The sequence below is a fragment of the Eretmochelys imbricata genome, chromosome 5, assembly GCF_965152235.1.
Source record: "Eretmochelys imbricata isolate rEreImb1 chromosome 5, rEreImb1.hap1, whole genome shotgun sequence".
Lineage (NCBI taxonomy): Eukaryota > Metazoa > Chordata > Testudines > Cheloniidae > Eretmochelys > Eretmochelys imbricata.
The window spans coordinates 61,548,356-61,692,534 of NC_135576.1; the positions used below are offsets into that span (position 1 = coordinate 61,548,356).

The 144,179-nt window shown below is 40.9% G+C and overlaps 1 protein-coding gene across 4 annotated transcripts; it reads right to left on the reverse strand.

Annotated features, from left to right (window-relative positions):
• Positions 1-9,597: 9,597 nt before the first annotated feature.
• ELL2 (elongation factor for RNA polymerase II 2) lies at positions 9,598-77,899 on the reverse strand. 4 transcript variants are annotated; one of them, XM_077817218.1, is made up of 14 exons: positions 77,695-77,783; positions 62,665-62,712; positions 48,776-48,835; positions 48,214-48,335; positions 45,266-45,429; positions 37,733-37,992; positions 31,634-31,758; positions 31,388-31,481; positions 28,038-28,614; positions 23,911-23,977; positions 14,822-14,993; positions 13,682-13,903; positions 13,316-13,360; positions 9,598-13,159 (listed from the first exon to the last, which is right to left on the reverse strand). In XM_077817218.1, exons 5-14 carry the CDS (start codon positions 45,348-45,350, stop codon positions 13,043-13,045), a joined length of 1,764 nt encoding a protein of 587 aa, XP_077673344.1. In that variant the 5' UTR covers positions 45,351-45,429; positions 48,214-48,335; positions 48,776-48,835; positions 62,665-62,712; positions 77,695-77,783; the 3' UTR covers positions 9,598-13,042. The 4 variants fall into 4 exon arrangements, with proteins under 4 accessions (XP_077673344.1, XP_077673340.1, XP_077673342.1 ...); XM_077817214.1 differs by lacking the exon at positions 48,776-48,835 and having other exon boundaries at positions 77,695-77,899; XM_077817216.1 differs by lacking the exon at positions 45,266-45,429.
• Between the last annotated feature and the right edge of the window lie 66,280 nt (positions 77,900-144,179).

A 144,179-nucleotide genomic window follows, 5' to 3' on the forward strand; every position in this document is an offset into this window, starting at 1 on the left:
TCAGGCCTCCAAACAGCTCGTAGGGTCCCTCCTCCTCTTTTGGGTGACCATCCAACCCGCCAACAAGTACAGGCTGTCCTTATCCCGCAAAGCTAATTTTGTGTTTTCTTCTTTCTCCCCCTCTTTCTCTAGGAGGCCTCTCTTTTCTTACTTTCCCTCTGGGTTGTGTTTGTTTTTCCAATCCTTTTAGGTTTAGTTTCTCCTTTTTATTCCTCTCCACAGGGCACTCTAGGCCACAGCCTGCTTCCCCAGTGGAAAGGGGCTGCAGTCCATGCCTAGTATGATGGTGTGGCACGTGTCCACTACCTCAAACTGTTTCCATCTAAACCTGTACTTCCAGGGATACCTTGGTGGAGAAACTGCTGCTTTGCATGGGCTTGTTATCGAAAAAAGTCCCATAGGCTTTTCTGTTGCAAGGACTGTCTCTGCAGGTGGTGGGACTGCTGGGAGGCCTGCTGGATCTTCTGCAGTTCTAGGAGCCATTGCAATGTTTCCTCCAATGCCTGAACCATCGAATCTTTGCACCAGCTCCATTGTCATGTTCTCCATCAGCAGAGCGATGGCAGATCCCCAACAAGCCCCTACTTGTGACAGGGTGTGGCCCTCTGCCCCTGTCTTCCCATATAAATGGTCTGTAATCACCCCTGGGTACTTTGTTTTATTAACCCCCACCCTCTTATAGTCCTGTGCAGCAATTCTCATTTACAGTGTTATACAATCATGAGAGAGATCTGTCTTTACCCTGGTCCCCGTAACCTTTCTCATCCCGCCCTCTCTCTCTCCTCCTTCCCTTGCACTTTCTTTGGCTCCTTTTCTACGCTAGCAGTTAATGGGATAATTAGCTCCTTAGCTCTTTCCAGCCCAGGCTGATCTAGAAATTAGACATTCCTTCTCAATTGGGCTCCAAGGGAACAAACTGGATTTACAGTGACCAGTCAGCTGCTGGTTTTCAGAACTCTGTCCCACATCTACATGGCAATTGAAGAACCACAGTATTGCTGTGGCTTGCTCAGGCCAGCTGACTTGAACTTGTGGGGCTTGGGATGTGGGGATATAGAATTGCAGGATGGATGTTTGGGCTTGGGCTGGAGCCCCTGAGTCAAAATGTCTACACTGCAATTTTATATCCTTGCAACCTGAGTCAGCTGACTGGGGCTCAGACTTGGTGCCACAGCTTTTGTATCATTGTGTAGATGTACCGCAAGTCTTGCAGGAAGCAAATTTCTATCACAGAGAAAAGGCAGAAAGCAATTAACATATAACATACTAGGTAGTTTAGCAATAAGAATCATGTGTCTATAAAATTCAGTTCTGATATCATGTGGCTACCCTGCATTCAATATTTACACCCTGGGTAACTTTAGATCCTCTTGCATAGCCAAAGATAATCAAAGTTTGTTTCATATTTGAGGCCTAATCTGTTAGCAAATTGAGTCTCAGTTTTTAATACAGTGACTTAATCATGCAAGGCTCATTAGAATTAAGAAATAAGACAAGGCTATTGCTCTTAAGAACTCACACTGTAATTTATACAAAGGACCTGAGTAAAAAGATCAGACTATAAGTAGTTGGAAATAGTAGGGTGATGAATAAAGGGGAGAAGACCAAAACTTCGAGGAGAGGGTTTTTTAAATCATGTAGGGCCAGATTTGCTAAGATGTCTAGGTACCTAAACATGCAGATAGGTATGTAGGGGTTTACAAAAGCACTTAACTCCCAATGAAATTTAGGCACCTACCCTGCTTAAGAACATCTATAAATTCCAGTACGTACCTAAGTACCTTTGTAAATGTGGCCCTTAGTGTTACAATAATTGGAGATATCCATAATATAGGAAGAATAACTATCTGAATTGTCCTCCTCTATTTATAGACACACTTTGACTTACAGAAAATCAAGTAGAATTCAGGTTTCCAAGTTTTAAATGAATTAACTCTTGCCTCTATGCAATTTGTCATGTGGATGCATAAGGCTGATTGATTGTTAGTCATACTGCATTGGGCATAAAAGTTCTGTCAAGTATTGGGACAGGGAGACGTACACAGACTTATTAATATAAACCTTCCACTTTCGATGTTGTTGAAATATTTTGACTAGAAAGAAGCACTTGTAGAAATAATGAAAAACCACAATTGTCAAAGGCAACCATTATAACTTTATAATGTAAATAGGTGGTGTTCTAGAACCCATACTAAGACTGAGCTTGATCTCAAACCATGTAGTACGTCTCAAGGACAATCTGACCTATTATCTTTTTATAGCATTGTGCCTCTGAAAAACTTTGGAAGTTCTTCCAGGCAAACACTGAGTCACTGCATAAAATATCATTAGTTTCAGAGGTAACTTTTCATGTTCTGTAGCTATAAGAGGACTGCAGATCCCAAAACTGTTAATCCAACACCTAAATTCATTTAAAAATAAAGAAATTATAATCTAGATGAAAAGAGAAAGGGGAGAGAGTTTATTCCTTGCATATGGGTCACCCATTTGTGTGCCTTTTATTACATCTCAAAGGTTAATATTTTCTGCTCCTTTATGGGAGAATGAATCTCATGGTCTAAGAGTGTTGAGTTACACTGACTGTAGCAAAATACTGAATCTAATCAGGTAGAAATAAAGATTCTCTGACTCTCACTGCTGAAAGCAAACAGATAAGACACAAAAGTACATACCTACGTGGAAAGAATTAGAGAACATACAGAACAAAGGGCAGGCTGTGTAACAACATCACCAGTATGTATGCATAATATTAAACCACCCAGACACGGCAACACTAATAGGGAAGAAAGGGCAAGAATTAGGGAAAGGGGAACTTGCTTGGTTAAAGAACTGACCCAATTGTTCACCCAGTATTCGACCTATTGATCTGTTTTGAGGCTTGAAAAACTCATTACATTTTTGCTTAAATAGTATTTTCATGAGACTCTGCACTTCCAGGATTTGACCAGGATCAAAGGTAATTTTGCAACAGTTCTGGCTCAGCCACAACCACAATATCTGTAAATCTTGTGAAAAGCACTGGTCTTAGCCAATAAAACTTTGGATGGGAACTGGTTGAACTTTGGGATGCTGAGGAGAATTGAACATTTTGATGGTCACCCATTATCATTTGTGACCCAACAATTAGTTTACAAGTTACCAGCAGTTAAAAGTTAAATCATTATAAATTGGTAATGAAGCAGCTCCTGTTTCCTGGATCACTCATGGAGAAACATGTAACTTTGCTTATGTTTGCCTCCAGAAAATACAAGCTAAGGCTAAATTCAAGCAGGAAATATGCAAGTTTATGGTAGGGCGCAGTGTTGGCCAGCTGGCATAGGCATAGCCAACCCAGCTTAATTATACTGAGTCACTACCCATTTACAGAAGGAGAGCTACAAATCTAAGAAGAAAGGAGATCCAAGCTAGAGAAAGACTTTGGTTGGTTGTACTTTTCTCTTGTGGTTGGGCCTCTTCTTAGTTCAGTTGCTATCATTTCCTCTTCTTCTCAGGTACTTTTTCCTCTCTGCATTCTCTTCCAGGGGGCAACCTTCAGAAAAGTTACTTATCTGTACAATAACTGGAGCTCTTCCAGATTTGTTCTCTCAATGTATTCCACAACCTACCCTGCTTTCCTCACAACTACAGACTAACACCATTTAGAGTTTGTATTAGCAAAGAAACTAAGGGTTGGTTGGTCTCTGTCCCCTTTATGCCCTTAGGTAGGTGAGTTTGAAGGGCACAGGTGTGGCCCAGTGGATGCTGCTGCCCAAAAAATTCCAATCTCGAGTACACATGCCTCAGATTTTAACTCCGTAAAGACAACACATCAGAAAGAACTCCAGGTACTGTACAGGGAAACAACTTCCTTTTCTGGTACGTCAAATTTAATTTTCTAGCAGCCTTACGAAAAATGACTCACTGTCGATATAGCCCTGGTGTGCATCTCAAGTGCTTTAAAAATGATAGTAGCACTTCAACTACGTAGCTGCACTCAAGACTTATTGAATGCATTTATCAAGCATTTCTACTTGGCTGGAGTCCTACAGCAAAACGTTTTCACTGTATTTGTTCTTCAGTACTAAAAGCGTGAAACAGGCTCATTCTCAAGGCACATGTACATCTTTTGAACTATTATTAAAGCTCATCCATTGAATAATTCCACTTTAAAATCAATAAAAGGCAATACTTTTTATACCATGTAAAAGTACTCGGTGGAGCTCACTGGCGCAAGGTATTACGGAGGACAAGAACTTAACGGGATTCACTGGGTTAGACCTTTTTATATGGCTAATGATTAGAGCTGTTCAGAAAACTAAATTCTGCAGCAGAAATGGTCTGGAGTTTCTGAAACAAAATATATTCCCCAGAATCAAGTTGCCTGGACTGCCCAGCTCACAGGCCTCCTGGGCAGCCGGCTGCCCAGAGAGCCCAGGAGCCGGGCAGGAAGGGCTTCTGGGGAGCATACACTGGAAACATCGGAAAGTCCCTGCTGTTCATTTCCCAGCCTTTGACACTTTGCTTTCAGGCCTTGTATAGATTAATAAAAATGGTGTTTTTAAACCTTTAAAACCCTAGAGTTGATTATAACCAGCTAACATTTTTAAAGGTGCTAGCATCTAGTATAGATAGTTTTAAACAGTGCTTAATTGGTTAACTAATGTTTTTTAAATTGCCTTTTTCCCTTATCTAGACAAGGGATTACTATTGCTAGGCCCTTTGCTAGTTAGGTGTGTTATTTTCTTAGTATCCTGACTAACCTGCCACTTAATCTGAACTGGTTAGAAACTGATAGCACTGTTCAATACTGCCTGGATTCAGAGTACACTACTCCACAAGCCCTGTCTTATCCAGCTGAAGCCAGCCCACAAAAGGTGTTTTTTTGACACACTGCATCTCATATTCTCATTTTATTCTCTAAACCAGGGTGGGGTGTCAAACATATGGCATATGGGCTGGATCCAACCTACTAGGCATTTTCATCTAGCCCACAGCTGCCTTTGTCAAAGACACTTGGGCCACAGCTGCTCCTCTACAGCTTGTCCAAAGGGACCAGGAAGGATCGGAATTAGAGTTGGGAGAAATCAGGAGCTCTTGTCTACTTGGGCCCAGGCACCTGAGCCCCTCCTCCGTCTGCATTCCCTTGCAGCAGTGGGGACCTTCAGCCTGGGTGCAGACTGGCAGTGGCTCCTCCCCAGTCTCCCATGCCTTCCCACATCCCTGCCAAGACCCCTGGACTGTACTGAGTAGTAGCTGCCTCACCTCCAGCCCCTGTTGGACAGAGGCCTGTTTTAAGTTGTCCAACCTGATAAAAGTCCAGCTCAGCCAGCTATTGAAAGTTTATAAAAGGAAATACTTGCTTGTTTATGTGAAAAGAACTGCAATGGGAGTCTTCAAGGCTCTGGTAAAGTCACGAGTTGGCATAATGTTTTGAATGATTCTAGAAATGGGAGAAGTGTTTATAGCTGACATCCCAAAATGTGTTTGGACTGAAGTTGAGGTTTTCCACCCCTCTTGGGGCATGCCTATGTAGGTATTACTGACAGAGTCAGTGGGATGAGTAGACTGGAAGGAGCGAGCATGCCTGCCTGTCCTCACTCTTTCCTGGCACCCAAGCATTCATCATACCAGTATTCAGCATTCAGGGTCCTGATCCTGAAAGATACCTTAACCAGACCAAGCAAGAGTGGGCACCAAGTGACATCACCTCCACAGTTTATTAAAATGTGACTGACATTCCTCCTGCTTCCCTCCCTAGTGTATCTTTTTCCTTCCCAAACTTTTTCTCTTCTTGAAAATCTCATCTAGTTTTTTTATAGTGATTATCTAGATTGGTTTACCCTCTAATGTGGATGCAGTTATACCAGCATAAGGTATACACACATGTAAAATTTACCCCTGTACTAGAAATCAATATAAGTAGAAGCTATCTCTAAAGAGATGAGTTTAAAGCTGCACAACAGCTGTATATAGACCAGCCCTTGCAGGAATCTAACCTAGCTGGCCAAGACGACTCCTTTTGCAACATTGCTGAGTTTATAATCAGGAAAGCAAGCTAAAGGCAACGCCTTAAAACAGCCTGACAATAAAAGTTTGCCAGGTCTCAGAATGGTTGACAAGTGTGTGTTGTCCCTGTAATTTGCCAGCCATGAGCAAGCTTCAAAGGCAGAAGCTGTATTTCCTAGTGTTGCTGCTATTCTTTTCTCTCCCCCTTGCGTGTTTTATATTATACCTTACAAGGAACAGAATTACACTTAACAATAGCAGCAGCTCAGGACTTGAGCTAGTCAGGAATTTTTCAACCAAACTTTTGTCAGAAAAGACCAGTTCACAAGAGAAACAAAACTTTTCACAAAAATGTATCAGTTTTAACTTAACTTTTGTCAGGAAGGCTTCTCAGGTCCAGGATGGAATATCTGGACAAAATACAGGGGGCCCTAGGAGCAACTGAACCTAGGTCTCATATCCCTGCCCTGTCCTGATTCAGAGCAGAGACATGAAGCTGTGTCTTCCACACTCCAAGTGAGTGTCCTAACCTGTGGGCTATTCTGCAGTGGTCTCTCTGGTTCTTCACAAACAAACTTTGAAAGGTCTCAGGTTGCCCAGATCCAGAACTGGAAGGTCTTTGAAATCACGAAAATTCACAGAAGGGAAACTGCTTTATTCACCATCACCTAAGCTAACTCTTTTCTTTCCAAAAGGACAGTTAAATGTAGTTAAAAGGTTAAGGGGTGACAGTCTAAGCATCTACACGGAGAAGAAATTAGGGCTGTCAAGCGATTACAAAAATTAATGGCGTGATTAATCGCACTGTTAAACAATAATAGAATACCATTCAAATATACTGATTTCAATTACAACACAGAACAGTGCTCATTTTTTTACAGTGCAAATATTTACCAAAAATATAAATAGTATTTTTCAATTCACCTAATACAAGTACTGTAGTGCAATCTCTATCATGAAAGTTGAATTTACAAATGTAGAATTATGTACAAAAATTAACTACATTCAAAAATAAAACAAAGTCCATTCAGTCCTACTTCAGCCAATCGCTCAGACAAACAAGTGCATGCATCCGATGAAGTGAGCTGTAGCTCACAAAAGCTCATGCTCAAATAAATTTGTTAGTCTCTAAGGTGCCACAAGTCCTCCTTTTCTTTTTGCGGATACAGACTAACACAGCTGCTACTCTGAAAATAAACAAGTTTGTTTACATTTGCAGGAGATAATGCTGCTGACTTCTTGTTTGCAATGTCACCGGAAAGTGAGAACAGGTGTTCTCATGGCATTGTTGTAGCCAGCATTGCAAGATATTTACATGCTAGATGCACTAAAGGTTCAGCTGTCCCTTCATGCTTTAACTACCATTCCAGAGAATGTGTCCATGCTGATGGGTTCTGCTGGATAATGATCCAAAGCAGAACAGACCATCAACACATGTTCATTTTCATCATTTGAGTCAGATGCCACCAGCAGAAGGTTGATTTTTTGTGGGTGGTTCGGGTTCTGTAGTTTCCGCATCTGCGTGTTGCTCTTTTAAGACTTCTGAAACCAGGTTCCACACGTCTTCCCACTCAGATTTTGGAAGGCACTTCAGATTCTTAAACCTTGGGTCAAGTGCCGTAGCTATTTTTAGAAACCTCACATTGGTACCTTTTTTGTATTTTGTCAAAACCGCTGTGAAAGTGTTCTTAAAACGAACATGTGCGGGGTCATCATCCGAGACGGCTGTAACATGAAATATATGGCAGAATGCGGGTAAAACAGAGCATGGGAGAGACAGTTCTCCCTCAAGGAGTTCAGTCACAAGTTTAATTAATGAGGTTGGTTTTGTTTTTTTTTTTCAAAAATGAGCATCAGCAGCATGGAAGCATGTCCTCTGGAATGGTGGCTGAAGCATGAAGGGGCATCCGAATGTTTAGTATAGCCGGCATGTAAATACCTTGCAATGGCGGCTACAAAAGTGCCACGTGAATGCCTGTTCTCAATTTCAGGTGACATTGTAAATAAGAAGCAGGCAGCAGTATCTCCCGTAAATGTAAATAAACTTGTTTGTCTTAGTGATTGGCTGGACAAGAAATAGGACTGAGGGGACTTGTACGCTCTAAAATTTTACATTGTTTTGTTTTTCAGTGCAGTTATGTAACGAAAAAAATCTACATTTGTAAGTTACACTTTCACGATGAAGATATTGCACTACAGTACTTGTATAAGGTGAATTGAAAAATACTATTTATTTTGTTTATCATTTTTACAGTGCAAATATTTGCAATCAAAAATAATATAAAGTGAACACTGTACACTTTGTATTCTGTGTTGTAACAGAAATCAATATATTGGAAAATGTAGAAAAACATCCAAAATATTTAATAAATTTCAATTGGTATTCTATTGTTTAACAATGCAATTAATTGTGATTAATTGTTTTGAGTTAATCACGTGAGTTATCTGTGATTAATCAACAGCCCTAGAAGAAATATTTGATAACAGGCTCTTCAGTCTAACAGGGAAAGGTATAACAAGAGCCAATGGCTGGAAGCTGAAGCTAGACAAATTCAGACTGGAAACAAGGTGTGCGTTTTTTATGGTAAGAGTAATTAGTCATTGAAACAGTTTACCAAGGGTTGTGGTGGATTCCTTATCACAGACAATTTAAAAATCAAGATTGGCTGTTTTTCTAAAAGATCTGCTCTAGGAATTAGTTTGGGAAAGTTCTATGGCCTGTGCTATACAGGTCAGACTAAAAGATGATCACAATGGTCCTTTCTGGCCCCGGAAGCTATGAAAAAGAAGAGGTAAGTACCATCTAGTGTAATCTGAAAGGACTATTAAGCAGGGGGCGCCTCCTGTTGAGGCTCTACTGTTAATGTGAAAAGGAATAAGGGCAATTGTTCAAATTAAAGCCTTCATTCTTTACATATCAAATGCTTTAATTGTTGTGTGGTGTTAAAAAAAGATTTTAGGGCTGACTGTTCTCGTGGGAGTTAGAGATAGGTTAGTCTGTGGTTTTGTGTCAAGTTAACGGTTTAATGTCGTAACAATAAAACAAGGGTTTAACAATATTTTATTTCTTTTTAGGCCGGGGATAGCCCCCAATCCTTTTCCAACACAAGAGCACTATCAAGCCCCACAGCAACAGGTACAGGAGAGAGGCTCTGTTTCTAACACCGCACCCCCTGCTCCTCAATTTCTACCACCACCAGAAATGAAGGGAGAGGGAAAAAAGGGAGGGGGGAGATCTTAAGGTGGGAAGTAGTGGGGGAGGAGAGGAGAAATTCCCAAACATGAAAAGAAGGAGAGGGCGATGAAGTGCTGGAGTGGGGGGAATGGATAATTCCTCTAAAGTAGAGGATAAGAAGGGGGACTTGACAGCTGCATTTGAAATACTTCCACAGCTAGAGTGTCCCCAATGCAGCCACTAATATAGTGAACCATCAGAATACTGATCTCCTGCATTGCCCTCTGCAGCATACCCATTAACTGTAAGGCACCACCAACATTCCTGCCTGTCTATGTGATTACACCATAAAAGTGAGCAAATCATTCTGGCGATAGAACTGAGCAGGTTTGATTGTTTCATTGTAAAGACGTAAATAATCAAAGAAAAAACAAATGTCAGAATTGCAAAGTTTACATTTTATTGAACTTAAATTGGTGTAGAACAGAGGGGCAACAATGGCTCAAGTGTTCATTAGTTAACAAAATGCCCCAGGGTGTTTCACTTTATGACTCTTAACATAGTCTGTGTGGAATTACTGAAAAATAGTTGTTGTTTTAAAACAACGCTTCAAAAAAGGCAGAAAGGGGGATTCCAGCCCTGTTTTTCTTCACATTACCACACAGTGCTGTCTGACATTCCCGGTCTTCCTTTAGCAATGTCAGTTTGATATCCTTCCCCAAAACTGAAAAGGCTACCAAAGTGCTACCCACATCTCTTCCCATCAGGTACACATGAAGAAATTATTTAGTAACACTTACGAAAATAATTAGTTGTAAGGAGACTTCCAAGTAGCAAAGGCAAACAGCAAGTCTATATGGAATGAATGCACATTTACACTGCCAGAAACAGAGACTGGCTGTGCTATTACTATTATTTCAAAGTAAAAGTTACAGTATTTGAACTGCTTAATCAATCCAATTTTTGTTTAAGGCCCGTTAAGTAATGTGCCTCCAACACTTATGTCTGCATATGCTTTACATAGTATCTTGGTTAAATAGTTTGAGGGGGAAATTATTGTAAAACTTGCAAAATCAACTGGATACTTAGAAAAATTAACACCAAATTTAAAAAAAATTCAAAGTAGCCAGCAGAGAGAGAGAGAGAAAACTTATGTTCTCAAAACCACCACTTAACCTCTACAATTTTAAAAATGCGCTAACTCTCCTCCCCTCAATTCCTCCCATCAGACTAACAACCTAGTAACACTGAAAAACGATCCCCTTTGTGTATGAATTGTTTGCCATTAGTGGGCAGCTATTCATTCCCTTTGACAGAAACTATCAAAATGGTGTTTCAAATGTTTTATCACAGTGTATTTAAATGCAAGACTCATTGGGTTCCCTAAAAGCAGACACACTGACTCCCCTTCACCATTTCTCTAAAACCTACATAGGGCTGACTTAACAGTAGCATAACTCAAGCCAAGTTTTGCCACCATTTGCAAAAAGTTGAATCTGTTTGAGTGAGTGGGCAAATTTTATAGGAAGGGCAATACTATTAGAGGCCTTACTTCAACAGGCTCTGACATTTATTCAACAGGAATGTAGACTCCAGGGAAACAGCAGATATGTTGAATTTTGCCATACATAGGCTATTGGGTATATTTGCAAGGCTTGAGAAACGCTCAATGCAAAGAACAAAATTTAAATTAAGGGTTTTACAGTAGTTTGTCAGGTCTAATGATAAACAATGCTGGACCTCTATGAAAGATTAACCTCCAGCTGCAATAGATACCTGTAAACCAGAAGATGTGTGCCAGCACAGGTGACTCCTTTTGCACAAAAAGACAACATGAATGCTTCAATTGCAGTAGGCTAATTTATAAAGTGATGGTATTACAAACAAAGTAGGCACTGAGATAATTACTACACATACTGTCACTGCTCTAGAGTAACAACAGAATAGATGTTACAAGGCTGTGCTTTGCCCTGCAGTTACATTTCAGATACAAGAACATTTATTGCCTAAAACAGCCCATTTTTAGAACCATACATTATTTGTTCAGATTGAACAATATAGCCATTGTGATTTCATTTTTGCTGATGGACCAACCTCTAAAGTTGTTATACCAAAATTGAAGTCAAGTGACAAGGCATTGTGTTTAAGTTTACACATTACTTTCATAACATGTCTGGGATCTAATTCAGCCCTAAAAGACACATTTATTTCAATGGGAGGCATGCAATTTCCTTTGCATCTTACACTTTTAACAAACATTCTAGTAATTCAAAACTTAACATTGTGATTGTACCAATTACAATTAATCAGGCAAAAGCACCTGAAATCTCAACATATTGTGTTAGAGACTTCAACTCTATACTAAAGCAGTGAAATCTGTACATATCTGTAGTGTAACTGTAACAAAGGTCTGATTACAAGGGACTTTTCTAAGCTATTGAATCTTTCTAGTTAATGTAACAGAAGGACTGACACTAAAGGCGAACTCCACTGTTCCAGTTATTTTAGTGTATACTTTCTGGCAATTCTAGAAAACATTTTCTGGTTTACAGTGATACACAACAATTGTTTTGATGCTGGAGATAAAGTTTATTAAAGATACTACCAAAATTTTGGCAAACATTCCAAAACCAGATTTGTAAACATAATGCTTCCCTTTTCAATTGGCAGCACTTTGAAAAGACAAATACAGTAAGACAAGTAAACAAAAAATTAATTCAAAATGCTTAATTTTTTGACCAAATAATTTATGTTCCCACATGATAAAGTGATGGTTTAAATCAAATTAAACCAATAATCTGCATGAAATGAAAGTTTGTGCTGTTTGATGATCACAGTATTTTATAGTTAAATATATCTGTTCTTTGTTATATTCCTGGCACCCAGGAGAAAACTCTTTAAATATACATTTCATGTAGGCAATAGTTTCTTGGCATATCTCTCTTCAAAAAAATACTTTATAGCAGTATATAAATAGGTCACCTACATGTCAAATTTTATAATTTTGCCCAAAAACTATAGATCTGTTTAATTTTTGTAAAGTATCAATTTCCCCTGACATTAATAAAGCTGACAAACTGTTGAAATGGAAATGCTTTCATCTTCCACAATAGAAGTAAATTTTATAGGAAAAACCTACAGCAACACTCCTCAGTTGTTTTAACCTGAGCGTTCGGCCTACTTCAAGTAGCAGCTTTTTTTCTCCCCCCATCATGCTCACACCCATACAACCTTGCACACATACAGTACAAGCACACGCTTTCAGACGCTGGTAGGCCACAGAGTGCTTCCCGTTGTTTTAATAAAATGGGAAGCAGTGTAGCTAATAATTTAACTACACTAAGCACACACAAGCAAACACCTTAAGGCAACCATTGCAATGGGGGTTTAAATTGCAGGGGTAAGTTACTGTTGTCGATAAAGAGGCTGTATATAGCTTTTGTATATATACACACACACACCTCTTTTTAACCCTCCAAAACAATGTTTTCACTTCCTTTAAAAATTTTGTGCAAATTTTAAACCTTCTACCGTTTAAGGCAAAGAGTTTGCATTAACAAGAAAACAGGCTTATATTTATCCAAAAGCATTTCAACTTGCTACATTTTTTTTAAATGTGCAGAACTTCAAAGTCCCCAGTATCTACTGGTAAAATGATTTCCATGGATAAGTATAAGTCTTAAGGAAAAGAAGGGACCAGAAAAAAGCAGCTTCAAATATGCAGAGAAGCAACCTCAACAACAAAAGTAGTAACTCAAGTCTGCTAATACTGAAACTTTTGTAATGCAAAAGTTTAATCTTTTTAGAATCTTAGAGCAACTCATTTGGAATTTTAAATAAATAAGCTTAAGTTTATTCACATCATCTGGTCCAAGCAGAGCTTTAGTGCCATGACTCTGCTTGTCGTTGGTCAAATTCACCTATTAGTCTTTTAATATGAGCCAGTTTGTTATGAAGATATTCACATCTGTACTTTTCCTCATGATAGTTGGGACTGGACTGCAAAGAAAGAGAAACAAGTCAGGGCGCAGAAACATTTTTGCAACATTTTAATCTGAATGCCCATCACTAAAAAGGGCATCCAGACCTTGTACACAGAATGATTATGAAAAGTGTTTAACCTATCCATACTTCCCACCTCCCAGTTGTACACACCTGTTTGATCTTCCGATATTCCTTTAGGACTTCCTCATGAACTACCTGCAAGAAAGAAAATTGAAATAAAGACCCCTTGAAGACCATTTCACTGTTGCAAAGTGCAACTGAATATTAAAAAGGTAGAAGAGTGGGATGAAGATTTTCAGTTTTACCACACAGACACTTAAGCCTCGTCTACACAAACATTTAGTTCATGGCAAGCTGGAGTATGAATCTACCCCACACTAGCCCGCCATGGACTAACTGCCCGTGTAGGTCCTGCTGATGTCCATTAATGCACTTTTAATCCACATGGATAGTTAGTCTGCAGCAAATAGATTCACATCCCAGCTTGTCAAGAAATAAATGTTTGCAAAGACAAACCTTTATTCTCTGGTCACCCTCCTGCTGTGGAGAAGAGCAAGTCTGCAGACAAAGCTGCGATAAGGCCATGGAGGGGAAGTGGCTATGTTTGAAGATCCTCTTGTATAGCCACTTTCTCAATGCCCCCTGTAAAATATTGTGCAGCCACGTGCTACTTAACGTAAGGCCTTGCCTACGTCTAAGGGGAGGGATCTTCTCCCACCCTCCCAAAGCCTGGAAAACCTGTAAGAAAAGTTGTGGAGTTAATATTTCCCGAGACAGTATTAACCTCGGTTGCTCACTGTTCTTTCAGCAAGGTCAGAGAAACTGAGGCCAGTAACAAATAGCAGCATAGCTATTGGTCCTATGGGACTGTTATGGTTGGAGTAAAGATTATAGAGGAACAAATTCCTCTGCATAACAGGACTATATCCACAGTTCAGGAACAGTTTCCTGGCCCGTCTGCTGCCAACAACAGACCCCCTTGGGGACGCAGGTTATGGGGAAAAATTTAGCATTGCTGCTCCAGAGACTGTCCATTAATTTATTTATTTCTTCCCACTCATATATTCTGATCCCACACAAGAGCGTGAGCTACAAACAGCACTAAACTTCTCATCTTGCACAAACCTACAATACCACATACTACACAAACCTAGAAGCATATACTTCAGGTCAATAGTTTGTTCGATGATCTGGCACCCTGCAATTTGTTTCAGTGATTAGCCTAGACCTTGGGAGACCATGGTTCATTTCTCTGCTTTGCCACAGACTTCTTGTGAAATGGGGCAAGTCAGAGCCTCCCCATGCCTCAGCTCTTCATTTTAAAAATGAGGACAATAGCACCCCCCTACCTTGTAGGGGTGGTGAGAGGACAAATACAGTTGATTGTGGGGCTTTCAAATCATTTGGTGATGGGATCAAGTACCTGACACAAAAGATGCTTCTGCCAAATGAAGTGTTTTACTCTACCGAATTATACATTCATCTAAGGATTTTCTGTGAAGTCTGATTTTTATCTTATATATTAGTTTTTAGAAAGTTTGGAGTATTGGGCTATATGCTTAAATATTTGGGGTTTGGGGAGAGGAAGAAGAGGGTGATTTAAAAACAAAGCAAAAGGTAAAACCGGCTCACAAAATGCCTTCTATTCCTCTTTACCTGATACTCCTTAGATCCTGGAGAAAGGAGCTTACGCTGAGCATCAAGTTTCATAAATCTTCTAGTGACATTCTCCATCCTGGCATGTAAGCTTCTGTATTCATCATACTCTGCATTGAAGTCATCCTTGTAACTCTGGCGTTGCTCATATGAGACAATAGCTATATATTTTCTAATGGAAAGAGTACAGTTACACTTATCTTCCATGAAATGCCCTTGGTATAAAATTGTTACAGTTCATTGCAAGTAGCTGGACCATACATTACTAGGCAGTCCACTTCTCGGTAAGTCAAAGATTTGACTAATTTAAAATATACTTCTGTCTTGTTGTGAAAATAGACAAATATTAAACTGTACACTTTGGTTGAGGTGTTTTTTAGAGTCTGTATTACAAATGGTCTTTAACAGAACCTACAATATTTCAATGGCAAATTGCAGTCTATACATGTGTAAGTATTTTGTTCTATATGGTCTTTATTCAGAAGTCATTAGACTATCTACAACTGTAGGTGCATACGCAGAACAGATAACATGCATTCAAATTAAACAGAACCAATACCTCTATTTAAATAAGTGCGGAGCTGCTGGCAACTCATTTCCTATGATGGCCCCTTTATTTCAGAATTTGTTTCCCGTATTGATCTGCTAGAGCAAAGTGCATTTACCTTCTGGGAACACTGCTTAAGCAGACCAGTTTTTTTCTGGCATTTGGGAGGGTTTGAATTGATACAATAATTTATTTCAAGATTTGGCAGATGTGTCCCTCTTGAATAGGAATTAGTATTTTATCCTAATAATTGTGCTGTATTAAGTAAGGGTCAAAGTCATCTAAAGAATCTGTGGAACATGATAGGCAACATAAAACAAGCCATGATGAGGTCTGCAGCTGAAAGGGACTATCACAACATTGCCAGGCACAAAAAAAATGCTTCTGCTCACAGTTGCTACCAGATTCCCCAAAGTAGCTGAGGGCCTAGCAAGGCCAAGCTGCCAACCTGTGTGTGTGATTAAAAGTAAGCAAACAATCAAAAGAGCAGATATAATCTGTGTCTTTTTTCCAGGTTTCTCAAATACACTGTTACCTTCGGTCATGTCTGACTTTAGCCTCAGCCAACTGGCCCTCATCCAAACCTTTATTCTGACCAGACACTGGGAAAGCCCATCAACTACTATGTCCGTGTCTCCAGAGGCACTACAATCCCAAGTGCCCCACATATATCAAGCAGAAGGGAACAGCAGCAGCATTTAGGGCAGATGAGACACTGCCCAGTAGTACTCTCTGGATGCTCTCAGATTAAGTAATGGAGCAGGACCACCTCCATCTATTCCTTTCATGACCCAGAGGTATGTTTATCTTGTGATCAATGATGTTAAAGACAGCGGTCAGATTTTTAAGTAGTCTCTGTTCTACATCCAGGCTCTAAAAAGAACGAGCAGCTCACAGGGATCAAGCAAGTTATTGAGGTTACAGGGACAAACCATCCTGATGCGTACAAAGAAGAGTAAATATGGCAGGTGACCAGCTTGGCTTAACAGTGAAATCCTTGCTGATCTTAAACACAAAAAGAAGCTTACAAGAAGTGGAAGATTGGACAAATGACCAGGGAAGAGTATAAAAATATTGCTCATGCATGCAGGAGTGAAATCAGGAAGGCCAAATCACACCTGGAGTTGCAGCTAGCAAGAGATGTTAAGAGTAACAAGAAGGGTTTCTTCAGGTACGTTAGCAACAAGAAGAAAGTCAAGGAAAGTGTGGGCCCCTTACTGAACGAAGGAGGCAACCTAGTGACAGAGGATGTGGAAAAAGCTAAGGTACTCAATGCCTTTTTTTTGCCTGTGTCTTCACGAACAAGGTCAGCTCCCAGACTGCTGCACTGGGCAGCACAGCATGGAGAGGAGGTGACCAGCCCTCTGTGAAGAAAGAAGTGGTTTGGGACTATTTAGAAAAGCTGGACGAGCACAAGTCCACGGGGCCGGATGTGCTGCATCCGAGAGTGCTAAAGGAGTTGGCGGATGTGATTGGAGAGCCATTGGCCATTATCTTTGAAAACTCATGGTGATAGGGGGAGGTCCCGGACAACTGGAAAAAGGCTAATGTAGTGCCCATCTTTAAAAAAGGGAAGGAGGACCACCCTGGGAACAACAGGCCAGTCAGCCTCACCTCAGTCCCTGGAAAAATCATGGAGCAGGTCCTCCAGGAATCAATTCTGAAGCACTTAGAGGAGAGGAAAGTGATCAGGAACAGTCAGCATGGATTCACCAAGGGCAAGTCATGCCTGACTAGTCTAATTGCCTTCTATGATGAGATAACTGGCTCAGTGGATGAGGGGAAAGCAGTGGATGTGTTGTTCCTTGACTTTAGCAAAGCTTTTGACATGATCTCCCACAGTATTCTTGCCAGCAAGTTAAAGAAGTATGGGCTGGATGAATGGACTATAAGGTGGATAGAAAGCTGGGTAGATCATCGGGCTCAACAGGTAGTGATCAATGGCTCCATGTCTAGTTGGCAGCCGATATCAAGCGAAGTGCCCCACAGGTCGGTCCTGGGGCCGGTTTTTTTCCAATATCTTCATTAATGATCTGGTGGAGGGCGTGGATTGCACCCTCAGCAAGTTTGCAGATGACACTAAACTCGGAGAAGTGATAGATACACTGGAGAGTAGGGATAGGATACAGAGGGACCTAGACAAATTAAAGGATTGGACCAAAAGAAGTCTGATGAGGTTCAACAAGAACAAGTGCAGACTCCTGCACTGAGGACGGGAGAATCCCATGCACTACTACAGGCTGGGGACCAACTGGCAAGGCAGCAGTTCTGCAGAAAAGGACTTAGGGGTTACAGTGGATGATAAGCTGGATATGAGTCAACAGTGTGCCCTTGTTGCCAAGAAGGCCAATGGCATTTTGGGACTTATAAGTAGGGGCATCGCCAGCAGATCGAGGGACGTGATCGTTCCCCTCTATTCAACATTGGTGAGGCCTCATCTGGAGTACTGTGTCCAGTTTTGGGCCCTACACTACAAGAAGGATGTGAAAAAATTGGACAACGTCCAGCGCAGGGCAACAAAAATGATTAGAGGACTGGAACACATGACTTATGAGGAGAGGCTGAGGGAACTGGGATTGTTTAGTCTGCGGAAGAGAAGAATGAGGGGGGATTTGATAGCTGCTTTCAACTACCTGAAAGGGGGTTCCAAAGAGGATGGAGCTAGACTGTTCTCAGTGGTAGCAGATGACAGAACGAGGAGTAATGGTCTCAAGTTGCAGTGGGGGAGGTTTAGGTTGGATATGAGGAAAAACGTTTTCACTAGGAGGGTGGTGAAACACTGGAATGCTTTACCTAAGACAGTGGTGGAATCTCCTTCCTTACAGATTAAGGTCAGGCTTGACAAAGCCCTGGCTGGGATGATTTAGTTGGGGATTGGTCCTGCTTGGAGCAGGGGGTTGGACTAGATGACCTCCTGAGGTCCCTTCCAACCCTGATATTCTAGGATTCTATGAAGTTTTTTTTTTACACTCCAAAGTATCAGCAGAACTGCTTTGCCACCAGCTTCTCTCGCTCATTCCTCTTTTTAAGCAACTTAACTGGCAAATTTCTCCTGAAGGAGATTGACAAATTTGTCTATGGTAGATATCAAAAGCCAGGAGAACATGAATCACACAACTGGTCATAGCCCAAAAACTCCACTAGTACTTCCAGAATCTATGAGCCCTGTCCAAGATTGAAGCAGAAAAGACACATATTTATTTTCCCAACACTACAGATACAGTCTAGTCCAAATTAAGAGCGATTTAGGAAGTAGTTTTCAAATGCAACTAACATTGTTGTCCTAAAAGCTGCTGCTTAATGTTCTTCTAGAAGATGCCCAATCAACACAGTTTGTACCCTTCAACTTTTCAGGAAATGCTGATGAAATGGTAATTTTGAATAAGATGAGAACAATAGTGTCTTTCTACATTAAAATTCATATTGTAGGAAATATAGGCAATACATAAAATCAAGACCAACTGTAATCCAACAAAGAATAAGGCAAGAGTTTTGAATGTTGTCAAGACTTTTGCCTATCTACATCAGCTGGTATTCCACATAATACATCCTCCACATAGACTCTTTCTTTAAATTTAATGGGCTTGCTCTGTTTAGTAATATACCTCAATCCATGTTTATTCATCTCCCTTTGTGACCTATTTTTGTATGATCCTAGGTTGTTTTGCTAGAAGCAGTATGTTATACTACATATAGCTGGAGTTAGTATAGTCCATTTAAAGAACCATTTATTGTTAGGTTTTATTGAATTTAATTGGCACAACAGAAACTGATCCACTGCAACTATGGTGATTTGCAAGCATGGATTTCATATGGGTAAAGATAGAAGCAAACTCTTATTTTGCAGTAATCACTGAATCGAGTGCTCAAGCAAAGTACTACCATTACTGTACATCAGAAGGAGTCCACCTGAAGAGGAGGGTACACTAGAGTGGAATATAGACCTGTTTTATTTTATTGCTCCTAGATTTATGCAAAAGCAAAATGAAGTCACATAGGTCTTATCAACTCTGATCATGTGTATGAGTGTCATTAAGTTGGACAGTATTTCTATGCTTACTCCATGTATGTGTTATCATTGCCTTAATGTAATAATTATAGCTGGTCAGAAAAATTCCAACTACACAGGAATTTTAATGGAATTTGTGTTTGTCAAAATCAAATTGCTCTGTGTAGACCACTCAATTTTGGAAATCAGGCTGGTTTATGATGAGACTGCCTGCTTTCCTGCCAGCTTGCTGATCTGGTTCCTTGACCACAGGGCTTCCAGGGTCTGCCAAGTGGACTGCTCCATCCCCTTTTGCAGGACATTTCTAATTTACATTCTGAATCAGAACAGAAAAATTTGAAAAAAAAGCAAAATTCCTACGTGAAGTGGAATATCCTTCTCTTCCTAGCTGTAACAATGTTATTTGCACCCAACATGCCAAGTTGTAAGTTAGCTTTGTCATCACCATGCTTGGGTGGTGACTTCATGGCTTCACCCTCGCTCCATATATGCATCTACTGGTATTATGGTACTTGTCTTTCTCCGCCATATTAGTTCTGTTGGAGGGGCAGGATTATCAATTGCTCCAGGGGGCACGGAATTGAGACAGAAAGGAGTTTGAAAGCTGGGCCAAATTTATTTTCATTCTTTTCATGCATGTTTATCAGATCCATCTTTTATCGTGTTAAAGATGATGGTACAAGTTAAAAAGACTGTTAGAGAAAGCTTGCCCCCAGTTGGGACTGAACTCATCTGCCTGAAATAATGTTGCAGTTATTCTTGGTTTAACTGAGCTATAGTTTAATCAGAGGGCAGGATTAGCAAACAGAGGAGCAGTCCTGCCCCGCTATTTTACCAGACCTGTATATGCAGGAGAAGGGGCATGTGCTGCAGTGACCACAGGGCTCATTGCCAAATATATCAGCCGATATATTTGAACGTGCAGGCAATGAGATTCTAGCACTGAAGTCATATGTACACTACAATTAATCACTGTTTTATATTCTAGCAGCATGCTAGTTAGGGTTGAGTCAGCATTTCAGTTCTGGCCCCTTTAGAACTGCCATCAAAAACCTCACTCCTTTCTCCTTTAAGTTGAGGAATGAGTTTAAGAAAATCCATGCTGACTTTTTTTGTAGTTTTTGGAATAAAAAACTTCACAGAATAGCAAAAGAGTGCTTTGTTAGTAGCACAACTAGCACTCGGTAATATGTTATTTGATGTTTACATTTTGAAGAAAAATGTAAAGCCACCAATAAAACTGTAAAAAAACAGCTGCTGAGCATCTGCAGAAGCTATAGGTAGGATTTTTAGAACTGGTCCAAGGAATTCTGGTAAATATTGATTTTTAAATGTTCCAAAAATACATATTTAGCCAACAGATTGGCTCTGCTACAGTAGTTGTTTCAGTCTGAGACAAGTTCTTAAATTCTAGAAAATGTTCAACATTCAGCTGTGCCAAGACAAGAGTTACACAGCTAAATCTTACATTTTTGGCATATTGAAAAATTTCACATAATCTTCTATGGAATGAGTTAAGGAGCTAAAATTAAGATTTATTAGCACTTCTCAGTTTTTCACACCTATTTATTCATTTTAATATGCTCACCACTCTAGTTTCTAGGTGCCATATGCAAGTGGAAAAATGTGTTTGCCAATACATTTTTATTTCTCACTATGTACAGTCATAACCAAGGCTCTCTGTACTCTTCAGAAAGCTCATCCTTAATTTTGAATCAAGGTCCCCTGATTTTTGCAGCTCTCTGGTGAGCAGTTTTATGGTAAAATGGATATTTTCTGCAGCAGTTTCAAGTTCAGCCAGTGGTCAGGCTGCATCAAAGCTTTAATAGCTTAACACAGTTTGAGTGGATGACATCTGATGTAGCATTACAATATTCTCTGAAGAGTCTTTTTAATTATTTTTTTAAATCCAAGGCAAGTTTGGAAACTATAAACTATGCCAGGGGTGGCCAACCTGGGGCTCCGGAGCCACATGCGGCTCTTCGGAAGTTCATACGCGGCTCCTTGTAGAGGCACCGACTCCGGGGCTGGAGCTACAGGTGCCCACTTTCCAATGTGCCGGGGGGTGCTCACTGCTCAACCCCTGGCTCTGCCACAGGCCCTGCCCCCACCCTACCCTTTCCCATCCCGTCCCCTGAGCCTGCCATGCCCTTGCTCCTCCCACTCTCCCTCTGAGCCTCCTGCATGCCACGAAACAGCTGACTGGGAGGTGTGGGGAAGGAGGGGGAGGCGCTGATTGGTGGGGCTGCTGGTGGGTGGAAGGCACTGAGGGGAGGGGGAGCTCATGCAGGGCTGCTGATGTATTACTGTGGCTCTTTGGCAATGTACATTGGTAAATTCTGGCTCCTTCTCAGGCTCAGTTTGGCCACCCCTGAACTATGCACTAGATCACAAATCTCCCTCTTTAGAAATACATCACATACTGTGTTTCACTAAAAAAGTGCTGACTTCCAACTATTTTCCTATTACAGGTGGTGCTGCTTTAGTTTCAGTGACCATTTAAAAAACGACCACAAGGGCTTCAGGCTCCTACAGGGCTAAAACCATAGGTCACAGAAACAGAGAAGTGTTCCTATGATTTAACTGTAATTGGTGTTCTTTTCATGCCAGATAAACCTAGAACTTTCATTCAGGGTGCAGGGAATGTAAAGTTGTAGTTAGATATACGTAGCTCATATAGAAACATACCTGAGCATATATTTCATGATCATTGCTAATGTGTGTTTTGTATAGATATTTGGTACACACGTTAGCCAAAGTTATATCATTTAACTGAAATGCAGCAAGGTTACAGTTATATATAAACTGTATAGACACGCACGCACACACTCTCTATATAATGTTATAGTGACAAAGACCATTAGAGACAAAAAGGTTGACAAATTCATCTTTAACCTACTGTACAAAGGAACTTTTATATTGGTGAAAGTCTTCAAACATTCACTGAAATCCCTCACTCACGTTTTAGTTTCTTTCATATTTGTAGCAATACAAAAATTATATTTAAGCCAGGATTTGTTTTGTCACAGCCCATCCTCTCCTGTTATTTAATCTTGCAAGGACATCAGTCCTGCATTTATTACATCACAACCTGTCGTGGAAATTGCGAAGTCCTAAACACAGTGTTATGACTTCACTGGAATATCAGAATGCGAACACAGGTGATGAGGAAGACATCTTGCTCAGAATAAATCAGATATATTGAAAGCAGGGCAGAAACCACCACCCACTCCACTTACAAAGTGACAAACTGTTCTTTATCATAGAAAAAACATGAAATGCTAGGCCTGAGATTAGGAGGAGACTCAGCAGGAAGCAGTATGCTAAGGTGTATGGCATGACTGGCCAATTCCTTCCTTGGCCCCAACACCAGACAAACTTGAGCCACTCTACAACACAAGGCCCCCAGCTATGTGAAGGACAGTACAAACTCCCAAGGTGCACATTAGCCTAGGGGATCACCAGTCCTCAAGCGCCTGCCATTGTTCTTTCAACATTTTCATCTATGCTGAGCGAGGAGGAACATTTTGTCTTGTGGAAGTCTTTGGGAATAAATGGAGTCAGTTTAGACGTCACAAAGTGAGGCTTAGCCATAATTTGATTGCAGGTAGGGTTAAAAAGTTAGTAGACAGTTTTATACTTATTACAATTAAACTGTTAAAGGTAAGGGCTAACAGCTGGGTGCAAATAAAGTAAATGTTATAGGGGAAAAAAGTAAAAAAATGTCATCTTTTCTATTAGTGCTTCATCAGTAGGGCCCTACCAAATTCACGGTCCATTTTGGTCAATTTCACGGTTATAGGATTTTAAAAATCATACATTTCTTGATTTCAGATATTTAAATCTGAAATTTCACAGTGTCGTAATTGTAGGGGGCCTGACCCAAAAAGGACTGTTAATCCCCTCGCCCACTCCCCGGTATTTTTAGTAAAAGTCAAGCACTGGCCATGGGCTTCCATGATTTTTGGTTTGTTGCCTGAGACCTGTCTGTGACTTTTACAAAAAATATCTATGACAAAATAACCTTAATCACAGTAAGCATAGGACTTAGATTTGAAATTTCAAATATAATGTAAGGCAGATTTTAAAAAAAATATAATTCAGTTTTTAATCCACGCTGTCTGTAAACTCTTTGATGCAGAATCGTTTAACTATATATGTTCCATAAAGAGTATTTAATATAATAGTAAAAAAATATTCAAAACCAAAGATTCCAATATTTAACTTTCCTGCTGGGCAATTTAACCACTAAACTGGGAGCAAGTCTACCACCCGCTTTGTTGCTTTATTTCAATACCCTGTCTGCTCAAGAACTTCACTTTTTAAAGCACTTCCGAAAAAAATATTCTTAGATATTTAATGCATAGTGTGGCACTACTTTTAGAACCAGCAGCACTGACATGGCCCTTTAAAAAGTCACATTTTGGTAACTCTTCCATTTTCTAATTACATAAGACCTTTCACAGTTGATCTTTGAACTGCCTGTTGGTGCATGGCATGAATTTTGTCAATCTTAGGCCTAATTTTACTTACACAAAGTAGTCTGGTAGTTCACTTGTTGATGAAGGATCTGTAGAGTCAGTGCAAGTCTCTTTAACACCTATATGGAAATAAAAAGTTGACATTTAAAAAGATTCTAATATACCTAATGTGATCGAAATCTGAAGTGTCTGGAACACTTCTTCCCAGGAATTCTATTCTGTTGTCTCACCATGTAATCATGACTAAAGCGCAAAACTGTTTATAATAGGGGCCATACGACCAACTCTACAATACGCAATACCAGGAGTTTAAAGCACATTAGATACTGTAGAATCTGTACAACAAAATAATGCAATCTTAACCCACGATCAACCTTATATCATCAAGATAAATTGTGGCATCTGCACAACAATTCAAAATCTGAGGTGGCAGATGTGGCCGCACAATAGGAGCTAGAAGTTTTACATCAATATGCAACTCTCACGGGACCAAACTAAAGGACAATAGGGTGGAAAGCCAAAGTGCTTTTCTTGGTGCAAGAATGGTCCCTCTCCTCCTCCAACTATGGGTAAGCAAAGTTTATAATTTAATTTGAATACTTTCTATACAAAAGAAGTCCTTATAGCATCTTATGCAAATCTAATTAGCATTCAGACTTCAATTTTGAACAGAAGATTTCCTCATTAATATGGCAACATTGGTTTTTACAGGAAAAAAGCAAGTCAATATGTTGCTCTTCAGGAAGGTGTTATGAAAGTAATGTAATCCCTAAATAAATAAATTTTGCAAGCAATACAAATGGGACTATTTCCTCTACTTTAGGAAGAGTTTGTGTTTTAAATTCTTCTTCATATTCCTAACAGAATGTTAGGAACCATTAGGAAAGGGTTAGATAATAAGACAGTAAATACCATAATACCACTATATAAAACCATGGTAGACCCATCCCATCCATTCTGCATGCAGTTCTGCTCGCCCCATGTAAACAATGATATATTAGAATTGGAAAAGGCACAGAGAAGGGCAACAAAAATCATTAGGGGGTATGGAACAGCTTCCACACAAGGAGAAAGTAAAAAGATACGGACTGTTCAGCTTAGAAAAGAGAATTAAAAGATAAGAGAAGGGTCTATAAAATAATGGATGATGGGGAGAAAGTGAATAAGGAAGTATTTACCCCTTCACATAACACAAGAACGAGGGGTCGCCAGATGAAATTAACAGGCAGCAGGTTTAAACACAAACAAAAGCAAGTAGTTCTTCACACAACACAGTCAGTCAACCTATGGAATTCGTTGCCAAGGGATTTTGTGAAGGCCAAAAGTATAACTGGGTTCAAAAAAGAATTAGATAAGTTCACAGAAGATGGGCCTGTCAACGTTAGCTAAGATGGTCAGGGACGCAACCAACACCATGCTCTGGGTATCCCTAAACTTCTGACCATCAGAAACTGGGAGTAAAAATGACATGGGATGGGCCACTCGATAAATTGCCCTGTTCTGTTTATTCCCTCTGAAGCATCTAGCACTGGCCACTGCCAGAAGACAGGACACTGGGCTAGACTGACCACTGGTCTGACCCAGTATGGCCATTCTTATGTTGTTATTCATTAAGTATATTTTCATATGTGGGATTGGTATTTAGAACTTACTGGCAAAACAGTTATAAATTTAGTTTTGCTAGCAAGTTTATGAACATACCACCCAACATATGAGAAGTTAGTGTTACCCTTAAACTGTAGAACACTGAGTTATTTTGAACAACAGAATATTCTGGCCAAAGCACTCACTCAGGCTCCAACAGTTAGAGGTCTGTAAGAATATATATGATTCAGATCAGAAGTATCTGAGTAAAGCAATTATATTTATACCAAGAGATTACTCTTCCTATAAATGGCATTCTTTGTACTACAGAATCAAAGGACTGGAAGGGACCTCAAGAGGTCATCTAGTCCAGTCCCTGCACTCATCAACTAGATCACCCCGACAGATGTTTGTCTAACCTGCTCTTAATAATCTTCAATGATAGAGATTCCACAACCTCCCTAAGCAATTTATTCCAGTGCTTAACCACCTTGACAGTTAGGAAGTTTTTCCTAATGTCCAACCTAAACCACCCTTGCTGCAATTTAAGCCCGTTGCTTCTTGTCCTATCCTCAGCGGTTAAGAAGAACAATTTTTCTCCCTCCTCCTTGTAACAACCTTTTATGCATTTGAAAACTTATATCCCATCTCAGTCATCTCTTTTCTAGACTAAACAAACCCAATTTTTTCAATCTTTCCTCATAGATCATGTTTTCTAGATCTTTAATAATTTTTGTGTCTCTTCTCTGGACTTTCTCCAATTTATCCACATCTTTCCTGAAATGTGGCACCCAGAACTGGACACAATATTCCAGTTGAGGCCTAATCAGAAGTGCAAAGTTTAATAGGAACTATCAATTCCGTGAGAGATACAAAATAAATAAATATTATACAAATAAAACCTATGTTATCCAAATTTCAGTACTATGAACAAAAATCCAATTTTAAAAAGGAGTATTTTTTTTTAAATAAAAATTTTACACAACGAGGTCTTCCTCTGAAGGTGCCCCAGCAACATAAATATCAATTTAAGGCACAGTATAGAATTTTACTAGGCATTTAGAATTCCGTAACTGACTGACAGTACCCTGAATGCCACCATATACTGGTGTACTGAGCACAAAGATTTTCAGAAACATATATTCCATCCCTACAACGGCAGCCATATTGTGTGTATAAATGAATCGGAAAGATCCAGCTTTATCCATCAGCAGTCTACAAAGTGAATCCAATCCATACAATCAGCTCTGTTTCCAGAGGAGAAACAATTTTAGACTAGGTGAGGGCTGAATCTGACTTCTGAATTAACAGAAGATACTTGAAACGTGAAATGCAAGGTTAAAGGAATTGCCCTTACTTACACTTGATATTTGTTTATTAAATGTCAATATTAAACTTTGTAGCTCCAACTGATATGTTATGGATTTTGAGTTAACAGCCACATTCCACAACCTTTTAAAAAAATAGTATTAGGAAAGCAAATATATTTGGTAAGCTTTCATTTGGTTTTACAAGCACGATTTTAAGATTTTTTTAATATCCTCTCTACTACTGCTTAAAGTAGTTGTAAGAATAATTTCTGGAGCAGGAAAGAGGAAGGAGAGAAGTGTCCAAATTTAAACTTTAGTTTACATCTGAGTAAACTGCAAGGTTTTTTGTAAAGAGAAAACAAACAGTCTCTTCCCAACTCTCAGCGATCTGGAATAAAGATTCACAATGCTAGATTTTTTTTTTTTTTTTTAAACGCAAAATTACTCTACAATTGCTACTGTACTATAATTAAAAATAAATTGCAGTTAAGTGTATGTTATGCAACATTATCTCTTCCTTTAGTGTGTACTTTTACTTGTTAATTTGCAAAATTCATTAATTTTCTGTGGGTTGGTCTTCCAGCCACTGTGAAATGAGAACATTGTACTGTATGATCAATCAAATTTCAGTTAGTTTGCTTTTTCTTTAGAAGTCATTTCACAGCCATGAAGTCACAGTCAGTTCTCTGAAGAATGCAGTAAACATTAACAGTACTGACGCCCATTGATAAATTGATTTGGCCTAATACAGTTAATAATTAAACTGCCCTGCATTCAAAGTGGTATGTGAACACCTTATAGTTTATAAAACAAAACCAAAGTAGTATTCCTTTTTGTTCTCTCCTTTTGACTACCCAACACTCCATCCAACAATGAAGTGTTTATAATTTTTTAAAAATATGAATTATTCCTGTTATTCAAAAGCTGAAGTCAATCTTACCAAAAATAAAATTGAACAACATTTTGTCTGGAGTGCCAATATAGCTGTACTTGTGTACATGTGTCATTCCTCCCTTTTGTTTTTGTATAGCCTTAAAGCTTAGTAAGGTAATAATTTGCACTTTGGTTCAGGTGAAAATTGCTAAATGTAAAGGCAGGTAACTATCATTATTCCCATTTTACAGCTATGGAAGGAGGCAGCAGAGAGAGGTTAAGTAACTTGTTCAACATTTAGTGAATCAGTAGCAGGAGTGGAACTAAGATCTTATTTCTGGTCCATTGTTTTACCCACTAGATCAGTCTCACTTATCCATAAAGTAATTTAAAGTGCTGCTTTTTTAAATACCTTCACTTGAATCCAAACTGGAATTTTTCAGCTTGACAATTTCTTCTTTCTTAAGGTCTTTCTCCTTTTCTTCCATACTCTCCATGTTATGTTTTTTGATTTGGTCCTTCTCCTTATGTTTTTTTGACTTCTTTTTGGATTTTTTGTGCAACACTGAATGTACCTCATCTGTTGACTTTGGACACGCTAACTCAACTGCAGTGGGTGCTGGCATTTCCAAAGGAGTCCTAGAGGTATATTTTTCTTGCTGGTCCTCAAAGATGTTGTTGCCATTCTGGCTAAAACTATCAACAGGCAGGTCTTGAGTCCCTCGGCCTTCAGGAGTGCTAGGGGAATTGGAGTTAGAGTTCACTGGTTGAGGAGGATTTGAAACAGGAAGGCGAGTTGAAGGAAGCGTTGGAGGAGTTGGGGTGGCAGCGGCTGCAGGGGGAGGTGGTGGGGGTGGCGGTGCAGTAGCTCTCTCATTGGAAGCAGTCAAGTGACCATTTAATGTTGGTTGAACTCTATTGGTAAGGTGAGATATTCTTGGTTTTTTATTCATTAAAGGATCAATAAAATCTGAATCCAACAGCCGTTTCTGCAATAAAAAAAGACCATTAGTTTCCATTTAATCCAATTCTAAGGTATGTCTACAACAAACTGATTAAAACCTAGTCTCTTATGCTTTCTAGTTTATCTTTAGATAAGATGAAGATCACGACAACTAAACATGTGCTTTGTTTCATGCTTAAAAAATAAATCTAGATAGCTTTAAAAATTTGTTGTCATCCTGAGACGATCCCCTTCAGATCTTGACCAAGACTTTGGAACCACATAAGACATTGTCTGGGGAAGTATCACAGTCCATGCTGGAACATGACAGGTTAGTCAGTACTCTAGATATTTGTGCAGTGCAGATACATTCAGTAAGTAAACAGTTGCTGCCTCTATATAGTCTGTTTTATTCAAGCAGTTCCAACCCATGTGGAACAGTGTGCACATCAGAAAGCCTAAACCTCAAAAAGGGGCAAGGAAAAATCAAGTTTCTGCTATAGGGAGCCTGGGGTCTAAATTATCCTCAGAGAATACTGGAGTTCTTTTGAAATACTATCTGACTCATGTCAGTTTGCTTAACAAGCATATATTGCTTATGTTTCAGTACAAAGCAGTGCCTCTGCCCAGAAGTGCCAAGCAGAGCTCTGTACCACACAGCTGAATTACTTCCAGATTCAGTGTGTGTGTTCGAGCAGATGAGAAGACAGAACTACACAATTTATACTATTTCACTACCATGAGAAACAGTAGCCAAAGTTGGCAAGAAACGAGTATGTATTTATTTCCCCATCCCAAATATGTTAATGACCTCAGTACAGGATGTTCAGTACTTCATTTCACCTGTCCCGAAACAGCAAATGAAAGCACCACCCAATAATTTTTAAGAATGCTCTTCTACTGCCTTTGCTATAGTGCTATTTTATATTTTTACTGCAATCACTGATACTTTATCTTAAATAATGCTTTTCATCTGAAAGTCTCCCAGTGCTTTATTAAAGTGGGTATTATCTCAATTTTATAGATGAACAAGGGAAGCACAGAGAAATAAGTGATTTATCCAAGGTCTCAGACACCTGCAGCGAGGCTGCATCTAGAACCCAGGTCTTCTCACTCAGTTCCATCCTTTACCGAGTGGACTACACTTAATCATAACTGATATCTGAACAACACCCACAGCAAAAATAAATTAATTTTTTCCCAGAAACAATATTGCTGCCCTAAAACACCCTATTTCTGTCCTGTCCAGTGTAAATACTGCATTTAAACTAAGGGTTAAAAGGCTGCAGCATAAAAATGCCTGCATGACAGAAAAATCAAATATTAAAACAATATGACAGTACAGATAGACCGAACACCCACAGCATATGCCAGGGTTCCTTCCCCACTCTGAACTCTGGGGTACAGATGTGGGGACCCGCATGCAAGACCCCCTAAGCTTATTTTTACCAGCTTAGGTTAAAAACTTTCCCAAGGCACAAATTCCACCTTGTCCTTGAACAGTATGCTGCCACCACCAAGTGATTCAGTCAAAGAATCAGGGAAAGGACCACTTGGAGTTCCTATTCCTCCAAAATATCCCCCCAAGCCCTTACACCCCCTTTCCTGGGGAGGCTTGAGAATAATATCCTAACCAATTGGTTAAAGTGAACACAGACCCAAATCCCTGGATCTTTGGACACTTAAAAAAAAAAAAAAAAGGCAGTTCTTAAAAGAAGAATTATTTAAAAAAAAAAGAGAAAAGGTAAAAATCCCCTCTGTAAAATCTGGTTGGAAGATAACTTAACAGGGTAACAAAAGATGCACAAAACACAGAGGAACCCCCTCTAGCCTTAGTTTCAAAGTTATAACAAAACAGGGATAAACCTCCCTCCAGCAAAGGGAAAATTCACAAGTTGAGAAAACAAAGATAAACTAATACACCTTGCCTAGCTGTACTTACAATTTCTGTAATATGAGAGACTGGTTCAGAATGGTTTGGAGGACATGGATTGATGTCCCTCTTATTCCTAAGAGCAAACACAGAAACAAAGAACCCAAAACAAAGCCTCTCTCCCCCGCCCCCAGATTTGAAAGTATCTTTTGTCCCCATTGGTTCCTTTGGTCAGGTGCCAACCATGTTATTTGAGCTTCTTAACCCCTTACAGGTAAGGAGGAATTTTAGGCTACCCTTATGGTTATGACAGCATACAACAGGGTACAAGAGTTAAGTAATAAAAATATCTTGCCTTCATTTGAAGTACCAAGACACACCAAGATAAATTCTTTGGCAATATATGAGGTATATTTTTTGTCTAAGTATTTAACAACCAGAAAGTGACTGACACCTAAAAAGTTAAGCCTTTGAGGACAAGTTCAACCCTGAGTAAGGACACAACTTTTGCCAACATGCTATTAATAGTTACATTTTGTATGGTCACTTATGAGTTCAGATACCATAGCAATAGGCTATGTTTGAGAATCTATGTTCACAAAACATTTTATGAGCCATCTACGTAGAAGTCTGGTTTACTACAACGCTATCTGATCTCTAAAAACAGGGTTATTATGTTGAGGTTCTTAGGAACTACATGACAAGAATTTTTTAAAAAACCCACACATCAGTTCCACAGTCTTCCATGGTGCAACTATTTTTTTTAAGTTTTATTCTATGCCACCATCCAATTACCCAGAAATAGTTGCTTCACCTTCTTCATACATTAGAAGGGGTACGGGTGCTTCTCATTACATGATTCAAGCTTTCACACCAATATAAAACTTGTATGTATTAAGTCTGACTGCATCATATTGCAATATAAAGAAAATCACAAATTAAATACCTGGGAAGGAGAAGCAGATGCAGCATCTTTAGAAGAACTTAGAGGAGATTCCAAATGACTGGTGCTGGTGACATTCTGAGATGAATTTAGTTTTCTGTAAAGATCACCCATATTCCAGGTTACAAGGAAAAAATCAAGAAAAAGATGCTCTAATAGATCTTACATTATTTGGGAAGAAAGAAGCCTGTTACTTCTCAAACAATGTATTCTTTTATTGCTACCATTAAAGAAAAAGCTTGAACTTACCTAGAAAGTACTAACTCCAATGACTGTTTATCTATCTCATTGTATCCAGGCCAATCTTTTTGGATCTCTTTAAATACATAATCCTTCAGAGTGTAAGAGTTGTCCTTGGGATTCAAGTTGGCTACCTACAAATATATATTTAAAAATACAAATATTAAAGCTATCTACAAGTTACAATACTAGAAAAGATTGGACAGTTTAAATATAGGTTGAAAATATAACCATGAAAAAATGTATTCTGTATTTTCTAGCCTTTGGCTTTAAAGGCAATAAAGGACAGACCTTTCATATAGTGAAAATTTTGGCATACAAAAAGGTTCAATCTTGGGTGTGTGAATTTAGGTACTTATAAAAGAATGGCCTGATTTTTCAAAAGATCTGAAGGTCAATGTACATTAGTCAGGCTTATTCATATTTACATGACTAAATACAAATTTAGAATTCTAACTTTAAGTGTTCAAGTTCGAACATTATAATTCAAGTGTTTATTTTTCCTGTATTTCTAATGGAATAGCAGCCAACACAGTTCTGCTGATATCAATGATATTAGATCACAAAAAGAGAAAATTGGTACAGCTTTAGGAATAGTGGTAACTCATACTGCAGTGCCAGCAAGAACAGCTTTTTTATCTAGCCAAATGACTATGACAAAAATAGGTAGCTTTTCTTGTTTCCCAGAGACTGGGTCATGGAGTTTAGTACATTCACACTTCCTAGAAACCACATGAAGTTGTTGCATTCCACCGGAGAGTGTCAAGATAGTACAATACTTGATTCAACACTAAATTTTCCCTTTAATGAAAAAAGGGACAAAAACTGTTGTAAGTTTAATGAGTGACTTTTTTTTTTTTTAAAGTATACCTAAAACGTTTTGGTTTAATGAAGATGTAAGGCAATTTCAGCCATGAGTATCAAACACATTTTAGTCATGCAAGAAGGGTACAAGTAAAATTTTGCAGAAATGTAACTAAGAAGGGATGTACATGCCCTGTTCCACACCTAATTCTATGATAAGCCCCAAGCATACATGCAAAACAGATATCCATGAATTCCAGGAAAAAATATTGTACTCATAATTCCATACTAATTAACGCCTTGTTGTTTGTTAGCATATACATCCTATTAATGCTCTGCTTTAAGACAGCTTCTGATAGGTCCCCCTTCCTTTCCTGAAGAGAAATACATTGTGTATTTGAAAAGAGTCATGTTGGTAAAAATCCATGCTCACTGATGCCTGCCACATCAAAGCATTAATTTGGCAACTTTTCTCCTTCAAATCCCATTTTAGACCTTCAAACTGTACTATTTGTAACAGACCTCTGAAGTTCAGAAACCGGGCCTTTGCCTGTTACTCCTAGTCAAGATATTAAAGAGAGCCTTGTAGGCTAAAAAGCATATGGACACAATCGTGATTTATGCAGATTTGCCCTCCCCTCCCAAAAAGTTTGGACTAAGTCTCAAAGAAAGAGGGTATCTGAATGTGTGCTAGTGGATCAAGTACGTTAGGTATGTTTTGTATTGTTCCATGTCTCATTTTTAAAGTGTTTTATGTATTCTGTCATAGCTGGTTGTGATATTGTATTTCAAAAAACAAATACTAGGACTTGTATATGCCTATATTTTGCCTGTAAAGACTTTTAGTGATCCACCATATTGTCTGAAACAAATAAAATCAAACTAAAATCAAAGAGAGCAGACACATTTGTTAGGAACAGCAAGGTAATAGTAGTACTTTCAATAAAAAAATGTTTTCTTACATGTGCAAACAGTAACTATGTTTAGCCTCCCAGTTTCAGCCCCTAGCTAAAAGTTAATACACTTGCGTACTCAAGACCATTTAGGGCAGGAGTGGGCAAACCTTTTGGCCCGAGGGCCACATCGGGGAATAGAAATTGTATGGTGGGCCATGAATGCTCACAAAATTGGGGTTGCGGTGAGGGAGGGACAGGGGATGAGGAGTTTGGGGTGTAGGAGGGCGCTCTGGGCAGGGACTGAGGGATTTGGAGAGTGGGGGGGGGGCGGGGGAGAATCAGGGCTGGGACAGGGGTGTAGGTTCTGGTTGGAGGTGCGGGCTCTGGGGATGAGAGGTTTGGGGTGCAGGAGGGTGCTCCAGGCTGGGATCGAGCGGTTTGGAGAGCGGGATCAGGGCTGGGGCAAGCTCCGAGCAGCACTTACCTAAAGCAGTGGCATGTCCCTTCTCCGGCTCCTATGCAGAGGTGCAGCCAGGTGGCTCTGCATGCTGCCCCATCTGCAAGCACCGCCCCTCCAGCTCTCATTGGAGCGCATAGAAGCCAGAGCGGGGCCATGCTGCAGCTTCCGGGAGCTGCATGATGCGGCCCCTGACCCTGCGCCCGGGCCGGAGCAGGGCTGAGCCGTGTGCTGTGGCTCATGGGCCAGCTTAAAACGGCCCGTGGGCCATAGTTTGCTCACCCGATTTATGGTGTAACACTTTCTAATAAAAGGTCTATAGAACTTTGCTGATGAAATGATAGCATTACTGAACCAAAAATAAAAACTTTGTAGTGTGGAAATAAGATGAGTTAGCATTATACTGCTAGCTTCTGAAGGCCAAGTAGTAATTAAAGCACTTTGCATGGCACACTTTTCTGAGAGGTGCATGCGCTGGGGATGTAGCAGGCATTGAGACAGCTATTCCATACCACAGTCATGGAGGAGGATGGATTGGAGAAAAATCACTGAACCCATCTCCCCCTTCCCCCACTGTGCACTTATGCAGGCCTAGCCTTTAGAATTTTACGTTAGCATCAGTAGGTTCTACAAGGGGATGGGAGTGTTATGGTAAAAAAGATACAAGTACAGCTTATGACTAAACTATACAATTAACTGACATCTGACCTTGAACATTTTAACAAAAGCACTATTCAAACTTTCAGTTTATTGTTCTGGCAGATGTTCAAAGTTTATTAGCGATCCCTTTCTTTGATCCATGTTAAAAACATGTCAATGTTTCATCTAGGTCCAATTTCTTTGCTATGCAGCTACACCATGGCTGACGATTCAGAATCTGTCATCCTAATCTCTTAGAACTATTACAGTAAGATACAGAAAATGACAATTGCTAACACTTTAAAGGTTGCATAAAAATACTTCAGTCTACATACACTTAAAATTTACATAAATTTAATCTTACTGTCTGAAAAACTGATTTAAGCATATTTATTATTGCTCAATTCACAAATGGACAACACTTATTCCTGGTTTAAAAGCCAATGAATTAACCATTATGGAGATGGAAGTTACAGTAAATATGTATGAAAAGAATTCTGTAAGTGGTGGATTAAACCATACCAAAAATTTTTAATTTTAAACTAAAGCCTATTTTAGAGATGAATAAAATGAAGTGAGACTAAATTTACAGCATTCTGGTAGTCAATGTGGGGATAGGCAAAGCAGAGTGTTAAAAAGGTATCCCAGCAAGCATTTTTTTCCCCAACAACTCTTTATAACGGGACACGAAATGAGAACTCAACCCTTTGAGTCCAAGAGCATGCCTAAAATTACAGAACGCAAGCTTAAGGATAATTTTGGTGAAGAAAAAAATCCACTACCCTCTCCAAAAGAACTAGAACTCTGCTACAAAAAAAAGTTACATTCATGGAGAGAACAAAAGATGAACACTATATATTGGGGAAAGAGTCAACATGGCTTTTGCAAAGAGAAATCAAGCCTGTCCAATCTATTAGAATACTTGGAGGGGGTCGACTAATATATGGACAAGGATGACCCAGCAGATATAGTGTATCTGGACTTTTCAAAAAGTCTTTGACAAAAAGCCACACCAAAGGCTCTTAAGCAAAGTAAGCAGACATGGCATAAGAGGGAAGGTCCTCATGGATCAGTAACTGGGTTGAAAGATAGGAACCAAAGGAACAGATGGTCAATTTTCACAGTGGAGAGAGAAAAATATCAGGTTCCCCCCAAGGATCTGTACTGGGAAGAGTGCTCTTCAACATATTCCTAAATGGTCTGGAAAAAGAGTAAATGGTGAGATGGCAAAGTTTGCAGATGATACAAAATTACTCAAGACAGCGAAGTCCAAAGCTCACTGTGAAGAGTTACAAAGGGATCTCACAAGACTGGGTAGCAAAATAGCAGATGAAATTCAACGTTGGTAAATACAAAGTAATACACATTGGAAAACATAATCCCAACTAACTGTACAAAATGATGGGGTCTAAATTAGCTGAGGTCTAATTAGCTGTTGCCACTCAAGATAGATCTCGAAGTCATAGCTAATTCTCTGATAACATCTGCTGAATGTGCCGCACCGGTCAAAACGGCTAACAGAAGGTTAGGAACTATTAGGAAAGTTCATAATAAGAAAATATCATAATGCTACTATATAAAACCATGGTACACCCACACCATGAATACTGCATGCAGTTCTGCTCGCCCCAGCTCAAAAAAAGATATTAGAATTGGAACAAGTACAGAGAAGGGCAACAAAAATCATCAGGGGTATTGAACAGCTTCCATCTGTGGAGAGATCATGAAGAGAGGGACTGTTCACCTTAAAAAAGATGACTAAGGGGGGGATAAGATAGAGGTCTATAAAATCATGAATGGTGTGGAGAAAGTGAATAAGAGTGTTATTTACCCCTTCACATAACACAAGAACCAGGGTCACCCAATGAAATTAATAGATAGCAGGTTCAAAACAAACAAGAGGAAGTACTCCTTCACATAATGCACAATCTGTGGAATTTGTTGCCATGAGATGTTGTGAAGGGCAAAAGTATAACTGGATTCAAAAAAATACCACGTTCATGGAGGAGGATATGTCCATCAATAGCTATGAGCCAAGATGGTCACGGATGCAACCCCCTGCTCTGGGTGTTCTTAAACCTCTGACTGACAGAAGCTCGCAGTGGATAACAGGGAATGGATCACTCGATAAATTGCCCTGTTCTGTTCATTCCCTCTGAAGCATCTGGCACCAGCCACTGTCAAAAGACAGGATACAGGTTAGATGGACCATTGGCCTGACCTAGTATGGCCATTCTTATGTTCTTAATAGAGGTTAAAGAAGTGAAGGAATAATGACGACTCCAGACAGAACTGTAATTCACTCAAGGTGCTCCGACATCCAAAGCTACCAGTGCACAGCTTAAGCAGCGTGTGAACAGTGCAGTGTAAAAAGTGATTTCTTCCATTTCACAGCTATCTTTGCATGCATATACATACAAGAAAGTGTGCAGTACATGTTACAGATATATTTTCTTTTGCAAAGAGATATGAAGTTCCTTCTAAAATATCATTCATGTTTTTAGTGAAGAACGAACTATTTAAGGAAATTTTCTTTGACAGAAAGCAAACACCAATATTTTCATTTACTGTAACATTTAAATAAGAGTTTCAATCCCAGGATAGCTAGTTAAATATTTTGTAATAGAACTCAATGAGGTTAGGCACCAACTTATAGGCCACTACTCTTGATTATGCAGATTTTTTTTCATTTAAACATCACCCCCAAAACAGCTTTCCTCTTTATAAAAAGGGCTAGTAAACTCGTCAATGGAAACAGAAGTTCCTTAGTGAATTAGTCTGAACATTTACGAGAAGAAAACTTACGTGAGCTGTAGCTCACAAAAGCTCATGCTCAAATAAATTGGTTAGTCTCTAAGGTGCCACAAGTACTCCTTTTCTTTTTGCGAATACAGACTAACACGGCTGTTACTCTGAAACCTACGAGAAACTATGTTCACCAATTAAGCAGCTTGGAGTAATAAAAAAGAGTAAGCCTCCTGGGGAAAAAAACTGCAGTAGGGAAAAAGATAGCTAAAAATATACCCAGCAATTGTTCCCTATCACTCATGAAGAGCTTTAGAAATCTTCAATAGTACAAACTTCCCCTATAAACTCATTAAACTTCCAGTTTGTTTTGAGTACTTACAAAACAGGGCAGCTTTTCAAGAAGACTGTCGAAGAGCGAATATCAATAAATGTGTCTGCCATTCACCAAAGTGAACCCTCACTTTTCTAGATGAAATATGGTAGTAAAATCCTGAATTGTATTAAGAAACAACCAGGAAAAGGAGCAGAAAGAGCAGAAAAGACATCCTATCCAGATGTTCTCACCTGCTGAAGGATAGCTGCAAGGGAGTTCTTGTCTTTTTGATTAACGCCATCTCTCTGCAAGCGAGCAAGTAGCTCTGGTTTCTTGTAGGTCTTCAGTGCCAGTAAGTGAATCACCCTGTCTCTATATGGTCGCTGAGAAACACTGTTGTTTACGTGGGTCTTTCGTATTGTATTTGCAGGATTGATGGGTGTTGACCTTTTCCTCTCGGGCACTGCATCTGGAATACTTTGTGGTGCTTTCCGAATCTGTACTCTTTTACCTAAGTCCAGAATTCAAAAAGGGGGAAAAATTAATAGCTCGTCTGATTTATAAACATCTGATTTTTCCCAAAGTTTAACTCAGTGTTAAATGTACAAGTATTGTTTAGTCCAAGGAGGGTATCATAAAATGCATCGTTTTAAGACCTCAAAAAGTTGGATATGAAATTACTCAAATGTAAATGATATTGCTAGGAGGGCAAGATATGTTGCTCTGTTATACAGAGGCATGCCTTCAATATTTTCTTAAGTAATTTACAGGCTGAGAAAAGTTCAACATCAAACTAATGGGATATTTTATATTTTAAATGAGGACAAAACTCATATGAAACTAAGTACTTCCTGTGACTAAAATGTTCTCCATTGGTGCCTAAGGAACCCAAATCTACATATTAACAGCACCATGACTTGGAAATGAATATACAAGCCTGGTTGTGCAATTGGGGAAAAAAACAAAACTTACATTCAACACCATGTACTGAATTGATTAATGGAGTGTCTGATCCAATCATTGGTGCCATACAATTTCAAAAATGAAACTATTTTGCCTCCATTACCCAAACAATCCATGTAACTGACCTGACATTTCTCACTAGAAAGAAACTGTCAAATGCAACACCTTTGCAAATCAAATCCATAGAAGTTTCAAAAATGCTCTGTTTCTAATAAAAAGTTTTACATGCCTAGAAAACATTGCTTCCCAATAAATTCAGGTGCTGCTGCATGTTTGTAAAGGCACCCCTCCAAAGATAATGAAGTAAACATGTTCAACAGCTTACTTAATCAAACAGGCTATTTTTCCATAAAGATAAATGGTTAGTAGCAATAGCTCTTCCGCACCAGAATCAAAACAAAGTGGCCAGGTATTCTTTTTTTAGCACTTAAATATTTACCACTATAGTCAGGACTCAGTATCAATATATCTAAGAACTTTACTGTAATAGGTTTACTATTTTGGCTCCGATCAGAGACTTGCTAAAAGCTGATCATTCCTCCAAACCCAATTCCTTATAAGTTTGGTACATAGAAGAGACTTTCAGGAACACAACAGAGTGGTTCCATCCGCAGTCTGACACCTTCTGTGCTGTTGAAGAAAATGAAAATCTCAGGGGAAGAAGAGCATCAAGCTGGAGCGGAGGGAAACTCTCCCATGGCTGGGACACTCCTTCCAGATGTCATGTCATGTCATGTCTCTCACACTGAAGATAGCCTTCTGGGAGTGTCCAGAATGAGACAGGTAATAGTAAAGGTGGATACGATTATCACAAATATAGAGAGCTGGGTTTATGATGATCGGGAGAACCGCATGGTAAATTGCCTGCTGGGTGCAAAGGTTGCGAACCTTTAGACATATCTAGATAGATGTATGTGCAGTGCTGGGGAGGAGCAAGTGATCATGATACACATAGATGTCACTGACATAAGGAAAGGTAAAAAAAAAAAAAAGAGGTCCTGAAGGCCAAATTTAGGCTGCTAGGCAAGAGATTAAAGTTCAGGACCTCCTTGATAGCATTCTCTGAAATGGTTTCAGTTCCACACGCAGGGCCAGTTAGACAGGCAGAACTGCAGGGTCTCAATGTGTGGATGAGATGATGGTATTGGGAGGATGGTTTTAAATTTATTAAGAACTGGGGAACCTTCTGGGAAAGGAGGCGCCTATTCAGGAAGGATGGGCTCCACCTAAACCAAAATGGAACCAGATTTCTAGCACGTAAAATTAAAAAGGTTGTAGAGGAGTTTTTAAACTGAGGGCTGGCAGAATGCCGACAGGCATAAGGCACATGTGGTTCAGATGGACATCCCTTAGGGGAGGATTTATTGAAGGGGATACTATATATCCTATGAAAGAGGTGAGGATAGAAGTTGATAAGGTACAGGCAGGAACTGAAGAGAAACAGTGAAACAAAAAAAAGAGTCCCATTCAATTACATCACATGAAGGCAGACAACTAAATACTGACAAATATTATAAGTGCTTATATAAAAATGTAGGTCTAAATATCAAAAGGGGTGAACTTGAGTGCCTGTTATTAAATTAGAATCTTGATCTAACAATAGGCATCATAGAAACTTGGTGGAATGATGATAATCAATGGGACACAGTAATACCAGAGTACAAATATATGGGAATGAGAGCAGATTGCACTGGTGGGGGAGTGACACTATATACGAAAGAAAGCACAGAGTTGAATATACTGAAAATCTTAAATGAAGCAAAACTTCCACAGAATCTCTCTGGATAGAAATTCCATGCTTGACTAATAGGAGTATAGCAGTAGGAATGTACTGCTATATCAACCATCTGACCATGATGTTGACTGACTGTGCAGTGCTCAGGGAAATTAGACAGGCTACAAAACCTGAAACCCCAATAATAATGGGGGATTTCAACTATCCCCATATTAACTGGGAATATGTCACCTCAGGATGGGATACAGAGATAAAATTTGTAGACACCATTAGTGACTGCTTCTTGGAGCAGCTAATCTTGGAACCCAAGAGGGGAGAGGCAATTACTGAGTTAGTTCCAAGCAGAGCATAGGACTAGGTCCAACAAGCGAACATACTTGAACTGATCAGTATTATCAACCATAATATATTTAAATTTAACATCCTTGTAGGGAGGAAGAAACCAAAGAAGCACACCACAGAAGCATTTAACTTCCAAAAGGGGAATAATAATGAGGAAGCTAGTTGAATGGAAATTAGAAAGAACAGTCACAAGAGTGAAATGCCTGCATGCTGCATGGAAACTATTTAAACACATCAGACCAGGGGCTCAAACTAAATGTATACCCAAATTAAACACACAAAAAAAGTAAGAGGACCAAAAAAGGCCACAACAGCTAAACAGAGTAAAGGAAGTGGGTTTTTGTTTGGTTTTCTTTGGGGGAAGGAGAGGGAGAGAATCCTTTAAAATCGGAAGTCAAATTCTACTAAGGAAAGCAGAAAGGGGCATAAACTCTGGCAAGTCAAGTATAATTAGGCCAAAAAAGAATTTGAAGAGCAACCAGCAAAAGATAACAAAAAATCTGTTAGTTTTTGTGAGTACTTCAGAAGCAGGAAGCCTGCCAAACAATCAGTGGGGCCACTGAACGATCAAAGTGCTAAAGGAGCACTCAAGGAAGACTAGACCATTGTGGAGAACCTAAATGAATTCTTTGCATCAGTCTTCACTGCAGAGGATGTGAGGGAGATCTATTCTTTTTATGGTAACAAATCTAAGGAACTGTTCAAGAGTGAGGTGTCAATAGAGTAAAAATTGATAAATTTTACAGTAATAAGTCACCAGGATCTGATGGTATTCACCCAAGAGTTCTGAAGGAACTCCTATGAAATTGCAGCACTACTAACTGTGATCTGTAACCTATCGCTTAAATAAACCTCTGTATCAGATGACTGGAGGATCGCTAACGTAAAACTGATTTTTAAAAAAGGCTAGAGGCACGATCCTGAAAAGTACAGGTCAGGAAGCCTAACTTCAGTATCAGAAATCTGGTTGAAACTATAGTAAAGAACAGAATTATCAGACAACACATGAACAAGGGGCCACCCAATGCAATTAATAAGCAGCAGATTCAAAACAAACATAATGAAGTATTTCTTGACACAACACAGTCAACTAGTGGAACTCATTGCCAAGGGATGTTGTGAAGCAAAAAAACATAACTAGATTAAAAATAATTAGAAATGTTTATGGCTATAAACATCAATAGCTATCAGCCAAGATGGTCAGAGACGCAACCCCATGCTCTGGATATCCCCAAACCTTGACTGCCAGACGCTGTGAGTGGATGACTGGATGGATCACTCGACAACTGTCCTGTTCTGTTTCTTCCCTCTGAAGCATGAGGCACCAGCCACTGTTAGAAGACAGGATACTGGGCTAGAGGGACCAATAGTCTGAGCCAGTATGGCTGTTCTTATGTAGGAAAATAGAAACCTGAGAGTGTTACAACTCCTGAGGCTCTGGCCTCTTCCTTCACACAGGTTAGATACTCTTTAATCCAGAAAACAGGTTCTTAAATACTTCCTTTGACAACAAAACTTCACACAAAACCACTCCATTTACGGTACGAAATCAGCTATGTTGGCTGTCATCTCCTGGAATAGTAAAAATGTTTCCATTTTGCAGTGTAGACTAACCACCATTTTTAACTATTCCTAGAATCACATTAATGTCTTAGATCTGCACTCCTGGTTTCAAAAATAACCATAACTATGTGAACAGATACATCTTTGCATTTTTAGCACAACAGTATTAATTAATGAGTCATTTTAGTTTCACACAATTGTGATCAGTTAAATTCCTCATTGCACCCTAGTCTTAAATCTGTAGTGTATTAAGATCCTTCCATACCCATACTAAAATGTCAGCCTATCATAACAGGAATTAGAACTATCCTTGTCTCAGCTTCTTCAAGAAGGGAATACCTACGTAAGGTTGAAAATTCAGTGGAGCTGGGGATATACTTCCTGCGACACTGACATAGGGCTGTTGAACCTAGTTTTTTTATTTCTTTGTGGTAAGCACACTCATCTAGAAGCTTGACGACACGATTTATAACACTTATGTAGCCATAGCGAATGGTGTGTTCTAAAGAACACAATTTTAAGTAAATAGGTGAATATTCCCTCAGAATGTTGAAAATGGAATAAAATAGTAAAAAACCCACCGTCATCTCAGTCGGTAAAGCAACAAAAGGCTGTTCTTTGAAGGCAGTCTACAGGAAGAAGGAATTTTGATCCTCACTGTACAGAGGAGCAGAAGACAGTTCCAGTACAAGCAAATATGCCTTCCTGGAGTCTACAGTTCAGACAGCATATATTCAGTTTTGCGTTTCAACAGGCCAGGTAGGTGCCTATTTAAGATGGCTTGCTGTAGGCCAACTCAGCACTGCAGTATAACTGGACTTGAGTGTTAAATGCAGGCAGCGAAGTACTGTTTTAAGATTTAAATATCTTGCTCTCTCTTTCCAGATTTTCAGAGGTCACTGCTGGATGAAGGAGGAGGAGGAGGAAGAAGAATGTGGAAGCTGGAGCACAGCATGGTGAGAGTGCCTCCTGAGGTCATTTGCTCTACACATGTTAAGGGAATTCTACATTCCAATATGGCAAAATTCACACCCAGATATTGTTACTAAAGAGGGTCACTACAGTTGACTAGATCACTAATATGAATAAGGGAACAGGGACTTCAGGCTTACGTTATTAACGATCAATTTGTAAGCACCTAAAGGATAATAAAATGGTAAGTAATGGTTAACATGGATTTGTTAAGAGCAAGTCATGCCAAACAATGCAATTTCCTTCTTTGATAGCATTACTGATCTAGAGGATGGGGGGAAGCAGTAGACATGATCCCGATTTTCACAAGACTTTTGACATGGTCCCACTTGACATTTTCATAAGCAAATTAGGGAAATGTGGTCTAGATGAAATTACTAAAAGATGGGTGTACAACTAATTGAAAAAACACTCAAAGAATAATTATAAATAGTTTACTGTCAAATTGGGGTGATGAATCTTCTAGTGGGATCCCATAAGTGTCAGTCCTAGCTCCAGTACTATTCAACATTTTAATTAAAGAATTGGATAATGGAGTGGAGAGTATGCTTATAAAATTTGCAGATGTCACCAAGCTGGGAGGAGTTGCAGCCACCTTGGAGGACAAGATTAGAATTCAAAAGGACTCCGACAATTGGAGAATTGGTTTGAAACCAACAAGATGAAATTCAATAAAGAGAAGGGCAAAATACTTCACTTATAAAGGAAAAATAAAATGCACAAATACAAAAGGGGAAGAGTTGGCTAGACTTTAGTACTGTAGAAAAGTATCTGATGGTTACAGTGAATCACAGACTGAATATGAGCAAACAGTGTGATTCAGTTGCAAAAAGGCTAGTATTATAGGGTGCATTAACAAGAGTGCCACATGTAAGACACAGGAAGTAACTGTCCTGCTTTTGACAGGAGCACTGTGTCCAGTTTTGAGTGCCACATTTTAGGAAAGACGTGGACAAGCTGGAGTGACTCAGAAGAGCAACAAAAATGATAAAAGGTTTAGAAAAACTGACCTGTAAGAAAAGGTTAAAAAAACTGGACATGTTTAGTCTTCAGAAAAGACTGAGGGAGGGACCTGATAACAGTCTTCAGATAGTGAAGCTGCTGTTTAAAAGGGGATGTGATCAATTATTCTCCTTATCCAATGAAGATAAAAGGGAGAAGTAATAGCCTTAGTCTGCAGCAAGGGAGATTTAGGTCAGATATTAGGAAAAGCTTTCTAACTATAAAGGCAGCCAAATACTTGAATAGGTTACCAAGGGAGGTTGTGGAATCCTCATCATTGGAGGTTTTTAAAAAAGATTTATTTGACCCTGCCTCAGCATGGGAGTAGGGGGGATAGACAAGATGACCTGTTGTGGTCTCTTCCAGCTCTGCATCTCTAGGTTCTGTGATCTTGGTACTATTTCAAACCAGCTTCAGACTCTGCCTAACCACCATGCATGGAATGGTTTATATTGTCATGGATCTCTATATAATAAGAGCAGAGTATTTGAAGCACAACAACCTTCAATTATAAGTACTACAGAATCCATAGGAAGGCACCAATTCTGTGATCCTGCCAGTGTTTTCACGAAAGCAAAGAATTACTGTCCCTGGTAAATCACTAAATCTAGCTCCCATTATAACCCTGCTAATAAGGTGGTCAAGCTACTATCAGAGGAAACTGCGTTCTTGCTAAAAGGATTTTTAAATCAAGATACATGCATCACACTGCATACAGAATTCACTTTTCTGTTGCTCCTAGGTTTATGATCTTGTATACCAAACCTTCACTGTGTCACTTTTCCAGACTACAGGTTAAGGCAATATTGATAGCTTTATGAATTGAAACACTGTAGGTCAATCCATGAACACATGTACTATTTAAACAACTTGTAATGGTAGTTACAAACAATGAGACTATGAAGTGTCTAAGAAGGGAAGGAAATAGTCAAGGAGCACAGAACTGAGGAAATGGATGTACAGGGTTCTGGGAAAGAATGGAAATCCAGGAAGCATGTACTGGGGAACAAGGAGGAAGCATAACAAGGGAGAAAAAGGAAAACGAGTGAGTGGGGCACTGTGAATAGATGTGAAGCTGTGCTACCAAAAAGACTGAGATGCTCTGATGTAAGCAGTGTCAGTAGACTAAACATTTATGATCCTGAAGACTGTCAGGATTACTACCTTCTAATTGTCTATTAGATTAAAAAGTTAGATACAACCATACCTACAAATGGCCCACCAGGTTTTATGACCTTTGTACTGCGGTTGCGAGATTCTTCTTCTGCCTGGGTCATGCGTTCTCTTGTCATCTGATAAGAGTCGTTTGTTGCACATACTGTAATTTTATCCTGTATAAATCCCAGACAATTGAGCTGCGAGGCTCCAGAACTATGAAAGTATTAAAAGAAAATACAGTTTCAAGAGAATAAGTACTTTATTCTGAACTCAAACGTATCAATACAGAATAAAAATTAGGGGCATTTATGGCAAATCTTAATGGGCAAAAAGGTGCATTTTTCAATCCCTCTAGGCTACGACACACCTAGCTATCATCTAACACAGCTTCAAATGTGTTTTATGGCATCTCTACACAGATGTTATACCACTAACCATACAAGTACAGTTAAATGGTAGAACACCCCACCCCATCCGGCGTGGACACAGTGATGCTGGATTAAGACAACCTTATACTGCTATTAGAGGTTGTAAAACAGGATAGCTATTTCAATTAAAAAAGTCACCTGTCTAACCAAAAGAGTTATATGGTACCAGAACGCTACATAAAGCATGCCTTAAGCATTCAGAAGACTTTTCAAATTATGCTAAACTCACTCAACTGAGTTAACGTAAGTGAAAAAGTGACTTTTGGCTGTCAAAATAGGGCCTTAATCATTCATGAAGTTCTAATTAACTCTCTCCAACCTTTTAAGGAAAACCATCAACCTAATTCTCAGTGTCAATTTTACCATTACCCGTAGCCTAAGATTTCTCTAACCCTTCAGTTATTAAACAATTCTATTTCTCAGCTTGCTTAGTTTGTGTATTTGACTGCACATCAGAGAGTCTATTTTCATAGTTTACACATTTGTTTCTGTGGGTCTTACATATAACAGGGGACAAATGTGAAAAACAGTGAAGTGTAATAACAAAACCACAAAAACTCAAGGGCAGGTGTAGTACCTTGTAACTTGTGTATTAAAAAACTGACTAGATGTGAAGTTCAGTGTCCCTTCAAGCATTATAGTGTGCTTTAAGAACAATGAAGCCTACATACCTGGATTAAAACTGTGCTACTCCTATAAATATTTATAGAGACAGTTGTTCCTCAAACAGTTTTAATATAAAAGTTCCTGTTCCATACTGGGCAGGGAAGACTATTCAAATTCAAAACAATGACGATGTTTTAAACACTCTGTGACAAGTACAGCATAAATGCCTAGTTAAAACCATGCTAGTTCCAGTGGTATCTGAGTAGCTCTGATCCCACAAAGGACAGTGACTCTAGCTGACCTGCAACATTTCTGAAAGCAACTCCACAATTCTCTGCTTAATGTTCCAAATAGAATGGGTAAGGAACATTCAGCACATAATTTCTCTTTCACTTACCATTTTATTTTTAACTCCCCTGAAGTCATGCCAGCTAGGTCAAGCTCAGCTTTAACAACCCAGAATACATTTAAGATTTCACAGCTACTAGAGTGCCCCACTAGAGCAGGGTGCCATCTCTACTATGGACAAAATTTAGTTGTATTATATAATACTGTGTAACTTCCAAGTTCTTTAGTTTGTTATATCTCAAAGAATGCACTAGAATATTGAAAAGCCAAGGTAATATCCATTCCATTACCCAAGGCAAATTGCACCCCCTGGGTTTGACTTCTTGAATGCTGTCTCTAGCCTTCAATTGGGCACAGTATATTTCTTCAAGTTATGATTCAGTTTATCCTTTGGCATTTTAACACCAAAATGTTCATGTTAACGAATTTCTTGATAAACATTTTAGTTATGTCTTAAACAAAAATAAGTAGGGCACGCTATCACTTACAAAATGGCCGCTAATGGTTAATAATTGTGTGTGGTCTAATGAGAGTGGAGTGGGAGAGAGAAATAAAGGAGACAAGGGACCAGAGAAGAAAAGGGACTGCTGGGTAATTCTGCAGCCTGGGTTGGCCAATTGGCAACTCCAAACCATGGCAATTTAAAGTTTAAGCTTTTCAACTCCAGTGATGAAACTTCAGGATTTTTTTTTTTTTAAAAGGTGTCAGTTGCATTTTCCATCATGATTCATAGGATCGTCTCAAAACTGAACAAATTAAACATTGTGTGAAATTCCAACAAGAAGTTTCTGCACAAGTGTTCTAAAACCATAAAAGAACTGGTATGTTGACTTTAGTAGTTTCTCTACACAGGTTTAAGAACTTCAGACTTTTAGCACTGCCTAGATTGAGAGTAGAACTATGTCATCTATGCCCATGTATAAGCATGGCTGTTTATTTGCAGAGTTTTAGCTCAATTTCCCTGATCGGTATGCATAGCTGTTTGTCTGCAATACAAGTTCTAACACTGTAAATTACCAAGGGAGTTGGTCTATAAGACAGGATTCATCTACAGTACTAGAAACACCATTTTCTTTGGCCCACTTGTAAGTGTCTACTCCAGAATGGTACAGCAATCTTGCCTGCATAGATGCAAGTGAATAGTATAAGCCTTGTTGCAAACCCAACCGTACAGCGTCAAGGAATTGCTGTGTTTCAACCAGCCCCTGAAACAGGGTAGTCATGCAATTGTGGATAAGATTTTTAACTAGTGTAGTAGTTCTTAAAATCCTTATCCATCATGGTCAGAGAAACCATGCTAGAATGCTGCCAGGTATAGCCATATTTAAACAGTCATAGCACTGATCTGATCCAAGCATTGACAATACTGCCTACTTTTCAAGTATGGCACTAGTGAGGTGAGAAAGTACTCAGAGGTTAGTTTTTGGAAAGCAAAACAAAAACAGTGATATGTAAAAGCAGGTATTTATAGTTTATAAGAGACCATACTCTTAACTAGAGGTTATATTTTACTTGTAGTTTGAAGAAAAAAGTTTTACAGCCTTTCACTGTTTCTGTTCTATAACACACAACGAACGTATTATTTTCTTTTAGGACAAATTTAAGTATTGCTTACCTTGAGACAGTTTGCTGGACACAATCAAAGCTTCCCTGAGGATTATCTTTGCCAACATTTGACAAGTAGAAGTTAAAGTTATGCACTTCATTTGGGAGATCAGCTTTAGGAATTTTGACAAGCTAAAAGATAAATATAAACTGAAGTTTTACATGTGCCCATCAATGTGATTTGTATAGTACTTTTTTTTACACTTTAAATCCAAGCACAATGATAAAGTGTACTTAATATTTGTAATATGACTGACACTCAAATGATGAAGATATAATAAAATGAGTTAACTCTGGCACACTTTCCTCTCAAAAATAATCTTATCAGGACACAAGACTATACCTATAGTTATACAAGTTGAACCCTGCTCACGTCTACAAAAAACAGCCCTAATTCAGCATGGCACTTAAGCACTTATTTAACTTTAGTCATGCGTAGAGCCCAACTGACTCCAACAGGACTATTAGTGTACTGAAAGTTAAGCATTGATTAGGTGCATTACTGAATAAGCAAAAGCCTTACTGTTTGGCTAAGCAAGCAAACAGAACAACATAAGTAGAACCTACAGTACCTTGTTTCCTGGCTTTTAAATGACAGTTAATCTTAGTGGAATTTAGACAGGACTAGATTTCTAGAATAAAAATCAAGGCACAAACCAAGGATGGGAGGAGAGAAAACAAGAACATTAATGATAAGACTGTTAAAAATAGCTTAGTTATATGGATTTGTTTAAACTCTCCTGGACTAAAAGCTGGTCAGACAAATACTTATCTATTTTAAATCATGTTGCTTGTAAAAATACAAAATACACATAGCTTTTTGTACAAGAAATCACATGATAAAACTTGCTTTCCTGGTTCAATACACTCATCCTATGCTTTGTGCATAGTACAGAACATTCTGTATTCTGGAGATTTAAAAAGTATCAGTTTCACGTGATCAATAGAAAAGCAAAGCCATGTGATGCATGCTTTACCATGCCTTTCTATAAAAGCAAAAATAAAGCAGATGTTTTTGAGTAGTATATATTTTAAGTTAAACTTTGCAGTTTGACAAACTCTTATTTAAGAGTGGAATCTATTTGAAGGTTCAACACATTAAATAACCTATCCTGAATGAAAATGTTTACTTAAAAGCAACATTCACAATGCCCTTTTTGGAATCCTCCTCTGGTACACACCTTTTATTTTGCTTATAAAATTGGCCAATAGTCATGATTGGTTTTAAATCACACATTGTACTAGTTGTGTAAATTTCTTCCTTGAAATGAAAGCCTAGGAAAAAAGTCTCTGCCATTTATGATTTGATCACCCATGTTGGACAGAGTATAGCAGCATCTTGGGACTACTGCTGGCCTCCAGAGAGAAAGATAGGGACTAAACCTGCACACTACTCAGCTATTTAAACTCAAAACATGTGTATTTGTCCTATTCAATAGAGCGCTATACACTAAAGAGAAAGGATTTAACTGAAGTAGTTTAATTAGCAGATACAAATCTTGGATTATGTATCAGAACCTGTTATAACAGTTTATCTTCCCAACTGGGAGATTAATACTAAAACATCAGCGATAAAAAGACCTATTGTAGAGGCCATTTTTGATCCCGTATCACAGATTTATCTTAAGAGTCTGCAAGACTACTATAGAACATTAAAAATAGTACTATGCAGAATTTTTTTCAGCCTACTATTGTTCACTAATTACTATAATTGAAATAAAAATATTTTCCCAAGTTTACTGTGTATAATCTGATAGCATTGTGTCGAGTCAGTTTCATGATCTCCCATTTGTATGGTCTTTTTCACATTTTAAAGACTGATTGTAAACTCAAGAATTGGCAGAGTTCAGATGCAGGCATGGTATCTGAAAATATTTAAAAATAAAACAGACTAATTTTTATTTGTGTGTCCCTTGCATGACTGATAATTCTGTATGAAATTCTGTGAGATTTTGACCTAAAGAGTAAGTCTCCCCCTCCCCACACACAGCTCCATGTACTTTGCAGACTGTTTTGGCTTTCTCCAAGCTCTCCATTGATGAGTATCTTCCTTCCATTTAAAATTATACTTCAAGAGTATTTCCCCCAAAACAATTAAATAGATCGAAGCAGATGACTGCAGCCACATATGCTTCGAGTTTACTTTGAAAGTGTATACACCTTAATATATTGACAGTCTTTAAAAAGTGCCTGGTGGAGACACCACATTACACAGTAAAAGCATTTACAGAATAAATATTCCAAAACAGTTACTGTGGATAGTACAGAAGACAATACCAAGATGACACATCTATCCATTCCTTCTATTACAGTTTGAAGGTTGATGCATTTAATAGAAAGGACAGTTATGCAGGAGTTGTTCATTACGTTGCTTTCCTCATCGCACAAGCATTACTTCAGTCTCATCCACATTAACTGTCAACCAGCTTCTCTTCATCCACATGATGATCTCAGCAAGGAAAGCTTGGAGGTAGCATTTTCAGATGTAGAGACTATACAGAATTGGGTGTTATCCATGTTACTGCTCACACTTCAATCCATGTTATCTCACTAGCTCTCCCAATGGCTTCATGTAGCCATTGAAAAAGCTGGGAGAGAGAATAAAGCCTTATGGAACACTATAAGGCAGAGCAGTTGCCCAGAACAACCCTTTGGATTAGCTCAGGTGCCGCTTGTCTCTGAAATGTCACTCTGGCTCCTTCTACTCCACCCTTAAACATGCAGTTGACTTCCATATCTCTAAGCAGCATTCCCAGCTGCCTCTCTTTTCTCATACCTCCAGGCTCTTTAGTGGGTACCGCCTCACCTTCCTCACTTCCAATTCCCTTCTGACTCTCCTATCTGGGATCTGGTACCCCAAATGTTATATTTCTTTTTTTTACAACGTCAAAAATCGTCTCTGCCTTTGTACCCACAGGTAAAACGCTGGTCTGCTCCTTTAGTATCTCTCTCATTTCTGGCCTCTTGACTTTCATCTATGCTTTAGTCAAGATACTACAGCTGATTTTTTTTCCCGACGGACATTCTGATAGTTTTCAGAATGGAGAGAGGTAAATAGTGTCCCCCCAGTCCTATTCAACATATTCATAAATGATCTGGAAAAAGGTGTAAACAGTGAGGTGGCAAAATTTTCAGATGATACAAAACTACTCAAGATAGTTAAGTCCCAGGCAGACTGCAAAGAGCTACAAAAGGCTCTCTCAAAACTGTGACGGGGCAACAAAATGGCAGATGAAATTCAATGTTGATAAATGCAAAGTAATGCACATTGGAAAACATGAACCCAGCTATACATATAGAACGATGGGGTCTAAATTAGCTGTTACCACTCAAGAAAGATCTTGAGAGTCATTGTGGCTAATTTTTGAAGACATCCACTCAATGTGCAGCAGCAGTCAAAAAAGTGAACAGAATGTTAGGAATCATTAAGAAAGGGATAGTTAATAAAACAGAATATATCATCATATTGCCTCTATACAAATCCATGGTATGCCCACATCCTGAATACTGTGTACATATATGGTTGTCCCACCTCAAAAAAGATCTAATGGAATTAGAAAAAGTTCAGAAAAGGGCAACAAAAAGGGGTATGGAACGGCTTCCATCTGAGGAGAGATTAATAAGACTGGGACTTTTCATCTTGGAAAAGAGATGACTAAGGGGCGATATGATTGAAGTCTATAAAATCATGACTGTGTGGAGAAAGTACATTAAGTGTTATTTATTCCTTCCCATAACACAAGAACTAGGAGGGTCACCAAATGAAATTAATAGGCAGCAAGTTTAAAACAAATAAGAGGAAGTATTTTTTCACACAACACAGTCTGTGGAACTCTTTGCAAGAGGAGGTTGTGAAGGCCAAGACTATAACAGCGTTTAAAAAAAAAAAAAAAGGTAAGTTCATGGAGAATAGTCCATTAATGGCTATTAACCAGGACGGGTATCCCTAGCCTTTGTTTGCCAGAAGCTGGGAATGGGCAATAGGTGATGGATCACTTGATGATTACTTGTTCTGTTCATTCCCCTGGGGCACCTGGCATTGGCCACTGTTGGAAGACAGGATACTGGGCTAGATGGACAGTTGGTCTGACGCAGTATGGCCGTTCTTATGTTCTCACTATCCCTTGCTGAGTCCTGTAACTTGACTTCCTACTTCATTCCGTACAGCGTTCAAATCAGTCCTCACATACGGAGCCTTGACTACTCTATTGTCATCTTTTCTTTTCCCCCCACCCTAGTGCACTGTACTCTGTCAGCTCCACTAGCCTTACCCAATAATTTCTCTCTTCCTCCCATTTTGGTTTCATGGCTTTATGCTGTACCTTCACATGGAACAGCTTAACTCCTCCAATAAAACAAGTGACCTCTCCTCTTTCAAGAAGCTCCCTTTCAAACTAGGCATTTCCCTAAGTCAGGATTTAAAGTAGTAACGTTAGAACATGTTGACTACTGTGTGCTGAAAGCCTAGTGTAGAATAGACCGTGTCTACTTTAATGTGAGCTAAAATGGCTGGGTAAAAAGCCTGGGCTCTTAAAAATTAGACGGCTAATTTAATCTGTAATACGCGTTCTGTTGCAGCTGATCTGTTAGTTATCTGTCCTGGTTTTGTAAGGAGATGAATTTAAACTCAGACTGGTATGTAAATGTCAAGTCATTGTGAACATCACAGAAACTTTACTACATATTTTTTTTTTTATTAGTCGTGCTTTCTTTAAAATTAAATAATCCTCAGAACTTCAGAGCACAAGTCAAGGACTTCTGGGTAATCAGAATGAAAGTACAATGTTTCAACGCAAGATAAACTTTTGGACATTTATACTGTTTGTTTTTCCTATTTGATGTACACTTAGCAGAAGGTCAGAGAGCCATGATTTAAGAATTCTTCAGTCAACACTTGTGTTAGCAGGAACAGCTTGCATGTTCTATTCCTGGCTATCAGGAAGCAATATGTTTTTTGGTTTTAAGTTCTATTGAAAGACTACTGTATATACCAAACTGATTAATCTTTTTTACAATAAAATAAATCCATGTAGATACTTGGTATGCAATGCATTTAAAAAGAATGTTGTCATATTCCCCTTACATCTCATTCCCACAGATTTCCAGATTAGCAAGTACTGTATCTCCATATGCCAGAAAGCATAGATCCAAGGTGGTACAACCACCAAAATACATTATCTTTACCTCCTTCTGAAAACAATGAAATCCTTGCCTCAATAGTTATTAGGCCTACTTTGTCCTTACTAGTTCCCAGCCCCCCAAAAAGGCAATAAAAGATTAGAAAGTTCTGCAAAGTTCTCTGGATGTACATTCCATACTATCACCAAGGTCTTGTCCAGACTAGGAAAATAAGTAGTATTTATATACAAGTTAGCTAACATGTTTTTCCCCCTAGTGCACAGTGAAATTAACTGTCTATCCCTCTACTACTGTCCTCTCCCCTCCAGTTCACACTTCAACAGGTGGGTCTCTTCAAGGGAAAGTTATTTAATCTGATATTTTCCCAGCGAATAAGTACTAGTGTGGGAGACCAGAGCCTTTATTTTTTCCTCCTGCATCATTTCCTCTCATCCCCACAAACCTATAAGTGGGATATATCTTCCTTCCCATTGTTTTCAATAAACATGTATTTCTAAGCATGGACAATTCCTTCAGTTACCATTTTGTACAGCGTACAATGCAATGTGCAACTGCTACTCCTCAGAAAGATTGGGCCTCCATCAAAGTACCGGAGGGGATCTCCCATAACCCTTTGCTCTCCTTGGACAATCTCTAACACTTGAAGCAGGAAATTCAGCCTTTGTTTCCAGCTGCCGCTGCCGCCTCCTCCTCCAGGCAAGTAACTCAGCTTCTCATCTACATTCAGCCCAAGCCCACTGCCAAGACCTTGTCTAAGTGCTTCTCTCAGTTCATCTTTTGTATCTACGTTGTCAGCTAAACTGTGCCCAACAGCACCCAATTCTGAAAGCCAGGAAATTTTCCTAGACAATGCATGTAAATACAGAAGCAGCTTAAGCAGTACTGCTGCACTGGGGTATGTGAGAAGAGGTAAAATTGGACCTACCCCACTTTGGGACTGAACTATATAAGGGAGACACCCATTTTACCCTCAGACCGCATTTGGTGCAGCCCCTCCCCTTAGCTATACTGTGTTTTGGAAAGACTGCAGGGAAGAGCCAACCAGAGACTGAAGCCAGCATAGCAGCTGCACAGGCACCTTCAGCTGGGACCAATGGACAGATATTATCTACAATTTTGACTGGACTTTTTCTGCCCTGTGCCGACTGGCTGTTTGCTTCAACCCCCTCTAATCCTGTCTCAGGCTTGGTCTACATTAGCAATTTATGATGGTATAAACTATGTTGCTCAGGGGTGTGGAAAATCCACACTCCTGAGCGATGCAGTTATACCAACAACTCCCAGTGCAGAAAGCACCTCTTAGGAAGGTAAATTATCTAGGTAGCGTCTTCACTGATATGCCACAGCAGCTTTTTAAATGTAGACAAGCCCCCAGTCTCTTCACCCTAGCCTCATTCCACACCTCTCTTCTGCCTTCCTTTCCTCTCTTTTCTCACCTGCTCTTTCCCCCTTGCTCCTCTCCCTGCCTTTCCTCTTGTCTTTCTGTTTAGACAAATCCCTCTTAATGAGCACCGAGTTAACCAGTGGAGCAACTGTGGAAGGTAAAAGAATCTTGGGCTGATTAAAGACAGTGTGTCTAAACATTCAGGGATTACTAGAATCACAAATATTTTAGACCAAAATTTGTGTATTACTTTGATTAACAGAGGAAGAGTATGCAGAGGTGGCCAATTACAGGGTATTAAACATTAATTAGTGCTGAATTTGGATCTTTTATACTTTACTGGATATGAAAAAGTTTGTATTTTTCTGGAGGTGACGGGATCTATATAGGAAGTGAAATGAAACTGAACATGAAAAGGGAGAAATCCATACTTAATTAGGCAGCAGAAGAAGAAACTGTTTCTGGTATCACTCACTCCTAAAGTTTGCAATTTGGGCAAGGCGGAGGAGAAAGGAAGGTAAGATTCAGTCACATTTGTATGGAGATTCACCACACCAATTAAATTAATCCCCTATTTACTCACCTACAGGAAGTGTTGAACTGGAGGACTGAGTTCCTTGGTTTAAAGAAGCAAATCTATTTTCTCTGCATGACTTAAGTCCTTTTAGAAAGAGAGAGGGATGGGAGGGTGGCACACAAGGAGCTTGTGGGGTAGAATGGAGGAATGCAAGGAGCCCCTGGTGTATGTCATAAGATTGTCCTACAGAAGCTACAAAGTGTGTGATCCTCTAGTGCAGTGCAGGACTGTGAGAGAGTGAGACTTATCTTGGAAAGGTAGGAGTTTTAAAACGTAGAAAAAATTGGAGGGTTTAGTGGATAATGAGCAGACCCTCCTTTTAGTCATCTTACTGCACAATACTGTAACAAGGAATAAATGACAATATAGTTAGGAGTGCTCACTATCATAGGAGATCAAAAGAAGCATAACTTCTTAGAAGTCTAGATAGACAAAGGCATAAGAGACATGTGGGATTACTGATCTTTCTTATTAAAAAGTTTTACTCTGAACCCTCAAGTGATGCATACAGCTAGTTCTTGTAACTTGGGACAGTAATTCAGCTTCTTTCCACAGTCTTGGTTCCGTTTGTGCTTTGTGGCTGCTTGCTCTGTATATAAGAATTCCTGTACTAGATCGGATCCAGTATCCTGTTTGACAGTGGTCAGTAACAGCTGCTCCCGAGGAAGGTGCAAGAAACCATGCACCAGGCATTTCTGAAACAACCTGCCTCCAAGGAAAGTTCTCTCCTAATCTCTACTAGTAAGGAGTCGGTCATACCCTGATGCATGAATGTTTATATCCCTGACAAAACTCTTGCATATACATGTTAACATTTACTCTAGCTACTCTATAAATGCTTATCCATTTACTGATCAATGCTTTTTCAAATCTTCCTGAACTCTCAGCAGGATATCTTATGGCAATCAAATTTACAGGCTAATTTTGTGTTGTGCGTGAAAAAAGATTTCCCATTATCAGCTCTGAACCTGGAACCTTTTAATATCATTGATTGTTGTTTTGTACTAGGAGAGTAACTAGAAGTTGCTGTACTTTCTCCAATTACTGTGGGCGCTAGACTCCTTCAGTGCAATCAAGTTCTGCTCTTCAGCTGACATTTTGGTGGGGGCTGTGGCTGCACAAAGTAGAGAAGTATATCCCCTCAGGTTCTAATGTTAGGACACCCTTTTGAAAATAGGTGATATAACGAGTGAACATAACATAAAAACTTAAGAATGGCCATGCTGGGTCAGACCAAAGGCCCATCCAGCCAGGCATCCAGTCTACCAACAGTAGCCAATGTCAAGTGCCCCAGAGGGAGTGAACCTAACAGGTAATGATCAGTAATCTCTCTCCTGCCATCCATCTCCACCCTCTGACAAACAGAGGCTAGGGACACCATTCCTTACCCATCCTGGCTAATAGCCATTAATGGACTTAGCCTACAGGAATTTATCCAGTTCTCTTTTAAACCCTGTTATAGTCCTAGCCTTCACAACCACCTCAGGCAGGTGCACTGTGTGAAGAAGAACTTCCTTTGTTTTAAACCTGCTACCCATTAATTTCATTTGGTGGCCCCTAGTTCTTATATTAGGGGAGCAATAACTTTTCCTTATTCACTTTCTTCACACCACTCATGGTTTTATATACCTCTATCATACCCCCCCCCTTAGTCTCCTCTTTTCCAAGCTGAAAAGTCCTAACCTCTTTAATCTCTCCTCATATGGGGACCCGTTCCAAACTCCTAATCATTTTAGTTGCCCTTTTCTAATGCCAGTGTATCTTTTTTGAGATGAGGGGACCACATCTGTACGCAGTATTCAAATTGTGGGTGTACCATGGATTTATATAAGGGCAAAAAGATATTCTCCGTCTTATTCTCTATCCCTTTTTTAAATGATTCCTAACATCCTGTTTGCTTTTTTGACTGCCGCTGCACACTGCGTGGATGTCTTCAGAGAACTATCCACAATGACTCCAAGATCTTTCTCCTGATTAGTTGTAGCTAAATTAGCCCCCCCATCATATTGTTTGTATAGTTGGGGTTATTTTTATCAATGTGCATTACTTTACACTTATCCACATTAAATTTCATTTGCCATTTTGTTGCCCAATCGCTTAGTTTTGTGAGATCTTTTTGAAGTTCTTCACAGTCTGCTTTGGTCTTAACTATTTTGAGCAGTTTAGTATCATCTGCAAACTTTGCCACCTCACCATTTATCCCTTTCTCCAGATCATTTATGAATAAGTTGAATAGGATTGGTCCTAGGACTGACCCTTGGGGACCACCACCAGTTACCCCCTCCAATCTGAAAATTTACCATTTATTCCTACCCTTTGTTCCCTGTCTTTTAACCAGTTCTCAATCCATGAAAGGGTCTTCCCTCTGATCCCATGACAAATTAATTTATGTAAGAGCCTTTGGTGAGGGACCTTGTCAAAGGCTTTCTGGAAATCTAAGTACATTATGTCCACTGGATCCCCTTTTCCACATGTTTGTTGACTCCTTCAGAGAACTCTAATACATTAGTAAGACATGATTTCCCTTTACAGAAAGGATGTTGACGTTTGCCCAACAATTTATGTTCTTCTATGGGTCTGACAATTTTATCCTTTACTATTGTTTCAACTAATTTGCCCAGTACTGACGTTAGACTTACTGGTCTGTAATTGCCAGGATCACCTCTAGAGACCTTTTTAAATATTGGCATTACATTAGCTATCTTCCAGTCACTGGGTACAGAAGCTTATTTAAAGGACAGGTTACAAACCATAGTTAACAGTTCCGCAATTTCAGATTTGAGTTCTTTCAGAACTCTTGGATGAATGCCATCTGGTCCCGGTGACTTGTTACTGTTAAGTTTCTCAATTAATTTCAAAATCTCCTCTAGTGACACTTCAATCTGTGACAATTCCTCAGATTTGTCACCTACAAAAGATGGCTCAGGTTTGGGAATCTCCCTAACATCCTCAGCCGTGAAGACTGAAGCAAAGAATTCATTTAGTTTCTCCGCAATGACTTTATCGTCTTTAAGTGCTCCTTTTTGCATCTTGATCACCCAGGGGCCCCACTGGTTGTTTAGCAGACTTCCTGCTTCTGATGTACTTAAACATTTTGTTATTACCTTTTGAGTTTTTGGCTAGCTGTTTTCAAACTCCTTTTTGGCTTTTCTTATTACGTTTTTACATTTAATTTGTCAGTGTTTATGCTCCTTTCTGTTTACCTCACTAGGATTTGACTTTAACTTTTAAAAAGATGACATTTTATCTCTCACTGCTTCTTTTACATGGTTAAGCCAAGCCACAATGGCTCTTTTTTAGTTCTTTTACTGTGTTTTTTAATTGGGGTATCCATTATGGTGTCTTTGAAAAGTGTCCATGGAGCTTGCACTGTACCTTTTAATTTCTGTTTAACTAACCTCCTCATTTTTGCATAGTTCCCCTTTCTGAAATTAAATGCCACAGTGTTGGGCTGTTGAGGTGTTCTTCCCACCACAGGAATGTTACATGTTATTATATTATGGTCACTATTTCCTAGCGGTCCTGTTATAGTTACCTCTTGGACCAGATCCAGCGCTCCACTCAGGACTAGATCGAGAGTTGCCTCTCCGTTGTGGGTTCCTATACCAGCTGCTCCAAGAAGCGGTCATTTAAAGTATCAAGAAATTTTGTCTCTGCATTTCGTCCCTGAGGTGACATGTACCCAGTCAATATGGGGATAATTGAAATCCCCCACTATTGAGTTTTTTATTTTGATAGCCTCTCCAATCTCCCTTAGCATTTCATCGTCACTGTCCTCGTCAGGTGGTCGATAATAGATCCATATTGTTATATTCTTATTAGAGCATGGAATTACTATCCATAGAGGTTCTATGGAACATGTGGATTCATTTAAGATTTTTATTTCATTTGATTCTACATTTTCTTTCACATATAGTGCCACTCCGCCCCACCCCCGCATGACCTGTTCTGTCCTCCTGTTATATTTTGTACCCCAGAATGATTGTGTCCCATTGATTGTCCTCACTCCACCACGTTTCTATGATGCCTATTAGATCAATATCCTCCTTTAACACGAGACACTCTAGTTCACCCATCTTATTATTTAGTCTTCTAGCATTTGTGTATAAGCACTTTAAAAACTTGTCACTGTTTATTTGTCTGCTCTTTTCTGATGTGTCAGATTCTTTTTTATGAGAATGTTTCTTGTCTGAACTGGCCCATACTTTATCCTCTTCCATCCTCTCCTCCTGACTAAAACCTAGAGAATCTCTATCAATAGAGAGTCTCCTCTAAAAGAAGTCTCTGTCCGATCCATGTGCTCCTCTGCAGCAATCGGCTTGGGGTCTTTTTGGTTCCTAGATTAAGGCCAAAAAGGACCATTGTGACCCTAACAAACAGGACTTTTCTAATGAATTCCTGTTTGAACTAGAGCATATCATTTCTAACAGCCATCTAGATTTAAAAATTGCCAGTGATTAAGAACACACCACAGACCTTGGTAAGTTGTTCCAATGGTTAATTACGCTCACTGTTAAAAATGCGTACAGTAAACACAGCCTGTATTCTGTGGAATTAAAGGAGACCACACAGCACAACATCTGAATGCAGAACGATGCAATTTCCTGATATAACCCGCATGTTCAAGCTTTTCTTTCTATCTCATTCTCACAGTATCGGGTTCACTAGGGCTTAAGTATTCTCTTGAAGTATTTCCTGGAGTCCCACACACCTCCCCCATTCTCCACCTACCTGACGGGGTGGTGGGGCTAGGGGGCTTCTGCTCTGCGATGGGGTGGTGGGGCTAGGGGCTTTAGGCCTGCAGGGAGGGTGCACCAGGGCTCAGGGCTTCTGTCCTACAGGAGGGCTGGGAGCGGCGGCAGGGTTCAGGCGGTGCTAAAGCCCCGAGTCCCAGCACCCCAATCCCTAAAACCCTAAGCTCCCGCCCACAGTCAGGTAGGCAGAGAATAGATGTGAGGAATGTGGGCTCTGTGAGCTGCACTTCAACTGTAGAAGAGAAGCATGTGGCTCACAAGCCGTGGTTTGGCCACCTTCTGGTCTAAAGCATTTAGTTTTTTTTTTTGGGGGGGGGGTAGATACCTACAACTAAAACAGTTTTTAGAACTTCTGTTCTGTTATTGTATGAACAGTAGTAGTAAACTAAAATACTGTTTCATAAGAGTATCTTCATGCAACATCTTAATGCTTGCTAGAGCAAACATAAGAAACTTCCAGACCCTAAGTCATTAACAAAATACACATTAAGAAATTACAAATAGATTTATAATGATCACCTGAAGTGCTTTTTTCTTGAGAAGCAAGCCTAGGGACTTGTGCATATTTCTCCCAAAACAAACAGCTGAGGTATTTTAGCAGCTGCATTCTTTATTCTGTTTTAGAAGTTAATTCTGGCATCATCCACATCAATGGAAAGAAAACCCCAAATATGGAATTCAGTCACAGAACAATTGAGTGACAGATTAGTCCATTTTGAACGACAGTGTTAATATTCGTTAAGAATGTTTATGTCTGCATTACAGATTAGTGATCTTTGGATTTTTTTTTGATATTTATTTATAAGTGTCAGTTCAACTTTAGAAGTCTAGCAACTGCAAATCAATCAGTGCTTTTGCTGACTTAAAATGAAATTTGACAAAAACAAATACTGCAGGATACTGAACAACACTGCTAAATCCTTTCTTTTTAAAAAAAAGCTTGGGAAGCTTTTGAAAACACTTTGCTGAAAGGATACAATTTGAAATAACTACCAGAATATCCTTAAAACAGAATTGATGCTTTATTAGTAATGCCTCACAATGTAAGTATATCCTCGTGAATAGAAAATACTAGCACAAATTACATTCATTAAAAAAAATAAGGATAATTGAAGGACTAGAACAGTTACATAAACATTTTACCTTTCCTCTAAGTGTATTTTACTGTTCTGTTGCATGTGGAAGAGAATGCATTAATGATGTCATACTAATAAAGTACTACATGTATTTAATATGACTCCGAAATTTTAGTAGCATTCAGTACACAGAACACACATTTTTCCTCCAGTGTACTGCAAAGGTCTCTTAAGGGGAAGGGAAGAGGTCTCCAAAACACTGTCCTTGATGAATAAAACTAAAATATACATTAAGGTCTTCTGGCATTAACACTGTTTAGATGGTAAAGTAGGAAAATTGTCTTGGAATCATTCACAGATTACACATGTTAATAACTTCACCTATATAAAAAATTCAGTATCTGACACACCGTGATAAATACCCAGATTTTAAGAAGAGCTTGGTGTAAGCTCAAAAGCATGTCTCCTTCACCAACAGAAGTTGGTCCAATAAAAGCTACTATCTCACCCACCTTGTTTCTCTAATATCCTGGGACCAACATGGCTACAACACTCCATACAGATTTTAAGTGTTAGCATTAAATGTATCACCAATTTAGTAACCTCATAAACCTTTCCACTGCTCCTTTGCAGCAATTAAGAAAAATCTCAGTAGTGCATAAGAACAAGTAAACATCAGTCACATTAGCTTCTGCACAAATGGAAAGAGACAATGGGAGAGGGGGCTGAGGGAGAGAATAGGCAATTAAGTTTAGAATTTAAACACTAACAAGTCATTAACTATATTGGCATGAAATCAAAAAAAAAAAAAAAAAAAAAAAAAGCTGAGCCTGTTGTAGAACTACAAATTTATTAAATGTTTTTCATTGTCTGTTTTATAAACAGCTAATCTATTTCCATAGAGGCTGGTTACTGTCCACCTTAAGAAAATCATCTAAAATACTTTCACTTCATGATAGTATTTCTGCAAATCATAACCTGAACTCAAGTGGATCTCCTGCGCTAAGCTTCATACTGTTTCATTTAATGGACCACTTCATAAGAGAAGGATCCTTTCATACACCCCATTTTCACTCCCATCCTCAGCTCAACCCTTCACCAGCTGGCTCCAAAAATGTTTCATTTTACAGACCTCCATGAGCAGCTTATATCACTGATGGCTCAGACACAATAGTTTAAGAACTCGCCTGTCTACACTGTTCTCAAGCAGACTACATTTGTGATTTCTTCTGATCCCACTCTAATTCTATTTAAACTGCTGATTTACAATACAAGTTAACTCCTCTCCGTTTTTAGGGTTTAAGGGAAAACACATGCCAAATATCTCAACCTATTTAAAGGAAAAGGAGTGTACTCAGGAGGTAACTGAATCTTTTCTGAACTATTTGTGAGCAAACATTAGTTGTTCCTTTTGCATACGTAATTATGAACACTTCTAGAAGAAAAAAGGCAGACGTGTAAATAAAAACTCAGCTTTATGTACTGCATTATTTTTATCTGCCAAGTTAAAAATTAAAATAAAACAACTTACCCCTTGGAGTCCTTGAAATTGTATTGAGGGTCGAGAAGGAATACGATTCTATAAAAAAATTTTTTTAAAAAGCAGTGAAAAAACTCATGAATATTATAATAAACTTCACAATTCCAACCCAGAACGGAGTTTGCCATTACAAAATGATCTAAACAGACATTTACAAAGCTGTATTCCTTTTAGTAACAAGAGACAAAGGTTTGCTAAAAGCTACTTGTTTTATAATCTGAAGAAATGTAAATACATTTGACCTTGAACTTCAATCCCTAAATGAAAATAGAAGTGTTAATAAAATGAAAACCTGAACCTTTAGGTAAAAGAAATACTTGTATATTGTACCAAGTTTGTTTAGCATGCCAAACCTAGCGTACTTCTAAATTTATAGAAGTTTGATGAAGATGTAAAGCGATTTCCATAATCTGTAAATAGCTATATATGCCATAACACCATTTAGAAACCAATCAAAGGTTTAATATGCATTAAATAATTTTTCAAGATTTTCAGCATGGATCCAACTTTTTTCTTTTAAGAGCTATTTGCTTTGTCAGATGTAACCTAACATTCTTCCATATGTTGAGCTGGTCACTGAACTGCACAGACACTAAAGTTTTCAATACAGACATTACATGGTTTAAAACCAAGTTATAGTTACATTGAATTATCCTTCAAATTATATTAATTTTAGTCAGAGTACAATTGTAACTGAGGAGCTTCTAAGATTACATATATTTAGGGCCCCACCAAATTCATGGTCCATTTTGGTCAATTTCATGGTCATAGGAATTTAAAAATTGTTAATTTCATGATTTCAGCTATTTAAATCTGAAATTTCATGGTGTTGTAATTGTAGGGGTCCAAAAAGGAGTTGGGGGTTTTTGCAAGGTTATTGTAGAGGGGGTTGTGGTACTGCTACCCTTAATTCTGCGCTGCTGCTGGAGGCAGTGCTGCCTTCACAGCTGGGCAACTAGAGAGCAGCGGCTGCTGGCGGGAGCCCAACTCTGAAGGCAGAGCCGCCGCCAGCAGCAGCGCAGAAGTAAGGATAGCATGGTATGGTATTGCCACCCTTACTTTTCTGCTTCTGCCTGCAGAGCTGGGGCCTCAGTAAGCAGCCACCACTCTCCAGCCACCCAGCTCTGAAGGCAGCGCAGAAATAAGGGTGGCAATACCACAACCCCCCTCCAACTCCCTTTTGGGGCAAGACCCCCAATTTGAGAAATGCTGGTCTCCCCCGTGAAATTTGCATAGTATAGGGTAAAAGCACACAAAAGACCAGATTTCATGGTCCATGATGCATTTTCCATGGCTGTGAATTTGGTAGGGCCCTACATATGTTATTAAATGACCTAAAAGGGTTAACTGTAACTCAGCAATACAGCAACCTCACCCAGAATAAGAAAAATGAGAGCTTTTTTTAAATGCCTGTCACTCCTTGCTAGATATTTAGCTAATATACAGTAAGAAGCTAACTGCAGATCATGCTCAGCAATTTAGTACCGAGAGAACTAAACTGACTGGGATTATATGACTGTAGAAACATGCTGTTCTTGCATGTCAAAAAACCAAAGAGAAGCAGATTACCCAACATAAAAGGAAGGAGAGTCTTTCATCATTCTTTTAATTGACACTTACATTGTTGTAAACTTCAGTGTTAGGAACACATTAATTGAAACCATGAACAAAGAATTCCAAAAAAATTGAACGCAGAAAGTCTGTTTCAGAATTTGTCCTGAAAGAGTAGTTAGAGACAACTTAGATAGCATTTTGTGAGACCAGGAGTAGGACAGTGAAGTGTCTGTTAATCTGTAAAACTAGAGCTCTTGTTTGAAGCTTCACTCCACGACTTTTCAGTTCCAATAATTAAGTGAAAATTAAAAGTAACAGCAAAAAATAGCTCATTTTAAAAACTGTGTTAAAGCCTATTCAAGTATTCCATAAGTTTACATTTACAAATTACATAATAAAAGTCTACAGTTTCTTGGTTTCCTTAGATCAAAATATAACAAACCTAAAAAATTGAGAGAAGACGCTTGAATATAGTTGGGCAGCAGTGAAATTTTACAGAAAGACAACTAAGGCAATATAATTTTGTCTTATAACAACTCTGGATGCCTGTTAAAGAATAAAGAGGCATGTGTTGTGGTACTGCATGTAATCATTAACTCTGATTCAGAATATTTTAAATATTTTAAGAAGATGCTTAATGGCACCCTGTTTTAATTGCCTACACAGCATTGTTTATTTTAATCAGAAAAAGCTATAGTAGAGAATCTAAAAAACTGTGGGAATCCTAACACTATATGAAGGAAATTCTGGGATTGATCCAAATACAACGAACTAGAGTAAATAAGCTCTTCACTGTAAAAATACTACACATATAGCCAGTCTTGTACACACTAAGAGGCAAAAAAATATACTCAAATCTGTGTTGAGAAGTCCCATGTAATTTTTAAAGTTAAAGTTTTAATTTTAAATTAGACTACAATTTTAAAGTGTAGCTTTTGTGCTAAAAAAATGCAGTAAGGCATGCCAACTAATGCTCAACATTCTACATAATAATGCCAACTCCAAATTCAAAAAGCTTGAATCAGATCCCTGCAAATCATGAGTTTTTTAAAAATAAAAATCATATTTCCTGGTCTGATTCAACTCCCTTCCTCTCTCACCGCTCCAATATTATTCGATTGAAAATTGCATACATTTTCAATCTAAAGTTATCAGATTGTATGATAATTATATTTATTTCTTCCAAACAATACATAATATAATAAAGTCAGTAAATATTTATAGGTATAGCTGATAGCATTGCCTGTAGTTATGGCTATTCAACACTTTCCATAAGGCCTTGTTTCCAGTTTCTTATAAATTTGCCAAACTTTAGCCATTCAGCTGAAATATTCCATACCAGGTATGTTTCAGAGAGAATTTGGGAAATTTCAGGCAAAATATTTCAGATGTTTCCAAGTGACAGGGTTAGGGTAACAAAAGATTGTTTACCCATGTAAAAAAAAACCTTACAACCATTTTACTGGAAACCCCTAGGGCCCCATGTCTTGTAGAAGGAATTTGAAATTTGGTAAGAGGTCACCCTGGTGTCAGGTATGTACCTGTTGCTATCACTGACAAACTGTCTAAATTTGGCCAAGTTACAAGTCTCTGAAAACTGCAGTTCACATATGCTCAGTAGAAGTTTGTTAGAGGCTCGTAACTAAATTTTCTGAAGATTCGATCCATAAGGATCATAACCCATCCCTACATAGCTCCAATATATTGGCCAGACCACTCATCTGTCATCACTACAAATCAGCTGAGACGTGCCCCTACCCAGGCTGCAAGGGACTGAGCACAGTTTCTCCTGAAATTGCTCCTCCTATTGCCTCTGTGGCTGCTAGCCATAAGAACTGAGACACAACTTTCCCCTCCACGCTTCCTGACTCAAGCTGGGGGGGAAGGAGGCTGAGAAGTGCCGAGAATGAGGGGTGACAGACATGAGTTGGTGAGAGGGAAGGGCAGGGCAGAACAGAAAGAGGAATAGTGGCAGAGTGGGGTTTGTGGTGATGAGATAGGAGCAGAGGAAAAGACTGGATGGTAGTTCCTGTGGGAGGGAAGATGAGAGCTTCCACATGCACAGGGCTAAAGATTGTGGGAAAGAAGGAGCTCTTCATATTATTGTGAGTTCCTGCAGCTGGACTAACCATCAGAGGACTCTGAATTTGAGAATGCTAGCAACATTGCTACAGCCAAAGAAAGCATTGTCAAAAAAAACCTTCATGTTGATGGAATTTTTATGCTGCTCCTAATAGTAGTGTTCAGAGTAGCAGCCGTATTAGTCTGTATCCGCAAAAAGGAGTACTTGTGTTCCATTTTGTTGGGGAATAGGGAACACACTACTATTAGAAAAGGAGTACTTGTGGCACCTTAGAGACTAACAAATTTATTTGAGCATAAGCTTTTGTGAGCTACAGCTCACTTCATCGGATGCATCCGATGAAGTGAGCTGTAGCTCACGAAAGCTTATGCTCAAATAAATTTGTTAGTCTCTAAGGTGCCACAAGTACTCCTTTTCTAATAGTAGTGTGTTCCCTATTCCCCAACAAAATGGGGCACTCCACCATTTTTAGTTTAAGCTAACTTCTCAGACAGTATTTCTTTTTAAAGTAGTAAATTTAGTAAAGTAATAAAATAAAGGGTATTTCTTCACAACACTGTTGACCCTAAGTGATTGGCACTCAGATCTGAACATCTAGGTTTGCTATGGGGTCGCCTTGGTGAGGCCAAGCCCTATATGCTTTACCATGACCTTACTATTTCTGCACTCACCTGTGACTCTGGGGTCATATCCCATGGTTCTTTGTGATGACACTATAGAGCTCCTTCTCCAAGTCAATTGCGGGAAAACTTGTCTGTCTTTTGAGAGGATTTATGGGAAGGGCATTGGAGGAATATCAGCAGTGATATGGTCTGCATCCTCACTTCAAAGTCAGCAAATTCCACACTGAATTAGACTGGAGGCTCATGTTCTATTTATACCTCAGCTATATAAACTAGCCTGAGCTTTACGCACCTCCAAACCTGTTAGAGGGTTTTTCTGTGTGGATTGTATAGGGGATCGGGCTAAAACCCAGGTAAGAGTCTGGATTAACTGTACAATGAAGACATACTCTTCGTCTGATAGGCCTGACGTTTCACTGTGGAAGCCAAGAAAGAGCTACCAATGATAAATTTTAATTGTTTACCCGTTTCTTAATACAGAAGACAATTTAGTTGGTTCACCTAACTTTGACCACTCTGAAACAAGCAACAAGAAAAAAATTTCAATGAAACTAAGAAAATTTGAATGACGCTAATAGAAATTCTGCTTATACCATGTTCCAGTTTTGCTTAGCCATATTTCCATCCTTGTAGCTAAACATATGCACCAAGCAGTGTTTTGCTGACAAAAGCTAATTTTAAGACTTCATTCAGAACTACGTGAAGCTTCCAAGGTCAAGGATCTTGCCTCCACACTGAGTTAAATAGTATCAAAGGAACTTGGGAAGTTTGTTGTCAAGTGATATGGGGCTAGGTGTCTTGTGAACACTTGAGATACTCCAAGCCACCTTGTTTAAACAACCCTCAAAAACCATTACCAAAATGTAACTGACGCAAAGATATCTGTGACTTTGTCTTTACTAGGAAGAGAAGGTGTATTCTTAATTCCAGTTAAAAACCTAGTGAAGATAAGACAATTTGTAATTTGACCTGTAACTTGTGTGAAAACTAAAGACTCTGGGGGAGCCTAGTCATTAACTCAACCTACTTGTGTGTTAAAATTAGACTGTTTTGTCTTTGGCCATAGCTTCACTGCAAAAGAACAGGTCCTTTTACAATAGGATAGCTAACTGAAATTAGCTATCTTGCTGTAAAATCCTCACAGAGACTAGACACAGGGAGTTTTTACATTCATGTAGCTAGTCAAGATCAACTTCAAATTGGAGAGAGTGGCATTCTGTTGAAATTTCCCATTCACACAAGCCTGCAGAACTCAAAATATGGCCCATTTTAATATGTTCTTCAGGTACACTTTTGAATGAGTATATCGAGTCAGCATATATTTATGGGCCCATATCAAGTATCCAACAATTCAAGCAATCCACTGTACTCTGAACGGTTTACATGTAACTGGTCCTACGTAATAAAAGTTCCTAATGTTGGTGTCTAGTAATGTTCCCTGCAAACTGCATGGCCATGTGGCAATCGCTGCATCCGAGAGTGCTAAAGGAGTTGGCGGATGTGATTGCAGAGCCATTGAAACTCATGGCGATCCGGGGAAGTCCCGGACGACTGGAAAAAGGCTAATTTAGTTCCCATCTTTAAAAAAGGGAAGAAGGAGGATCCTGGGAACTACAGGCCAGTCAGCCTCACCTCAGTCCCTGGAAAAAATCATGGAGCAGGTCCTCCAGGAATCAATTCTGAAGCACTTAGAGGAGAGGAAAGTGATCAGGAACAGTCAGCATGGATTCACCAAGGGCAAGTCTTGCCAGACTAATCTAATTGCCTTCTATGATGAGATAACTGGCTCTGTGGATGAGGGGAAAGTGGTGGACGTGTGGTTCCTTGACTTTAGCAAAGCTTTTGACATGGTCTCCCACAGTATTCTTGCCAGCAAGTTAAAGAAGTATGGGCTGGATGAATGGACTATAAAGTGGATAGAAAGTTGGCTAGATTGTCGGGCTTAAAGGGTAGTCATCCATGGCTCCATGTCTATTTGGCAGCCGGTATCAAGCGGAGTGCCCCAATGGTCGGTCCTCGGGCCAGTTTTGTTCAATATCTTCATAAATGATCTGGAAGATGGTGTGGATTGCACCCTCAGCAAGTCTGCAGATGACACTAAACTGGGAGGAGAGGTAGATACGCTGGAGGGTAGGGATAAGATACAGAGGGACCTAGACAAATTAGAGGACTGGGCCAAAAGAAATCTGATGAGGTTCAATAAGGACAAATGCAGAGTCCTGCACTTAGGACGGAAGAATCCCATGCACCGCTACAGACTAGGGACCAAGCAGCTAGGCAGCAGTTCTGCAGAAAAGGACTTAGGGGTTACAGTGGACAAGAAGCTAGATATGAGTCAACAGTGTACCCTTGTTGCCAAGAAGGCCAATGGCATTTTGGGATGTATAAGTAGGGGCACTGCCAGCAGACTGAGGGACGTGATCGTTCCCCTCTATTCGACGCTGGTGAGGCCTCATCTGGAGTACTGTCCAGTTTTGGGCCCCACACTACAAGAAGGATGTGGAAAAATTGGAAAGAGTCCAGCGGAGGGCAACAAAAATGATTAGGGGACTGGAACACATGACTTATGAGTAAAGGCTGAGGGAACTGGGATTGTTTAGTCTGCGGAAGAGAAGAATGAGGGGGGATTTGATAGCTGCTTTCAACTACCTGAAAGGGGGTTCCAAAGAGGATGGAGCTAGACTGTTCTCAGTGGTAGCAGATGACAGAACAAGGAGTAATGGTCTCAAGTTGCAGTGGGGGAGGTTTAGGTTGGATATTAGGAAAAACTTTTTCACTAGGAGGGTGGTGAAACACTGGAATGCGTTACCTAGGGAGGTGGTGGAATCTCCTTCCTTAGAAGTTTTTAAGGTCAGGCTTGACAAAGCCCTGGCTGGGATGATTTAGTTGGGGATTGGTCCTGCTTTGAGCAAGGGGTTGGACTAGATGACCTCCTGAGGTCCCTTCCAACCCTGATATTCTATGATTCTAGGATTCCAGTGCTGCTTATGTCTCTTTGTGTGGCCCTAGCAGGAGTGTGGTGTGGCCCTTTAAGAACCTGCTCTTCCCCCTCCCCCCTTCTCTCTGACCAGGGTGCATGAGGACCAGTCTCCTCCCTGCAGAGTAGATGACTGGGAGCACTTCAGGAGGACAGAAGTCTCACAGACATGCTTGCACAGCTGGGAGAAGGCAGCAGTTCTGGGATGCCCCATGCACAGGAATTTAGGGGAGAGGGCTGCCTGGGCTCTCCGCTGACAATCCAGGTCAGCAGTGGCTCTAGTCTGAAGGGGCCAAATTCCCGCCCTTACCCAGCAGTTGATTTCCAGGGTTGTGGCAGTTGCTACTGAGAAGCAGTGGAGAACCTGGCCGGAGGGGGTGTGTGTCTGACCCCCCCCCAACTGACTCCTGGCCAAATTCCTAAGGCTGCAAATGGCAGGGACAGAGACTAGTGTGCAATACTGGAGAGGAATCACCCTGGGGCAACCCCCCCTCACCTCCACAACACAGCACTCATCCTCACACAGTCCCCCCCTCCACGCACACAACTTGTGTGTGTGTGTGTGTGTGTGTGTGTGGTGGGGGGGAGGGGCAGGGGGATGACAAATACAAGCTAACACTTGCCCGAGGACAAAAATGTAGTGGTCAGTGGAGTTAGTAGCCTTCCCGGTACAAAGAAAATTTAGAAGAAACAATCCACTGTTTCAATTTTCTGGAGTAAAATTTAGTTTAATATTCTAAGTAAAAAGTTATGTATCAGGGTTCCTCACAAAGCATCAAGTCAGACACTAATGTAGTGACTGTGTAGGCTAATGCAATAGCCATATGCTATTAGACAAGCTCACAGATTTTGAAATATAAACCAGTTTTCAATTCAGCAAAGGAATGCTGGCTGACACACTAGGTTATCTATTTCAACTGAGAAAATGCCACATAAGAACTAAGTTTCTAATCACAGAGCAACCCAAAATGAGCAAATGAGAACATAACATGTTATCTAAATAAAAGGACAGAACCATTCAGAATGCAAGCTTTCTTCCCTCAATCCCAACCTTCAAAAAAGAGTTCTGCACTGCAGTAATTTACCCAGTGTTAATCTCAAATTCTGATATGACAGCAGGACTTTCTGATCTGTTTTGTAGCATGATGCACTATCATGAAGGACCCAAAGTTCAAATCTTAAATTAGTGGACTTGCAGCTGCTAAGTGGAAGCCTAAGTAGGGTTCAGGCTTTATTGCTTTGCAGCAGCCTTGCCAAGTAAAATGATCCAGTAGTTTGTGTGGTCAAACAAAGAAGCCACACATACTTTGCACTAAACGTAAGAGGCCAATAGCAATAAGAAAGACAGAGAGACAGAGAGATCACCAAGAGAAAATAAAATACTGAGGTATTAAGTGCAGTACGAGTATAACTCAGACCTGCTTGTGAACACAGGGAGAAACCCTCTGGCAGGACTGTTCATGCCTATACGACTATGATGGACTTTATTCAGAGCATCACCACCTTAATGTAAAACAGGGGTTCTCAAACTGGGGGTGGTGACCCCTGAGGGGGTCACGAGGTTATTACATGGGGGGGTTGCAAGCTGTCAGCCTCCACCCCAAACTCCAATGCCATCATTTATAACAGTGTTTAATAAATATATAAAAAGAGTGTTTTTAATTTATAAGGGGGATCACAATTAGAGGCTTGCAGTGTGAAAGGGATCACTAGTACAAAAGTTTGAGAACCACTGATGTAAAAGTTAAATCAAATGGCAATAAAATGTAGCTTTTGTCTTTCAAACATTGCTGCAGTCACATTTCACCCTAGGGTGAAAAAAAATAGTTTCCAGCTAAACATACATTTGAGGTAAAGAATGAATACAAGCCTGTGTAGCAGAATGTCACAAAAACAACTGTAGTGGAACTGCTCCATGCAATTACCCAAGATCTAGTTTTGGGAGGAAAACAAAACCACCACCAAACTTATTCTCTTCTAGGTTTACTGTTTAGTTTATCAAGAGATCCTCTGGGCAGAGACCTTGTCTGCTCACATGTCTCAATCTCCATGCACAGGTATCTTCCACCCCCTCCACCCCCTGAATAAGGTTAATTATGTACCACCATTTTTCTACCAAGTTGGTTCAACAGATGCATCAAAATCTCTAACGTGCTTTTGTTCTATAATGAAACCTTCTGTACTCTGACAGGTCTTTAAAAAAAAAATGGTCAAACTGGAGAGGACTAAAGAGCAGAAAGCCAGTTGAAGGTAGCTGAGGAAGCATGGACCACAGAAATCAAAACAAACCTATTAGGTATTTTGGTCCATGTTCCTGCCAACGAGGATTATTCCTTAGCGTACATTTTCAAGTGATTTGTCCATTCAAGTGAAATCAAAAGCCTCACATGGGCAAAAACACTGCCTAGAAGAATTTTTTTTAAAAAAATGATTAGCTGCATGAGTTCCATAAGCACCAAGTGTAAATAATATAAGATTATATACTGGACTCACGTTATTAGCTACTCTGCCTCTGCAACTGAGAAACTTGATTGACTACTTAGTTTTTGAGTAAACCCAACCTAAGGTAATAGATTTTTGAAATCTATGTTCTCAACTCTATTCTCTCATTGGTCAGGACTAGCAGCAATTACCATTGTCATTTGACAGCTATGTTTGAGATTTTGAAACTGAAGGATTTTCCATTAAAAGGCACTCAGAATAATCTGCAAAAAGAAAAGGAGTACTTGTGGCACCTTAGAGACTAACCAATTTATTTGAGCATGAGCTTTCGTGAGCTACAGCTCACTGCATCCGATGAAGTGAGCTGTAGCTCACGAAAGCTCATGCTCAAATAAATTGGTTAGTCTCTAAGGTGCCACAAGTACTCCTTTTCTTTTTGCGAATACAGACTAACACGGCTGTTACTCTGAAAAGAATAATCTGCAGCATTCACTCTACTTTTGCATGGGGAAGCAAACTAGTATTTCATTCAGCTCTGCCTTTGAAATGAATACTAGTGTGAACAGGGCTCAGCCATTTTCACTATCATGTTGCCTAACCCCACACATATCAGGATTACCTAACACAGCAGTAAGAATGCCAGCAGCCACCTGAGCCTGTGTACACTAGTGCTCCCACCATTGCTACCAAACGTAGTAGTATAACAGTGAAAGATTTTATCCAGAAAGTGTGTGTGTACTTGGCCTTATAAAAATGTTAAAAAGGGCACTCCATATGCTCTAGGACCTTTCCATCATAGATTACTGCTGGCTCCATCTCCTACATTTTCATCCCAATCTGTGCATGCCAAGTAAAGAATCAGGATTTCCTGCAACATGAACCATGCTGAAGAGATTCAGTTAACAGTTTTGTTGCAGTTATGACTAAGTTTGTTTTTTTAAAACCAAAATATTAAGAATCCTTGCATTAAGAATTCAGTTTATGTGCAAGGAGGCAAACTTTTAGTTTAGTAGATGTAACAAGGGAGGGCGCTTTTCAGTCACTTTTTTAATGTAAACTATTTGAGTATTAAACACAAGCGCAATACTGCTTTGCAGCCTACTAACATGGTATCTAGACACTACAGTGATGGGTTCACTAAGACTTTTCAGGGTTATCCTTGACCCTGACCCTCTCCTCACAGCTCCACAAGTTTGGCTACTGCCTCCTCTGAAATGTTGCTCATGTGTATTACACCGAAAGCCTTCAAAACAAGAATTGGTAATATTAGGGAGAGCAGAGGAATCACAGGTTCAGGTGAAGAGAATAGAAATTTACAGCATTCCTCAATTCTATGCAATACAAATTCTAAATTTTCAATAAAAAAAAACTTTCCTATTGCAGAGAGTGCATTCCAAAGCCAAGCAAGTGTTCTGATAGCCTAGATAGATAGGTAACAGACAGGTATTACCAGCTAAAAAAAAAAAATAGCAGCTGCAAGAGTGAGAACTCTTCATTCCCCAGCCATCTCAATGACTTGTGAATTGCAAGACATAATTGGGACCATTTAGATGTTAATTCTGAAGAGTGTCTCTTTTTTTCTCCACCCAGAAACTGTAGCTATATAAAAAGATATTCTAATCAATTGCTAAAATACTGAAAGGCATCTGAAATATAATTCAATAATCAGGAAGCATTCTGATGTAGATGACTGCTTGGGTAGAAAAATATCGGAGTTGTTATAAGATTATTTAAATTGATCTAATCCTTTAAAACTAGTCAGGTTTCTTTAAACTAGAAATTTCAGTGGCTAAACCAACTTGAAATTTGTTAATTAAAACAAAATTAGTATTATGTAACAGCTTTGTAGTTCTTTAACTTGCCATCTGTTCAAATGGTGACAGATCCCACCCTCTCTCATTTTCAATTCCTGCTGATTTGAACTGCAGCTAGGGAGTTAGTTTCCATAGAGAGAATCCCACTCACATTTATGTTACGGTGTGTATGGTAAGACCCATTGTTTCATGTTCTCTATGTATATAAATCTCCCCACTGTATTTTCCACTGAATGCATCCAATGAAGTGAGCTGTAGCTCACGAAAGCTTATGCTCAAATAAATTTGTTAGTCTCTAAGGTGCCACAAGTACTCCTTTTCTTTTTATTCACATTTATGAAGATAATAAAACAGCAACATGTACTTATGAATACACTAATTTTTCTTCAGATTTTTCACTCTTTTGTTAATACTTCAATTTTCTTTTAAACTGCAGAATAATGAAGCCTGATAATAAAAATATTTTTCTCGGTATATTTTGTGAAAGACCACAAGAATTGAGAAACTGATTTTCACTTAAAAATAAGGTTATAATTTACCATAATTGTTTGTAAGTCCCAGGCAATTAAATCTCATTCAAGATGCATTTACTTGCAGTGAGGAAAGCAGTTTTACTACCATCAGCAGAGTGTCCAAAATGTCATCTGTTCTAACATGCAAGTGTCAATTTCAGATTCCAACGTTATACACCATATTTATAGTTTATACACACGAAAATTACTTTTTAGAATTAAATTTCAATATAAAATATTAACTTGTTTAAAAGTTATAGATCTTAAAAACCACATTTGAAATATTTTCCTTCTCAGATCAAGTTCGACTATAAGTACACATTTCACCTGTTATATGGACCAGTAAGAATGTTTCCTTCCTTCACTACGACAAGCAAGACACTTTGAATAATTACTTTAATGGTCACCGGACTCCTTGTTTTTGCGGATACAGACTAACACGGCTACCCCGATACTTTAATTGTCTTCATGATTTTAACAACTTGGAATATGGTTGCAATTTCAAATATCAACAGAAACTTTAGTCATTTAAATACACGTGCATTGCGCAAGTTTGCTTTAAACCTTTTAATGACATTGCTAATAGATTTTACAGCCCTCCCATATACTTATTTAACTTGTTGTGACTTTCCAACGGTGGGGCACAAAAACTCAAACAGTTTATATAGGTAACAAACACAATTTAGTCAGTAGTTATAAGGAAGAATGCTGTAACTTACTTAACCAAGTGGCACTAGATGGAGCCTTATAAGTATTTCTAAAGTTCTCCATTTAACTTCTGCAAGTATCCTTAAGCCACTGGTTCGCAAGGATAGCTGTCCCTTTAAAAGTTTACAGAGTATTAGTGACCATTTTAACCCTGCCCAGACAGGACTCATTCTAGGGATGTGAATAATGCATAAAACCCAGGGAAGCAAGGTTTACACGTAGAGCTGCAGGAATTAAGTCCCCCACCAGACGAAAGGAAACCCCAACTATTCATGCCATAGTAATAGCTGCAATTCCCCAATCATATATAGGACAAGTGGCAATTCAATGTTTCAGAGTAACAGCCGTGTTAGTCTGTATTCGCAAAAAGAAAAGGAGTATGAGCTGTAGCTCACGAAAGCTCATGCTCAAATAAATTGGTTCGTCTCTAAGGTGCCACAAGTACTCCTTTTCTTTTTGCGAATTCAATGTTTGATTCTTGTTCTGGATTTGGCAACAGTAAGCCAGTTTTACAGGCAAAAAAAGACAAGCTGGGGTATAATTATGTAGCACTGGAACCCAAGCTGGCTAGACATTGCTAAATGGTAAGAGTGCAACATGAAAGCAAGCTGCCAAACATGTTAAAACAAACATAAGATGCCAGCACATCAGAGGAGACAGAGCACTGCACACTAGAACACTATTTTAGAGTAAGCTGTTTATTATGGAGGAAGGAGAAGCAGCTATTAGTCATAGGGAAAGGCTCAATTTGGGGGTCAGTTCTGGGAAATCCAGTTCTGAGTCAGCCTTTAGTGTGAAGAAGGCTGTAAAGGAAAAGAGTAGCCAGGTTGGAAGAGCATCTGGTGTCAATCAAGAACCTGTTACAGCCAAGTCATCACCCAGTTTCATCTCTCCTTTTACTGTGACCACTTAACTCTTTATATATATATATATATATATAATGTTTAAGAAGCATTTCTAGAAGCTGATTCAGTGAGTGAAAGAGGTCTTTTGGATGAAGGCCTGCTGGCACTTAAGAAAGCATATTCAGAAAAGAAATGTTCAATCAGCACCTTCCCCTCCCCAGGTCTTGCATTACACACTACAAAAAAATTACACAGAAGCCCCACCGATTCTCTTTTAACCATAATGAAGTGAAGGGATAGGAGAAAAGACAGGTATTTAGCTTGAAATTCAATGAAAGGACAGTCTCATTAGAGCTTAATCCTCCTCCTCCTCCTACCGGGGACATACTGTAGTGCGTAGCCACTTTTAACTTCCATTAAATGCAACTTGAGGTCTCAAGTTTCAACTGGAAAACTACAGTCAGGAAAAAAGGTTATGGGCACTATCGCCCTGCTGCACAAAGTCTCTAAAGAAGGATTTTTTGTTTTTTTTATACAAGATGTAAAATGCTGCCTGAAACTTTACAAAACTTCCCATCCAGAATTTAAAATCGGTTTAAACTATACCAAGACACACCTAAGATCAATTTCCCCCTCTAGAAAGAGATTTAAGGACAAAGAGACAAAAACGACAAGACCCTCACCCCCAAAAAGGCAGGTCACCCCAACTAGCAGCAGATCTATTGCAACTTTAACTCTCTCATGTTGAACAATAGCCCCTGGAGGCAGCAGCAGCCATTGCCACTGGAGACATGGGGCATATCATAATCTCCCAGGGCTGCCTGGCTGCAGGGAGGCCCAGGAAAGGAAGGGGGGAGAGCTGCCATAAAAGAGTTTTCTTAGCAGCGTTATAGAGATGTGTAATAAAACTGTCATGGATGGAATTGTCACTTCAGCCCCACAGCCAGCCACCTCCCGCTTTCCCTAGGAGCCAGGTCTGAAGGGGGAGAGGAGGAGACTGGCAGAGCCAAACACAGACATGACAGCTCAGCGAAATCTGCCCCATCTAGGAGCTGCTGGCTCCGGTCACCGCTGGCTCCGGGGACACCAGCTGGCACCAACGGGGGGGGGGGGGGGGGGAGAGCTGTGTTGTTCCCGTGCCACAGGAACTGGCTCGGCAGCAGGCGACGGAGGAAGAGGGGGCGGTCCCACTGGGGCAAGTCCCCACCGGTAGGGGCTTCAGGGACCGGCCAGTGAACACGGGAACCCCCGGGGCAGAAGGGAGCCCAGCCGGACCCCTTCGCTGCCTGGCAGCCCCGCAGAGAGACATTTACTCCTCACTAGTTGCCGCCTCCCGCAGCGCCTCCCGGGCGAGCGGGCAGGACGAGCGCCGGGCAGGGCAGCCGAGCCCTCGCCGCCTCCCTCCCCGGGTTCATCCCCGCCAGCGACGGGTGCCAGCCCCAGGAGCGAGGGGCGCCCCTCACCTTGTTGCCCTGGTAGCTCTCCAGAGCCCGGAAGGCGGTCTCGGTCAGCTTGACGTGCAGCACCGTGATGTTGTCCTGGATGACCCTGCCGCAGGACACGCCGTACCTGCCCCCCTCCCGCAGCGCCGCCATCTTACACTGCCCCCCGCCCCGCTGCTGCCGCTGCCGCCGGGGCCGCGCTGCCTGCCGCCACCACCGCCGCCGCCGCCGCCGCAGCAGCTACAGCCATCCCGCCGCTGACGTACCAGCCATCCCCGCCAGCGCGCAGCCGCCGCCGCGCCCCGCCCACTCCGGCGGGGACACGCCCAACGGACCCGCCCACTCCGCCTATGGCGCTGCACGGAGTCCCGGCGGGACACGCCCACGACCTGAGCGGAGCAGCCCCAGCCGCAGCTTCCAGCGGTACGGAAGGCCAGCACGAGCCAGGCTCCGCGCGGGGGGAGGTGCGAGGTGCTGACGTCAGCAGCGATTTATTTAATCACGTTTGATGTCATTATTGACGCTCCCAGCGACCAGGCTTGAGCTTCCCACGTGACCGGTTCCTGTCCTTCCCCCGCAGCAGGCGCCCTGCCGGCCTCCCCGAGCCCCCGGGTTGGGGCAGGGACACGGGAGGAGGCGGGGACAGAGGCGCACACCCGGGCCCTCCCCCGCTGTCCCCGGGGCCGTGTCCCTGCGGGCCGAGGCGGCGTTAGTCACAGAGCCGCTCGCGCGTTCCGCGCGTTCCGCACGCACCCCGCAGCAGCCCTGCCCCTGGCGTGCGCTCGTGTGCAATCACCTTCCCCGCGCCTGCCCCAGCCGGGGGGCTGCCCTGGCTGCGCCGACGAGCGGGAATCTCCCAGCGCTCAGGCCGGGCAGGGCGCTCCAGCCGCCACTGCTGACTGACCGAACAAACCCTTTGTTCCTCCAGCCGGGACTCCTCCTTGTTTTTGCTGATACACGCTAACAGGGCTACCCCTCTGAAATCTTGTTCTTCCAGTGTTTGCAAAGCTGCCTGGGAGCTGCCATAACAGGAGGCAGATAGGGGAGCAGCGCTGTTCTTAGCTGCCCCAAGTGCCCCCGCGGGTGTTGTGACTCCCCAGCAAAACTCGTGCACACCCCCGGCTGCCTGTGACATGCCTGTTCGGTCTGATTATCTGGTCCCTCTCTCTTTTCATGCTTCTTCCCCTCTCCTGTGCTGTCTGCTGCGTTGTTGAATCCACCTTCTCCCACCCAACCAAGGTGGTGTAGTTTGTTCATGTGTAGCTGAAATGGTGATAGAGAAATGTAAACCTCCTCGGCCTCACACATCCATGCTGCTGCAACTCTTTGCTGCTTCTTCCTCTAGAACATCACAAAATCCATGTTTTCCTCCCCAGACCCTAACCCAAGTGCCCAACCCACATCAGTGGTTTTGTTGTCTTCACCACCTAATTTGTGTTCTCCCACCTCCATCACTTTATCATCCTCTTGGGTTTCTCTAGACAAGTGTCATTTAACTTGAGTTAATTGAGTACCACTCTGCATCTACAGGAGGGCTTAGGTTGGTGTAGCTATCTCGTTCAGAGGTATGGATTTTTCACACCCCTGACTAATGTAATTATGTTAACCTAGATGTTGAGGCCTGGTCTACATTAGGAAATTAGGTTGGTACAACTACGTGGCTCAGGGGCTCACACCTCTGAGTGACACAGTTAAACTGTACTAACCCCTGGTGTAGACAGCACTAGGTTGATGGGAGAATTCTTCCATCAACATAGCTACTGCCTCTCAGGAAGGTGGCTTTACTACAGCAATGGGAGAGTTGCAACAAGTGTCTATGCTGAAGTGCTACAGTGGGGCAGACGTGCAGCTGTTGTGTTTTAAGTGTAGACATAACCTTAGATTGTGAGTTCTTTGAGGCAGGTGCTGTCTTTCTTTACATGGGTAGCATCTAGCGGATTGTGGCATTATTGGCCAGGTGTCAATTTTCATATTTTTAAAGAGGTCAGTCTCTAACTGCTATGGTTTTGGAGAAAGCCTCAAAAATGTGAACCGAGTGTAACTGAGGCTTGTCTGTGCTATGGGTATGATTGCACAGCAGCTGGCAGGGTGCTTTCCAGCCCAGGTAGACAGACAAGTGCTATCTCTGCTGAGCTACTATGCTAGGCACCTGAGCACAAACCCACCTGACCCCCTGGGTAAGTACTCAGGCTGCTTTACACTGTTTTAGTTGAAATGGCATCCTCCCCACAGTGAAAGCAAAATAAACTATTTCCATAGAAGGCAACTGATAACTATGTCCACACTAGGGTTTATGCTGGTATAACCTTTTTGTAAGAAAATCACACCTCTAACTTATGCCAGTATAACTTTTCTAATGTAGACTCGGCCTGACACACAGATGTCTGTATAAGTCTGCAGTGAGCCTAGAAACCATTAACACAGATGCCCAGTGTTGATAATTTAAATGTCATCTATTTAATTCCTCCTGTAAAAAAGAAGGACAGTTACAGAACTGTACTTCTTGTTTAGGTGATCAAAGTCATCCAAATCAAGAAAGAGCCAAGCACAAGGAACCTAGGCATATTTAAGCCCCATGGAGAAGGAGTCGAGTTTAATGAGCCCACAAAAGGCAACACAAATCATATTTGGAATATCTGCACAGGCTACTGATTTTGGTGTATTATGTTGGTGAAGCACATTTTGTGGGCAAAACTTGGAGGAGTACCACTACCTTATTTTTTTCTTCACTCTAACCCCAGCCCTATGGTTCTCTCCACCCAACTGATGTGATAAAATACAACTTACCCTGTCTGCACTAGAGTTTTAAAACGTGTTAGTTAAAAGGTGTTACCTAACATGTTTTTAAAATATGTCTTTTGTCTTAGGGTAGATGGCCCTCAGTGTCCTTTTGTTAGCTCTGAATCTCCTTCTGCAACAAATTCAACTCTTTATCCTCTTCATCAAGGTCCTGCATAACTTGACTTTCACCACTGTCCTGCTCAGACACTGCACACTACTAATTCTGCTTTCTTCTGCACCCCATTTGTTCCCTTCTTCCACAAGTAGCTGCACTTTCTTCTAAGCTTCCCCCTATCTCTGGACCGTCCTTTCTGATCCTCCATGTCATACAATCTCCCTACTCAAAATTCTTCCTCAATATACGCTTCTTTTGGCTTCTCTTGCCAATGATAGACCCCACTCCTGGGTCAAATTAGTAAAAATAAACTTTAGAATAATAACACACACACACACAAATAGAACACACACAATACATATGTGAAAAGAAATAACCTCTTGAATGTAAAATGTGTAATTCTCTGCGTGTAAGTGTATATCTCATGAAAGCTCCTTCTCAATCCTCCAAAGACCTTCTTGTTGGTACGCCTCTGTGCAATGCCCCATTGAAATCAAGTCTGTCGATACACATCTCTTTGCAGGACTGGTTTCCTAGAAAGAATGTAAATCTTAGCAGGACTATGTCACTTAGTAAAAATGCAGGGACAAGTAGGATATAGGCAGTAGACATAGCCAGTGGTGTCTTATAAACCAGGGGTTCTCAATTTTTTTCTTTCTGAGCCCCCCCACCCATGCTATAAAAACTCCACAGACCACCTGTGCCACAACAACTACTTTTCTGCTTATAAAAGCCAGGGCTGGCATTAAGGGGTAGAAGCAGGTCAATTGCCCAGGGCCCCACACCACAGGGGACACCACAAAGCTAAGTTGCTGAGGTTTCAACTTCAGTCCTGGGTGGTAGGGCTCAGGACCCTGAAATATTCCTTGCAGTCCTGCGTGGCGGGACTTTGGCTTTCTGCCCAGGGCCCAAATGAGTCTAATGCTGACCGTGCTTGGCAGACCCACTGAAACCTGCCCGTGGCCTCCCAGGTGGCCCAGGACCTCTGGTTGAGAACCACTGTTATAAACAACTCCATATATAGGAAGTCATGGACTGTGTCATAATATATTTAGGTAATGATAATACAGACCACAGATAGAGGAAGAGATAGAGGGGAAAAAACACATTGCCAATGTGGCTTTTCCCACCTGGGAGAAGCCAGGGAATTTCCCCTCCCCTCTAAATCATCTGTTCCCTTACTCTAAACATTACTTACCCTTGCACTGAATGTATTTTCCCCCTCCTTCTCTTTCCATTTTTCTGTGGCTTGCATAATCATTTTCTCAACATTTTGGAACTATTTACCTCACTTAATGACTTCAAGACTTTTCTGCTGCTTTTCCCTCTAGGACTCTCTCAAACATCTCACTGCAGGAGCCCTGGCAATAAGACAGACACATTCTGTCCAACCCCCTCCTCCAAGGAAAGAAAAAAAAAAAGCCTTGTGTGTGTGCTATGGAGCAGAAAATGAGATTTGATTAGATAGTGATCTTTGTTCTGATGTAAACAAACATATTTTTAGCAATTGCAAAAGGAAAGCATGTCCCACATATAATCTGTTTTTTGTTTGTTTGTTAATTTCCCCATCTGAGGAGATGCAGTTACCTAAATAATCCTGAGCAGAAATGTAAACTTTCAGGTCATTCATTCATTCACTTCGGGCCTGATCCAAACCCTATTTAAAGTCAGTGAGCTCTCATTGATTTCAGTGGACTTTGGATCAGGTCCAGAAAGCTCACAGACAAAGTGTGTCTCTTGAATGGCGATGGACAGCTGGGAAAGCTGATGATTGTATCAAAGCTTTTTGTTTTGTTTTGCAAAGGGCCTGGTCCTGCAAATGGATCCACATATGAGGATCCTGCATAGAGTTCCACTGAAGTAAATGGTCTTGTCTGCTTTCTACCACAGATCCAGGTCTTCTTAGGGCTTGTTTGCACAGGGAAATAGACCAGAATAGCTACTGGAGAATACATTTCCACAATAGCTATTCTGGTCAATTTCCCCTTGTATCTAAGACCTTTGTAAATGTGGGAGCCATAATTTTGTGGCTACCACTGCTTCTGGATTTTTAATCACCATCTCATCTAACCCCGCTCAGAGCAATTCATTTAATTGAAACACAGTGCTTAAAATGTCATTGGCAGCCTTTCCCTTTCAGTATAGCTAATGCTATCCCTGTTTTAATTGAACAGGTATTAGCAATGGTGGGGAATTTTTGCAAAAATTCCCTAGTGTGGACAGAGCTAATGGGACGCTGCAAGGGAGTCAAGGTTCTCGTTTGTGGATCTGATTGCAGGATGAGCCTATGGTTTACAGGCTGCAAGATTAGTGCCATATGTCCTGGGCTATGTTTTTTATGTGTATTATTTGATATCTGCCTTTCCACTCTCTTTTTTCTTTCTAGGTTGTATTTATTTTAAGAAAGTTTTTTTAAGAGAAAGAATCTAAAGGCCTGGTTTGCACACAAAGGTTATGTCTGTACAGCCTCTGGGAGGTGTAATTCCCAGCAGGGGAGATGTACACGCACTAACTCTGCTTGACCTAGTGCCTAAAATAGCAAGGTGACTGCGGTAGCACAGGTGGCAGTCTGGCCTAGTCACCCATGTACAATCCCACCCAGTCCCCTGGGTACACACTCGGGCAGCTACCCGAATGGCTGCCTGTGCAACTGCAGCCACACTATTCTGAGGCACTAGCTTGAGCAGAGCTAGTGCGCGTACGTCTACCCCAGCTGGGAATTACACCTCTCAGTTGCTTCATAGATGGATGCAAAGTTGTACCAGTTTAAATAAAGGTGTGATCTTAAACTGATATAGTTAAATTGGTGCAGCATTGGCATAGACACTTAGAAGTTTAAAGTGCAACTTCTGTAGGTAGATGAGCCCTAAAATTTGTACAGTCTCTATCCCCTTTCTAGTAACTGATTAGTTTATTCATGAGATGGTATCATATAGTCACCAAAATTAAGAAATCCACTTCCAGTTAAAAAAAAGGTATATTTAATTGTTTCTTTCTAAAGGCTGTTTTTTATAAGCAGACGGAAATCTCTTAGGATATTTCAGGCTTCTTTTTTGAAGTTGGGAGGGGGAAGTATGGTTGAAGGGAGGGGAATGGGTTAGGAGACATTCCTGTCCCTTCTCCCATCTGTTGCCACTTTTGCCCAGGGAGAGCCGCAAGCTGTGGGGCAAGGAGCTTTTCAGTAAAAGGGTCAGTAGTTTGGCCACTGAGGCATTCCTACGGTGCCTATGCCTGCATGATAGATTAGTGCATATGCAGAAGGGACGAGGGAGGGAATGTGGAAAAAACAGATGTGATCAGAGATGCATGATTATACAGATTGCAAATTAAAAAAAAAAGGAAATTTCTCTTGCCAACTTTCCTTTGTTTTATTCAATACTAATGTGAGCAAAAAGTTTTAAAAATTTTGCAACATTATAGATTATTTAAAGAAAAGATAATGAACAGGCAGTAACAACAATCATAAGGCACTTACGGTTTTTTAGTTTTCACTATGCTACAGCATTTGATTTACTTTACTGTCAGTAAGAAACGGGCTATAGTTGCTGTATTGTCATTGCCAAATGGCTACAAATCAGGATTACTTTATTTAGTGTACAGAATGGGACAAAGATAGAATCCTGCTTTGGAAACTCCTTTTGTTTGTGGCAAGGGGTCCCCTAAAGTATTTTAGTTCTGGGAGGGAGAGTTCCCATCAGGAGAACATTGCTAAAGTCCCATTAGTGCAAGAGAGTGCAACATCAGGGGCTCCCAAGAGATTGATGGGACCATAACATAGGAGACATTAACTACAAAAAAGCTTTTACAATGAAAAGCCGTTGGTCCAATCCTCCTCCCTTTGAGGTCAATGGCAAAACTCCCAGAGATTTTAAATTCTAGCAGGATCAGTCCCTGGTTAGTTAGCTGGACCTCTGTTAATTTTAAAAAAATGTTCTACAGTTTTGTCACTTTAATCAGAAGCGGGGCCCAATCTTGCAAGTACTTATTACTGTGTATAGTCATAGGCACAGTCACCAGGAATAGGGGCACAATCATTTTAAGCACTACTTTTGTCCCCCCCAATATTTGTCACAGTCCATTTTTCACATGGGTTTTGTCTACATTCATTTTTTAATTTGAGTTAATTGCCATTCAATCACTTTAAGTTAAAAATCCATAGAATGCCCAATTTCAGATGCACTTGGGTGAACAAGATCCCTGAGGTCCAGATGGCTGCCCCCTAATCTAACAAATAAAGGTTTTGTTTGTTTGTTTTAAATTTCAGGGAGTCTGTGTTGGGAGAAAACTATGAAATAGTCTGTGTATGGGTGGGAGGAACAACTGAGTATTACCAGAAAGCACCGCCTTTCGTCATTTGTGCACTGTTAGGTACACTGTGAGAACCTTGTAGCTTAGGAGACAACAGATTCTTCAGGTGAAATTCATGATGCTGGTGAAGTGGTGAATGATGTGGGCACATTTTGTGGTCTGTCAACTAAATATTCATTTTCTCATCTGAACATATTAAAAACATGCTTCCACAGGTACAGGTCTCTGAAATAAGAGTCTCTGAAATAATATCACTGACTGTTTTAAATGTACATATGAAAGATTTGATCTTACTGATAATCTTTCAGTAGTAATGTTGTTTCTAAAAAAAGTTATTCACAGCGTCTACTTTTGGAAATGTCTACTTAGAATTTCCAGCCAGGAGGCTCTGCATGTTGCCCCCACCCCCACCCCAAGCACTGCCTCCACAGCTTACATTGGCCGGGAACCGTGCGCAATGGGAGCTGCATGGGCAGTGCCTGTGGACAGACCAGTGTGCAGAGCCGCCTGGCTGCGCCTCCACGTAGGAGCCAGAGAGAGGACATGCCACTGCTTCTGGGAGCTGCTTGAGGTAAGTGCCGCCCAGAGCCTGCACCCCTGACACCCCCCTGTGCCCCAACCCCCTGTCCCAGCCCTGATCCCCCTCCTGCCCTCCAAACCTCTTGGTCCCAGCCCGGAATACCCTCCCACACCCTGAACTCCTCATTTCTGGCCCCACCCTAGAGCCCTTACCTGCTCTGGCACCCCAATCCCCAACTTTGTGAGCAGTCATGGCCTACCACACAATTTCCATACCCAGATATGGCCTTCAGGTCAAAAAGTTTGCCCACCCCTGATCTAGAAGATAATACAGTGATAAGTAACAGTCAGCGTGGATTTGTCAAAAACAAATCGTGTCGAACCAACCTGATAGCTTTCTTTGACAGAGTAACAAGCCTTGTGGATGGGAGGAAGCAGTAGATGTGGTATATCTTGATTTTAGTAAAGCTTTTGATACTGTCTCGCATGTCCTTCTTATAAATAAACTAGGGAAATGCAACCTAGATGGAGCTACTAGAAGGGGGGTGAAAAACTGGTTGGAAAACCATTCCCAGAGAGTAGTTATCAGTGGTTCATAGTCATGCTGGAAGGGCATAACGAGTGGGGTCCCGCAGGGATCAGTTCTGGTTCTAGCTCTGTTCAATATCTTCATCAATGATTTAGATAATGGCATACATAGTACACTTATGAAGTCTGTGGATGATAGCAAGCTGGGAGGGGTTGCAAGTGCTTTGGAGGATAGGATTAAAACTCAAATGATCTGGACAAATTGGAGAAATGGTCGGAAGTAAATAGGATGAAATTCAATAAGAACAAATGCAAAGTACTCCATTTAGGAAGAAACAATCAGTTGCACACATACAAAATGGAAAATGACTGCCTAGGAAGGAGTACTGTGGAAAGGGAAGTGGGAGTCATAGTGGACCACAAGCTAAATATGAGTCAACAGCGTAACACTGTTGCAAAAAAAGCAAACATCATTCTGGGATGTATTCATAGGCACTGACTCCGTGGGTGATCTGGGCTGGAGTACCCACGGGGAAAGATTAGTGGGAACTCTGCACCCACTGGCAGCCAAACTCCCCTCACCACCTCCTCCTCCCCTGAGTGCACCGCATCCCCATTTCTCCACCTACCTCCCAGCGCTTCCTGCCCCACCGCCACCAAACAGCTGTTTGGAAGTGTTAGCACACTCGGGGAGGGAGGGAGGAGAGGGAACATGGCACGCTCAAGGGAGCAGGCGGGGAAGAGGTGGGGCTGGGGCAGGGATTTGGGGAAGGAGTTGGGACGGGGACTTTGGGGAAGGGGTTGGAATGGGGGCAGAGCCTCATGGAAGGGGTGGAGTGGGGATGGGGCCAGGGGTAAAGGGGGGGTCAAGCACCCACAGGAAAGAGGGGAAGTCGGCACCCACGGATGTATTAGCAGGAGTGTTGTAAGCAAGACACAAGAAGTAATTCTTCCACTCTACTCCATGCTGATTAGGCCTCAACTGGAGTATTGTGTCCAGTTCTGGACACCACATTTCAGGAAAGACGTGGCCAAATTGGAGAGAGTCCAGAGAAGAGCAACAAAAATGACCTATGAAAACATGACCTATGAGGGAAGATTGAAAAAAAGTTTAGTCTGGAAAGAGAAGACTGAGAGGGGACACAACAGTTTTCAAGTATGTAAAAGGTTGTTACAAAGAGGAGGAAGAAATATTGTTTTTCTTAACCTCTGAGGATAGGACAAGAAGCAATGGGCTTAAATTGCAACACCAGCTTAACTCTAGAGTGCTGGATTTGGGCTTGCATATATTTGGGATTTTGTAATTAAATGTCTCTACTGGTCATTGATTTTGTGAAATTAAGAGGTAATATCATTGTTAAATTTTAAGAACTCCAAGAGAGATATGGTGGGTGTGCTAATATATTTTATTGGATCAACTTCTGTTAGTGAAAGAGACAAGCTTTTGAGCTCCACAGAGCTCTCCTTCACTTGTGTCTTTCACCATCAGCAGTTGGTTCAATAAAAGATATCACCAGCCCTTCTTGTCACTCTCATATCCTGGGATCAACAGCCTCAGATGGGTACAACAGTAGTGCAAAGAACTCCAAGAACATGTAGTCTAGTAGGAGGCATATTAAAAGAACAGTGCACTATTTAGAATGTAGAATTGTTTTATTTACTCTTATGCAGTGTTAGGCTGTTCCCCTAAAATTTAATTTGTAGTTTAGCCTGTGAGTATAATGCTTATTCTCAGAAGGTATATATTAAAACAGACAGGGATCCTATTTTTAAAAAGGCTGATGAAAAGAACAATAGCTGGAAATTATTTTGTGATTATGTAAATATAATAGTCATCACTTGCGTGTTTTTTTTTCCAGGTGATTCAACAAAATTGTAGAAGAAAAGGTAAATGGCACATGAAATGAAATGAAACTGTTCTTTATTCATGCAATTTGCTCTACCATTAAATACAATCCTTTGCTTTGTGTTGCTTAAAAAAGAGTAGTCTTTGAAATTAGACCTTTGTAGATAACAATCAATTTATTAAATGCTGTGTCTTAAAATAGCAACATTACCTATCGACATGATAACTATGTTAAAAGTCCTACCTTGCACAGCATGATGTGCCGTCTTTCTTTTAGCAGATGTCCTATAGCTCAGAAACATTTTAAATCCCAGTGGATATGGGAAAGTTGCTAAGGTAACCAAGCTTTGGATTTAAGAAGTAGGAAAAACCAATCAATAATTTATCTGGAAAATAACTATTACAACTTTTGGAGTCAATTATATACAATGTAATCATGACATGACAATTTGACTTCTAGGAATCAAGACGTCTAATCACAGTTAGCAAAATTTTTTTGTCAGTAGGAATAAATTCTTGTAGCTCATGGATTAAATTAGCGAGCAAATTGTGACTAAAGTATTGCTTAAAAGATTTCAGCTAGGGAGAGTGGATTAAAAGAGAGGGTAATTTATTTAACAGGGTGGAATGAAAATATAATCAAGTCAATGATAAACTGAAATAACTATACTTAAAGCTTCTGTTGGAAGTGCTGAACGCAATAGAAGGTTAGCTCAAAGAATGATTTTTTTAATAGTGTTTTTGTATTTAGCTTTTTGTTTTTGCCTATTAACATTTTAGGCCATGATTCTATAAACACTAGGACTACTTATGTGCTAAAAGTTAAGTACATGTCTGCCGGATTGGGGCCCTATTTTAACAAAGGCAAATTTAAGGCATATGTTTCTAAAACATAAACATTAATAAATATTTGCTTCTTGTCCTCAGAGTTACATTTAATTAATCTAGTCATAAAGATGAGCAGGCAAGCCATTAACATTTCTCCCTATATATCAAAATGTGTATTTCATGTACCTTGGCAGTGATGGTGAAATGATTTTTTTTCACTTGTTAAAACAGTCTTCAATGCAGATGAATAAAAAGGAGATGAAATGTTTAAAAATAAATCTGTTATATACCTTGGTTGAAGATAATGGCCTGGGTCATCACACGCCAAATTCAAAGTGACCTTAAAGCTGGCACAGTTGGTCATGGGAACATAACCTGAGTGTGGGATAAACACTAATGGTATAGAGATGGTGTGAGAGCTCCTGCATCGCACCTATGGCTAAGACGGAGGTTGTGGTTGGGAAATAGAGAGATGGCCAAGATTTCTCTACATCTTGCTGATCCCCAGTTGCTGTATTGGCCCATTGGGGAGATTTACAGTCAGCATAAATTACACTGGCCTTCACACTACTTTCCGTTTACATTGAAGGAGCTGTCTGGCACACAGCCTGCCCAGCACTGGGAATTGCAGAAGTGGTTTAAAGGTGAGGCTCTGAACTTTATGTTATTTTAGCTTTTAACTAGGGGATTTCTGGTGTATGAGTCTGTGTTGTTATTAAAAGTGAACTGCAAAGCAAAATGTTTTTGTCCTTTCATACGTCTATATGATGTATAAAGACTGGTCAAACTTTGTTTCTGCTTTTCCTTTTTAAATAGTAGAAATGTTAGTTTCTCGCTTCCCACCTTTTGCTGGAGGATCTCAGTAAGATTTTTGGAGATCCTGAACAGTGATGTCTCAAGAAGCTGCAATCTGAGTTGTAGGTGTCCCTCTCCAACATATATGAAAGTGTAGAGCTGCTAATTCATAGATAGCATAAGACTCAGCATCCCCTTTCCTCTCAGGCCTTGTCTATGTTGAAAAACTTGCACTGGTATGGTTAAAATCAATTGAAGAAAATGATCATCTTCTTTTCAGTTGTCTTTGGATCTGGCATATGGGGAGTGAAGTGAGGAGCCAATGTTTCCAACATTAAAAATAAGGACAGAAACTTTAAATAAATAAATAAAAATAAAAAAAATACTAAAATTGGAGGCAATTTTTCTACATCAAAAAGGAGCAGTCAAGAGCCCATAGCCAAACTTTTACTTTTCAGTTCACCTTTAAAATAAGAATATACATTCTTAATTATTCTCAGTGTTCTACATATGATTGAAATATATATAATTAAACTTAGAGACTAACCAATTTATTTGAGCATTAGCTTTCGTGAGCTACAGCTCACTTCATTGGATGCTTATGCTCAGATAAATTGGTTAGTCTCTAAGGTGCCACAAGTACTCCTTTTCTTTTTGCGAATACAGACTAACACGGCTGTTACTCTGAAACATATAATTAAACTTGTTGACTTTCCATAAAGAGTACTATACAAGTCAGAATCCTATTAGAAGACAATAGTGATGATTATTGCTTAGCTTTCTACATGGTGTTCTGAATGAGGAGGAAGGAAGTGGTTATATTTGTTTTATTTCCCAGTTCTGGGAAAACATGACAGTGAGGATGCAGTATAAGACGCTAACTAGAAATAGAAGAACTTTTTTTTTTTTTTAAACTGTGTAAATAGGAAATTATCTGCAATTTTGTGTGTTTAGGGCATCTTTGCTGTGTTACATGTTTTTCTTGACCTTAACCTTGTTTCATATTATTTGGTATAGAATTTCACTGTTTTAGATTTGTTATTTGTAAAAATATTTAAAAATTATGACTATAAAGGTTATTTAAAAAAATGTATTCCACTTCACTTTTGCATGATTACTAGCATGTCAACCTTGGTATACTTTTCCAGTAGTAGAGTTTATTTGTTAAACTGATTCCTTTTAAAATACAATCAGATTTGTTGCATTCTCATTATAATTTTCCCATACATAGAATTTCAGTCTTTTTGCAGTATGTGTCTTATAAACCTATATTATACTGGAGAATCATTTAACCAATTAGAGGAATATATTGTTCCTAACTATAATTTCTTTGAGTCTCCACCCTGTAATTTAATATGTAGCAGACATTTGGGTTTCTTCTCTTTTCCTGCACCATTCTTATTGTCCCACAGGTTTAGATACCGTTCCTTAAATAGGAACATGCTTCAGTGTGTTTTCTTTACAAAATAGCCCTGTTTGCTATTATAGTAATAGTGTTTGTTTATCCCATTTGCTATAAATAGTTGTAGTCACCACTCACTCCTACGCTCTGTCAGAATACCACCACAGTTATAACTTCTGACTCTTAGAACTGTACATCCCACTCTGCGATAAAATAATTGCCAGCTTATAAAAGGCCCTTCCTTGTTTTCCACGTGCATTTTTAAAGATATCTGATTTTGCTGTCCCATATTTTATAATAAAATGTCTCTTTTCTTCAATTGTACGTTTTTTATTTTGTTGAAGGGATGTTTAAATTTAGATTTAGGCTGGAACTGGTGAAAACAGCTTATTTATGTTCATTGGTTTTGGTTTACATTTGCTCTATGAAGCTCATTCATTCATCCACACCAGTCAAGTCTGACTAGGAATGATTGCCAGCCACATTAGTTTCCAGGCTTTAGATTTGTGCTATACATTTGAAATGAAGACTTGTGAGTTTTGTGGAAAAATCAGGTATCTAATGAGAGCCATTGTATTAGACAGGTAAATATATTTTACTGTGTAATTAAAAAATTACAACTATCAATCAAAGAAAAAGAAAAACAAATACAAAATCACCCATTCCTTTAAAAAGAAAATTATGTCTTATGAGGAATAGTAATATCATAATGTACTAAGGGTGAAATTCTGACTCCATTGAAATCAATGGGATTTTGCCATTGACTTTAACGGGGCCAGGATTTCACCCTAGGACAATGCACAAAAACATTGGGATCAGGGATGAGGTTATTGTAGTGTGATGACTGAGGGAGGGGGTATAGCAATGTCGAATATGGAATCAGAGATTGTACAGTGCCTAGCACAATGGATTCTTGGCCCATGACTGGGGCTCCTAGTCTCTACAGTAATAATACATAAATTAATAATGTGATTGAGTAGAGAGACCTGTATCTTATTATGCTTCTGCCACTGACCATGGGCAAGAGACATAACTTCTTTGTACCTCATTTTTGCATCTAAAAATGGAGATGAGACTTAGTTACCCACCTTTGTAAGGTGCTTTGAAATCCTGTAATGAAAGGAGCTGTATAAGTACAAACATAGTATTTATTATGGAATTCACTTATCAGTGAAAATTGTCCATGTAAAGAGCTATAGTACAGAGATGAACTTGAAGAAAACAACAGGCTGGAACTTATGTTATACTATATTACATTAGTAAATTTCAGACTGATCCTGCAAACCTTTTCTTACATGAGTAATATTTATTTATGGGAATAGTCTCATTACTAGAAATCCAGTAGACTTAGAAATCTACTCTTATTTCTACTCTTAGAAATCTACTAGATGTAAAAACTCCTCTCCTTTGACTTTTCCCACCTGGGAGGGTGAGCATGAGGTACTGTGCAGCCTTTGGAGAGGGAGCTTATGGCAACATGGCTCATGAGTGAGCTTTACTATAGGGGGAGGGGCTGGATCTTCAGGAGTGGACCTAGATTTTCATGCGACACTTTAAGCTTCACACAGCTTAAAGTCACTATTGCCTTGTTATGTTTGAAATTAGGGTATGGAGAAGTGGTTCTGACCCTTAGAGGCACAACCCTCTAGAGTCTCTCAGCAAGAGCTGATCTACTTAATTATATCACTAGGTCTTTGTAAATGTAGCCAAATTTAAGAAATTATGATAAATGTTTCCTTTATTCCTCAAAAATTCCAAGAAAGAAAAGTGTATGTTGGTTTTCATTAAGAAAAAGTAGCTAATTGTTGGACAGTTTTCTTTATATCACTCTAGGCCTTATAGAACTGGTCATGGTCACTGCAACAATCAAACAAGAGGGCATCAAAAGTAGCTAATTGGTGGGCAGCCCAAGTGACTAGCTAAGCTTTTTAATACAATCAAACAGGGGGTTCTGTCTGTTAACTCCTCCTTCAGCACTCTGCAACAAATCCTCTGTGGGCCCATTAGACTCCAATGTATCCCTTAGGGATGTGCTGGACCATAATACAGAAAAGGTCTTGTACAGAAATGTCAAGCTTGCAGATTCTCAGTTGGGAGCCACCATTTATGAATTTTACATTTCCAGAGCATCCATAGAACGAATCTCACAGCTATAGTCAGATAAAGTAGTTCCCTATGGAATCTCACTAGCTTCTTTCTAAGTCAATTATTGCCATCTAAACCCTTAATGACTTTGCTCAGGATTTCATTAAGTTGGAAGCAAATCTAATTAGCTCCTTGGTGTTACCAGGAGGGCCCTGTAGCTCTGCCTGGACCAAAGATTTCAGTGACAAGATAAAATTGATGTCTCCACCTTTCAAGGACACCTGCCATTTAGGGGACATAAATGCTGCTAGACTCTGTTCTAAAGGAATCCTCAGCAAACAAAGCCATACTCTTAGCGGATTCCTCCTCTCGCTTGCTGTAGCTCCTATGGGCACCTGTGGCCTAATTTGTTAATGTAAAGTGCCCTGTGAGGGACAGACCATCAAAACTCAGGTTCCCTTCCCTCCTCCCATTCTTTTCATAAATTAGGACAAGCTGCTCAACCATCCAGTCAGTTCAAGCAGACAGGTAACACATCCCACTTCTTCCTCCAGTTCATTCTTAAGAGGAGGTAGGATGTTCAGAATCAATACAGAATGGCTATTTTTTACATAAGGAAAGGGTTTTCTTTCTGGAAGCATTCCTCTCTATCCCCTATTGCTCCCAGCCCCAGAATAATCTCCTCAGCAATAAAGGTTTCCTTCCTAGATATCATTCAACATCTCCTAAAAATAGTGCTTTAGAGAGAACCTTGAGAGAGCAGGAATTTTTTTGGTGTTTATTCCAATTCTCTGAGACCTGAAATGGCTGAATTAGTGAGTATACAATCAGAATGTAAATATGGTAAAGGGACTCAGCTCTGTATGGGTATATATGATGTAGGGTGTGTTCAGGGTGAATGCACTATAATTTTTCAATAGAGAGGAGGTAGCCTGAGAAAGTGAGAGGAAGTGGCCCCTCCCCTCAGAGTAGGGGAAGTGACAGAGGAGAAGATGGGGGTGGAGGGACAGAGGCAGGCAGAAGGGAGCCTAAGAGAGAGAGAGATGGAGAGAAACAGAGAGTCTGGCAGTAAACTGAGAGAGGCAGGGGAGAGAGAGAGGGCAGCTAGAGGGATGGAAGAAATCAGCCTGGAGAGAAACTGAGAGTAAGTGAAGAAACTGAGGTAGAGCAGTACAGAAAGACATGCAGAAGAGAGTCCCTTTAGTTTAAGGTCGGCTGGTCAGGTCAGTCCATATTTGATAGTTTGTTCCTGAACATCCATTCCCGTTTGTTCCTGATCATTGGTTCTGGTCGTCTCCTATCATTGGTCCCGGAGATCAGGAATAGGAGAACCAAAGGTCCATCAGACCTCACAGGTCTGATCTAATGTGCACTCCTGCAAGTAAGCATTACTGGAGTTGAGTCCATCGCTTCAGGAAGGCACAAGAGGTGCTTGAGGCTCAAAGACAGAGTTGGGTATTAGAGAGAACCCAGTGAGATATTTGGGAAAAGGGGAACCTTGAACTAAACTAAAAATAACAACATATTATATAATAGTCTGTGCATACAGCGATAGATATAGCTATATTTCTTTATTTAGAGGGTTATATTTAGTTATTGCTGGTGCTGCAGTGGTACACTTAGTAGTAAGTTACAGTGGGTGTATATAACATATATTTTCAAATCATTTTAATTATATATATGCTTCATCTCTTTAATGTTATTGTAGGTAGATGGAATCCAGTTACATTTGTTCCGGTTTAAATAAAATCCCTGTTATGTTATTTTTTTGACAATCAGTTATATTGTCTTGTCTACTATTAAATAACCTTTCATCACGGTGTAACACTCCAGCTCTCACCTGCTGAATAAATTATATCACCATTACTAAATCTTGATTGGTGGTTTTGGGATGCGGTGATCCTTGGATGCATTTCAGCTTATAACACAATAACCCTACTCTGAGAAGTCTGTTTACAAGAAGTTGGAATTGGACTCTCAAATCCACTGCAGACCAATGTTCCCTCTAATTTTTGACAGGCCGTGTGCACAAAAAATTTCTTCTGTGCAAATTTTTGAGAGGCTGTGTGTGCAAAAAATTGCTTCTGTGCAAATTGTTGTGGATGCGGTGTTTCGCCGTGTGCACGGGGTTTAGGATCTGTGTGCACGCGCACATGCGCACAGCTTAGAGGGAACAGTGCTGCAGACCTTGACTTCACTACAACAGTTCAGCATTACCACAACCATTGCAAGCCCCTGGCATGCTGGTAACATACCTTACAGCATCATACATTTTTTAACAGTGTACAGGTGATGTTTATACTACTTTTGCATTTTTTCTGAGCAAATTTCACCACCAGCTTATGCTACACCATTATAGCACTAGCAATAAATGCAAATATTGCAGCTGTAAAGGTTCCATTAATTTTACCAGTGGAGTCCCACAACACTCCTGCAAACTCTTCAGGAATATTTCTGTTAGCTCAGTGTACTGTCTCCATCATTTGTCAACCTACTCACTCAGGCAGGCTCCGAAGCACCTGAGGCAGTACTTGGCTGGTCTCAGTTTTGCTTGCTACCCTTCATTCCATTTGTGGTGGGTTATGCACCCATCCCAATCAGGAGAAGGCTAACAAGCTCAATCCCTACCAAATAGACACACCTGCAGAGCCTGCTCCAGACAGAGGAAACAAGCTTAAAAAGGAAGAGTGGGCAACCAGGAAAAGGTGCTGCATCTTGTAAAGAACTGACTCTTGTTACAAAATAGCTGAGAGGGAAACGCTGATAAGCTTCTGCTGCTTACAAAGACTTGCTAAAACCCCAAAAGACATCTGAAAAGGGGAACGGTTTCTGAAGCTGCCTGAGTGTGAGCCCTGACAAAGGCCCTGCCTATCACACCCCTTTTTACCTCCCAGTTTAGGGCAAGCCCTACTTCCAAATGGCTAGAACAGCAAGGATAACACATAATACAGTTTTATTAGTAACTATTATAACATGAAAACCTGAAGACGAACTCTGAGTAAGCTTGAAAGCTTGTCTCTCTTTCACCAACAGAGATTGGCCAATAAAAGCTATTATTTCAAACACCTTGTCTCTCTAGTCTTCTGGGACCAGCACAGCTAGAACTACACTGCAACTCATAGACGTTCTGTGGCGGGAGATATGGGATAGATGCAACAATCCACAATAGGTCTGTGACAGGACAGCCATGTGAGTAAATATCCAATTTATAATTTTGTATTCAACTTTAGAGGCTTTATGTCATTTCTATATGATTATCTTGGTGTTTTTTGAACAACTCATGAAGCACTGGTGTTTTTTGAACAACTCATGAAGCACTGGTGTTTTTTGAACAACTCATGAAGCACTGGTGTTTTTTGAACAACTCAAAAAAGTTTGCTTACTTCATGCATTCAGATTTGGATTTCCAAAGATTTTGGAAGTGGCTGAGGCGGACAAGGCCATTTTGTCATTATTGGATCATTAGGACTGATGGCAGGACAGGAGTGGGATGGTCAATGAGGATGTTGTTTACAGTCCGTTCTTGTTTGGAGGTGAGATGAAGGATGAGGCAGACCCAAACTGGTTTTGATGAAGGAGATAGCAGATGAACTTGTAGAGTTACTGCTAGGAGGGCCAAGGGCATTGTTGCAGCTGCAGTGACAGTGTTTTCAGTCTATAGCAAAGACGCACTGCAATGGTACAATAACCTAATGCAGCTGTGATGAGAGTAGCTCCAAGCAAGTGCATTTGCTAGACATAGTAAATGTATGAATATATGTTTTGAAATTACATATGCAGAGACATTCCTCAACCACTCCTGAGCCAAGTCATTATAGGTGGTTCATTTCTGGTAGACATTGTGGCAGAAGTCAATCTTGAAGGGAGAGAGGATAGTCATAGCAGATGGAACACTGGTACAACGTCCCATGCACCATTGCAAAAACTTTTGCATGTGGACACAAAGGCCCAGATCTAATGGTGTATTAGGGCACGTTAGGGCCAGGACTAAGAAACAGCCAGTATGTGCCCATAGGCCATACCAGCACCACGCTCAAGCTACGGTCTTGTTCCCTAGAGTCTCAGATTTAATTTTATAGAAGAAATAAGTGTCTAGCTCATATGGTTGCAAAGAAAACGTCAACAATGTGAATCACATGTAACTGCAGAGACATCTGTGTGAGGACTGATCTACACTGGGAACTTACATAGGCATAGCTATGTCTCTCAGACCTTGTCTACAGTTAGGATATGTCTATACTAGAGAGCTTACAGTGGCATAGCTGTACTAATGCAGCTGTGCTGCTGTAAGATCTCACAGGTAGCCGCTCTATGCTGATGGGAGAGAGCTCTCCCGTCAACATAATTAAACCACTCCCAATAAGTGGCCCCAGCCATCCCCAATGTCAAGCTCTCCCGCCGACATAGCATAACTTGTTTGAGGGATGCTTTTTCACACCCCTGAGTGACATAAGTTTTGCTGATGTAAGTGGTAATGTAGACATGGCTGTAGAATGCTACAGCAGTGCCACTGTAGCACTTCATTGAAGACACTACCAACACTGATGGGAGGGCTTTTCCCGTTGGCATAGGTAATCCACCTCCTGAGAGGTGATAGCTACGAATTTTCCCATTGACATAGTGCTGTCTATGCTGGGGGTTATGTCAGTTTAATTGTGTAGTGCATTTTTCACACCCCTGAGTGACAGTTATACTGACCTAATTTCCTAGTGTAGACCAGGCCTCAGGGGTATGAAAAATCCAGATCCCTGAGAGACGTACTATTCCATCCTAACCTCCAGTGTAGACAGTGCTAGTATGATGGAAGACTTCTTCCATTGACTTAGAGCTTGTGTGTACTACCACGCAAGGTCGAACTAAGATACGCAACTTCAGCTATGTGAATAACGTACTTAGATCTACTTATCGTGGTGTCTTCCCTGCAGTAAGTTGACAGCTGATGCTCTCCTGTCGACTCTGCTTACGCTTCTCATTCCGGTGGAGTAGTGGAGTCGACAAGAGAGCGCTCAGCGGTTGATTTATCACATCTATACTCTGAAGTTAGGAGAATAAGATATAAACTTGTATTACTGATGTAAACATGTTAAGTGGAAGCTATTAAGGGTGCTTCAGAATCAATGAACTGTGAATGGGTTTGTTTACCTGCAAGCCTTCCTGTATACGTGTCTTCCAGCTACTATGTAATGAAGAAGGAGGTCTTACAGTGACATGTGATCATGTCTCCTGAACTGGAATCCATCTTAAACCTGCTGGTTTTCCATTTAGAAGGAGGGGTGGGGATCCAGAGAGACAAAAGATTCCTGCCTTGTGCCAAAGCTATAAAAGGGGGTGGAACAAAACAAAGGGAGGGGGGAGCAGTCATGAGAAATCCCCTAGTTACCACCTGAGCTGGAACTAACAAGGACTGTACTGGGGAAAGGATTGGGCCCAGACTAGGAAGGCGTCTAGTCTGTGAAAGAAGCTTATTGGAACATCTCAGAGTAAGACTTTACCTGTGAACAGATTCTTAATGTATTAGGCTTAGACTTGCGTGTTTTTGCTTTATTTTGCTTGGTAACTTACTTTGTTGTGTCTGTTATTATTTGAAACCACTTAAATCCTACTTTTTATAATTAATAAAATCACTTTTGTTTATTAATTAACCCAGCATAACTGATTAATACCTGGGGGAGCAAAGAGCTGTGCATATCTCTCTATCAGTGTTACAGAGGGTGGACAATTTATGAGTTTACCCTGTATAAGCTTTATACACAGTAAAACAGATTTATTTGGGATTTGGATCCCATTGGGAGCTGGGTGTCTGGTTGCTGGAGACAGGAGCACTTCTTAAACTATTTTTAGTTAAGTCTGCAGCTTTGGGGTCGTGGTTCAGACCCTGGGTCTGTGTTGCAGCAGGCTTGTGTGTCTGGCTCGACAAGGCAGGGTTCTGGAGTCCCAAGCCATCAGAGAAAATGGGCTCAGAGGTAGATTCAGCACATCAGGTGACAGACCCAAGGGGGTCTCTGTGACCGAACCTGTCACAAGGGTAGAGAGTATAATTACAAAATTTATGGATGACACCAACCTGGGAGGGGTTGCAATCACTTTAGAGGAGAGGATTAGAGTTCAAAATGATCTTGCTATATCAGCGAATTGGTCTGAAATGAATAAGATGAAATTCAGTAAAGCAAGTGCTAAGTACTACATTTAGAAAGGAAAAAATCAAATGCACTAATATAAAATGGGGAATAACTGGCTAGACAGCAGTACTGCAGAAAAGGATCTGGAGCTTATAGTGGATCATAAATTGAATATGAGTCAACAATGTGATGCAGTTGCAAAAAAGGCAAATGGCATTCCGGGGTGTATCAAGTGGAGTGTGGTACTGTATGTAGTCACCAGAAGGAATTTTTCCTGCTCTATTCATCAATGATGGGACCTCAGCTGGAGTACTGTGTCCAGTTTTGGGTGCCATGGTTTAAGAAAGATGTGGACAAATTGGAGAGTGTCCAGAGGAGAGCAACAAAAACAGTAAAATTTTAGAAAATCTGACGAATGAGAAAAGGTTAAAAAAATTGGGCATGTTTAGTCTTGAGAAAAAAAGACTGGGGGTGTGGGAGGTGAAGGGGGGACCTGATAATCACCTTCAAATATAATAAGGGCTTTGATAAAGAGGAGGATGATCAATTGTTCTCTATGTTCACTGAAGGTAGGACAAGAAGTATTGAGCTTAATTTGCAGAAAGGGAGAGTTAGGTTGGATATTAGGAAAATCTTTCTAACTATAAGGTTCATTAAGTACTGGAATAGGTTACATCAAGGAAGTTATGTAATCCTCATCATTGAAGACTTTTAAGAACAGGTTAGACAAACATCCGTGAGGGATGGTCTAGGTATACTTGATCCTGCCTCAGAGAGGTTGGAGAGTGGCGTTTACTGTGGGGTAAACTAGGCAAGGTCAACCACAGTCAGGTATATAGTGTTGATCTCGCCTTGCCACTTTATGGTAACAATTACAATGTCTTGTCTGCATTAGGATTTTACAGCATGGTAGCTAATGTACATTAGTTATTCCACTGTAAAAAACCCCTATTTTTTGTTTTTACAGTGAAGACAAGGTCTGTGAGCCTGTCTGTTTGTACCAGCATATTATATACTGGCAAAGTGCTCCTAATGTGGATGCATCTTATACCCGCAAAAGTGTGCTTTCGTCAATATAGCTTATTCCACCCACTCCAAGCAAAACAAGCAATCCAGGTAAAAGTACAGTTTGGCCTGTTTAACTACGTCTACACTAGGGGCTTTCACGAGCAAGCTATATTGGTCACAAATCACACCTTTTCATACCTCAGACTGATGTAGCTATGATGACAGAAGTCCGTAGTATAGTCACCATCCTACCAGGATAGCTGTAACTACATTAGGGCTTGTACCATTACAGCTATAGTTACACACCTGTCATTTACAAGGTACTTTGTAGGCCATTAATCTGTAAAATATGGACTAGTCCTATCTGAACTACAAACCCAGTCTTGACAATCCTCAATCGAGTGAAAAGTTCTGAAGGGAATAGTTTTCCACTGAATTTGTGAGTAAGAGTTTGCATCACTAGGTCCTGTATTAGTAAACGACTTTCCAAAAAGGCCATTATTGTATTTAAAAAAGTGTATGGAGAAAATATATAACAAGGATTTTTTAAACCTAAAAGTGATTTGGGGGGAATTTTTAGTGGGTTATACCAAAATTAGTTGTGCAGCATCAGAGTGATTTTTCAGGGCTAACTCCAGCATAGCAGAGTGAACTTACTCTTTAGCATTATTTGTTCATGAGAGCTCTTCAGAATTAAAGAAAAAATTAAAAGAAAAATTATATAAACTAAACGTGTTAAAATAACATTACTGGATTAATTTAAATCAGCAAAAGCCAGGAAACTAGAAGTTAAGATTAACTCATTTTGTTTTGCCTAGAGATTGCAGTTGTCTCTAAGCAATGGGCAGTTTTACATACCACGTGCTGCAGTAACTAGACACAAGGCTAAAGATGGAATTTCAGATTCAGGTTTGAATTTTCTGACTTCTGGGCTTGTCAGCACTTAATGTAAGACTTTTGTAAATATTTCCATTGTGATGGTCACTTTGAAGATTTTGATTGATTTATCTCTCATAAGTGTGATTTAATTTCCTTAGGAAGGTATATAAAATAGTAATTGACACAGCTTCCTTGCTATGCCAATGTTTTTATTGGCTTTTTAAAGGCTAGTATTGCTTTCAGCATACAATACTTTTGAAGCATACTGTGATTTATACTGTGATCCAATATATCATAAACAGCTGGAATATGTAGCTGCTTCTACAGCTAAATGAACACTTCAAAAGTATTCTTTCAGTTTGCCTCAGCGTATACACAAGAGATAAATAGCTGCTGTATTGTAGGCTGATGAATGATTAGACATAGCACATTTTATTGCAACTAATCATCTCTGAATATAACCTGAAGTAAATTATTTCTATTTGTATATCTTTAAAAATAGTATTTGGCGAGTCTGAGGGAAATTTTTATCTCAGTGAATTTTTTTATTTTTGTGGTAGGGACCTTTAAATATTTAAAAGCCAACTTTGGACTAGACCAGGAGTGGGCAAACTTTTTGGCCTGCGGGCCACATCTGGGTATGAATATTGTATGGCGGGCCATGAATGCTCACAAAATTGGGGGTTGGGGTGTGGAAGGGGTGGGGGTGAGGGCTCCGTCTGGGGGTGTGGGCTCTGGGGTGGAGCTGAGGATGAGGGGTTGGGGGTGCAGGAGGGTGCTCCAGGCTGGGACTGATGGGTTCAGAGGGTGGGAGGGGGATCAGGGTTGGTGCAGGGGGTTGGAGCAGGCTCTGGGGGGTGCTTACCTCAAGCAGTTCCCAGAAGCAGCAGCATGTTCCCCCTCTGGCTCCTACGTGGAGGCTAAGTCAGGCGGCTCTGCGCACTGCCCCATCCACAGGTATCACCCTTGCAGCAGTGGTTCCCGGCCAATGGGAGCTGCGGGGGAGGCACTTGAGGTAGGGGCAGCGTGCAGAGCCCCCTGGCTGCCCCCATGTGTAGGAGCAGGAGCCAGGACATGCTGCTGCTTCTGGGAGCCATGAGGAGCACGTCAAGCCCCTGACCCTGCTCCCTGGCAGGCACTTGAGGGCCAGATTAAAACGTCTGGAGGGACGGATGCGGCCCCTGGGCTGTAGTTTGCCCACCCCTGGACTAGACTGTGCATGGCCATTTGTGAGTGCATGAGGGAGCTTTCCTCACTAGCACCCTCTGCACAATGCCTGTGGTCAGGTGGCACAAACTGTGGGGAATCACCTGTATCTTTTCTTATCTTTTCTTGGAAGTCCCCCAGCAATTGGCATAGCTACCTCTTAGGTCATTCTCTGCACTCCTGTTTTAGAGGGTGCTGAAGGCAGAAATGGGGTGTAATTAAAGTGCTTGGCCCTCAAGCTATCTCCAGCTGGTGAACAGTCCCTTGAAACTGCAGCCAACTTGCATAAATTAGAGCAGGTCCTAGATTAGGGCAGCCAAGGGTGGGGCAGAGCAGTGCAAAGAACTGGGAGCTGTAACTGGCTCCCTTACGACCATTCCTCCGTGCTGTACTGAGAAGATGTCAGCTACAGCAGAGAAACTTGATCCTAGTTCTTTCCTTATTCCAGTCTCAAGATGCTTTTGGTATTTAGGATCTTCTGTTTTGTTTGGGAGCAGCACATCATGCCCCATTCCTACAAACACTTGTTTGACAGAACACAGGAACAGCTCAGGTGAGACAGTTACAGAATGGAAACTGCATCACAATTTTGTACGCTCAAGAACATAAACAACCAAGCATTTAAATTTTTGTGTGTGCAGTGATTCAGAGTGTATGGAGATGGAACCACCTAGTGCTTGCTTTCACTTCATGCCCACTTTGTATCATTTCCTCACATTACTTCAACTGCAGAGAGTTGCTAGATGAGTTCACAACTGCTTTCTGATCTGAAAATAGACTATTGAATACAAGTCTTCATTTTTTTGGACATGTTGCACTGTTATGCTTGCTATACAGTGTAATAGCACAAGTTACCTAAATGACCATAAAACAGGCTCCCTGCTGATAGAATAAAGTGATTTAACTTGTTTTGAGCTAGGTATCCGGTATTAGTTCACACTGCTGCTTTCCCAGCTGAAATAACACAACACACTGGTGCTACTTGGCCACTCTTTATTACTAGTCCAAGAATTTGCAACAAACAGGACCAATAGTTTGGTATCCAACTAAGATCTATCTATCTATTACAGTATCTATGGTATTTAGAGTGCCGGTTGCTGAAAAATCTAGGTGCTAAATTCTCTCTCTCAGAAATGTGAGTGGATTAAAATACCTTTAAATGGTATGAAAGATTACGTGCATAATTGTACAGTGTTTTCTGTAATTCTAAAATTAATTTGGAAAAATAATGTGAGGATATTACAGGGCTGAGGCTCTGGCTCTCCACTTACTCATTTGGCTACTGCAAAGATCATTGTATGAGTTGAGTCAGTAGACAAATATAATTCACGGAGGTATTATTCCATCATCGTATGGTAATTCAACATATGGACTGATTCAAAAGTGAAAGTCCCAGTTTATATGGACTATTGCGCAGTGTTATTGTTGTTTTCACAACTATGTAGATTTACACAGTAAACCTACAGAAGGCATAAGGCAGTTCTCTGTGCTTATTCCATGTAGTATATTTATCTTTTCCAAGCACTTTTCTCCAAGAGTCTTAGTACTGAAATTCTGGCAAAGGATAATCTGTACTATAGTTAAAGGGAAAAAAGCAAGACTAGACAGCCCAGTTTGGTGAACTAATCCAAACCACCTTTATTTACAATATTGTTAACTCTTGACAATTTTTCCTTTAAAATAAGAGCTCGTTCACCTGACCCATCAAAACATTTTTGATGGATTTAGTGAAAGCTTAACATATATTTTATGTATGTGACTGGGCCAGATAAAGACAAAGGCACTATGGGCCAGTGCCTATGGCACCTGCTCCTAGAGCAGAGATGGGCAAGCTACGGCCCGCGGGACCCTCCTACCCAGCCCCTGAGCTCCTGGCCTGGGAGGCTCGCGCCCAGCCCCTCCCGTGCTGTTCCCCCTCCCCCGGAGCCTCAGCTCACTGTGCCACCAGTGCAATGCTCTGGGCAGCGGGGCTGCGAGCTCCTGGGGCAGTGCAGCTGCAGAACCCAGCCAGACCTGGTGCTCTGTGCTGCATGGTGGCGTGGCTGGCTCCAGCTGGGTGGCACGGCTGTAGCGACGCCAGCCACTGGTGCTCCAGGCAGCGCGGTAAGGGGGCAGGGAGTGGGGGGGGGGGGTTAGATAGAGGGCAGGGGAGTTCATGGGGGCAGGGGTGTGGATAGGGGGCGGGGTGGTCAGAGGGCGGGAACAGGGGGTTGAATGGGGGTAGGGATCCCGGGGGGCATTCAGGAAGGAGAGGGGGGGTTGGATGGGGAGGCGGGGGGCAGTCAGGGGCAGGGGATTCTGGAGGCAGTTGGGACAGGGAGAAGGGGTGGTTGAATGGGGCAGGGGTCCCCGGGGGCAGTCAGGAATGAGAGGAGGGGTTCGATAGAGTGGCGGGGGGCAGTCAGGGGTGGGGGTTCCAGAGGCAGTCAGGGGACAGGGAGCATGGGGGAGGATGGATGGGGCAGGGGTCCTGGGGGGGGGGGGGGGCGTCAGGGAACAGGGGGGGTTGGATGGGCCAGGAGTCCCAGGAGGGGCCATCAAGGGGCGAGAAGCAGGGCAGGGGCTGACCCACGCCTGGCTGTTTGGGGAGGCACAGCCTCCCCTAACTGGCCCTCCATACAATTTCCGAAACCTAATGCAGCCCTCAGGCCAAAAAGTTTGCCAGCCCCTGTCCTAGAATCATATTTGAGATCATAGTCTTCACTTTCATGATAAAGAAAACCAATATCAATTCAAATAAAAACAAACAAAAAATTCTAGACATCATGGTTGTGAAGAAAAGTTTGAAAATGAGAACAGAGTGTAAGGTCTTGTCAACATGGGAATGCTCTTTCATTGTAGCCTAAGGCGTCAGTTTAAGTGCTACAGTTACACTGGGATAATTCTCTGTGCAGACATTGGTATTCTGGTGTAAAATTGCCTTTTTTTCAGTTTAATTTGTTTCCTGGGGAGGAGTTTAATCTAAACAACAACAACAACAACAAAGCCCTCATAATGGAATAAGTGTTCACACGGGGCGGGAGAGGTAGGGGTATGTATGTGTCAGAGAGAGAGAGCGAGGGAGATGCTGGTATAATTTTACTAGTACAACCAGTAAAACTTTCCCATCTAGCTAAGGGCTAACTGACATCTGCTTGAGTGTGCAGTTGGCCTGAAATAATAGCTACAACTAAATGAACGCTTCAAAAATATTCAGTTTGCCTCAGAGCGTACACAAGAAGTGTTAACTGGCCCATTCATCTTGACTCTGAAATCTGTGACTCTTAGGACAGACACCAAGCTCACCCTAGCACAGGATTCAGGATTCTGGTAGGGGGCCTCCTCACTGTCAACATTCTGTGGAAGGGAGCTGCCAACACTGTCAGAGATCTGCTAGGGTGGTGTTGGCAGCTCCCTTCCACAGAATCCTCTGCTCAAGTTTATGGAGGCTAAGCCCTCCTTCTTCCTGGATAGAGTTCAGCCCAGCTTGAGACAAGGAAGTCCCAGCCTGCTCAAACAGAAGCAGTGGTAGGCCCCAGGGAGATAGCTCTTGTGTGGGTGGCTCCTGCTACCCCAAGGAAGGATGCTGCTAAGTGGTGGGATGAGAGAATGGAGAGGGCCTACGTGGGGCATGTCTAGGGTTTGGGATTGGCCTTAATCCAGCCCTGCATATATGTTTGCGTCAGTGTGTAAAACAGGGTGTCTTTCTCCCCAGTATATCTCAAGTTTGAAATCCCAGTCTTCCAAACAGTAACCTCAGCACAGGTAATGGTTCAGAGACTTTAGGCCTGATTTTCTAAAAGCCACGCATGAGCAAAGGCATTTTTTAAAATATTGGGTTTTATTTATTGGGTTTATATTTTTCCTTTTCAGTACTACATTAAGAAGACCTGAAATATTTTTTCTGCTTGTTTTTGTGTCTTAGAAATATCAGGAACGTCAACCCTGGTCTCTTCTGGTTTTGCTGAAGGACTCTTAGGGGAGCATCTGAGATGTACATTGTGAGCTCTTACAGTGTAACTTAAAGGGGTATGAGGGCTAAGACTAACAAAAATGTTCTTCAAAAATGTATTAGGCACTGGAGTTAAATAGTTGTTAATAGAAACAAAGAGAGAGATTCAAACAGTCTGTCTAAGAATTAAGATTTTGCCAGGGTGGGCAAGAACTTCTTTCTTTCTTCCTAAAGAAGCAACATAGAAATTGAGCATAAGCCTTCCTGCCCCCCCCCCCCCCGATTTTTGCCGGTAACCTGTGAAGATGCACAGTATGTTGCAGGTTCAGTTCTTTCTGGTCAATCCTGGGATTACTGACAGTCTGGGTTCTGGTTACACTATGTTAGCTGATCTACTAGAATTTCTACACAGAATGATAAACAAACTATTCTTGTGGGTTAATTTTCCATCCCTAACAGTGTTATACCCTTTGTGTCCAAACTTAGTGCCATCAAATGTTATTCACACCACTTGGAAAGCATACCTGCTGCATTTGGCAGTGGAGGTGTCCCCCGTTTTGTTTGTCAATGGGGAGGAAGGTGCTCCAGTAGGACCTTTATGTCACGTTATCAATAGCTACTTTAATTGACAGACATGAAGGAGATATTACTTTAAAATAATCTATTATATGTAGTTCTAGGTGGGAGCTGTTCCTGGGGGAAGACAGAAGAGTAGTTTCCAGACAAGAAGCCTAACTCTCAATTATACTAAGGACTTTTTGTGTTATGTAGTCAGTGTAGCAGTGGGCAGAAATACTCCATATGCGGAGAGCCCCCAGCACAGGGGAGAGATTGGAGACATGTTGGGGATGTGGCTGGAAAGCGTTGTCTCAGAGAGTCCTTAGAGAGCCATGGATGTAGGTTGTAAATTAGAGACTCCTCTAACTGATATTGGGCCATCAAGTGTACACAGCCTCAGAATACAGGAGAGTACAAATGTGGCTGGAAGCCACCTTTGCTCCCATCCCTGCTCCCGGTACAAGAAAAAAGTAACCAAGAATCAGATCCTAAGTTTCTGCATTCCAAGATTCTCTTAGAGGATTGTATGCTTTGATGGAAACAGTTTATTGCAGCTGTCATAAAGCTTTTAGGTTATTTGGAGGCTGTAGTTCCATTTCTCCTATTATAGCAGAACAGATGAAAGAAGTGATTAACTGATTCTAAGTAATTTCTATAGCCGTGCGGTGTGGTCCTTTTCTAGTCATTTTTTTAAGGTCTGAAGTTCCATTTTGTTATTTAGGGAGGAGGGAGTATTTTCCTCACTTTCCTTTTCTACCAGGACTAACCTGTTACTGCTGTATATGCTGGAGGCTGCTGCTGGCTTTATTGTTAGCTTGTTTTTTTAACTAGTCATCAAGGGTACTTAGAGCCTACACTAGAAGAAGTACCTTTTCTTGGTTTTGACTTATAAATCTAAATAAATGAATAAATGATAATGATAGCAGATTGGAGGGGATGCCACTGACTGGTCTGTGATTGCACTTTAAACTCAGGGGTGATCAAAACACTCCATTTCCTCTGGCTTTACTTTTAAGATGCCAGGCAACAGCCACACCAGGGCCTCAATCCAGCTAAGCATTTAAACACGTACATCATTTAAAGCAGGTGAGCAGTCTCATTGACTTCAGTGACTGTCATTGACTACACGTATGTGCTTAAACGTTTTGCTGGATCAGGGTTCAAGACACCATTGACTTGGAGTGGTATGATGAGGATAACATTCTATACTCTGAAGACAGGAGAAAGGGCTCCATATAGCACAGAGCTTAAAGCTTTAGGGTATGTCTACACAGCAGCTGGGAGGTGTAATTCCCAGTATGGGTCAGCATACATGCACTAGCTCTGCTCGAGCTAGTGGCTAAAAATAGCAGTGTAGCCATAGGGGCACAGGCAGCAGCTTGGGCTAGCTGCCAGCATAGTGTCGCCCAATGCCCTGCGTAGTACTCGGGCAGGTAGCTCAAGCCACCACCCGTATTGCCATAGGTGCACTGATATTTAGTGCAGCCCAGGACATTTTAGTGGCAAAATGTTTGCCCGCACTGTGCAAGCAGGCTGTGCTGGCGCTGGGGGTTAGTTACAGTGAATAGTGAGGTTATTCAGAAAGTGGCAAAACCTGTGATGGGATTAATGGGATTTTAAATCTTTTTAATTGGATTTGCAGTAGTTAAAAGTAATTATTGTCCACTTATGTGTTTTTGTGTGCTTTGATTGTACGGCTAGCATTGAGCAAGCAATCAGGATAGCTTTCAGTTTATTTAGCATCACATTATGGTTCTCTTATAGGTATTTGAATGCTATTGTTGGTAAAATTCTATACTATACACAAGTTGGGAAGATTAGGCATTTAATTATTATTATTATTTACAATATTAGTTGCTTCTTACTATTCTACAGCCAAGATTGATTTAAAACAATACTTCAGTAAGTGCTCAGCTGAGACAGGTTTACTGGAACAAGTGCATTCTAGTAACAGTAGTAATCCTACTGGAATTAAAATCAAGCTTTTATCTACTGTTTAATTGCTTACTGTAAAGGTGTAGGCAGCCCCTGCACATCTCCTTTGCAGCCTGGTGTAGTATTGCCGGTGTACCCCACCTTCATTTCCTTAAGTGGAGCAGCGCTAGATTAACTTTAACAACCCAATACAAGGAGAAGTCAACACATAATTAGCCAGATATTAAAAAGAGAACATGCTAAGGGTTCAGGACAGCTCATCATTATAACAAAACAGCCCAGTCACCAGGCTGCAGGTTCAGGACTCCCAAACTTACTGTTCACACCCAAATGTCTAGGTCAGGTTGGCCTTAGTGCCTGGTGCTTTAAAAAAGCACTACAGTCTCTATTTCCACTCTCTCTGCTAGCCTGCTACCTGTTCATATGGCTCAGCTCCGAGGATGAGGCACGGTCTCCTTAATTATTCCCAGGTCTAGGCCCAGCCCATCCCTTAAAGGTATACTACATTTTTCCCATACACTCTTTCTTACATACATTGTCTTGTGTTGCATAGTGATTATTGTGTAATAAAACCAGACTCTTACCACCCTTTTCTCTGTTATTTTTTTACTTTTCATGCCAGGCCTAATTGGGTTGTCATCAATCGGGAACTGGCAAACTGGTTTGGTTAAGAAAAAAAAGAATCCTCATGAATCTTTGCCCATTTTTAGAACTTGAACTGGGCCAAGCTACAGTTTCTGAAACTGGAAGCACCAGTCCCATCCCATGTCCACTCCCCAATTTCCCTTCCGGAAGGTGTAGAGGTATTCAGAAGCAAGGAAGTTTGCTATGCCTTTTGTACCTTCCCCTTAGTTCTAATCTCAGTCTAGCAGGCTTCCTTACAAGTGCCCCATTAGAAAAATCCGAATAAAAACATCTGCAACCGCTGTTTGGTTTTTTTGGGGGGAGGAGGGAGGAATGCTATTAAGTGGCTTGAACGTATACCCTGCCGTTATTTTAAATGGAGCTAAATGGCAAAGGGAGAAAACATTAAAATAAAATCAGCAAAAGCATGCTGAGACCTCCACTCTTTAGTACTTTGTGGGAAATCCTGCACCGAGCTCTATTTCTTCTTCTATGACATTTTTTAAAAAACAACCTTGGCAGTTCATGTACTCACTACTAACTTGGGGTCAGCATCCTTCTCCACTTGCTCCTCACAACCTTCAAAAGTTCCACAGTGACCCTCCCATTGGCTGAGGAAGGCTACAGATTGTCTGTCAAGGACTCTTGGTGCTGCTCTAATCACCATCTGAAGGGTATGTTCCAAAGTGATGCAATGTGTCCCCTTTACCGTAGGCTTTAGTGGGGACAAATTGTGCCCTCAGATTAGGGCTGGTCAAAATTTTCTGTTAAAACTTTTTTTTTCATGGAAAATTTTGATTTTTTTATCAAAAATCTGAATGCCTGAAAACTGAAATATTTCAATTCAGATATGCTGCTGCTGCATCTTGTGCAAGTTTTGGTTGCTCCGTCTCCTCATCAAAGTGGGAGACCATAGTGTCACAGTTCAGAGCAACTGCACCTTTATTCTCCAACTGTGGTCCACCAAGGGCACCCACATTAGGCTCCGGGCTTTTCAGCCATCAGTTCTCTTGGGTAGATATGCATCTCTCTCCCTCCCATGACTGGTTTTTCCAGCCTGCACAATTGCCTGCTTACAGTGTGATCCCCAGCAAGCCAGACTGCCTAAACAGGCCAGCATCTGTGCTTTGCTTTCTCTTTGAAGGCTATGAGCAAAGTAATTGCTCATAGGTATAAGTTACCACACAAGTACTTTCTAAGCAAGCACATTGATTCTTAAGGTGAAAGCATTACAGAAAAAATATTAAAAACAATAAAAGAACCTACACACATGCTAATAAGTTACCAGAGATCACCTTCACCTCCAATAAGGGTTCTGATAAGAGTCAGTCCTTCCAATCACACAGAAGGGTGTTTCTATGGTTACAAGTTCATAACAGCCTTACCTGAGAACTCACACCCCTATGAATGGGGTAGTCTTTTCTTTATACAGTTTGAGCATGTGATCTTGGGACTCCAGGAACGGGTAATAAACAGACAAAGGCCAACTCCTCAGGCTATAGCTTCAAAAGGTTGGGTTTTTGTATAACTGGGAGTAGGGAATTTGCATTCATCTCCCCTAGATATTGCCCAGGAAATCTTCATATGTATGGTCAAAAAAGACGATTCTTATCTGCCAAATTGTTCAATATAGTCCCTTGATCATCCAGACTCACAACAATACATAACCTTTGCATTTAATACAGTGGAATCCAAATATACTTAAACTTAATTCAATAAGATTTTTCAAGGATACTGCAGGAAATTGCCAGGTATTCTTCCTGCCACTGAACCATAATGAGGGGGATGTTTGTGTATTATCCACATACGTCTTAACAAGGAAACATGGAATACTGGATGTATTTTCATAGTATGGGGTAACTGGAACTTTAAGGCTACCAGATTGATCTGTTGGCTGATCCAGAATGGGCCAAGCTAATGGTGATCTAGTTTCCTTAAGGACTGAAAGGAATCCAAGGGCTGAGTTGAGAGCCACATCTTGTCTCTGACTGACACGGAAGAAGACTTCTGTTGATGGAGGTCAGCATATTGTTTGTAGTCCTCCTTGGCTGAGTTTAAGTGTGATTTTAATTCCCCTTGGATGTGATGGATGTGTTGAAACAAATTAGAGACCTTAAAGATGTGGGTGATTGGTGATATGGATGGTTGAAATTGGGGGCAGAAACTATAACTGGGATAGAAGGGACTTCCAGGAGTTTGAATAATTCTGTCCAAAAATGGGATACAAGTACTGGAATGTGGCGGAGGCATTACAGAGACCATAAAGTATGAGATTTCCATACTGAGTACAAAAGGCTGTTTGTTCCATTGATTGCCCTGTTGGATGCAGACCAGGATATAGGTGCCACATTTGGAAAATTTTTGGTGAGCCAATCCTCTCCAGTAGTTCATTGAGCAATAGCAAGGAATATTTATTCTTGATGGTGATAGTGTTCAAAGCTTGTTCATCTACACAATGGCGCAGGGTACTTTCCCTTTTCTTCACAAACAGGATTGGGGCCCTGGCAGGGGATCTAGAAGGATGGATACAATTCTTTGCTAGATTTTCATAAAGGTATTCCCGTAGGGCCACAAGTTCAGGTTGTGACAAAGGGTAAGTTTGGCCAAATGGGTTTTAGTCCCTGATTGGAGATCTATGAGGCAGTCATAAGTCCTGTGTGGGGGCAGGGCATTGGTATGTCTTATATTGAATACATCTGCAGAGTCCTTGTATTTCAAATATGGATACTTGCACCTCTGAATACCTGGTTGTAGATACAAATGAGGGTGCTGTTTTTGATGATGCAAACTGCAGCTGCATAAGGGGAGGCCAGACCTCAGCTCTGAAAAAATTCTCTTTGAAAATGTCTTTTTAATGCAGACACCCGAGACATAGTTGGAAGAACAGGAATTGGGTTTTCTTCGCTTGTTTACTCCAAAGTCTTACTCTACTGGAGGACCTGTGGAGTGAGAGATTTCTCTGCTCTTATCTGAAGGGTGTGATCATTTTTTAATCAAAAGAGTCAATATTTCTAAGGTAAATAATCTGGAAAAAAAACAACCAACTTCTATTTTGAAAAGATCCCCGTTATAAGCAAGGAATGGCACAAACTCAATTTTCCCTCCTTTCAGGTCACCAATAAACAGCTAACTATCCAGAATGGGCTTGTTTACTGGTCCTCGACATTAAAAAAAGCCAACAACATACTTTGTAGTTCAGCTGTTCATGCAGAATATCTCATTCCTATTGTTAGAAAAAGCCTTATTATGTGAAACAGCAAAAACGATTACATGAGCGCACGTCAGTGTCCCCAGAGAGCAGTGAGGGTGTTCAGCCAAAGCAAATAAAATCATCTTCCACGTACTGCTCTTGCTACGTATACTAATTTTTCTATTAGTGTTACACAAGCTGTGCAAGACATCTTGACATGGTTGCTTGATGGCAAGAATGCTGTGTGTCAATCTAAGGAGGAAATTAGCTCATGCAATTTTAAGATGCCTTCCTAATTTGACAGAATCATAGAAAGTGCTGGTGTTCTGTTGTGCCATTTAAGTTTAATTTCCTGTAACTGTGTGGCTTGAGCTTGCAAAAATATTGTGAACCAAATAAAATCATAACAACAGAGCGGTTCAATTTTAAGGTCCAAATTCTGATCTCAGTTACATTGGTGAAACAGACTAGACAGTGGCCCTGGTGCACTGAAATTAAACTAAACAGAATAACGACTGTGGTAACCAAATTGAAGAAACAGGTGAATTTATGTTTCACATATGCATGTAATATCTTAATGTGAGAGACAACGTCATTCATAATACTGCAAAATTTTGCCATGTGCAGTTGAAAAGTCTGGGGTTTTCTTGAGAAATTAATGCAAAGGGAACGATCTGTTTCACAAATACTTTATTGCTTAAAACAGTGATAAGAAATTACCAGATTGTCAGAAAAATTAAGGCAATAATTCAGGAAACATGGATAAAAACTTTTCAACTCTTTAGTTAGGCTGGGGTTTTCAAAGGAGTTTAAGAGACTTCTTGGCCTTGTCTTCACTAGAAAATTGTATATCCTTCACTATAGCAGTGTAAAGTGGTAAATCTGTCTACTGTAGATGCAGTTATACCAGTACAAATGTGCTTATAGTATGGGAAAGGGAATAAGCTATATGTGTTTAAGGCACCTTTAAACCAGTACTACTGTGTCCGTACTAGGGGTTTTAACCATATAACTGTCACAGAGCAGGGCATCTGCCCCTGTATTGCCCCTCTGTGGTTCACCAAAGGCATCCACAGGCTACCAGCTCCTCAGCTGTCATCTCTCTCCTTTTGACTGGGTTTTTTCCAGGCTGCACAGTTTTCTGCTTATACTGTGATATCCCTGGCAAGCCAGACTGCCTAACCAGGCCAGCACTTATGCTTTGATTTCTTTTCAAAGGCTATGGCCAGCTGTAATTGCCAGCAGCTATAAATTACCACATTTGCTTTTTATAAGCAAGCACATTTATCATAAGGTGAAAGCATTACACAGAAAATATTAAAACCCATAGATGTTCCTATATATGTGCTAACATTACCAGAGGTCACCCATCAGTCTTATGGGGTCTCATTAGGCCAAGTCCTCCCAACAATTCTGCAAGGATTGACCAGAAGGTCTGGTGTGTCTGCTGGACCAGAAGGGCGGTCCTGAGTCAGTTTAAACTCAGGCTATTCACCCAAAAGTCCTTTCTTGGTCTGTTGGTCTCTGGAGTATCTAGTTTGAACTAGTATATGTGAGCCTCCCCAGGAGTTGGTTACTTCTCTGGTTGGGTTACAACCTGGTTGATTTTCCTTCACCACTACCCACCATTTTTAGTTCTTGGAGGAGTGGTGGTAGCCCTCCTACATGGGGTAGAACACAATCATACATAAACTGTGCATTTAAAACAATGGACCCCAAAGACACTGTATGGGATTGGAGGATTTTTCACATCTCCCCCATAAAGAAGTTACCTACAATCCTGGCTCACAGTAATACATAAACATAATACTATAAGGTGCTTCAAGGATCTTGCAGAAGTTTGCCATATCTGTCACAATAATTATTACTATTTTGGGGGGCGGAAAATCACTCCGCTAACTAACAGTTATATCAGTACAAAAACTGTGTGTAAATCAGGTCTTAGACATCCAAATAGGGTGGCCTTTTTGAAAGTCCTAGTTTTAAATGAGACTATCCTTTCCGTAATTTGCATCTCTGGCTAAAGTGGTGAAGGCATTCTGTGAGAATAACATACCTGCTGAGAGAATATTCTCAATAGTGAATGAAGGGAAATGAAAAGCACACTGTTAGCTAAGATTATTCCTAGGGACAAACCTTTGTAATTAACTGCTTTGACTACCTAGCATTATTTTTACAAAAGTTGTTTCCAAAGTCAAAAGCTCACTGTCTTGACCCTTAGTTGTGCATCAAATCAAATCTGTGAGCATAGAAGAGTTCTGTGGACTACAAATCTACAGATCACAGTTTGAGAATCATTGCTCTGCGCCATCCAGTCTCTCTCCTCCCTGACCTCCCCTAACAAAGCTGAGCTGTGGCAAAAACCAAAACACTAACAACCCAAAAACTCCCACCATTTTTATGCTTTGCCCCAAAGCTATGCTATTATTTGGCTTTCCTGTTCTGTTGCTGCTTAACGATTGGTCATTTGGATTGCAAGTAGTTGCCACCTATCCTCTCTCAATTTGGGATTATCCTGATTCTGATTGATTAGTCTTGAGTGCCTCAGCAGAAGCCTGCAGAATACCAGAAGCCCTCATCCCCACCCTTTTTTTTTTTTGAAGGGAGCCTTCACAACATCAATGGATGGTACATTGTGGCACTTTGATGCAAGATGGCAGGATACAACGATGATGTAAATTGGATGCTATTGTGATGTAATGCGTTTGTCTGGGAGGACAAATTGAAAAGGTGGTTTTGAGTCTTTTTTTATAATAAGATAAATAATAAATATCAGTAACCCCTACCGGCCATCTCCCAGACCATTACAGCAACTGCAAGAATTGTCAGATTTTAGTCTCCTGGCCTCAAAAGTCTCATATACAAGTACCTCATCCAGTTTCAACACTCAAGTCCAAGGCTCACTCTGTGCAGATGTAACCGACAAGCAAACGTTTATGACAGGCTCTCTCTGTGCCTGATCTGCAGACTATATGAGTCCATTAGATGCCCAGCTCAAGAGCTTTCGCTCAAGCTGTAGCAGTTCTTGCTCTGGGCTCTGGTGTGTTGGCCAATTTGGCAGCGGTCACACATGGAGTGTGTCAATGTGAGCCTTTGCCTCTCAACTGGCATCAAGTTTCAGGATACACATGCACCTCTTTCCTTTGATCACACATGGGGGGCAGGGAGAGGGGATCCTCATATCACAGTCACAGCTCTGCCTAGTTGCTCCAACTAATCCTTCCACCACTCAATATGGTGATACCTAATACAGTGAATGCAGCTAGAGTTCATGTAGATAAATCCCAGGTGGCTATTGCCACCTCCGGGGCAAAGCAGAGGTGGGGGTGGCAGAGTTAAGGTTGTGTGGGTGTACATCTTAACTCTGTATTTTCTGGTTTTCAGGAGTTTGATTTCTGCTAAAGTTGATGTTCTGGAAGGGCATGACATATCACCAGGCAATCTTAATGGTGTCTTAAAGATTTTTGTCAGTGAATTTCCAAATTTATTTATTTTGGAATACCAAACTGGGTGAGACGTGACTTAAATGCATCAGACTTTTGATATTAAAAAAAAAAGTCTGCAACTTATTAGCATCACACATGCCTAGCAGAGATTTACAAATGGGATTTTGTCTGACTGTTAGCTGGCATGCAAATGGAGCAAGACATAAGGATCCAAAAGAAAACACACAGCTGTAATGAATTAAATCTTATTCAAATGATTCCAGAACCAATTCCAGGGACTGTCATTCACTGTTCAAACAGAAATAAAATATTCATACTTCACACTCAGAGTTGCAAAATGTTCTTTTCCTGTTGCAATGAGTCTCCCTACAAAATTATTTAATGTTTCTGTTACAGCAGCATCCAGAGACCCCAATCAAGATTGGAGCTCTGTTGTAGTAGATACTATACAAACACATATGAAAATATGGTCCAAAGAGCTTACAATAAATATATTTTATAAGTAACACTTACTGACAGTTTTATAATGAAATATATAACATTAGTGTAATACACTAACAAATGAACAGTATGTTGACCTGGGAATACTGCTGATTTTAGAGTATTGGAAAATCCAGATTAACCGTTAATACTGGCTAATTCCACTTTGGGAACTGACTTTGTTGCTAGGATTTGAGAAGAGGTTCTGGGGGATCCTATGCTAGAGAGGAGGATGGGGCTCTGAGTGCCTGGTAGTGGGGCAAATTGGGACTATGGGGAAAAGTCTTACCCAATCTCCATGCTCATGGTTTCCATCTCCACCCTTAGTCCAGGAGTAGCACGGCAAGGTAGATCAGGTTGAGATGTCAGGAGGAATAAGCAAGGAGAACTGGAGACGGCAGAATGGGAGGTAGGGCTAAGGTGAGGCAAGAAGCAAGATGCTATCAATGAAGTGTGTGTTTGGGTGGGCATTTAAGGAACAGCTTCATTTGCCTGGGGTGAAGGGAGGAACAGAGCAAGAATAAAGAGGAAGAATGAACTCCTTCTTGGGGCATGTTAAAGAAGTGGGTAACTTTTTATCCATTTTCTGTACCTCATTAAAGAGCACCCAACATGAGCATAAGCGCCTTTGTGCTCTAAGAAATTAAAACACACTGCTGAAGAAAAGCAAGGTGGGTAGAGAGGAAAGTAATGTAGTCCCATTGGTATAATCTAGTCCATTCTGTTTTGGTCTGCTGAATCTTATCTCCTGTATACACTTCAAAAAAAAATTGGCCATGCAATTATTTTGTTAGGTATCAAACCAGTTGTGATCAATCCTGCTGCTGTTTAATTCGTTTTATTTTTATTGCTTCAGTCTCTCCTGGAGTGCAGCTCACGAGGATGAAGGAAGTATGGATTTACTTGGGGATAACATGCTTCTCTTGGCTCAAGACATTTTTTTACACCCCCAATATCTTCCTTTGTAAAGCTGAATATTCCATGGTGGGATTTTCAATTATGTTCTCAAGTCATCGAAAACCTCCCCCCACCCAAATAAAACAGCATGGGCCTGATTCACCACTGCTGTTGCCATGTTACACAGATGCAACTGTTTATATTCCTGGAGCAGCAGTCTATTGAAATTGGTGGGGTTACTCTGTCATAAAACTGGAAGAATGCAGCAATAAATTTGGCCCCATATACCAAGTACCCGCTTCCATTCCTACTATTAGCATCTGCTTCTTGGTCTAGTTCTAGTAGGGCTGCCACCTTTGAGTCTCTCAAAAACAGAATGAAGCCCATGTTCTAGCTATGACCATCTAATCACATCTCTTACAGTGAGCCACTTCTCCCTCACAGTTGTTGTGATGAAAGTTAGTCAAGATTCTTTTCCATTCCTTTGGCAGCTGCTGCGGGAGGAGAGTGCTATGCTGACAAAGGCTACTTCCATTTTGAGACAGCGTTGATGCAGCACGATCACAGAGGACAATAACTGTGCACTCATGTAAACTTTGCTTTTGTTCTTTGTCTCATTGTTTCCTTTTCTTCTTATGTGGCATCTCCCTCACTGAAGGTTTGCAACCATGGTAGCCCATTCTGTACAATCCTCTGGTAATCTCTTTGTGGATGAATAGTTCTTTTGAACCAACCGGGATACCACATCATCCATCCAAGATCTTTTTCTGCCTCATGTTCGTCTGCCATCAATTTTCCCTTCCAGTGCCCGTAAGCCTGCATCACCCGCTGAACCTCTTAAAATATGCCCTGCAAATCAAATCTTTCTTTTAATAAGATTTCTGCCTAGCATTTGTGAAGTTCTAATAATTTCCAGTACTTTTTTGTTTGATATGCTTCTATCCATGATATTTTCACAATTCTTTTATAATGCCATAATTTGAAGGATTGTAGTTTATCATCTATATTTTCTTTCATTTAAATCTAAAGGTAATTGAAAATGAAAATTAATATAAAAGTAATATAGTGGCTTGTTTCTTTCTCTTCACCCCCCTAAAATGCAACTATAAGTTTAGATTTTGTTCACAAAGTGTAATGAACTATCCTTAATTTCAATGCAATTTTAATGACATACTACACATTTCCTTTATGAGATTCCCCAAGTCACTTGTTTGTTCTAGATCATGGTTAGGCATTTTCCATCCAAAGTCTGTAAAACAATGAATACATAATTCCCCCCATACAGATGTAACTCAAACAGAAAGCATGTGTGTATGGAAAATGTAACAAAGGACAACACTGTGACTCAAGGACTTCCTTGATGCCAACTGTCAGAGAGTACAGGAGTACATATGGGTACAGGGCCATGTATGTTCTCTACTGAAAGCCTGTGCCACACTGGTTGTCATAATCATTGAGATATGTACTTACAGAAAATGTGGAAGGAGTTATGTATATAAGCTGAAAATTATGTTCTCTAGGCCTTGTAGCTAAAGGTAGCTCATTCAAAGGCAGCCTATCTTGAGACAAACTGCTCCAGACAGGAGGTGGAAGATATACAATGATCCACCAGGGAAAGAAGTATCTTACACTAGAAGTCTATTAGCATATTGAGTTAAATGCTAATGAAGAGCTTGCAGAGACTTCAGAAGGAAATTAACAGGAAGAGGTAAACAGTGGTGTTGGGGGTGGGGAAACACTATTTTCAGGTGAACATCAAAGGTGTGGTTGGGCATATCTAGGGTGCAGATGAACCCTGAGGTTCAAACCCCTTCAAACTGAGAGGACAAGTTGACAGTGGGTTTGTTTTTACAGAAATGGGGAGGGGAATGGTCTCAACCAACATGGCTGAAAATGCTGGGAAAAAGACTTGGGTAAGATATTCTGCAGGAGATAGGGAGTGTCCTGTGAGTTAAGTTTAGGCTCTAGCAAGCATGTTCTGATTTTGTTTTACATGTAACCATTTGTTTCCAATATTCTCATTTGAATCTCTGCTCTTTAACAATAAACACAGTCCTGTTTTCACTATTACTATATCTAAGTGCTGTGAGGTAAGCAGAGTGGTAACCTTAACGTAAAACTGGTAAACTGGTGTGTAATATTCCTTGAGGAGTAGAGAATCAGAGTTCTGTGAGAGTGTTCAGTGGAACAGGGGCTGGGCACTCCAGAGTTACACTTGGAAGTTGTTGTGAGCCTATTGCTTGCCTGCAGAGGGACAGCAGAGCCCCCAGGGTCTGTGAGGGGAGTACTTGTGCTGCCCGTGGCTAGGGTTATCAGGGAGCTGAGCCCTAGCAGATATAGACCACGATCTGTCCCGCTAAAGGCAGGTAGTAGTGAGTTGTCTCACAACCCTGGCTACCCCTGGGAAGTGTTACAAAAGCATTTTCAGATAATTTTGAAACTGGCCACACACGTATGACAAGGCCCAAATTGGCAGTTTGATTTAACTCCTCTCCAGCAAGATAAAACTACACTTGCCTTGGGGCTGTTTTCTACTGAATTAAATAAATATGAGACACACAAGGTGGGTGAGGTAATATCTTTTATTGGACCAACTTCGGTTGGTGAAGATGACAAGCTTTTGAACTCACCCAGAACTCTTCTTCTCTGAGCACCTTTCCCAGACCCAAAGAGGAGCTCTGTGCAGATCGAAAGCTTGTCTCTCACCAACAGAAGTTGGTCCAATAAAAGTTATTACCTCACCCGCCTTATCTCTCTCATATCTTGGGACCCACCTGGCTACACCACTGAAATAAATATGGCATTTAGAAGTTATTATCACTCCATAAGGTTCACCTCTTCCTAATGATCACAGATAATCAACTACCTTCCAAACAACTATAGGGAAGTAATGCTTCTGAATTTACTCTGACAAGTAGAAATTCTCACTCAGAGCTAGATTTCAATAGGTAATGCTCACTCAAGTTAATCCCTGGCTGTAGCACAAGAAAATGTTCCTCCAGAGCAAACTACTTACACTGCTGGAACAGCATTCCACTCATCTATCCTACGCAGTAACCGTAATAATGGGTCCCAGCATTTTCTCTTTTTCCCCCATGCCAATTAATCTGAGCTCCTGAAGATGGTAGCTGTCTCTAAGGTGCCACAAGTACTCCTTTTCTTTTTGCGAATACAGACTAACACGGCTGTTACTCTGAAACCTGTGATGCAGGGTTCACTCCATATAAGGCGCATCAGGTTTTTAGGCTGCAACTGGGGGAGGGCCAAGGCCTGAAAGGCTAATTGATGATAAAGTTCAGCTGGGCAGGGGCAGGCTAAGTTTGTATAAAGCCAGGAAACTGAGAACAGAAGTGGGCTGATAAATATAGTGAAAATAAATCACAAATTCTTATGTGCTATTTGATAACAAGCTCGCTTGGAGGGACCATATTGAAAATATTAAGGATAAGTATGTTAATTCCACCTTTGCACTTAAAAGCATCCCTGGAACATCCTGGGAAATGGATAAGAAAATGATGGTAATGCTAGAAAGAGAGTTAATTCAACCAGTTATTGAATATGGATGCTAGACTTTTGGATGAGCAGCGAACACAAATCTGAGAAAATTAGACTATATCCAAGCACAGACATTGCGTATCATGTGTGGTGCCTTCATTCCTATGTCTCTGTGTGTACTATGGATATCAGTCAGTGAAAGGCCAATCACTTTTAGAATACAGCTCCTATACTTACCCTTATTTGGGGCACCTGGCCACTGTCGGAAGACAGGATACTGGGCTAGATGGACCTTTGGTCTGACCTAGTATGGCTGTTCTTATGTTCTCTTGGGATGAAGTGCTAGGAAATAGCAAAGAGAACAACACAAAGCTAATATATAATGATTGTTGAGAATTTTGTGGCGGCCAGATAGGACAAGAAAAAAAAAATCAGAATTCCGCCTGTAAGTAGGGTATAGAGGTAAAGGATCTAAATGAAAAGAAAGGATTGAAAGAGACCAAAATCTATAGCAATGGGAAAATACTCTATCACTGGAAACCATCCTCCTGAGAAAGACATGGACTTATGAAAAAAAGGAGAAGACTGATAAATCTACAAGATTTCACAAATCAATATATTTGTGAGAAGTGGAGAGACTATTGCCACATATGTACAGATAGTGCCAAAGAGGAAGGAACAGGAAGAGTGAGAACAACTTTCTGGGTGCTCGGCTCAGACTCAAGAAAGCCATAAGGCTAACTAACTTTGTATCCATATTTATGGCTGAGCTAACAAGGATTATGTTAGTGCTAAATTGGGCTTTGGTGTGCGGCCAGTTGCCGTGGCTATCCTGTCTGACTCCTTATCAGGGCTGCAGGGAATTTACAGTGGTAAGAGAAATGATACTCCTAATGAAATATTACTGCTAGCAACTGGATATAACCATAGTAATGGATCCTGGCACATGTAGGGGTAGCTGGCAACAAATTGGCAAACAGGCAAAAAGTGCTATTAATCATGCAGAGGATGACACAGGACTCTCTTAAGCAAACTGGAATTTTAACACATAATCAAAAATGAGCTAAGAAACGAACGGCAAGAACTGTGGGCAAACAAAACAAAGGAGAAAAAATACCAAGAAATATTACCAACAGTTGACGATGTAAACGTAATCCAAGACCCTGCAAGAAAGAGTGAAGTGGTGCTATTTAGAATTCTAACAGGGTGTTGTGAATTAAATAATAATTTTCTGCAGTTCTTTAAGAATACCAGCAAAGATACAAAAGTCATGACAAAAAGAGATACAAAAGTGTAATAGAAAGCGAGAGCCTGAAGCATGGGACTTGGTGTAAGGCCTAAGGCCCAAACTAAAGTCAGATACTGCTGATATAAAGCAAAGTTAGCAAGAGTCAGGCCCTGTTATAAAACTTGCCTACTTGCAAGTTCACTGAACTTGGCAAGAACAAGGGTGGCATTGCAAAAACACAAGCACTCCTCAGCACTCAATATTCACATAAACACATTCCAGAAATGTGGTACCTGAACACCTTGATACCAAGTTTTAGTACAAACACACTCCCCAAATATGATACAGGGATACACTGACCCTTCCTAAAGATAGGATCAGAATATCAGGTGATGGATAGAGATTGTAGATGTTTTGATTGAACGAATGGGTACAAAGTAAAGGGAGGTAACTAACCATGTCAGAGGGGCAATATGTAACTTGTTTGTATCAGTGTATAAAAAGAGGGGTCACAGAGGGGATGTCTTTGTCTGGGCAATGGGGGAGCAGAGAATCATGCTGCTGACCCGAGTCCATCGTAATGGATATGCAAGTATTAGTGTATCTGTAGCACATATAGGACACTAGAACTGTGCTTTGTTAACATTAAACCTGGCCGAACGCCTTTGCTACTGAACCGAGTCTGTGGTCTTCTTGGGCAGTTCAGCTGAGCCCTTCTGTACAGGCTATCTGGCCATAGCCAGTGCCGCACACAGAAGGAACATATACATAGCCAACAATGGACAACACAAAGTACAGTGCATGGTGGTCAGATACTCAGGAAGTCAGCCTGCTACCCCACGAAACCAAAGAAGAGGGCTGCTGGAAAGCAGTCTACAGTCACTCTGTGGGAAAAGGGATGTGTGTTTGGGGGCTATGGAGTCTGGCAAGAAGCTAAAAAAAGGAGTAATCTATAGTTACTCCCTATGAGGAAGGAGTTTGGGCAGGTAAACCCAGAGGAAGGGACCAGAAGATAGAGAAGGGAAGTAGGAAGGAGTCCAGGGAAATAGCAACCGGGTCTGGGAGCAAATGGCATAAGGAGGGACGTAGTGTGGCAATCCATTGGAAGGAGGGAACATCAGACCTGAATGGAGCTAATCCCTAGAGGTGGGCACCAGGAAGCACCCTAGGACAGTAGCCCATTTCTATTCTGTGTAACCTGAGTTCTATATTTGGCTGTAGTCTCTGCGCAAAAACATTAGCGTATGGTCCAAAGATTTTGGTATTCTGCCATTCTTCATTTGGAGAAGCTCCATAGAACATGCTATTTGATAATAGCTGATGTTTCCCCTCTTCTTTTTAAATTGTCCAGTGACAGGAGGCAGAGCTGTAACTAGGCATTTTAGCGCCTAGACAAACAAGCATATTTGCGCCCCCTACTGTTTCTTTTTCATCATTTTTTCCACCCCTGGGGCTTTGCACCCTGAAAGGCTGCCCCACCCTAGTTATGGCCCTGCTAGGAGGAAGCTTTGTAAACATAATCATTGTTTATTAATAGAATTCCTTGGAGAAAAGTGTTTATATCATATGAGTCTTTTCCATGAAATAGGTGACTCATCTGAATTCATATGATTTTATTAGCTAATGTATCATTTAGAAAGTTGTGGCAGAAATAACTGAACAGGATCTTTGTGCTTTAGAAGATAAACTAATCAACATCTTGAGTCAGGCAGAAGCTTCTCACATGGTACATTGACACACATTCATGTGAATGAGCAGGGAGCTTTGGTTCTTGCTCTGGAGCATTCAGCTTTGGCCACAGTCAAAGACACAATATTGGGCAGGTGAAGCATTTGTCTTTTCAGGTACAGTAATTCCCCTCATTGCCCAAAGATCTTCAGATATCCCACTGTCACAGAGCGAACTGGGCCTCTAAAGGAGCTAAGGCCCAAGTTGTGCTCTGTGCTTGGGTCATATGACAGCAGCATGGGGCTAATGCTTCCTAAAAAAGGAACCGTTGCTCAGTCAAAGGAGACCGGAGGTTGGGAGTGGGACCAGCAAAGCTCCTTGTCCAGATGGAGCTGAAGCAGGAGCCTAAAAAGGAACTGGAATGAGGCATAAGAATGGCCCTATTGGGTCAGACCAAAGGTCCATCTAGCCCAGTATTCTGTCTTTAAACAGTGGCCAGTGCCAGGTTCTCCAGAAGGAATGAACAGAACAGGTAATCTTCAAGTCATCCATTCCCAGTCACTCATTCCCAGCTTCTGGCAAACAGAGGTTAGGGACACCATCCCTGCCCATCCTGGCTAATAGCCATTGATGGATCTATCTTCCATGAACTTATCTAGTTCTTTCTTTAACCCTGTTATGGTCTTGGCCTTCACAACATCCTCTGGCAAGGAGTTCCACAGGTTGACTGTGTGTTGTGTGAAGAAATACTTCCTTTTGTTTGTTTTAAACCTGCTGCCTATTAATTTCATTTGGTGACCCCTAGTTCTTGTGTTATGAGAAGTAGTAAACAACACCTCCTTATCTACTTTCTCTACACCAGTCATGATTTTATAGACCTCAATTATATCTCCCCTTAGCCGTCTCTTTTCCAAGCTGAAAAGTCCCGTCCCAGTCTTATTACTCTCTCCTAATACGGAAGCCGTTCCATACCCCTAATCATTTTTGTTGCCCTTTTCTGAACCTTTTCCAATTCCAATATATCTTTTTTGAGATGGGACGACCACATCTGCACACAGTATTCAAGATGTGGGTGTACCATGGATTTATATAGAGGCAACATTATATTTTCTGTCCTAGTATCTATCCCTTTCTTAATTATTCCCAGCATTCTGTTCACATTTTTGACTGCCATTGGATATTGAGTGGATGTTTTCAGAGAACTATCCACAATGACTCCAAGATCTCTTTCTTGAGTGGTAACAGCTAATTGAGACCCATCATTTTATATGTCTAGTTGGGATTATTCTTTCCAATGTGCATTACTTTGCATTTATCAATATTAAATTTCATCTGCCATTTTGTTGCCCAATCACCCAGTTTTGAGAGAGCCTTTTGTAGCTCTTCACAGTCTGCCTGGTGTTAACTATCTTTAGTAATTTTGTATCATCTGCAAATTTTGCCACCTCACTGTTTACCCCTTTTTCCAGGTCATTTCAGGCCCATGAGAAGAGCATGACATTCCATGCAGAAAGTGTCCTGGCCTGAGAGAATTGGTGACTGAGCCTGCAAGTGGGAACTGAGAAAGAGACAGTGTCTAATGCCTTGCCATTAGGGGTAGCTGTGGAGCCCTGTAGAAGGAGCCAGAAGGATTGGTGACACCCTAAGGGCAATTGGGAAGGACTGAGGAGTACCAGGGAGCCTGTTGCAAAGGTGTAGAATTGAATACCTTTTGGTTATGTTGCAAACATCACGAAGAAGGGGAAACTTTAATTACAACATATGGAGTATGTTTACTTTATGCTACCAAAAGGGAAAACTGAGGTGCAAACATTAAGATGCAGGGTAAATGTAAACTGACCTGCTCACACTCACCTATACTACAGCTGTAGGACACAATGGCTTTTCTTGGGCTTCAGCAGACTAACTCTTAGCTCTTGCCATGTCTTTGCTAGTTGCTGTGGCCCTCCCACAGCCTTGCATGAAGCTCTGGCTGGCTTGGCTGTCGTTCCAGTTTTTCCTTATCGCTTAGTTGTTTCTGAATATACATGTTCTTCTGAGATACAAGTGCTTTCTAATTTGTACTTTTTCTTTTAAGATCTGCACTGGAATCAAATATCTTGATCTGACCAGCACTGAACTTTGCAAGGCGGTAGCTATGACAATAATTTCACAGACAAGACCCTTGCTGTTATATGAGTCACACCAGAGCTCATATCTAAACCTCCCCAAATTCTGGAGTGTTCACAGTCCGGAACTGGATCTGGATGTAAAATCACACTTGGACCCATCTCTGCCTTGAAGTTTTGTGCTGTCCCCACTTCCTAACTAGAACAACAAGGACTACCAACTGAGACCTCTAGCAATTCCCTTAAGAGATGGATATCACCACTGTCACCTACTCCAACTGCATGGTAGCTGTAGCCCAAATAAGTAGCCTCTTTATTGTATTAGCGAATATGTATTGCTATTACTAAATGCTGCTGTATTGGCTAAAAATCACCCACATTTGAGTGAGGCAGGAAATTCCAGTGCTTTCTGATTCAAAGCTAGGAAGACTGGGTTTTGGACTATGACCAGAGTGCTCTAAAACACCAATAATATAGAAAGAACAGGAAACAACGAAGATTTAGTTTAAATGCATATAATCAACCATAACTAGCTGAAAATAATATTTCCAGTGTCCTCATGAATGGGTTCTTTGCTGAAAACACATTGGATCAAAAATTAATATAGCCTTTGACACAAGGGTTACTTTTCTTTAGTGATTATTATTAGAGACATGTTAATAACCTCTAAAGCAGTAGTGGGCAACCTGTGGTCCGTGGGCGCAAGCAGCCAGTCAGGGTAATCCACTGGCAGACCTCCAGTCAGTTCGTTTATATTTGCATGGCCACCCACAGCTCCCAGTGGCCGCAGTTCACCATTCCCAAGAGAGGTCATCTAGTCCAGTCCCCTGCACTCATGGCAGGACTAAGTATTATCTAGACCATCCCTGACAGGTGTTTATCTAACCTGCTCTTAAAAAACTCCAATGATGGAGATTTCACAACCTCCCTGAGCAATTTATTCCAGTGCTTAACCACCCTGACAGTTAGGAAGTTTTTCCTAATGTCTAACCTAAACCATCCCTGCTGCAATTTAAGCCCATTACTTCTTGCCCTGTCCTCAGATGTTGAGAAGAATTTTTCTCTTCCTCCTTCTAATAACCTTTTATGTACTTGAAAATTGTCATCATGTCCCCTGTCACTCTTCTATTCTCCAAGCTACACAAACCCAGTTTTTTCAATCTTCCCTCATAGGTCATGTTTTCTAGACCTTTAATCATTTTTGTTGCTCTTCTCTGGGCTTACCCCAATTTGTCCAATCTGGCCTGAAATGTGGCACCCAGAACTGGACAGAATACTCCAGTTGAGCCTCATCAGTGTGGAGTAGAGCAGAATGACTTGTTGTGTCTTGCTTACAACACTCCTGCTAATACATCCCAGAATGATCTTTGCTTTTTTTGCAATAGTGTTAAACTGTTGACTCCTTTAGCTTGTGATCCACCATGACCCCCAGATTCCTTTCTGCAGTAATGATCTGTATCAAGCCTGGAAGTCATATTGACACAACTTAATCGTTTAGGCCCAGATCCAGCAATTCATTCTGTGTTAGCTTATTGACTTCAGAGGGGTTTAATGTACGTGCAGTGATGTCCATGGGCACAGTGAATTGCAAAGTCGAGGCCTTAAATAGCACCACTCAAACCAAAAATGAATTTCTCCCCTTGCAGTGGGCTTGAAACAGGACTTATGTTATGCATGGGCTTTGTACTGGGCTCTGCTCAGGTGAGAATTTCCCCCAGAGTGCTTTACCAACTACATCTGGCATCACTGAAATTCAGCTATAGCTGGGGTGGAGTGTGGCACTGATATATTTAACACTGTTGGGGACAGAGAAGAGAATCCCGGCAAGGACTGTAGATCAAACTCCTATTCCTTTGAAAAGTGCCACGGGACCTTTAATAGCTGTGCCAACTTAATTTTTAAGGTCTACTTCAAATGACCTCAGTAGAAAAAACCTGCAAGATACTTTGTATCTACCAATGAAAGATGAAGGGTGGGGTCAGTTCTGGCAGGACTAGATGTAGAGCTAAACAAACAATCTGTGGTTAACATACTTAATAAATTCTGCTTTTCTGTTTTCACTCCCCTCTTTTAAATGAATTCTCACTCACCTCCCTAGCCAACCCCCTCATACCCAGACTCCAGTAGTTTGAAGAGGTCTCCCCACCCCAAGTAGTTCCTCCTCCCAAGGGCCACACCTGCCATCCTCCTTGCCACAGTACCTCCTTGTGGCCTAAACATAAGAACATACAAACATAAGAATGGCCATACTGGGTCAGAGCAAAGGTCCATCCAGCCCAGTATGCTGTCTACCGACAGTGGCCAATGCCAGGTACCCCAGAGGGAGTGAACCTAACAGGTAATGATCAAATGATCTCTCTCCTGCTATCCATCTCCACCCTCTGAGAAACAGAGGCTAGGGACACCATTCTTTACCCATCCTGGCTAATAGCCATTAATGGACTTAATCTCCATGAATGTATCCAGTTCTCTTTTAAACGCTGTTATAGTCCTAGCCTTCACAACCTCCTCAGGCAAGGAGTTCCACAGGTTGACTGTGCGCTGAGTGAAGAAGAACTTCCTTTAATTTGTTTTAAACCTGCTACCCATTAATTTCATTTGGTGGCCCCTAATTCTTATATTATAGGAACAAGTAAATAACTTTTCCTTATTCACTTTCTCCACTCCACCCATGATTTTATATACCTCTATCATATCCCCCCTCAGTCTCTTCTTTTCCAAGCTGAAAGTCCTAGCCTCTTTAATCTCTCCTCATATGGGACCCGTTCCAAACCCCTAATCATTTTAGTTGCCCTTTTCTGAACCTTTTCTCATGCCAGTATATCTTTTTTTGAGATGAGGGGACCACATCTGTATGCAGTATTCAAGATGTGGGCATACCATGGATTTATATAAGGACAATAAGATATTCTCCATCTTATTCTCTGTCCCTCTTTTAATGATTCCTAACATCCCGTTTGCTTTTTTGACTGCTGCTGCACACTGCATGGACGTCTTCAGAGAACTATCCACGATGACTCCAAGATCTTTCTCCTGATTAGCTGTAGCTAAATTAGCTCCCATCATATTGTATGTATAGTTGGGGTTACTTTACATTTATCCACATTAAATTTCATTTGCCATTTTGTTGCCCAATCACTTAGTTTTGTGAGATCTTTTTGAAGTTCTTCACAGTCTGCTTTGATCTTAACTATCTTGAGCAGTTTAGTGTCATCTGCAAACTTTTCCACCTCACCATTTACCCCTTTCTCCAGATCATATATGAATAAGTTGAATAGGATTGGTCCTAGGACTGACCTTTGGGGAACACCACTAGTTACCCCTCTCCAGTCTGAAAATTTACCATTTATTCCTACCCTTTGTTCCCTGTCTTTTAACCAGTTCTCAATCCATGAAAGGATCTTCCCTCTTATCACATGAGAACTTAATTTACATAAGAGCCTTTGGTGAGGGACCTTGTCAAAGGCTTTCTGGAAATCTAAGTACACTATGTCCACTGGATCCCCCTTGTCCACATGTTTGTTGACCCCCTCAAAGAACTCTAATACATTAGTAAGACATGATCTCCCTTTACAGAAACCATGTTGACTTTTGTGCAACAATTTATGTTCTTCTGTGGGTCTGACAATTTTATTCTTTACTATTGTTTCAACCAATTTGCCCGGCACGGACGTTCGACTTACCGGTCTGTAATTACCAGGATCACCTCTAGAGCCCTTATTAAATATTGGCGTTACATTAGCTATCTTCCAGTCATTGGGTACAGAAGCTGATTTAAAGAACAGATTACAAACCATAGTTAATAGTTCCGCAATTTCACATTTGAGTTCTTTCAGAACTCTTGGGTGAATGCCATCTGGTCCCGGTGACTTGTTACTGTTAAGTTTCTCAATTAATTCCAAAATCTCCTCTAGTGACACTTCAATCTGTGACAATTCCTCAGATTTGTCACCTACAAAAGATGGCTCAGGTTTGGGAATCTCCCTAACATCCTCAGCTGTGAAGACTGAAGCAAAGAATTCATTTAGTTTCTCCGCAATGACTTTATCGTCTTTAAGTGCTCCTTTTGTATCTTGCTCGTCCAGGGGCCCCACTGGTTGTTTAGCAGGCTTCCTGCTTCTGATGTATTTAAAAAACATTTTGTTATTACCTTTTGAGTTTTTGGCTAGCTGTTTTTCAAACTCCTTTTTGGCTTTTCTTATTACATTTTTACATTTAATTTGGCAGTGTTTATGCTCCTTTCTGTTTACCTCACTAGGATTTGACTTCCACATTTTAAAAGATGTCTTTTTATTTCTCACTGCTTCTTTTACATAGTTGTTAAGCCACGGTGGCTCTTTTTTTAGTTTTTTTACTGTGTTTTTTAATTTGGGATATACATTTAATTTGAGCCTCCATTATGGTGTCTTTGAAAAGTGTCCATGGAGCTTGCAGGAATTTCACTCTAGTCACTGTACCTTTTAATTTCTGTTTAACTAACCTCCTCATTTTTGCATAGTTCCCCTTTCTGAAATTAAATGCCACAGTGTTGGGCTGTTGAGGTGTTCTTCCCACCACAGGAATGTTACATGTTATTATATTATGGTCACTATTTCCAAGCAGTCCTGTTATAGTTACCTCTTGGACCAGATCCACTCAGGACTAGATCGAGAGTTGCCTCTCCCCTTGTGGGTTCCTGTACCAGCTGCTCCAAGAAGAGGTCATTTAAAGTATTGAGAAATTTTGTCTCTGCATTTCGTCCTGAGGTGACATGTATCCAGTCAATATGGGGATAATTGAAATCCCCCACTATTATTGAGTTTTTTATTTTGATAGCCTCTCTAATCTCCCTTAGCATTTCATCGTCACTATCACTGTCCTGGTCAGGTGATCGATAATAGATCCCTACTGTTATATTCTTATTAGAGCATGGAATTACTATCCATAGAGGTTCTATGGAACATGTGGATTCATTTAAGATTTTTATTTCATTTGATTCTACATTTTCTTTCACATATAGTGCCACTCCCCCCTCCACCCTCTGCATGACCTGTTCTGTCCTTCTGATATATTTTGTACCCCAGAATGATTGTGTCCCATTGATTGTCCTCACTGCACCAGGTTTCTGTGATGCCTATTAGATCAATATCCTCCTTTAACATGAGACACTCTAGTTCACCCATCTTATTATTTAGACTTCTAGCATTTGTGTACAAGCACTTTAAAAACTTGTCACTGTTTATTTGTCTTGTGTCAGATTTTCTGATGTGTCAGATTCTTTTTTATGAGAATGTTTCTTGTCTGAACTGGCCCATACTTTATCCTCTCCCATCCTCTCTTCCTGACTAAAACCAAGAGAATCTCTATCAATAGACTGTCCTCTAAGAGAAGTCTCTGTTTGATCCACATGTGCCTCTGCAGCAATCGGCTTTCCCCCATCACTTAGTTTAAAAACTGCTCTGCAACCTTTTTAATGTTAAGTGCCAGCAGTCTGGATCCACTTTGGTTTAGGTGGAGCCCATCCTTCCTGTATAGGCTCCCCCATCCCAAAAGTTTCCCCAGTTCCTAATAAATCTAAACCCCTCCTCTCTACACCATCATCTCATCCGCGCACTGCGACTCTGAAGCTCTGCCTGCCTACCTGGCCCTGCTCATGGAACTGGAAGCATTTCTGAGAATGCCACCATAGAGGTCCTTGATTTCAGTCTCTATCCTAGCAGCCTAAATTTGGCCTCCAGGACATCTCTCCTACCCTTCCCTATGTCATTGGTACCTACATGTACCATGACCACCGGCTCCTCCCAGCACTAAACATAAGTCTATCTAGATGCCTCGAGAGATCTGCAACCTTCACACCAGGCAGGCAAGTCACCATACGGTTCTCCTGGTCATCACAAACCCAGCTATCTATGTTTCTAATGATCGAATTTCCCATTACTAGCAACTGCCTTTTCCTAATGACTGGAGTTCCCTCCCCTGGAGAGGTAACCTCAGTGCAAGAGGATACCCAAACGTCATCGGGAAGGAGGGTCCCAACCATGGGAAGATTTCCCTCTGCTCCCGTTGACTGCTCTCCTTCTCTGGGTCTTTCATCCTCCTTAACAGCGCAGGGGCTGTCTGACCAGAGGTGGGACAAATCTACAGTGTCCCGGAAAGCCTCATCAACATACCTCTCTGCCTCCCTTAGCTCCTCCATTTCTGGAGTGCAAAGCCCTTACACGGTCTCTGAGGGCCAGGAGCTCCTTGCACTGAATGCACACATATGCCACCTGCCCACAGGGCAGGTAATCTAATGCTACACTGAGTGCAATAAACAGGATAGCCCGCACTCTGCTGCTGGGCTTCTGCCTGCATTTTCTCCTACAGCTACCTAGGGAAACCTTGGAAATTTAGATGTTCCCCATTGGAACAAGTCAGTTTTTTAAAGGTTAAAGAACATTCCATTGTCCTATCATTCCCTTTTTCTTCTACACAAATCAGCCAACTAAAAGAACAAGAACTGTAGCTGAGTTAACCTAACAATAACTTGGAGGGAGTAGCATAGGTGCTGGAACTAGGGGTGCTACTGCACCCCCTGGCTTAAAGTGGATTCCATTCTAAACAGAGTTTACAGTTTGGTTCAATGGCTCTCAGCACCCTCACTATACAAATTGGTCCAGCACCCCTGGGGAGTAGTATCTATGTATATACTATATCTATGACATCCCACCCAATATGCCATGCTTGCCTCTGACAGTGTGGTGAAGCTTAGACTAATTTAAAGCAGCGGTTCCTAATCTTTTCCCCTGCATGACTCTATTTTCAGATGTATTGCTTTCTGCAACCATAGACAGCATGGAGGGTTCCATTTTAAAACTGCATTCTTCACACAGCATAACCTTGCATGCCTCATATGTGCAAGGTCATGCTGCATGGAGGATGCCATTTTGCTCTACAAAGTGACATCCTCCACACAGGGAGATTTTCTAAAATGGCATCCTCCTCTGCAACACTTGGGATTGCCATGACCCCATATGCTGATGGAGCGTGCTACCCATAGTTTGGGAACTGCTGGTTTAGAGACAGGGATGGGCGATATAGACTGGTGGCTCTAACTTAGCACTGCACTTCCACTGGACGCATGGGTTAAGCATGCCTGGAGCAGCCTCAGATGGGGGGGCAGACTGGGCATGCATGCTTGATCACCATCGGGGGGCAGGGGTGGGGCTGGCATGTGTAGATGCGTGCCAACAAGTGAGAGAGAGAGAGAGAGAGAGAGAGACACTCCACCCCTCTCACTTGCTACTGCAGCTCGCTGGCGTGGAAGAGTAGGGCTTTTATTATGCACGAGGCAGGCTACAGGGAGAAATGTAGCAGCCTGCCTGTTAGTTAACTGATCTCATTCTCTGAGGCAGAAATGTTGCAGCCTGCCTACATAGTAATATTGTTAATTTCCTATTAGTTAACTGTTCCCATTCTCAGTCAATTCTCCCAGGAGCATAAAACCTGTGAAAGTTTTAAGGCCCCTACATTGTCAGAGTCATGTAAAGGAGCCTTATTATAAATGACAGTAAGGGAATCCTCAGCTAGGAAGATCTATGTGCTTTCTCACCAAAATGGCACAATGGGGTTAGAGTGTAGCTCATGATTTATTTTACTTACACATTAAAAAAAAAAGATTTTGGGGCAAATAAAACATTTACCAAGCAGTAATAAAATGTCAGAACAAGCACTTTACAAAGTACCCAGCCAAGTCCAGGACAATGATTAGCAAAACTGTATGACTTTCATGTGTGAAAGTCTGAGCAATTTAAAATGAAATTCTACCTTTTTTTTCCCCTCGCTATTTTGTGTTCTGTAATGTAAATTTAAATGAAAATCCTGGATTATAACTGGAATGCAGGGTATTAGTTACCAAGTGTTTGTAACTTAACTTTCATGTGTTTAGGAAATGCTGAATAGTTAGTGACTTTTTTCGTGTATTGTAGTTTAAATAAATTACCAAAACAATTGAAACTGGCGTGATTATACTGCATTATTTTGACAAATAAAATATGCAGAATTTTGAGTTTTTTGGCACAGAATTTTGCAAGTTTTGGTGCAGAATCCCCCCCCAGGAGTAATGTGTTCTTTTCAGCCCACTCTTCCTCTTATCTCCTCTGCACATGTCTGTTTTCTTCTTTTTCCCATAACAAGTTGTGAATGTGGGGCTGATGCTGAATGCTAAGGAGACTATACTAAGTCCAATTCTAGGCACTTGTTTTACAGATAACAGCCAGTTTGCACTTTATCTGCTACCATGCTGGGGAGGTAACCTAAATACCCACAGCACTGGTAAGAGTTACGTCTCAGGTTACAGGGGAACTCTTTTAATCAAGACATTAAGATTTGATAATGAAGTATATAAATTGAATTTTGCTGAGTACATCAGCTCAGCATTTACACAGGCATGTAAGAGTTAACATACTAAGTCAGAATGGTGGTCTGTCAAGTCCAGTACCAATTGCTTCAGAGAGAAGCGACAAGAAATCTTGTAACTGACAATCATGGAATAACCTGCCCTCCCTCCACTTCAGCTGAACTGGTGCTAGGACCAGTTTAACTCAGTTGAACCAGATAGTGTATAGGGCCTGAGGGCAGGGACAGAGAGAACTTTGGGATGGATGCTTCAAGTGTAATTGAATAAAAGTTGAGAATTTTCACTCACTGATTATTTCTCTCTTAGACTGCACAGTTCTGTTCTATTTCACAAGATGACACAGATGAACCAAGAAACACTTTTATTTTGTCTTCCTTTTTAAGCTGTTTGAATACAAGATGTTCCTTTTCTGCCTCCCTTTGAGCTCTATCCAACTTCAGCTGAAATCACTGAAAAGACACCTGTTGATTTAAAGTAAGGGTTGGATTGAGCTCATAGACCACTTCTGAAACTGCATACTTATTTCAAATACAAGGAAGACTGCCTGCAGAGAAGGTGTATTTTGTGTGTGTGTGTTGCTTTTCCCCATTTAAATTATATAATGTTTACTAAAAACAAATATTTAGAGTTAACAGTACTTCTAAAGGCTATGCCCCTGCTGTGGGATCAACTAGCTTGAACTTGGCTTAGGTGCATAGGCCCACCCTATGGGACATATCCAGCTCCAATTTTAGTCAACCAAAAGACTCCTCCCATTGACTTCAGTGGGAGCCACACTAGCTCATAAGAGATCCTGTTGCAGGCTAAGGGAGGAAAGCTGCTCTTACAGTTAAGGCACTGTTCTGGGACACAGGAGATCCGTGTACAGGTTCTAGCTCTGCCGCAGACTTCCTGTGTGATCTTGGGCAAATAATTTAATCTCTCTGTGCCTCCATTGCCCATCTGTAAAATAAGGCTAATATTCCCTTTCAGTGTCCTCTTTGAGGTAAGGACTGTCTCTTACTACGTGTGTGTACAACACAATGCAGTCCTGAGCTCAGCTGGGGCCTTTAGGCTCTAATATAAATATTGGTCATTGTGAGGAAGGCTCATGATAGTGTGGGGACTATGCCTGCAAATGCTGCCCATTTAGTTTTCCAAAACATTTGCTTTTAAAAGTTTAACTCCAGACTTTTGATTGGCTGCAGGGGAACTCCAATCATTTCAGCTATTTCTTAGTTTTAAGCCTTCTTTTCCCATGTATATCAAAGGACCTGCTCTCTCTCACAGTGAGAGGAGAGGGTCTATAATTGAAGATGAGAGTATCAGATTTCAGAGAGATGGGTGGATGGAGTGGCATCCATGGATAACTAAAAATAAGTATTCATGTTAAGTTGCCCATTTATTATATTTACATTTATTTTTAGTATCCAAATGTTTTTATTTAGGTTTAAAATATCAAACAGTGCTGCAAAATAAAAAAATATGGTTAGGATTCTCCATTATGGTAAAGCATCTTAAAAGTTTGTATATTTCCGTCTGCTTGATGCACCTGTTTCTCACCTCTCACCCCCTCCTTCTGCCCCCAATTCTATGGATTTCACTGGAGTTACTCCTGATTTACAAAGGTATAACTGAGAACAGCTTCAAGCCATATATGTAGGCCCAGACATGAGTCAGCTAAACCACAAAAACTGAGTACCCACAACAGCTGTTTAACTTATCTATCCAATTCCTTGGTGGCCTGTTTTGCTTCCTGCAAGCTCTGTCGCTTGCCTGTCACTGAGAACTTGTCTTGAAAGGTTGTGTGCTGGGATCTTTACTATATTTAGCTGTTTAGAATGCGGCGACTACCTGCATTTTACAACTGGCTCTAGCCACAGTGGTTGTCTAAGGACTGGGTGCAAAGGCTCTCTCTCAGCTGTATCCGAATTTGTATGTCTGTGTAGTGGGGCAACTGCCCCACTCTGGCATGGAAGGAGTTGGAGCAAGCCAGAGAGGCTGCACAGAGCCCCAGCCAATCATGGAAGGACTTATTGGGACCCAATCAAGTGGAGGCTTGATAGCAGCCTATCAGGGCCAGGCTGGTCCCTATAAAAAGGCTGCAGGGCAGAGAGGAGCAGTGTTCTCCCTGGAGGGCAAAGAGAGAAGGACTGGTTCTTAGCAAGAAAAGTGCGCAGCGCAGGCTGGGAGAGCTCTAGGCTGACAACTGACACAAAGGGGCAGAGAAGGTGTTAGGACTATGGGGAAGTGGCACAAGGAAGTAGGCAGTAGAGGAGAGCAGTAAGTGGCTCCTGCTAGAGGGTCCCTGGGTCGGGGCCCACAGTAGCAGGCAGGCCGCCCCCACACTTGCCAGTGATGAGAGTGGCTAAGCCAGACTGCAGTTAGCCCTTGGAGGAAGGGGCTAGACTGAGGACTGCAGTGAGCCACTGGGGTGAGTGATAAAACCAGAAGCTGCCAGTCCCCCGGAAGGGGGTGGGGAGAGCCAGCAGAGCGGGCAGTGTCCAGAAGCGGACACCATGCTCTGGGAGTGATGTGGGTCTGACTGTGAGGATGGTGGAGACACCACTAGTGAAGGTGTGCCGCTGAAAGAGCTAATTCCCAAACCAACCAACAAGAGGTGCTGCTGTGGTGAGTCTGGCACCGTTACAGTCAGCTCCTCTCCAAGTCATGTGGGGAGTATTCTGACCAAGTTTCAGCAACATGGCTGTGTGAAACAATTGGCTAACATTCCCTCACTGTGATGGTTTTGTGTCGTATTACTCATTTTTCCAATTCCCCCATAAGCTGAGCCTGTCTTCTGATAAAGAATTATCCTGAGGCTCATTTCTTTCAGTACATATTTTTAGCAAACAGATTCTGTCTTGGTCTCAAGTCCTTCTCTCCTGCCTGAAGTGATTCCACTACATGCTAAAGGGAGTATGTGTGTGTCCGTACAAATTTCAAGAGTCCGCTCATCCGATGGATAACTCCATGTACACCAGTGTGGGGCTCTGCAGGGAATTCTGGTATAGCCATGTGCAGCAGATCCAGTTTCTGTGGTCGGATTGTTTTGTTCTGCCCCTCTGAGCTTTCTAGTTTCAGCTAGTGAGCTGGCCTGAAGACAACACCTCCAGATTCCTGCTCACACCACTAGAATAACTGAACTGACAGCCCTCAGGGATTTCTTCCCAGGTTTTAGACTGAGCACAGTGGTCCCAGTGTACGAGTTGGGGAGTTTAATGTGCGTAAGAATATTTGCACAGTGCAGAACTGTACAACAAAGCTTATAGTTATGCACTTCACTATTGAGTCTCAATGGTTTAAGGATGTAACAGCCAGAAGCAAAGATACTGAAAAATTTTGCACATATTAAGCAGCATTTATGATGACATCCCTGTTAGGTAGGTAAGGGTTATCATTTTACAGATGAAGAATTGAAGCAGAGTCAGGCTAGTGATTTGCCTAAGGTCACATACCATTAGCAAGTGACAGAGCTAGGAAAATAATACAGGAATTTTGGATCCTAGTCCTTGTCATGGAGTACTCTACGCACTGCTAGGTGATGCCCACTTCTGGTGATTAACTCCACCTAGTCCAGCACTCTCCTTCTGGTCCCCTGGCAGCTCTACTCCAGCTTATGGAGTTGCAATATGGCTGCTTCATGTCTCAGCCCTCCAGCCAGGTCATGCTGTGATTTCCCCTTCTGGGAGAAGTCTTTCCAAGTCTCTCTGCACAAGCTGTGTCAGGCAGTCCTCACACCCACTACCCTGCCTATGTCACTTCCACTACGATGCAGGCAGCCTTCCTGTTCACTGCCCCCAAGCAATACTATTCTACGGGGGATAGTAGGGGACCCCAGACCCACTCTCTACTCTAGGTTCCAGTCCAGGGCCCTACAATATGCAGTTAAGGTCTGGGACTTCACAAATCCTAGTGCTCTCTTCCCTGGACTACTTCCTACCATACTTTAATATTCTTTTCCTCCAGCCTTCCTAGTCAGACTCCTGTCCCTCACCCACACCCTTCAGTAAGAGAAGCTATGGGCTTCCTCCATGCTGCCCTACAGTATTGCCAGCTTTATAGAAGCCTCAAGTGCTGTGGCTAAGTTTGGATAAACTCCCAAGCTTGTTAAAAGGAACTAGCTCAGCAGACTCTCAGCCATCAAATGAGATAACTTATTGTTTTTTCTATTTTGTGAGTAAAGCCTTTGCTGTTGGATTGGGGAAAAAATGGCAAAGCAATATGGTTGTTTGACTAGGCCATTGGTTCCCAAACTTTTTATTAAGATGACCAACCAACTGTAAGTTGTCATATTGTCTTTTTTTGTTACCCACCCATCGTCCAAATTCTTGGTGGGGGGAAGGCAAAATCATAGGCCAGGATCCTTCTCCTCCCCTACTTCTGCCACTGCCTTGCCTTGCTGAGAGGGCAATGACCACCTACAATAGCATCCTCTGCTCTGGCACTGCAATTCTAATCCTGACCTGATGGGGCACGCAGGGTGTGGGGGGAAGATCAAGCCTGTCATACACTCACCCTGTAGTGATGGCTCTTGTCCCATGAGGCTGTGCCTGGCTCCCCACTCTGGCCTTGAAACCTGCCACACAGGGTTACAGCACCACTCAGGTTTGGAGTGACTGCAGCACAACTTTCTAACTGCACAAAACTGAACACTCTTGCCCTACCCCTTCTCTGAGGCCCCGCCCTACTCACTCCATCCCCCCTTCCTCCTTCACTTGCTCTCTCTCATCTTCACTCACTCGCTCATTTTCACCGGGTTGGGAAGGGTCCCTTTTTGACCGGGTGTTCCGGTTGAAAACTGGACACCTGGCAAACCTGTGGCTGCCATGGCGATGGAGGAAGAGATGGGCCAAATTTCAATGAGTAGCACTGTGGCCCTGTATGCCAGGTCGCAACACCACTCATTCGGATTTGGCCCAGCTACTCCATTGTAATGGGGGGCCAGCTGGGCCAACCCTGAATGGTGCTGTGATGCCGTGCATAAGGTCGCAATGCCTGGAGTGGGCTATGGGGCCAGCCCTGAGGAACAGGAGCCAAGGCTGTGTGGTTGGTTTGATCTCCAACCTCCCAGGAGCTTCCCTCTGCACCCCACCTAAAATCTTCCCATGACTCAATCCACTATTTGGTAAACACTGGACTCGACCATACTGGATGTTTTATAAACTCACTGTGTTGTGTTTCTATAAATCTCTCTTTAAAATTCTATGCTCAGACCTGCAGTACACACAATACTGTTATAAATTAAGGCCTTTCACTTTATGTAGTGGTGAGTGTAATAAATAGCTGTTAGTGGAGTGCATGGTTATAGTAATGTCAGGTGGTAGAATACAATCAATAGTAACTAACAAACCTCCTTAGTTCCAGTATCCTCTTGAAGGCCAGTTTGGGTGAGACCCTGGGAACTAACTCCATTAAAATGTTGGAATCCTGATCTTCTTCAGCCTCCACAACATATGCAGGTGTAAATAATAGGGAACTCATTTAAAGATACAGTCAGAGGAGGGTGGATGAGTTACCTCTGTTATACAGAATCACCACTCACGGCTGAAACATTGGTTAGGCACTGCACCAGAAGTGACAGGAACAAATATTACTGCTAGGACAGGTGCAAGCTCCGATAGCAAGTTTATGTGAAATATAAATGGAACATAGCCAGTTTCCTATTTGATGTTAATTTCCTTTCAGACCAAAAACATGCACACACTTATTTTTCAATTCAGCTGAACTGATCTCTCAGAGTGAATTATTCAGCTAATACTTGCTCATGCACCTCCTTTCCTTTGGCACTTCCTTTAAAGAAAAAGCATTAGAAGTAGAGCTGTCTGACTTGAAACTTACTTTTTGATACATACTAATACTGATACTGCAATGTAGCTGTCTGGCTAAATACACAAAATAAACAGCCTTAGGACAAAGTTCATAAAAATATTGAGTGCCACCATTCATTTGAAATACCATGGAGTTTTAATTCTTACCCCTAAAACAAGGCCTGTGAGGCTGGCACAGATCCAGATCATATTAATCACCATTTATAAGCCTTGCACCCCCTCAAGGTATTAAAATAAAACATTATTTCAGAATTTCTTCCCTCTCCACAATGAACAGCTGCCATTAAAGGGCTGAGCAGCCTGCAAGGTTGCTCCCACCAATAACCTGCTTGCTGGAATGACAGATTACTGGAAATAAGGGGAGCAGTGGGCTGATGTGAAGGAGGGATTGTCTGAGGGAATGTCTTTTTCTTCTGTGTTTGTAAAGCACACAGCAAAATGGGGCTCCTAGGTGCTACAATAATACAAATAAATAAGAATAAAGAGCCTAGAGAGGGGCTGCTTGCCAAGTGTACCTGTTCAAGAGAAACATTCTCTTTAAGAAATAGAAATTGTTGGACACTTTTGCCCCAAAATGCTCTCTTAGTCCAATATATTTCAATGGAGTTAACAGGTGCATCCCTTGTTCCCCCTCCCCCATCCCAATTTATACCTTCCACATATGGGAGTAGAGCTCAAAAAGCATGCAACTTCATGAAGGTTGGATAAGAGCCAAATCTCAATCTTTACACTGAGCTTTGCCTATTACTAGCCTGCATTTAACTGGGCTTTAAAGTCAGCAGTTTCTGACACTGACCTTCTACAAACCCTCCCTATCTAGAGGTTGTACTAACAAAGGAGAAAGTATTTTTCTATGTGCTTATGTTCACTAGCTAGCTCTTTATGCTCTTCAAACAAGTCTTTCCAGTATGTAAAAGGTCACATTCCATGGATTTGGCATTTCCTATTTTCATTTGTCATTGAGTGCATTATTTTCCCCTTGCAGCTCCCTAAAAATTCCATGGGCCTCAGCCAGTGGCCTGCCTTAGGTGCAGACTCCATAGGCTTCTGCCAGCTTATGTTTAATAATTAATTCAAGAAAACCACATACCAGCAATTCAGTTGGCTTAACAAACAAGGTGTGTGTGAAAACTGGCCACTCTGCACTGGTTTTAGCACAGGTAATCAAGAGAAAGATCACTGAAATACTTCAGAAGTGGCCCTGAACCAAGCTCCCAGATTTGGACACTCTCAAATTGGGGAAGTTCGGTTTTGGATCTGAGTCTGTATCACAACTTTGCACTTCAGTCCTGGCTCTAGCCTAAGTCATACAAGACTCAGTTCTTGTAGCTTTGACAAGATGGCTACTGTGTGACTTTTGTCAAGCTCAGAGATGCAAATTGCAGCTCAGTGTTTTCAAAAGTCAGTTCCAGTGGTTCAGCCAGCTGGTTTTAGAATGAAACCTTCTGTGAGCTTTAACACATAGCCATTGTGAGAATATGCTTATACCTCTCTCAAATGTAGCATTGTAGGTATTCTAATAGGCCAGCTACTATTTGAACTAAGTGTTCTGTAGTAAGCATTCTTCCAGGAGGTTGTATGAATAATTTTTAGAATATGGGTAGTTCACAAACTGTGCCTGTAGACTGTTCACTACTAAGAGTTATCACTACAAAGTTCTCCCTCACCCCCCGCTCTCCTGCTGGTAATAGCTCACCTTAAGTCATCACTCTCGTTACAGTGTGTATGGTAACACCCATTGTTTCATGTTCTCTATGTGTATACATCTCCCCACTGTATTTTCCACTGAATGCAGCCGATGAAGTGAGCTGTAGCTCATGCAAGCTCATGCTCAAATAAATTGGTTAGTCTCTAAGGTGCCACAAGTCCTCCTTTTCTTTTTGCGAATACAGACTAACACGGCTGCTACTCTGAAACCTACTAAGAGTTAGAGACAGAAGCGGGCCAAGTAGTTAGGGCACTATTCTAGCACTCAGGAAACTAGGATTCAATTTCCTGCTCTGACACTTTCAGCACGATAATAGCCTATCCCTACCTCTCAGAGGCAGGGTGAGGATAAATACATTAAAGATTGGCAGGTGATCAGATACTGTGGTGATACGGGTTGTAAAAATACTTTAAAGAAAAATATTGTGGTGTGTAATTGGTCATTGGTATTGTTTCTGCCCCCTGACTGGACGACAAACTCTTTAGAGGTGAATAATCCACTTCCAAAAGTTTCATAAATTTATATTGGGATTCATGATCATTTCCATGGATGCCAAGTACCCATCCAAATGTGTACAGATAATAAAAATAGTAAAAAATCCACAAATAGCAGCAAATCAGATGTATTCCCCCCCCCCCCCACACACACACTCACATTATTCTACTAGTTCTAGTCCTCATATTGTTTCATACAAGTACCATAGCATGGACTGTATTTAAGCTATTGGGCCAGAGTTTCTGCTTCACCCAGATTATGCTTAGTGGACCATTATCTTAAACATTTTCATAATGATTTTCTGCTCAGTCCCCACCTTTTGACCCTGTCTTAAATTAGAGGAATTTAGGGTCCGCTCTACTCGTAATTTTTCCTCTGTTAATATTCACCGCTTCTTGTCAACTGTGGAGAATAGGCCACTTCCACCTTGATTGAATTGGCCTCATTAGCACTGACCCCCCACGTGGTAAGGCAACTCCAATCTTTTCATGTGCTGTAATATATATATATATATATATATATATATATATATATATATAGTGCTTACTGTATTTTTCACTCCATGCATCTGATGAAGTGGATTTTAGCGCACAAAAGCTTATACCCAAATAAATTTGTTAGGCTCTAAGGTGCCACTAGGACTCCTCGCTGTTTTTGCTGATACAGACTAACACGGCTACCGCTCTGAAATCTATGGGACCTGGCAACAGTTCTATCCACTGGCAGAGGATAGTCAGTAAGCAGCACACTTCGGTTTCTCCTGCTCCTCTTTGCTCTGCTCCTGACAGCCTCTGTCCCAGACACATTCCCTGCATTTCCACCCCCACTCTCATGTGGGTGAAAAAGCAGCTTGGTATGTGCTGTCTTTACTCCTACTGAACTGTGTAAAGGAGAGGGGCGAGACAAAGCATTTGCCCTGATATGTTGTACCTCAATGGCCAGCAGCCCTGGGAGCCTCCTTATGGATAGTAATGTGTATATTAAGTAACCATGAATTAAATTTTAGCTAGTGTAGTGAAAAATATTTGAGAGAGATTGGGTCTTGGTGGTAACTGTGTATTTCTTTTCACATCACTCTGTGGTCTGTTTCCAAGTTCACTGTATGTACATACATGGCTGGGTGTGGATGCTGACAGAATCCCTTAGACAATGATGCTCACTATACCGCAGTGAGGAACTCCTGTGGTTTTGCCATGTACTTTACCTACTGCAGATGCACAGTATCTAGCACCACTGCTCCTGTTCCCAGAAGTTTTGCTTATGGATCTTTGGATTTGGAAGATTTGGTACCACTGCCCTTTACTTTTTCTGTTATCACTGGGCCACCTGCTGCTCCTACTTCAGGAGACTACTAATAACATTTCTTTCTGAATGTAGCGAAGACTTATTTTTGAGAACAAGCGATGGTTATTCTACATCGGGGTTGGCAACCTTTCAGAAGTGGTGTGCCGAGTCTTCATTTATTCACTCTAATTTATGGTTTCGTGTGCCAGAAACACATTTAAACGTTTTTAGAAGGTCTCTTTCTAAATATATAATATATAACTGAATTATTGTTGCATGTAAAGTAAATAAAGTTTTTAAAATGTTTAAGAACTTCATTTAAAATTAAATTAAAATGCAGATCTTATCAGTTTAGTGTGATCCTTACCCTTGCTTTTTCTTGCTGAGTTTTCCAATGTCTGGCACGTATTTGGATACTTTAAGCTGCACACAGGCTTCTGAGTGATCAGTTGTTAACCGGCTCTGAGAGGGACAGAATACAGATTTCGTGTGTGAAAATACCTATTCACACAAGTATGTGGATCCAAATGCTGTAAGCATTGCAAAGCAATTTTCTTCAAACAGTTAAATTTCAATGGCAGGGACATCCAGCAGGTCAGAATAGAGGCCCCATGATCTCTCTCGGTAGCTTCAAGTACACTCTGCAGAGCTCCAAACTTTGATGCCCACAATTCTGAGCTTTTTAACTGAATGAGCTGCATTTTGAAATCTTCAACACCCAGCCACTGAAATACAGACAGATCCAAATTGCTTTCATTGAACTTTTCAGGTTTAATTAGAAAAGAAAGCATTGGGCCAAATTGCTGGAAATCTTGAAAATTCTGATTCTAGTTCTTGCACGTACAGTCTAATC

Excerpts from the sequence above, each read along its gene's own strand:
- ELL2 (XM_077817214.1), bottom strand. The coding sequence starts at position 77,826 with ATGGCGGCGCTGCGGGAGGGGGGCAGGTACGGCGTGTCCTGCGGCAGG. Across the intron at positions 48,336-62,664 it reads AATTTCAAGGACTCCAAGGG|CTTGTCAAAATTCCTAAAGC; the intron begins GTAAGTTGTTTT and ends TTTATCTTTTAG. Across the intron at positions 14,994-23,910 it reads GAACTACCAGACTACTTTGT|AAAATATATAGCTATTGTCT; the intron begins GTAAGTAAAATT and ends TCTTTCCATTAG.